This window comes from Ursus maritimus, unplaced genomic scaffold, assembly GCF_017311325.1.
Source record: "Ursus maritimus isolate PB19 unplaced genomic scaffold, ASM1731132v1 scaffold_21, whole genome shotgun sequence".
NCBI classification, from domain to species: domain Eukaryota; kingdom Metazoa; phylum Chordata; class Mammalia; order Carnivora; family Ursidae; genus Ursus; species Ursus maritimus.
Genome location: NW_024424564.1, coordinates 36,199,986 through 36,325,112, shown reverse-complemented (window position 1 = coordinate 36,325,112; position 125,127 = coordinate 36,199,986). Strand labels below are relative to the sequence as shown.

Genomic DNA, 125,127 nt, shown 5'->3' with positions numbered 1-125,127 from the left:
TCAAATTTCCATTTTTTCTTTTATAGACTGTGCTTTTGTTTATATACCTAAGTAATCTTTGACTAACCTGAAGTCTTCAAGATTTTCTCCTATTTTTTCCTCTACAAGTTTCATTGTTTCAGCTCTTACATTTAAGTCCATGATCATTCTGAGTTCATTTTTATATATGGTGTGAGGTACACAACTAAATTCATCATTTTTCATGTGGATATCCACTTGTCCCAGCACCATTTGTTAGAAAATCTATCCTGGATTAATTGCCTTGGCACCTTTGTCAAAAAACCACTTGAACATAAAGATCTATTTCTTGACCTTCAATTCTTTCTATTGATCTTCATGTCCGGCCTTATTCCAGTATCACACTGCCCTAACTGTAGTTTAATAAAAGTGTTGAAATTCAGGAATGAAAGTCCTTATTCTTTTTTTTTTAATTGTTTTGGTTATTCTAAGTCTTTTACATTTCCATATAAATTTTAGAAGCAGCCTGTCAGTTTCCACAAAAATTCCTGTCAGTCCTGTGCTCTTAAAAGGACAGTTTCTGGCCACCAACCTTGCCACCCACAAACCGTCAAGGCTGAGAATGCTAAGACCCCAGGACATCACACAACCGATCACCCCACCAAGTTTCCAAAAAAAGCTTGCTCATGCATCAAAAGCAAATATAATCACAATATGATAAGCACACTCTCTCGCTACAGAAAGCATCCACTGGTAGAACTTCTAACCCACTTCTCAGTCCCTAGATACTCTTAGAGTACGTATCTCTTAGAGCACACCATGGAAGCAGTACCAGACAGAGACCACATAAACACCTTTCTGAAAACACTAACCACACCTAAAGAATTGGCTTTCATGTTGTTCATGGAACACAGAGAAGTCTACAAAAGTTTCTTGGTGGTGATTTAGATGGTTGATAATGGTAATAACGAACCTTTCTGGAGTAGTTTCTAGTAGTAGTAGTAGTTTCAGACTTTAAGCACTCAACTCATGTAACCCCCACAATGACCCTCTGAGGGAGGTACCATTACTGTGCCATCTACAGATGAGGAAACAGAGGCACAGAGAGGTCAGGTAAACTTGCTCAAGAGCACACAACAAAGAAACTAAGCAGAGATGGGAGATGAACCGAGGAATTCTGGCATCAGAGCCTGTACTTTTAGCTTCCACACTAGAACTGTTGATAATAGAGACAAGAGAATATAAAGCCAGGCTTTAAAGAACTGAGGCTCATTTTATTTATTTGTTGTTTTTCTTGAAGGCCTACTACGTGGCAGGCCCTTTTGAGGCACTGTGAAAGGCTGAAATGTGAAACGCCTCTTGAAGGAACAAACCAACCAGGAAATGAGTCCGTGCAGCATAGTGAGTGCCATGTATGGAGTTATGGGAGCACAGGCAAGGACACCTCACTTGGCTTGCCAATGGGGAGTGAGAGAGGGCTTCCTAGATGAGGGAGGTGGTAGTGTTACTTTTCACGGATGAGAAAGTGAGGCAAACAAGAGAAAAAAATGTAGGAGCAAAGAGAGAGAAAATGGCATCTGAGAAAATGGCATCCCAACTTTCAGAATTGGGTGAGTGTGTCATGTGGTGGAAAACAGAGCCAGAGTGACGATCTTGAACTTTATATAATTCAGGTGTTAAACATTGGATCCCCATCTCAAATAGCAAATAGTGTAAAGATACAAGAAATGATGTGTAGAACAGAACCCCCTGAGGGCCACGAAACAAAAGCTTTGGTTTGTTTTGGGATATGCAGACTGAATGTTTATTAGAAAAGATTCCAGCCATCGGCATGTATTAGATGACTTCCTGGCATCATCCTGTACCAAACAAGTCTCTTCCCTTAAAGAAAATATTAACTAAGATCTCTTTAGAAATACTTGCCCAGATAATGGCAATTCCTCATTCTCAGGGAACTTTGGCCCCTTTTATGGTGCTAGGCCTCTGTATACTCTATAATGTTTCCTATCTCCCCTGACCACTGCTGGCTCCTAAGCCAAACTGAGGTGGTCAGATGCCAGATTCTCCTGGTAATTTAACTTGGGAATTGAAAGACTGCTAGTTCATTGTGCAGGACCCCAGGGCTGTAACTATGGAGTGGCTACATTCACCTGTGGACTGGAGATGCAGAGAACACTGGTCTGGCAAAGAGAGGAATGAAACAGAATGAAATTTTGCCAGGGAATGTCTCTGCTTGTAATGGCCTTCCAGTTCCTGTCTGTCTAGACCCAGCTGTCCTTCTACTCTTGGGTTTCATGAAATACCCATACCCTTATAACAAATTGACCTTTTGCAACCTACTCTAGTTAAGACAGCTTCTGCTCCTCATGGATAAAGAATTTTGACTATTGCAATGCCTTAAAACCCAAATCCTATAATGCTAAGACTGCCTCTACCTACACCCTACAGGCAAGCCTGACTGTCCAGTGTAATGACAGGTAGGATTTCTAGTCCCCCACAGTGAAAAGAGTAGAGCTCATGGGCTGCTTATGAGCCAACATTCCAAACTACCTGGGATGGGGGGGAGGGGTAAGCAAACAAATGTCAAACAATCTGAAGAGAATTATTCAAGAACATAATTCCATCAAATCCAATCAAAGTGTTAGGTGGAGAATTTTAACCAGGCTTAGAGCTAATAACCAAGTTATTCACCTTTTCAGATAAGAAACTTTATAAGGTCATCAAAAACTAATGATGTACTGTATGGTGACTAACACAACATAAAGAAAAATAATAATAATAAAATAAAAAAGAAAACAGAAAAGAAACCTCATAAGGAAACAAAGGTAATGAAGAAAACTAATCATCTTGAGGTCCCTTCTCTCCTGAATTCTGTGCCAGCTTGTCCCGCCAATAATCCCTTTCTCCACTCCAATTCCACATTCCTCCTACCCATCCTCCATTACATACTGAGACCAGCATAAAAATTTCTATTTTTTCCAGGACTTCTCTCAACCTTTTACAATTTAAAACTATATTGTTGATAAATATCAGTACTAATCAGAATGTATATAAAATGATTTTTTATCACACTTCCATATTTAACATTCATTCTTTTATTAATAGTCAAGGTTATATACAAAGCAATTTCAAGTATCTCATTTGATTCTCACAACAGCCCTGTGGTACACATATGGATATCAAGACTCAGTTTTGCCCAAGGCAACCTGACTAGTAAAATGTGGAGATCTGGGGGTAGGTCCTTACACCCATTTCCTAAGCTTGTAATACCACAGTACACAGTACAGTGTGATCCTATAACCCTACTATGGATACTGAAGACTGCCTTTAACTTAACTCAGGAAACGTGTACTCAAAATCCTTGTACCTTTGAAATGTCATTGAGGGGTGCCTGGGTGGCTCAGTCCGCAAAGCGTCAGACTCTTGATTTCTGCTCGGGTCACTAGCTCAAGGTCTTGACAGCAAGCCCCGAGTCAGGCTCTACACTGAGCATGGAGCCTGCTTAGGATTCGCTCTCTCCCTCTCCCTCTGCCCCTCCCCCACCTTGTGCTCTCTCTAAAAAAATATAAATTCTACCTCTGAAACTCACAATCTACTATATATTAAATTGAATGTAAATAAAAAATTAAAGGGGTGCCTGGGTGGCTCAGTCGGTTAAGTGCTGGCCTTCAACTCAAGTCATGATCCTGGGGTCCTGGGATTGAGCCCCACATTGGGCTCCCTGCTCAGTGGGAAGCCTGCTTCTCCCTCTCCCCCTGTCCACCCACCCCCCTGCTCATACTCTTGTGCATACTCTCTTTCTCTCAAATCCTTTTTTAAAAAGTTAATTAATTAAAAATAAAGAAATAAATACATCATTGAGCACCTAACTATAGGTAAGCTTTGCTCAGCTACTGTGGAAATTTTAGAAATAAATAAAACTAGGTGCTGATTTTTGAAATTACACACTCAGCTGTTGGCTTTCACTAAAAGGTTCCACCAAAAAGTAGGGCCAACCAATAGTGAAATCAAGAGAAATTGACATAGAAACACCGATGTTCTAGCCCCTGGATTAAGACTGCCACTGTCCACCCAAGTGTGGTAAGATATCCTTTCTAAGGTTAATGGGAACCTTTAGCCCATTCTATAGTAATTGCTTCCTTATCTGACTTTCTGACTTGAGTTTCTTGATATCATTTTATTCTCACAGAGTAGAACGATACAGTATATACACAAAGTAGAATGGCCAAATAGATATTATCTCCATTTTACAAGTCAGGAAACTGAGGCTGAAACTCAATTAACTTGTTCAAAGTTACAGTTTGTGGTGGAGCCAGGATTTAAACCTATCTGATTAAAAATGTTCATTAGGCCCTGCTGCTTCAGGTCCATCAATAAAGCATTGTTGGTCCCGTTATTTCAGCTCATTGTGAGTTGGGTACTAGAAGTCACTTAATTTGGCTTTATGTTCATAATTTATAGGAATATAATTTTATAACATTATAAAATAAAATACATCTCCATATACTTTGCTACTACATGGACACCCTGGAAACATATCCAATTCTATTTTTGGTTCATCATTGCAACTGCCTAAGTATTAGGTGTCATTAATTTTTTCCCCAATTAATGAAAATTTAAAAGAAGGTCAAATAATCAAAATATAGAAAGGCAGGATGTCCACATAGCATGGAATAATTTCTAAGTGTTTCACATTTTTCATAGAAGAATTTACTCATGACAATTCCTTATATTTATGAAGCACTTTTAACTTCATTCTTAACTGCTTCTTTGATCCCTGTAACTACCTAGAGGACCAGGTTGGGCAGACTAACCCACTTTACTATTGAAGCCAACAGCACGGAGAAGATCAATGACGTACTTAGCTCTTTTGAGGTACTGGGCAGAATTGCACAAGAAATCATACTCATATATTCATCTGCTGGCTGTCCCTGGATGCCTTTAACAAATTATTTATCATTTCATCTCGGAGAATCCCATTCCCCACAGCCCCCAGCACAAGACACTTAATTATCAACTCTCAAGTCAGTTTTCTGGCTATAAAGATAATTTGTTTTTCTTTAACATGTGCTATTGTCTGGACACTCCTGAGTATATATCGGTTCAGACTCAGTCTGATGTCCCCATTTGTAAGTAATTAGGGAAATACTGGTTCATTTCATCCATGGAAACACTTTCCAACTCTGCCTTACACACAATGAATGGTGACTTGAAAAAAAGATTCAATACCTTAGGTCGTGTCCCAACGCCAAAATAACCTAGACAACCTGATAAATTAGCAAATGCAGTTGCATCATACTAAGACGACCTGAAAATGTGAGCAGAAATCAAGATCAGAGAGGATATTTTGAAGAATTTTTCACCACCTTCACTTTTCAAGTACAGATGGAACCCAGAGTGTCCACATAATTTCAATAAATGGAGTGGCTAACAGGGTTCATACTTAGGGCATAAAGAATCAAGATGAAACAAACCTACAAACCTTGGATGCGTACTTCTTGTGAGGTCCTATCCTTCTCATAAATTCAATACTAGAAGACAAATATTCTTATCAATCTATCACAGCCTGCTGGTGTTCAAAAAAACGTACCTGCAAAAGTGTCAATGGAATAGACCATTAATTGGGAGACAGTGACATCTTCTGGTAGTTTATAGACTAAATACATTTTTGCCAGACATTTTTTTTTCCCCCTGGAAACCAGCCACTGTAATTTTAAAGGAATAGATTTACTTACCTATTTGGTATACCTTTATTGTACCCACAAGTACAAATTCTTAAATTTCTGAAATGAATGAAACATAAATTAGCCAAAAAGGTTATTAAAGCTCACTTACTTGCTCCTTGCCCTGTCATCCCTGGGTTCATCTAATATGGAAGGTTTTAAGCAGCCAATGTTAATTCCACTTTTCCTGGTAATCAAAGTCATTTAATCAGACTTTCCATAATTCAAGCATTTTCATAGAATCCTAAAATTCCAAAAACCCTGCTCACTATTCCCCTCTTCAGTGTACACAACTTAATTTGGGGAAATGTGATCCCTAAAGTAATCATATGATAACATCAAAAACAATTTTAAAAAGGTGGCATAAATAAATCACTGCAAGCACTGTTGGGGGAAAAAAAAGGGGGTGCATGCAAGGTTGACTTCATGTCCTATCTCTTGAGGAAGGCTTCCACACTCCTAGTCTAGGTTGGACTTGTCTCCTATGTAGATCTGTCACGTTACTGTCCTGTAATGGTCTGCTTACTCAGCTATCTTTATAACTACAGTGCAAACTCCTTGAGAGCAAGGCCTATATCTCATTGTATTTGTGTCCCAGAAATCTCACTTTGCCAAACCTATAACCTATTTTTTGGCTTATTTTTTGAAGGCTGTATTGAAACCATGCTAGGCGAGGTCTCTGTTCTTCATCAAACAAATATTATTTTAGAAGCCTATGTCCATCATTAGGAAAATGAGGAATAGCACCTACTACGTGCCTGGAGTCTTGCCAGGTACTTCACACACATTTACTTCATTTAATCCTAATAAGCCTGTAAAGCATGATCCTCGTTTTATGGCTGGGAAAACTTATTGTGGTCAGCTAGTAAAAGAGACAATATTTAAACTCATTCATTCCATATAGTTATTTATACACTTATTCCAAAATGAGAATTTCTAAAGAAATGATACAAAACTGCAAAGGAAAAAAAAAAAGGAAATCAGAACAAAGGAGAAAGAAGAATTTAAAAAATCAGGTAGAACCAGAAAGCAAACACTAAACAGTGCATACTATTAATATACTATACATTTGCTACAAGTAGACTGCAAATTTGGCGGAACTTCCTAGCTGTTAATATGTGATTTGTTACATTATTCAGAAACATTCTTTCAAAGATAAGCACGAACCAGTTACTTAGAAGCTCATTTACTCCTGAACTGAAACCTGAAATTTCTCCTATGGGTTCTCAAAGAAGCTATTATATCTTAGAGTGAACCAGTGTCATCTCTGGCATGAATTTAAGTTTCACAACACAGTCCAAAGCTAAGTGTGGTAAAGGAACTTGATGTGTAGCCAAAGGTGCCCCAGACACAAAGGTCTCCATAGAGGGCTTAATTTCATTCACAATTTCTAGAGAAATGGACCTAGATTCCTCAATTTTTTGGCCTCTTCCATAAACATTTCTCAAAAATGAGATTCTGAACGTTGGGCAATAGAGTTAGAGGTTGTTCTCTGACAAGCACCTGGGGCACGGATATTTTTGCTGATTAAGGGCATGTGCATATATAATCAATGGTCCTGGGGGAGAGAGGACATCCCTTCTGAAAGTGAACAGTCTAATGAGGCTACTGCTTCAGGGAGAGGCCTTTCCCCCTCTTCACAATAGTGATCATAAGAGTAGCTACTGTTAGAGACAAGATTTTCTTAAAACAAGTATGGATCTGTTTCAACACATGAACAAATGTATAAATCACGCCACCTCCATACAGCATGAATGCTATTGTTTTAGCTTGAAATTTTTTAAAAAGCGTACCCCAAAATACCCCAACTTTATCTGGCTCCAAAGTCCTATGCACTCTGTATGCTCCTAGTGTGCCCCTGAAAATGCCCTGAATTGGACTTTCATTTGATCATTGCATTTAGAAAAACTGGCAAGCTTAAGGACAGAGACTTAGAAGAGACCTGTATGAATGTTGATTCCTACCTTCAAACCCTAGACATTAAAGTCCCAGTCTCACTGACTTATTTATATGGAAGCCAAACGCTGACTCTCCTACCAGCCTAGGCCACCAACAAAGGAACATAAACAAAAAAGAAGAAGGAAAAAGATAAAAATTGGAACTGCATCAAATAGGTATAATTAAAGTAGCTAAACTATATTTCCACTATGAGCACATTTCAAAAGAACTTTTAGGAAGGAAAGTTTTAATACAGGCTAGGTATATATAATCAAACCCATTATCACTTTTGCTAGCAGCATAAATATATAACATATGGCCCCATTTTTAAATGGCTTAGTAACAACAGTTGTCAAATCACTAAGTTGTATACCTGAAACGAATGTAACATTGGGTCAACTTCATAGTTCAATAAAAAAAATTGAATATTTTAAAATTTTAAAATAAAATGGCATAGATTCAGGAGTCCATCAGTGAGGGTGAGGTCAGGAGAGAATCCACACCAGGTATTTGAATGGGGAAATTTTAAAAATAATTGTTACATAGCAGAAGGTGGTTAGCTTATTAAAGGGATACAAGAGAACTCTAACCTTAGAATACAGAAGTAGCAGTTGCAGAAAAAAAGCAGCTACTACCTCTAGGCTGAGAGAAAGTGAAAAAAATAAGGAACTAAAGAGAGCTGCCTGAGGGAATGGCTGAGCTGTCACAGAAGCAGCCCACTGGAGCTGCTCCAAAGGGACAGTAAGGTTGGGAGAGCCTCACTGGGACACAGCTGGAACTCTCCTGCTGGGGCTGCTGAGCTCCTATTGTGAATTAAAACCGAGAACTTGGACCCAGAAGTGAAGTGTCTTCTTGCTGCTCTTGCTTTGCAGTGTTACTTCAGGGCCCTCTATCAATGAAGCCTAATGTTCTGCTAAGCTGTCGAAAGACACAAGTTTATCAGGTCCGGCTGCAGCATCGCAAAGCAGGACAGAAAAGGATGGGTTTGGAGCTGGGAGATAGTTAAACTAACTGCCATGGTTCACTCTTATGGCTACTTAGCTTCTATATACACCTACACTATGTAATACAGTTCCAACTAGCAACACATAGCTACTAAGTACCTGAAATGTAACTAGCCTGAATTGAGACGTGCTCAGTGTAAAATACATACTGGAGCTCAAAGACTAGATACAAAACAAAACATAAAATAGCTCATTCAATTTTCTATCAATTCTATGTAGAAATACTTTGGCTCTATTCAGTTACAATATATTATTAACAATTTCACCTATTTTTTTTAATGAGGTTACTACAAAATTTTAAATTACATACATGGCTTGCACCCTCTCTTGGGTAGCTGGAGACACTTGGCTGCTTTGGACAGAAAAGGTTTCTAATATCCAACACACTCCATTTCGGTGAAATGGTTTTTCCCACTACACCCCCCCTCCTCAAGGTTATGTACTTTAATTCTGCTACATATCTGGGTACTGCAAGCACTGCTAACCCGGCTCCCCCAGCCCTCCTCACCCACAATTCAGAGAAGGAAAGGCTGATTTTGACAGAACATTTGTCATCTCCTTCTTGTTCAGTGCCAATTTTTTTCCACCATAAATAAACTTACGATTTCAAATGAGTACTGAACACATACTTGCTACACAGAATAGTCTCAACAAAAGCAATTCCAGAAGAATTCGTACAATAAAGGATATAAAGGATGCAACATGGTATAGAGCATCAGATCGCAGGTTAGGGAAAAAAAAAAATCTAGCTTCTATTCCTGGCTCTGACCTCCTTGGGTTAGGCCATATAAGTATCTGGTCCTCTATTTCTACAACTGCTTGGAAAAAGGACTGAATTATTCATTTTATTCAAACTACATCATGAAATTTTTTTAGAGATTGTAAAGATTTGTGGGGGGGGGGTTTCTTTGATGAACAGGACAGAATAAAAAAAATCAGAATACGTCACATGTATTAAAGACGTTTTCTGAAACTTTTGTTTCAGGTACGTTTTCTATACTGGTTTGCAGCATAAGATATTTAGTTTGAAAGCCACCAACATAGAGGATCTCTTAAAATCCTACATAGTTTAAATTCTTACAGATTCATTTTGCTCAAAAATTATTTCAAGATCAGTAAATCACAAAGCATAAATCACAACTTAATATGGAGATTTTTATCAAAGCTAAAATTTATTTGGTGCATACTCTGTGCCTCTGTCAGGTATTTTCACATATACCTTTTCTTTTAATCTTGTAAAAGCAACCACGTGAGGTATTTTACAGGTCAAAAAAATAAAACCTACTTCCTCAACTTGTTCAGGTGAAAAGGTGAGTTATAAGCATTCCAAAATAATAACAAAAACCAGCCAATACACAGTCCATTTTCCATCTCCTTTCATACATCTTCTCACACATCTCAGCATTAGAATAAGGAACCAACCCAAATAAAGGGAATCTTTCTTGTCATTTTTGTCCATAGGTACTTTTTAACCCACCAACTTTCTACTCTAAGCACAAGGGCTTAAATGCTGTCAATACCTGAAATAATTTTAAAGTGATCTAATATTTTGAAAATTTTGTTCACATAGAAATACAAGCCTAAAAATGGCACTATATTTCTTTCAGATGTAATTTCTTTCCCTTCCTTTCTTCCTTTCTCCCTCCCTCCCTCACTCCTTTCTTTCTCTTTCTTTTCTTTTTTCTCTTTTCTTCCTTTTTCTTCTTTTTCTTTTTTTTCTTTCTTACTCTTCTCTCTTTTTTTTTTTTTAAAGTAAGCTGTATGCCCAATGTGGGGCTCAAACTCACAACCCTGAGATTAACAGTCAGCCAGGCACCCCTCAGATGTAATTTTTCAACAAGCAATGGTAACAGTTCAACTGATGGAAATGATTTAGATAAAACATCTTCAAGAAAACAGAAAAAATGTAGGAAAAAATTTCTAAAAATGTAGCACCATTACCTCAGTGAATTAGCAAATTTCAAGATGTGAAAATTACCTAAGAATTATGTATTTTTCAAATAATCTATCTTTATATTTAGAAGTTCAAATTATATGTTGTTACATTCAGCTTTCCTTCTAATTAGGAGCTCAACACTGACATCCAGTTATTTTACAAAATAAAAAGCAATTTCCTAATAAACAGTGACTACTAAATTGTTACTAAGGAAATTCTTCGACCTTAGGCATTTATTCCATATGTGAACTTTTCTCAAGAGAAATATTAATATTGTGTTACAAACAAGACAGATAATCTGGTCAAGGTGTGAATGTATTTGACAGAAACATTTGCTTTTCTTAGTGCCTTTCATTTCTTAGATAAGTTTCGTCAACATTCCTATGAATCTTTTTTCTAAAACCATATAAATAACAAAGTACAGCTCATACAGAAAGCAGATGTTAAAGCTAACCTTTTATTTTTTTAAAGTACCCCCTTACTGAATAATGCCAGCAATACTATCACCAAATTACATTTTATAATCAAGTAATGTATATTCAATGTATGTTTTTAGTGTGTGTGTGTGTGTGTATATATATATATATATATATATCTTCATATGATTTATTTTAAATGATTGCTGGTTTCAGAGATTTAAAAACCACAAACTCTATGGCAGCAATTATAATGCATATATAGTTCTCTGAAAGATCATTTTTAAGTTATCACATAATGGTAGAATATAATTTAAACAAAATACAAGTGACATTTACAGCATAAGGCTCTGTGGTTGAACAATCAGCACATCAAAGAAAATGTATCAGAGAAAGGCTTTAAAAAATTAAGCATGTTCCCTGTTAGAAGAATTTTGTCTTTCTTTCCTAAAAATGGCTAATTGTGGACAGAAAAATGTTCAAACAAAAGGTTCCTAAAACGTCTAGAAAACAATTAAACTTGAGTTGCAGTAATTGATGAGGTCAGACTTTTACCATGATAAACTGAAAATTAATCTGTTGGTAGCGAGAAGATACAACTGCTCATTTTTAGAGAAGTAAAGTTTATTACATTTGAAACAATACAGCAGAAATTTCAAAAGTTTACTCATTAAATATAGTTTCTTACAAATATCCTTTTGAAAATGCAATTCATATATGCGGCTACCTCAGAAGTTTGAATTCCAAATGAAATATGAAGGCAAGAGTCAGGGAAATCATGTCAGAGGGCTTTGTCAAATATCTGTACAAATCAGTACATATTCTTCTGTCTGTGATACAGTAGGAAAGAAAGTGATTCTAAATATATCCAAATAAATGCAGAAAAATACATTACTATTTGAGGCAGACCATGCTAAAATATAATTTACAATGATTAGTTTGCATTTAAGATGGTTAATAATGTCTTCAGTTTGAACCAATGAAATCAACATTAAAGTAAAATTTTGCAGTATTTGCTCAGTCTTTTGTATTGAACATTAGTTCATCTGAGAAGTAAATAAGATTGGAAAAAGCAAGTGACCTGATCCTTTTCATTAAGTTTATCATTACCTCAGTCATACTAAATGCAAACAAATCAATAGCATCAAGATTTTTCACACATTAAAATGAAGACTAATGACTTGTAAAGGCAGACTGTGTACCATGTAGTATTTAACATATGAAACTTGCATTAACCAACTCAATTTTTTAAATAAACCAAGATTTACAAGTTAAAATAAACATTTGATTAAAAAATTCTGCTATTCAAGATACTCAGGTGTCTTTTTTCTCTTCGAGATTGGTACGGGTTGGGTCTTTTAAAAACTTGAAGAGGAGATGGTAAGAGGAAAAAAATCCTCAATGCTTTTAAAAACTCAGCTGTTCGGAGTCCATACAACTACTATGCTGGCATGGAAACAAGGTGTTTTCGGTCACAGAACCATTCACTTCCCCATAGAAGTAGTTCCTCCAAGCCAACTATATAAAGATGTAAATCAGCTCACCCATGATTAAAATTGAAGTAATTCTTCAAAAATAGAGCAAGACACCTCACCCAAAAAGATCTTTTAAATCATTGCTAGCTGAACTGCTATTGGTCATAGTAGTTGGTGGCTGTGCAAAGTTCTGTGGGTTAAAGAAAGGATTAGCCTGCATACCGAAGGCAGACTGTCCCATCATGTTCATCTGTGTTCCCATAACTGAACTGCCCATACCTGGAGACCCTTGCGGAGGTACAAATTGATTAAGCCACTGATTTGGTTTCTGTTGTGACAACTGGTTCATGCTAACTTTGGGTTTCTGAGGGCCAAAGAGATTATTAAGAGCAGACATATCTGTGGGTCTTTGTTGAGCAGGCTTTGCACCAGCAGGAGGAACACTCACAGCACTGAAGTTTGGCAAAGTGGAAGGTGTTCCCAGTGTCATCTTGGTCACTCCAGGTGTGCTTGGACTACCGAATAAGTTCTGATTTGTATTAACCGGCATGTTGAATCCTGAAGTCTGAAAGCCCATGTTAGCATTTAAGCCGTTGGTCAAATTTCTCTTGGTATTATCAATTGGTGTAGAAAACATCATGCCAAGCCCCATGGAAGGAACAGAAGTGAAGGTACTTGAAGCAGAAATTTTAGGGGTACTAACAGAAAGGCTGGTCAAGGATGACATGTTATCCATCAACGTGTCTGTCAAGTCCTTAGTCTGAAAAATATGAGGGAATTACTTTATCTCCAAGATTTCTAAATTAGTTAAAGTCAATAAATGACAAGTTAGAATTAAGCTCAACAATCTATATCAAGTTAGCAAACCACAACCCAAAGGCCAAATCCAGTTGGCCACATATCTTTACAAAATGGTTTTTACAGATGAACATTGAATTGAACACGAACACTGAACATGAAACCGAACTGCAACCAATTTGATGACAGGGAACACTAAATTTGAATTCCAATTAAACAAAATCCTGGCCTCCCCCACCGTTCCCCAAAATAGAAATGTGTTCTTCTCATCCATAGATCTGTATTACAAAAAGGATACTCTTTATATTTTGAATTGTATCACAATTTTATAGAAATTTGTTTTCTCTATTCTTATATAAGTACCTACAAAATATTTTTTATTTTGCCTCTTGGCCACTAAGATCTTTCTTGGAAAAAGAATTTTAGTGATTAGGAAATAACAAAAAATAATTTAAAGAAAGCTTTTAAGATAAAGTTATCTCTGCAGCCAGTAAGAGTGTAAACTCTCTACAAGCAGGACCCTAAAACAGTGCCTGAAACATAACAGGAAATAAATACTGGTCAGGTCATATAGGATAAGTATTCCTAAATCAAGTTACAGACCTGACTATAACTGCTTTTGCTCAAAAATATATAAATGCATGAACATAATATTCCTGATCATTTCAAGGTGAACAGAAGAGAGGTACTTAGTACTATTAAACGTAATATTTTTAAAGAAACCCTTCTATTCATTGGTAGTGGTTGGTAACAACCACTCACTATCACTATCATTGATAACAATCACTATCATAAAACATTATACATTAGGCAGGCTATTGAGTTGTTGGAAAATCCTTTTGCCCATACCTCTTAGAAACTGCATTATTGAAGTAGTCTTTGAAATACATTTTTACTCAAACACTAGTAGGTAGAATAAGTTATATACTTACTTCTTCAGTACAGTATGCTTGAAATTATACAAAAGTATAACCTGAAAGTAAGTATGTTTGAAATTATGCAAACGAAATGAATTCTGACCTGTTTGACTGGAGCAACAGGTGTGTGTACTTGGGGTTTAAGAGGCTGTTGGCTTTTCAACTTCTGTGCCTGCTCCTGTTCTTTTGCTAATTTTTGTTTTTCTTCAAGTGTAAGTGATGCCTCAAAACAAAACAAAATATCAACTTGCAACTTCATAATTCCACATGTAAAACAGAAGATGTCTTTTTTGGTAAAGTATGTCTTGGTATATTTGACAATACCAAGTAGTTTGCAAACTACTCCTGTGTTGGTGATTGCCACAGGTAAATTATATTCTGAATTATTATAAGATTTAACTTTAGTTAGAAACTCATAAAATCTCTGCTAAAATACTTTCAGTATAAAAACAGTTATTGTTTTAAAACCACTCATCAGATTGACCTTTTCCCGGACAAGGGAAATATGATTTGGTGATTTCATTTTATACATTTGGGAGACCTTGTTCGACTCTATCTCACTCCAAAAATATTTTAGGAACTCAACAAAAAGCTAAGGAAAACATAAACAGCTTCTTTCACTGCTAATGACTGAATCAAATTTGACATTTATCTTTTTATCAACCTTGCTAAACTATAAGTTCGCAGTATGTTCTTACAATTTTGTAAACCCAATGCCCAGTCGCTCCTGGCTATGCACATATAGGTACTAGTATTTGTCAAATGAACAGAAGAAAAATTGCCCTCAGCAGAAATTCAAATTTGACATATTTATTGCATTGAATACTAGCCAATATTTCAAATGGAAAGTATCACTTTATAATTTATCACTCAAAATCAGAAGCAGAGAAGAGACACAGTGGAATTTATCAAGAGATGTGACTGGCAAAGTGCAACAGAAAGGACCAAGAAGGCAGGCAATCTAGAAATGTTACCACATGGAAGGCTGAGTAGTAAAGGAAGTTAAATTCCCAAGCCTGTTTATTCTCAATGTGAGTGAGGTCATGCTCCCACGGTAATTTTTAAACTTCATAAAGATTATTAAAGCATGCTTCTTGTTAAGATGCTAAACAGTAGTACTTCCCAACAAAAATCTGTAGTTTACAGTAAGTCCTATAAAATAAATCAGTGCATAAGAACAAGTAAAGAAACTTACTCTTTTATGCTTATTCTGTAACCCATCCTCTTTGTTTTCTGATTCACTGCCAGTCAGAAAGTCTGCTCCAATGTTGTTAAAGACTTTGTCAATCTGCCGAAAAAGAAAAATGTCAACCACCTGAATGACATCAAAAAATTGTGATTTTACAGCTTAAAGAGCAAAAGCCCCTCAAATGAAGCACATTGTCGAACTCTTTTTACAAAAATTAAAATGATCTAAATAAACTACCTTGTGACCCAGCAATTGCACTACTAGGTATTTATCCAAAGAACATAAAAATACTGATTTGAAGAAGCACATGCACCCCAATGTTTATAGCAGCACTATCAACAATAGCCAAATTATAGAAAGAGCCCAAACATCCATCAACTGATGGATAAAAAAAGAGGTGGCATATATATACAATGGAATATTGCTCAGCCCTAAAAAAAAAAAAAAAAAAGAAATCTTGCCACCTGTGATGACGTGGCTGGAACTAGAGTATATTATGCTAAGAAAATTAAGTCAGAGAAAGAACTACCATATGCTTTCACTCATATGTGGAATTTAAGAAACAAAACAGATGAATATAGGGGAAGGGAAAGAAAAATAAGTAAAAACAGAGGGAGACAAACCATAAGAGACTCTTAACTACAGAGAACAAACTGAGGGTTGCTGGGGGGGGGGAGGTGTTAAATGGGTGATGGGCATTAAGGAAGGTACCTAATGTAATAAGCACTGGGTGTTAATATGCAACTGTTGAATCACTAAATTTTACTCCTGAAACCAATACTACACTATATGTTAACTAACTCAAATTTAAATAAAATCTTGGAAGAAAATAGATAGATAGATAGATAGATAGATAGATAGATAGATAGATAAATAATCTAAATATCTTACCTGAGATCCAACATTTGTAACTTTTGCCTCCTCAGAAGCATTTATTTGATTTCCTATATCCAAAGATCTGCAGGAGAGTTGAATTATGACAAAGCCAATAAAAAGAAATGCTTACTTTGGAAATACTAATGCTAAAAATAGTTCATCCCCATGGGGTTTATGAGAACTTAAACAAACTGCAACTTTATTCTTTAAGGACCATCATAATCTTTTTTATTATTTACTACAATTAATGTCTGCTTACCCCCAAAAGTAACATTGCATATACAAGTCTTCTTTTTTTAACTCAATATTTGAAATTTACTGGAAAATTTACTCAGTATGTCATAAAACTGGGCAAGCATGATTCTTACTGTCAGAGAGCTTATGTGATTAAATTCAGAATCTGATTTTCACAATAAATGCTATAATCACTATGATGAGCCAGATCTATGCCTTGAAAAATAGGTAAGATTTAGATAGGAGAAAAAAGGTTCATTTACACCTCAAGTATAAATACTAGATATTAAAATTTTCTCATAAATTAAATAATTAAAATAATTAAATAATTAAAAATTATTTTTCAGGGTTCTTATGTTAATAATCAATCCATCAAACAACATAAACGTATACATCACAGAATACATACAAAGGGCTATTTCATGTCATTCTACACCTGGTATGTTTATTTCCATTAGCCTTCATCTCACACTGGAACAGAAGCTACAAAATTTCTATCTGGGAACATTGCTCATAATTGGTATCAATTTTACTGATTCTCTGATACTTTTTTTTTTTGAGAGAGAGAGGGGGAGTTAGAGAGAGAAAGAGAGGCAAGGCAGAGGGAGAGGGAGAACCTTAGGCAGGCTCCACACTCAGCACAGAGCTCGATGTGGGTAGGGCTCAATCTCACAACCCTGAGATCATGAACTGAGCTGAAATCAACAGATGCTTTATCGACTGAGCCACCCAGGCACCCCTGATGCCTCTTTTTACTGATGTTTTTTGGCTCAGCATTTAACAGGCATCCTAAAATCATGTGTTTTTCTCCGGGAAACAAATATAGTGGAAATTTTATTTTAGTAAACTGGAGTTTAATAAACTCCAGTAATTTTCACTTTTCCCTTCTTCCTTTGAATACTAGTATTTTGCAAATAACGTAGAAAATCCTCCCTTACAGAAAAAAAGAAGTGGATGTTGTGGAATTAAATATGAAATGAGTGCTCTACAAATGTTTCTGGCATCAGGGAAAAGAAAAAGGGAGAAATCAAAACATCAGGGTTTCAAAGACTTGAAAAATATATTTAAGTGGTGCTCTTAGCAATCACCCTGAATTTACACCTCTAGTAGCTAATGCTAACAAGAGACTTTCTCAGAAATAGAATTTTCCCTATGTATAGAAAATGCTAAGATTATATCATATTACACTTTTGTACCCAGAAATGACATTAATTTTCTACAACATTCTATTTTCATTCAGTTCAAGTTAACATATTGGAAATTTTTTTAATGTTTTACTTGTGATCAAACTGAAATCTATCAATTTTTCACTAAGCAGAACAAACTGATGGTCACCAGAGGGGAGGTGGGTGGAGGGATAGGTGAAAACAGGTGAAGGGGATTAATGATGAACACTGAATAATGATGTATAGAATTGCTGAGTCATTATACTGTACACCAGAAACTAATACAACACTATACATTAACTATACTGGAATTAAAATAGTAAACTTGATCTAAAAAAAAAATCCATCAATTTTTCTAGTCCTTGTTCCAGAAAATCAATCATGAGGTAACTAATCTCACTCTGGGGCCACATACAATTCATATGCAACCTACTTACTTCTGCTGTTCCTGCATTATATGAAGTTGTTCCAGTTTAGTCTTATGTTCAGACTCCAATCTGTTAAGCATCTCTTTTATGACGGAAATGAAAGAATTGAACTGGTACAATAAGAAATTGAGACAGTTATAATGTTTCGAATTCGCAGCAAACGTAATCTAATAAAACAATTCAACAAGTTAATCATAATATTCCCTATCTTTACCAGAATATGACCCACTCATAGTAGTGATGTCACAAGAATAGTATATTTAAACTCAGCATATCACAGCAAGCTTTTACAGTATTTCTGAATTTGGTGATAAAGTTGATGAGGATTTTAAGTTCCAGAAAATATGTCTCAATTAGTTTTTTAGCTTGATTTCTCTAACAGATATTATTCAGGGGTCTTATAAATTTAACCCCAGCAGTTTTTACATATTGATATTCCTAGAATAGTCCAAAATTGACCATCTGAATTTGTACATATCTGGAAACAACCCATTTAATAATGCATAACAAAATCAGTTTACTCAGATTGTTATAAAAATGACATGTTTGGCTAAAATAAATCTGTTTTCTAAAGTTAGTAGAAATATTAAATGTATACAGTTTAACTTTCAAATAATTATAGTTCCTAAAGTATATCTAATACTATGTCATACTGTAGTTTAAGCTTTGGGTAAATGATGACTCTTAGGGTACCTTAGATCGTCATGAACAATTTATTTAACAATACCATACATTACAGGAAGAATCTAGAAACTGCTTTCTTTCCCTCCCAAATCTTCTTTTTGTACTGGGTGCTTATACAAGTCTTCATTGTAGGTTTATTAATATTTCTATACCATAAATGAGGAAATTATGGCTCAGGGAGAGAGAAAGTAACTTAGTAAGAGCTACTAAATACATATGGTAGCATGAGAATTCATGTAAGTCTGTCTTCAGAGCTTCCTGCTCATTTCTACTTGACACTGCTTCTCACCATGCTCAATCGTCCCTTGTCTTACCATGAGAGTAACAAAAGGCATTATTTCCTTAGCAATTTACCTGGCAGGACACTCTGATCAGTTTTTTTTTTAAACTTTGTAATGAAGTATAACATGCGAACAGAGAAGTACACATATATAAGCACACATATCAAAAAATTCAAATTGAATTTAGCCAGTAGTCAGATGCAGAAAAAGAATACTGGCAGCACCCCACAAGCTTCCCTGTGCCCCCTTCTAGCTTCTTCCCACCCCCCTTATCCTATGAGTAAACACTAGTCTGACTTCTGGAAGTGTAGTTTTGACTGTTTTTGTACTTCATATAAATGGAATCATTCAGTAGATCTTCTGTGTCTGGTTTTACTTGCTCAACATTGTGAGATTTATCCAAATGTTGCATGTAGTTGGTTCAGAAGAATTAACACAGTGGGCCTGGACTGCTACCTTGAAAAGGCCTGCTTGCAAGGCTGGCCCTGGGCCGGTGTCCAGGAACTCAGATTTTAGGAGAGTTCCCGCCATTAGCTCATGAGAGCGGCTCACTAACCTGTACAAAGACTGTTTAATGCTAAACATCTGCTTTCCTTCTGGAAGTCTGGAATTTGAGTACATGACAGGCAGATGGAGCTACAACACTTCACATTTACTGTCACAACGCATTACCAGGGAGAGTAAGTTCGCTAAGGAGATGACTCGAAACTTGCATCTGGTTTCCTCCAGACTTTGCCCTATAAGCCTTCTCCCTTTGCTGATTTTGTTTTATGTCCTTTCGCCATAAAAAAATCATAGCCATGAATACAACTATGTGCTGAGGCCTGTGACTCCTAGTGAGTGAATCACTGAATCTAGAAGTGGTCTTCGGAACCCTCACCCAACACAAGTTGTGATATGTTTTGATTGCTACTTAGTATTTCCTGTTTTATAATCAAATGCAAAAAAATGTACTTTCTTAAATCAAGTTATCTTTTTCCATAATGCAAAATATACTTAGATTACTTTAAATCAGCACTGACAGAAGAGGGCAGTCTTAAATTAGGAACCCTCTCCATGAAGTGAATAGGAAAGCAGACCACACCCATGTTAACTACTGTAAAATACTAGAAAATATGAATCAAAGTACTTCTGTTGATGAAAATAGGCCCCTAAAAAAATCAACCATAAAGCTGAAGAAAACCAACACCACATTTCAAATGAAATTATATATTCTGAAATAAACATTTGGGAATATTTAAAAACATCCTAAATCATAAATAAGAACAGAAATGACTAAAAGTTGGACTCAGGCATATCATCATCCTATTTTTCCCCAATATTCACTGTTTCCCTTTTTGCCAATTGTAACCTCAACCCTGCCACCCAAGATATGAAGAAACTATCAAGCCAAAAATTGAAATTTAGGGACACAAACTTTCAGAGGCTTACCCTACCACTTCAAATGAAAGTTGGGGTCTGATTTTATAAATTTCTCTAACTCCAAAACTCCATTCATTCAGCTCTCTCCCTTAAGGCCAAAAGCTTCCTTAACTCTCAGCTTTCTGCTTCCTTAATTGCTCTAATTCACTTTCACTACTTAATTCCCAATCTTGTCTGCCATTCCATTTCTGACACTCCTTGGTTAACAGTAATCAACCAATCCCAGTCTTTCTTCCATTTTACTCCATTAAACACCAGTTCTACAGTGAACAAAATGACTTGTCATTACTCTAACTCAAATTTTCTCTCAGTTCAATAAACATTTTTGGTTTTAGCACTGTACTAAGTGCTGGGGATATAATAATGTATAAGGTATAATAACCAGCCTGGTGGGAAAGGCAGACACCTAAGTACATACCTGTGATAACTACACTGATAGAGCTATGCAGATAGATAATTGTATAATAATCTTTGATCAAATGTTTACCACATCTTGAAATTTCAAATACCTAAACCAGTACACCTGAAACTAATATAACACTGTATGCTAACTATACTGGAATTAAAAAAAATAACACAACAACAACAAAAAAGCAAATACCTAAATCAGACAGCAATTTAAAGTCTACCTATACTAGTCTCAATTTCTCTCTCTCCCATTACGCCCCTACTGTATTATAGGTATCTCTCAGTCAAACTGGATTATTCATTTCCTATGGCAGATAGGCTCTAAACTGGTTGCCAATTATCTCCTCGTTCTGCTGCTCAGGCCCTTGTGTAACTCCCTATCTTTGAGAGTGGGCAGGAGCTGTGACTTGCTGGTAACCAATAGAATTCAGCAAAGGTAATGGATGTCATTTCCTTAATTACACTACAGGATGCTGTAACTTCCATCTTTCTAGCAGATTCTCTTTCCCACTTTGATGAAACAAGTTGCCATGTTGGAAGGCTCATGAGGAAAAGAACTGACAGTGCATCCAGCTAACAGAGAGTTCGGAACTGAAGTCCTCAGTCCAGCAACCTAAAAGGAACTGAATCCTGCCAACAGCCATTAAGTAGCTTAGAAGCAGATCCTTCTTTTCCCCGATTGAGCCTTCAGATGAGACCCCAGCATTTGATGGTAGCATTGTGAAAACTCTGAACAGAGAATCCATGTCCTGGCTTGGCTGACCCACAGAAACGATGAAATAACCATCTAGTGTTTGGTGATTTGTTCTGTAGCAATAAATAACAGATATACACCCCTGACACATTACATTGATTTTTTTTCTTTGTTCATGTCAACTTCCCAGCCCCAAATCTGAAGTAGCCAAAAATCCTACATATCTTTCAATGTTCTAGTCATTTACTATCTCCCAATGAGACCTTCAATAATCCTTCCAACTCACATCTCCTTACCTTGAATCCACAAACTTTCTTTATTGAACTCTTTGGCATATTTTTCCTTGTTTTAGCAACACTTAAATGTAATGTATTCATACCAAGAAAACAGTAAGCTGGATAAACTGAATAAAGCACAAAACTATTCCTACCTGATTGAGATTAAGATTATTTTCAATACTCAGGGGAATCAGATGAGGCAATACTTTTCCAGCCAACTGCTCTTTGGTGATTCCCAACTTCTTATGAGTAAAAGTACATTTGTAAATACCTGATAGAAAAGAATGAGACAAATTTTATAGCTCAATACCACACATTAACAGACATTAGGAAAATAGTATATCTACATGAAATCTCTTGATAATTAATATAATTACAAATTTTTCCTTGTCAGTGCCTAGAACGAGGATGTTCTTAAATATGGATCAGAATGATTTCAGCTTTATCACCAGTTTAGATTTAAATACCATGACATATTTATCCTGAATTCTTTTGGCTTCAGAGCACACTTAATGTTAGCATAACATTAAAAGCCTTACCACACTGCAGCAGCAAGGTTACAGAATGACCCTCTATCCTGAAAACATCTGAATATATAGTTCAGACTTCTCACTCAAACTTGAGACACCTATTTCACAAGTGTGTGAGTATAGGTCTTACACCTTTATTCACTTCTTTAACTAATCGGAATCAACATGTTTGAAACTTTACTAATTTAACTCAACTCCACACAATCCTTCCCCATAGTCTCACCTATTTACTGGAACTTTAACACCCTGCTTATTACACCTATTCCACAAAGCCTTCATTTGGTAAACTGAGCACATTTGTTTCCCATTCTCTGAATGCTTTTGTTGTGTTTTGTATATAATCCATAGCCTTAGAACACATCATATCTTATCATTTTGCTGTTAAGGTACACTTCACTTATACACTCAAAGAGTAACTTTATTGAACACCTACTAAATGCTTATTCGCTAGGCACTTAATTGCTAAGCCCGTTACTTTTCCCTTTCCATTTTCTCACTGAATTCTCATGAGACTCCCATAATGATGCATTTTCATCCTCATCTGATAGATGAAGCAACTTTTCAAAGTCATTCCAGAACTGACACAGCCAAGACTGGAGCTAGGGCTCTTTCCACTATGCCAAACTCTTTCTCTTAAGAAGACTAATTTCTTTGAGGCCAAAAGTTTCATACCATATCCCATGCCTACAGAGGTCCACAATAAATTATTTGCTGACCATTCCTACAAATATTTACTGAGGGCTTTCTATAGACCAGGCACTATAGTAGGTGTTAAAAATACATAGCTGAGTAATTTGGTTTTTCTTCAAAATAAACTTTAAAATTAGTAAAAAGTAAACTTGTTAATGATTTTGTGATTCTACAATTATCTCTGTTTCCATGAGTATAACAGAACATCAGCATTTCCAGACTGGACCGTCAAAGCTTTAACTAATAACAAACAATTTCAGAGTTTCTTGACAGAGTAATTTGTAATTACGCTGATAGAATAGAATGTGCTGTAAGGCTAATATGCTTCATAAGCACATCACTTAACAGTGAAACACACTGGTTAAGATTTGAACATATATAAATTAAAAACCAGCTCTACCATTTATCAGTTGTGTTATCCTGGATAACTTACTTAAACTTTGGGCCTCAATTTCCTTACTGTAAAACAGAAATAACAGTACCCATCTCATTGGAATTTGGAGAGGACAAAATGAGATAATGCAGAGAAAATACTCAGCATAGCACCTTTTACAAACTGGGTACCAAATAACCATCAAGTATTACTATTAAGACTGGTATCATATCAGCCTTCCAAGCAGCTTTGTTTTCCTCTCTTATTTGGTATCATTTTACAGAGAAAACTACACATGATCATGATATTTGTGAAGCTAGGATTCCCAAATGTCTAATGCTTTTGTAAACGTCAAGGAAGGCTCTACAGTTTTGCTAAAATTAACACACAAAAAAGTTATATCATGGTATTTATCCCACCATTTCCTCAATTACTGAATGCTATATACTTGAAAAAAGGATACAAAGGTTTTGTAATTTGGAAGATTCATTTGCATGACTATAATACAATAAAGTAGCATCAAATGACATTAAATTTTCAGCTACCTAAAATTCCCATGAGGACTGCGGGTTCCTTGGATGGAATTTGTTGTAAGAAGGGCAGGATATCATCAAGTACAAACCACTTATCCAAGTATTCCAAAATCTTTCCTAAGCACACTAATGAATTTACACGAACCTATTAAAAGAGGTAAATTGCATTAGTCATTTAAAGTCTTTGCAACGTAGAACAAAATATTAACTATAAATTTAATCTTCATATAGATATGTTAAAATCTCAAGAATAAAAGTAGGTTTAAAAGCTTTCATCCTTTAATAATATAGGAAATCCATGTATTTACTAACTCCCCTGGACTTGTTTCAGAAAGACTTCATGATTGCTTTACCAGGACACTAGTTAGCTAAAGGTAAGGAATGACTTCAATTTTGTATCCTTCTAAATGAAGTGATTAGGATTTGAGCAGCTTTATTATACGTGTGTTTACTAACAATATTTCTTCGGGGACATCGGAATTATAAAAAGGACTACATTCTCCTACCAAGTGATCAATTTTACTAGGCTTCCAGTACTTTTCTCTAACTCAGGCTTAATTCATTCTTAAATTAAATATTTCAACAACATGTAAAAACTATATTTTATCCTACATAAAGTTTCCTATTTCTAAATATATCTTTAACACAGATACTAAAACCTGATACTTAGGAGCGCTTTTATCAAAATTTTATCTATATTCGCTTGACAATTTTGATAAATATTTCACACCCTATTTTTTTAGCTTAAATATGTTAAGATAGAATATTTTCAGAAAAAAGGCAAAGCAAAAAAAAATATACAGCAGACTGTTAAGTACAAAAAATTAGTGGTTGCCAAAGGGGACGTGGGTAGGGGGCTGGGTGAAATAAAGGGGATTAAGAGTATACTTATCATGATGAGCACTGACGAAGGTACAGAATTATTCAATTATTATACTACACATCTGAAACTAACACTGTATGGTAATTATATTTCAGTTTTTTAAAAAAGAATACTTTGAGTCAGGATCCTATCAACAGAACTCTAGTTTCAAAAAAAACCAAAACAAAACACTAAGAAAAGCAGAAAATAATTTAGCTGGTTAAAAAAAGCACGTATTTCTACAAGAAAGATGGAAGAAATTTTCTGAAAAATAAGGTGTTAATTGTTTCCTGAAATTCAAACATAAGGGATACTACAAATTCAATTAATTTGCTCTTAGAATCAGTGTTACAAAAGGAATTGCTATATTTTTTATATGTGTGTGCATGTGTGTCAAGAGAAGCTAGAAATACTAGTTTAATTTTATTTTTAATATAAAATATTAGTCATGTAAGTCATGAAGAAATAGAACTCTTGGAGCATTTCACCTACCTCTGTGTAGAATTTATTTTTCTTTATTTTCAGGAAACAGTATTAAAATACAATTCTAACTCACAACTTATGTTTCACTCATTTCCCAGTTAGAATTTTTTAACCCTAAAGGTCTATGTCTATGAATGCAATTCAGAATTCACATTTGCTCCTCTGAAGATAGGAGCACTGTGCGTGGTATATAAAATGCAAATCCAGGGGCGCCTGGGTGGCACAGCGGTTGAGCGTCTGCCTTCGGCTCAGGGTGAGATCCCGGTGTTCTGGGATCGAGCCCCACATCAGGCTCCTCCGCTGGGAACCTGCTTCTTCCTCTCCCACTCCCCCTGCTTGTGTTCCCTCTCTCGCTAGCTGTCTCTATCTCTGTCAAATAAATAAATAAAATCTTTAAAATAAATAAATAAATAAATAAATAAATAAATAAATAAATAAAATAAAATGCAAATCCATTCCAGAGTTACTGTTCTAAATACATTCATTATAACTCTTTGCAATCATGTCTTTAATGGCTCAGTTGGCATCTTAAAAAGAGATATAAACATCCCCAGGTATTAATACAGATCATTTCAGTATCAATGCTTCTCACCTCACTCTGCATAAATACTTAGAACTGAACTAGAACATGTACTTTGACAAAATGTATGCTAAAATAGGTCTATGCTGCCATAAAATACAGTGTGACTTACATGATTTTTATTTTCTTTTTTTCTAAAGATTTCATTTATTTTACTTTCAGTAATCTCTACACCCAACGTGGGGCTTGAACTTACAACTCCAAGATCAAGAGTCACATGCTCTATGACTAAGCCAGCCAGGAGCCTGCAGATTTTTAAAGGGCATTTTGAAAATAAAATTTTTAGCTGCATATTACTACCATCTGTTTTGAAAATTCACTCATAAAATTTAGAAAATTTCAGAGAAAAGAACTGGATTTCAAATCTTTTTAATATTTATGAAAAAAAAAGACTCAGAGGGGTACATTAACTTGCCCGATGGCACAGGACGGTTAGTAGTAGTGTCAGAATAAGAACTCGGGTTTCTGACTGCATTTCATCCTTGTTAATTTTGGTAAACAATGACATTTTTTCCTATTTTGGTGCTGTTTTCCATCTCAGGGCCTTTATACCAAAAAAAAACAAAAACAAAAAAACAAACAAAAAAACCCACCCATGAACTAAAATGGATTGGATCACTGTAAGGTAAAATCATATCATTTAAATTGTTTTTGCCTTAAGCAAAAGCTTAAGCTACAAATGCTTATATTTATTTAAATTTACATTTCACCTAATAAAGATGGAAAAGTTCTCCAAAGAACTATATTTACAAAATGCAAATTTAATAACATGACCATTATCAAACATCAATATAAAGAACTGATCAGCTGAACAAAGGACATTTCTCCCTCTTTTCTAAAGCTGCTGTTTGAAGAGATTATTCAATGTTACTTCTATAAAGAATTATCTGTGGGATAAATTCTTATGATCTACTGAGAAAAGGAGTTGGGAATATATATTTCTCCCAATATGAGATAATAAGAACTGTTATTTACTGCTATTTACTACTTCCTTGACTATCAACTGTGTTAAGATTCTGTATTCAAAGGAATCAGCTGCCTTTGACCTAGACTTTTGAGTACAACTATTTCCCCCACTTGTGTTCTTATTAATGTATTATTTTACTGTACCCTTAATTTTTTTTGAAAGTAAGCAAGCTGTAGATACAAAAATATAGACAGATGACTAAAAGTAAAGGCAGTTTATAAGAGGAAGCTGTTCAAAAAGTTTTTAGGTTTAAACACCAAGTTAAACTTTCATGTTTATTTTAAAACTACCAACAAAATAAATTGTGAATTAAAGCAGAAAAGTATTAAGAAAGAAAAATTACTCAAATTTTCTATTGAAGCGCTCAAAGTTAGGGGATGGGAGTAAGGTCAGGGATGTAATACTGCAAAATTATGTATCTGGGAAAACTACAGCTATCGATCACTTTTATAGCACTATATACAGGTTACCTATAGCCAACATGAAATATATGAACAAACTATAAAAAGGTAACTTAACAATAAGAAAATAATTTAAAACAATGAGAAGTTAAAGAAAAGCAAAAATTAATATGCAGTTACTTACGGCAAGGGAAGATGTTTGCAGACATGCATTTTTAATTCTTGGTATCAAAGCATTTTTCATAGATGGGTAGTCTATAAGATTTGCAAAGGTTGGAATGATGTTTAAACAGAGTTCCTATTAAGAAAATACACTGATTCAATCCTAGGGAAAGATTCTCTTCACCTTTTCTCTCACATATTAAAAAACATTTTGTATTTGCATGGCTAATTTGTCACACTGTTTCAAATAAACTTTCATGTATGTTATATCATTTGAGCCTTTCAACAACTATTTGAAAGAAGAACAGTTATCACTAGTTTTCAATTTTACAGATGAGGAAACAGACTCAAAAGACCTTCCTCAAAATTATGCAAGGTCATGTAACCTAACATATGGTAACAACATTCCTTGGTCTCATAACCAATTTCTTTCCCTGACAACACAATTCATCATTTATTATTTAAGAATGGGAACATCTAAGATGTGCTATCCTTCACAATGAGTGAAAATCAAGTACGAAGTGACATAAAACTATTCATCTTAAATAAGGGATTTCTGAGCTGTTACATATATCCTTATGACAGACTATAACACAAACATTTTCTTTAATATATTTTAAAAGATTAATAATACCAGGGAGAAAATGCAGTAAGACACTATTATACAATCCCAATTTTTAAACTGTGTAGATACATGTGTTTGTCTAAAGACTTATGGAAAAAGACATTAGGATAGATACGGAAATGTTAACTCTGGGCATCTCTGAGAGAGGATTTTAATTTTCTTTATATTTTTAAGAACTTTCAAATTCTGAAACTTAAGCAAGTATAACCCATAGAAACAGGAAAAAAATTTTTAAAACACTGTTAACTAATGCTGGCCATAATGTAAATGATTGTAACTGGGAACTCTAAATGAGGCTAACAGAGGAAAAGGGGGGATGACTAGGGAAAAGAGAACTAAATGAGTTAAGGAAAAGAACAAAAAATGGCTTGAGAACTGACTGACTGAAGAATATACATCTCAGATACCTTATAAGGGCAGAATGATCCTTGTAGCAAAGCATAGAAGGGATTACTGAAGAAAATGGAGGCATAAATGTGTATCAGGGAAGGAGTTAATATTTGGTATACTTAAAGATATTCATCTGTAATTAGCAGATAGAAATGAATTAACCACTAAGAATTTGTTATTAAAACAATGGTCACATATTTTATTTGCTTTATTCCCAGATTTCCAAAAGGCAGATATGAGTTATATGTTTATATCCACTCAGAACTATAATAAATAAGTGGGTGACATAAATCGAGGATAAGAAGTACAAGCTACATTCAAGGGGCCATTTTCCACAGATGGAAGAGAATAGACAAGGGTGAGCAGTTCATGAGACACTACGCTCCTGTTACCAGAGGGCGCCTCCCTAGGGAAGGTCAACCTTTAATTCAAGAGAGTGAGCGTGCACATGCATTGTACTGTATAACCTAGCAGCAGGTTAAAGACGCAAACCTTATTTTTTTTTTAAGATTTTATTTATTTATTTGACAGAGATAGAGACAGCCAGCGAGAGAGGGAACACAAGCAGGGGGAGTGGGAGAGGAAGAAGCAGGCTCCCAGCAGAGGAGCCTGATGCGGGGCTCGATCCCAGAACACTGGGATCACACCCTGAGCCGAAGGCAGACGCTTAACGACTGAACCACCCAGGCGCCCCTAAAGACGCAAATCTTAAATTATGTCTAAATCATACAGCTAAAGGTAGGGAGGAAGAGCTTTTTCCTGAAGAGGAAATATGATGAAGAACTTAAAAACAGGAGACTGAAACAAACCAAAACTCAAGGAAGTCATTAGCTCATTCTCAGGAACTTCTGCCTCTTAGTTTATACAAGTAACTGGTGATGGAGAGGGGAGAATAAACATAGCCTCTATGTTTAATTTTAAAGATAAAAATTTTTTAAATTGGTTCACATACATATTTCTATTCATTCCTCTAAGCATCCTAACTTTTGTAAACCATCTTCTACTTTTCCAGGTATTTTTCTAAACTCTTTAGACTCTTAAATATTTTTAATCAAACTTCACTTTAAAAATATCACTCCAAAAATGAATTTCAGAAGTTACTTTCCAGCCTTCTACTTGCATGACACTTGAAAAGATTTTTGCTTCTTGCTCTTGCTCTAGTACTCTCCCAAAGCTTAGACAGTCTTTTAACTTTATTGGACTCTACCAAGCGATGCTGATACTAATTAATTGGACTGGTGACTAAAGACTTATATTGAATGATACAAGAAATGTTGGTTTATAAAATTCAGCAAAGCTGCACAGGTCAATCTGGATTAAATATTAACTATTTGAATAAATACTTATTGGCTAAATGAACCCCCTCAGGAAGAAAAATGGGCTCTCATGTACTCAACCTTTTCTAATCTCAGGGACTATAAACCCGGGTTGGCTACACAGGGCCTGTGGGTTATGTTTTAAGAAACTATAATTCACAACTCCTTTGGAAAGGGCTAGAAAAAAGAAATAAGTACATCGTCCCCAATCATCCCATGTCATTTGGACAAAGGCAGCATATCCTCACCTTTAAGAAGGTTATCACCTTATAAGGACAAAACTTAACATCAACTTCACAACTTTGAGTAAACAAAAGAACTTAGACAAAGACTGAAATGAGCCAAAAAGTGACCTTACACATGTGGTACTAGGTTCACATCACTTAATTTTTAAGTAATCTCTACACCCAATGTGGGGTTCAAACTCCCAACCCTGCAATCAAGAGTCAGTCACATGCTCTACTGACTGAGCCAGCCAGGCGCCCCGATATGAGGTTCACATCAGGAAAAAGACGGTTTTGGTCAATAACTTTTAAAAATTAAAGTTCTGGGGACACCTGGGTGGTTCAGTCGATTAAGCTTCTACTTTTGGCTCAGGTCATGATCCCAGGGTCCTGGGATGGAGTCCCGCATCGGGCTCCCTGCTCAGCGAGGAGCCTGCTTCTCCCTCTGCCTGCTGCTCCCCTTGCTTGTGCTTGCTCCCTCTCTCTCTGACAAATAAATAAATAAAATCTTTAAAAAAAACAATTAGAGTTCTGTTTTTCTTTACTAGAATTTCTATACTGGCAAAGAAACGTTAAACATAAAACCATTTATGCAGTGAGATGTTCTTAACATAAGTACTTATTTTCCAAAGTAAAAAATCAAAAAAATAAATTACACTTTTAACAATGATCCAAAATTTTTTTCCAGGCAGCCCTACAGAACCAAATTTTTAACAGCAAAGCCAAAGAACTTAAAGTTTGGCAAAGTACATGTTTTAACATCACCTTTCTGACACACAAGCATGACTATAAATGCATTAGGAATGGTCACACTAAGTTACTGTCTGGTTTTCTATCTACTTGCTACACGAATTACCTTAAATATAGAAGGAACGCTTAGAAGACTGAGTTAGCAAGCATAAAAGAAAATTTTGAGTATGGGAGTACCTACTTAATGTTTTTATAAGAAAAAGGCACATGTATCTGACATTTTCACTCCCATGTTAGTTACTCATTCAGGAAGAAGATATACTGATCCAAACTACAATAAATCAAATCTTCCAGAACAGAACATTTTTCATAAATAAAAGTAATGAATAATTTTACTTCATTAATATAGTTATTTGTCAATTGATTCTTTAAATTATTTGGGAGCAGACACATTTTAGTAACAGTATACAATCCAATTCAATGGATTAATATATATCACTATTGAGTTTTATAGAAAAGATTTTACAACTCAAACCCAAAATGTACTTCTTTCTTTTGTTTTAAAAATAAAAATTTTTTTAAAAATTAAAATCATTATTAAAGAAAAAAAATCAAATATTATACCTGGATCTGAATGGAAGGAGCCTCTAGCGCTCTGTAAACCATTGGTAGGACACTGTTCTTTATTTCATCAGGAGGAGTTTTGGTTAGTAGCAAATCCATTTTTTGTAAGAAAATTAACAAAATCTGTGTAAAAAAGAGAAACAATGTATGAAAATTTAGAATCTTCATAAGATTTCACATATGACAAAATTTAAAGTATCTTCAAAAGAGTAAGTTCTATATTTTGACACTCACCATGTTGCTAGCCTGAAGGCATGGAAGACAAAAACATACAAATCAAGTTTCTTACATTTCCAGAAGCACAATATTTAATATTTGCTCTCAATTTAAATATTTAAATTAAGACTAATTTCCTAACTCTCATACTTCTTTGGTAATGCATCACTCACCCATAATTACCACTATCTGGAAACCTACTGAATTGGGGGGGGAAGCCTGAAAATAGCAAAGTCAGAGATCCCAAAGTAGTAAATTCACTTGGCTTCTAAGTTTAAGAGTAGAAGAAAAGGTACAGAAATGAAAGGGATTCCATTCCCCTTTGTTTTATTTCTTAAATTTCACATATGAGTGAAACCATATGCTAATTGTCTTTCTCTGAATGACCTATTTCGCTTAGCATACCCTCCAGTTCCAGCCACATCGTTGCAAATGGTAAGATTTCATCCTTTTTGATGGCTGAGTAGTATTCCATTTTATATATATGTATACACATACATACATATGTACACACATTTTCTTTATTCATTCGTCGACGGACATCTGAGCTCTTTCCATGGTTTGGCTATTGTGGACACTGCTGCTATAAACATTGAGGTGCAGGTGCCCCTTGGGATCACGATGTTTGTAGCCTTTGGGTAAATACCTAGTAGTGCAATAGCTGGGTCATAGGGTAGCGCTATTTTTAACTTCTTGAGGAACCTCCATACTGTTTTCTAGAGTGACTATACTAGCTTGCATTGCCACGAACTGTGTAAGAGGGTTCTCAGAGAGGGAGACAAGCCCTAAAAGACTATTAACTCTAGGAAACAAATTGAGGGCTGCTGGAGGGGGATGGGGCAACTGGGTGATGGGCATTAAGGAGGGCACTTGATGGAATGAGCACTGGGTGTTATATACAACTGATAAATAACTGAACTCTACATCTGAAACTAATGATACACTATATGTTAATTAACAGAATTTATTAAAATAAGATTTAAAAAAAAGAAATGAAAAGGATTGTCACAAAAAATTCTAGAAAGAAACATTTTCAATTGTCCCAGATCATTTGTTTTCTCACCTAACTGCCACACACCTACACTACAAGGAACAAACTGTGCCTTCTATTCACACAGAATACTGAGTGAACATGTGCCTCCACCACTTTGTCTCCTAACATCTTGACCATGTTTGGGAAACTCTGTTTCCCTCAGCTGCCCTTTCTTAGCCAAAGGAACTATTGCTTTACCACCACAGACTTCCTTTTGTTCCCCTCCTTTCAAAGGAAGGACCACAAATAGCCTGACATAAAACCATTAAATCAAGTAGTTGATGGTTTACTAATAAACCACTGCCATGTAGTGGCAGAAACATGTAATAATATTTACTATGTATCTAGAAATTTCATTTAATCTCAACAACCATTTTGTTTCAAAAATGAGCAAACAGAGGCTTTAAATGAGTAATGACTTGTTCAAGTCATACTTCTGTTAAGGATGAAGATTAGATTCAAGCCCAAGTGTATAACCCTGCAGCTCTTAAATCCAAGACTACCTTGAGTCTGACAAATAAATATTATAATAGAGTCTACCTCAGAAACTAACTACATTTTCACTTACAATACACACACATATTACTTCTGCGGTGCTGTAAGCATTTTCCCTCTTCTGGTGAAACTATTTATTACCAGTAAAATAAAGAGAAACAACTGGATTAACTATCTACAAATTAAAGATCTTAAATAACAAAATAAACAAAAAGCAAATACTTAAAAGTGCAGAAGAAAAAGAAATACTTTTCCCAAACCTTTATCTTTTAATAAGGCCAATAAGCAGTATAACACATGCCAAATTTCTTACATTTTCTGAGATGGTAAGTTATGGAGAGTTATAGATACTTACTTGCAAAGTTTAATTATACTTTTAGGAATGGTTCACTTCAAACATATGCAAAACAGGTTCTGACTTATGGAAAAGAAAGTCACTTATACTTACCTCAATTTTTAAAAAGTTGCATATCCATTCCTTTAATCCTCAATGATAGTCATCATTAACTAACATCATTAAATAACAGCAGATAAATAGGAAAGAGCATCTATACACATACCTGGATTGGCTCCTGCTGTTTAAAGACAGGGCCAAGTTCAGGTAGAATTAATTTGACATATTCTTCTTTGGTGCATTCTTCGGCAATCAGTAGAACATTGGGCAAAACAAAAGGTACCATATCAGGGTTTACAAATTCTGAAGTCAAACAAGGCAAAATTCTCTGCACAATGACACGCTGAAAGGCAAAAATGTTTTCATAAAACTAAATTTAACTTTAGTCTTTAGTACAGTCTTAAATTACAGTCTTAAAGTTAGTCTTAAACCTCCAATTCCCTTGGGGAAGATGACCGTATAATTTATGGTTGAAATTGGGACATTTTTGAGAGTAAAATGGGGTGCTCCTGCTATGTCAGGACAAGAGGAATAACGCGAGAATGTTACAGATAAGGGACGTATGGTCACCATTCCTTTAGAAATCCTTCCCTCACTAGTCGTCACTAAGATGTTTCTCTTCTTCATTACTTATGATTCATACCACACAACTTAAACTTACTACTTAAACTTAATACTTCAACTTATATACTGTTCTGTATTGTTAATTCTTGTTTCATGCATGTTACACATACTCTAAGAATCTTGACAGCAAGAACAATATTTTATGTTCCCTTTTATCTCCATAGCATCTAAGTAAAGGGTTAGACAAACAGTCCATAATCAATGAGTATCTGACAGATTAAACACTGGAGATATTTTTGTAACCAGGAATCACAAGTTTTCAACCACTGACTTCTAAAGCATTCGCCAACATTTTTTAGACTATATTACACTCATGATTTAATAAGCCAGAGAGGGGAGTTAAAGGAGTCGGAGAGGCTAGTATCAATACAGATGCATCCCCTTAATTGCTGGTGAGGCGATGATCTCCACGATGACAGTTTATGGACTTCTCTTCTGACATTTCATGTCCAGGTGCTACCTTTCCATAGGTAGTATTCTTCTAATTTTTTATCTAATTTATTAAATTATTTTTGGACTCTGTGAAAAAGGTCCACTAAACTTTCAGCTTCAGTCTGCAGCCTTCTATAGTCATTTATGCCCCTAAGGCAAAGTTACATTTATTTCTCTGGAAGAGTTATTACAGTAAATAAAAAACCTGACTATAATAAAGAACTGAACAACAAACCTTGGGCAGTTTTGGTAGAACTTTTGGCAGTCCTTTGAAAAACTGTGATTTCTGAAGATTATCTCTTTGGAATAAGGTATCAAAATACTGCAGCGTTACTGCACCAACATCATCAAAGAAGGGAATCTAAAAAGAGGAAAATAAAATTATTTTGATAAATATTAAAGTACTTCTCATACCTGAAACTGCCATAATACAGTGAAAAAAAATTCAGAAACATTTAGCAAAATGTTTTTTGCTAGGTCACTTAATAGGTCACTTAATAATTGTAATTATAAAAATCAAAATAAGGAAGTAATAACCAAATTTCTTTTCAAGTTCAAATTTTCAGTCCCTACCTATAAAGTTAGCTGGGCAGTAACATTTTCTTTATCTAACTAGTAAATACTGAAAAATTAAGTAAAATATCTTGAAGGCAAAATGAGTACCATTTATCTATTAAAATCCACTTAATGAGTAAATTAGAGGGCCATGAATTCTTGTGTCCAGAATTTCTACACCTACGTGACTGTTAAGACTCTGATTATTTGAGTGAAGAGAAGGGCCATATGCACCCCAATGTTCATAGCAGCATTGTCCACAATAGCTAAATCATGGAAGGAGCCAAGATGCCCTTCAACAGATGAATGGATTAAGAAGCTGTGGTCCATATATACAATGGAATATTACTCAGTTATCAGAAAGAATGAATTCTCAACATTTGCTGCAACATGGACGGCACTGGAGGAGATAATGCTAAGTGAAATAAGTCAAGCAGAGAAAGACAATTATCATATGATTTCTCTCATCTATGGAACATAAGAACTAGGATGATCGGTAGGGGAAGAAAGGGATAAAGAAAGGGGGGGTAATCAGAAGGGGGAATGAAACATGAGAGACTATGGACTATGAGAAACAAACTGAGGGCCTCAGAGGGGAGGTGGGTGGGGGACTGGGATAGACCAGTGATGGGTAGTAAGGAGGGCACGTATTGCATGGTGCATTGGGTGTTATACGCAACTAATGAAGCATCGAACTTTACATCGGAATCCGGGAATGTACTGTATGGTGACTAACACAATATAATAAAAAATCATTTAAAAAAAAAAAAAGACTCTGATTATTTGAAATCTTAATTTTATATGAGAGCATTTACATACATAAATTATTTAACTGTTTAAGATTAAAAGAAGCTGAATATTTAACACATTCAAGGATAGAGATGCTATTTGGGGACTCCATCTGATTAAATCTTGCTTTAGAAGAACTTAATCTACTTTAACTCATTGTCCCTCCACCTAAGGCAGGAACTCATGTGTACTTACCTTTGTCATTTGATCTGCATCTGGTCTTACAGTTGGAGTGACATTTAACAGTAGTTTTACATGTTCACGGACTTCCTCAGGTATGTTTGAAAGTGAACTAGATCCTAAACGACTCAACTATATTTAAAGAAGTGATAATATTAAATATGAACATAAAATATTCAAAAAGACAATGCATTTATAGTCAATAGTCTATTTAAAAAACCTTTTTGAAATTTACTCAAAAATATATGTTAGAATGAACAAACTGCTAATTCTACTGTGGCAAGATAATTAAGACACTTATCTTCAACACCCGAAATTGCTTCTAACACTGAAACAAATGCCCAGCATTTTAGATCATATTTCAGTATTCACTCTAGTAAATAAATGCCACGATTAAAGTTGTGGTAACAAGCTTTAATCCTCATTATTTACAGAACTACTTTTGTTAAGTCAATTTTATGCAAACTTGAAATATGAGACATTATCTCATTTTAGAGAATTTTCTGAACACATTTTTTTAAATCAAAGAAACATTTAATACTTTTAATGCAAGCAATTATTTATATATAAGGTAAATTACCTGATCCAACTGCCTACTAAAACTCTTATAAATATCTTGCTTGTTAACTTCAAATATGGGTTTCCCTTTATTAAATACAGCATACATGACAGTTCCTAGTGAGTACATATCACTGGCTGTTTCACAGCTCACAGAAAGTATGTATTCAGGAGCCAAATATTCAGGATTTGGAAGACACAATGATGGTAAATTTGGGTCCCACTCTTTACAAGGAAACTTAGGCTATAAGAAAACAGAAAAGAGTTTATATAGATTAAATATTTCAAATTAAAGTAAAAAACACTATCAAGCAGTAGCAACCTAGTTTTAAATTCATACTCAGTCATGCAAGTAAAAATATCATCACCACCTTCAATCCTGAAGTTCCAAATTCTCAAATATGGAAAGGGCACTAAACAAACTAAGAGATATGAATAAGAACTCTTGCAACCTGGGTGCCTGGGTGGCTCAGTCAGTTGAGCGTCTGACTCTTGATTTTGGCTCAGGTCGTGATCTCAGGGTCCTGAGTCAAGCACCACAATGGGTTCCATGCTGGCCATAGAGCCTGCTTGGGATTGATTCTCTCCCTCTCCCTCTGCCTCTGCCCTTGCCCTCCTGCTCACTCACTCTCTCTCAAAATAAATAAATAAAATATTAAAAAAAAAAAAAGAACTCTTACCACCTTCAAATTATTAGAGCTCTCTCCCAGAAGACAAATTATCACTCTAAGATGCAGTATGAATATGAAAAGGTATAGCCTATGTTCTATGATACACAGGCTTCAAGTCTTATGGACTCAGATTATTATTTGGAACCTTGTTCTTTCACTAACTGATTTAGTGGATTAACTGATTTAGTTAATAGGTTCAAAAGGTTGTTGTAAGATTAAACAAATATATGGGAAAAAATGGACCTAACACATTGTCAAGCAATACTCTTTCTGCTTCCCTTAAAAGTATTTACTTAAATTACAAATCTATTTTAGGTCAAATCATGGCGCTTTTAACAACTACATATATACAAAATATGCCCCTCCCTCTCTCTATATTAAAAAAATTTGAAATATTGCATTTTTTTCCTAAGTATAAATAGGTAGATAACAGTAATCACTACGTAACAGGTGCTTTGGAACCAGAGAGAACATGTTCAAATTCCACCTCTACCACTTAACCACCTGCCTAAACTTAGGTACATTATTTTATTCTATGAGCCTAACTTACCCATCTGTATTATTCCCATATCGCACAGACTGTGGTAAGGATTAAATAAGTAAACACATTAAAAAGTTCTTTGTTAGAAAAGTACTTCAATAAATGTTAGCTCTTATTATCACTGATACTGTTATCATGCTCCCTTAAAGAAGATTCTGTGGTCTAATGTTGGGAAAACACTGTTAGAGATTCACAATGTTTGTTAGTATATTTGATATCAGGAGGAAAAAAGCCTCCTTAACCCAACAGTTCTCAAATTTGTTTAACTCTAGCATCCTTTACTCAAGTAACACTACTGTGGAATTAACGAGCTGAAGAATATCTTAGGTAAAATGAACATGAGAAATTTTCTATAAAGCTGTACATTTAAACAAACGTTGTACCACGTAGCCTATTTCTACACATTTATCAGACTTGCAAATTCTCCAGTCCAATCTGGATGCATCACAAATTTCCACAGCTTTAAAAATACTAGAAGACTGGGGCACCTGGCTGGCTCAGTCGGCAGAGCATGCAACTCTTGATCTCATGTTTGTGAGTTCAAGCCCCACGTTGGCTGTAGAGATTACTTAAAATCTTAAAAAAAAAAAAAAAATTACAAGACTTAAAACCTTCATTACCTCTTGTTCAGAAGGATTGGTTGATGATACACAAAAATCAAAGCCCATTATTTTCCAGGCTCCACTTTTATTCAAAATTATATTTTCAGGTGTAATATTTCCATGGACCATTTTCACACTGCTATGCAAAAATGACAATCCTTCAGAAACCTGTAAATGGGGGGGGGGGGGGAGACACTTTGACATTAAACAAAACTCCTTTCAATTACAATAATAAAATATCTCTTAAAAATCATAATTGTTGGGGCGCCTGGGTGGCTCAGTCAGTTAAGTGTCTGCCTTCGGCTCAGGTCATGATCCCAGCATCCTGGGATCGAGCCCTGTGTCAGGCTCTCTGCTACGCCAGGAGCCTGCTTCTCCCTCTGCCCCTTCCCCTGGTTGTGCGTGCGCTCTCTCTCTCTCTTTGTGTCAAATGAATAAATAAAATATTTTTAAAAAATCGTAATCGCTGTTTCTCCCAATAAAAGATTTTTTTACATGTCAGGGAACAATTAATTTTCATCATGAATGCAGAGTAGATACTCTCAGTTGCCACAACAATCCAAGCATTAGTGGGAAAAACCCAGTTAAAAAACCAGACTACAACTCTTTATTAAAGTTCCTTTCCATATGCATATAAGCAAAATCGAAGATAATTTAAAACCACTTTTCTACCCAAATTTATTCAGTTTCTGTGTTTGAAACGTGAAAGAATCTTCAATTCCCAAGTTACAGATAGTAAATATCAAGGGACTCTTTGTCAAGTTGATTCATATTCGTAACAGTTTTATATATTTACACTTCATATTGAAATTCAGATTTTCCTAAATCGTAGTATGCTCAGTTTTCATATATTAATTGATGTTCACGCATTCTCAAATTGGATTAATATTTGGTAATTTTTATATCTGTACCTGAGACTATCATGGAATTTGTTAACCAAAAATGAAGACCGATTTCTGTTTCCAGGAGTAGATTTTGGCAAACTAACACTCCCTGACTTCCAGGACACCACTCTCCCAGGCTTTCCCCCAACTCCACTGGTCACTGCTTTTCAGTCTATTGATTCTGCTGGTTCCTCCTCAGTACCCCAACCTCCTGGACTCGGTGTGTGGACAGCTGAAGTTTCCATCTACTCTTTCTCAGTGTTCTCAGAGGTTGACTGTTCCCAAATTATCTCCAGGCTGGGCCTCTTCTAAAGTCCAGACTTGATTATCTGACTGCCTTCTTGACTTCTCTCCCCTTGAATGTTTTATAAGCATCTCATTCTTAGAAGAATCAAAAACTGAGCTTCCCCTACAATTCAGTTCTTTTCTCCTGTGGTCTTTTCCCCATATCAGTTAATGGCCACTTCACTTTTCCATTTTTCAAAAACCTTTGAGTTATCCTGCACTACTCTATTTTTTCTTATGTAACAAAGCCATCTGCAAATTCCAATACCTTCACCATCAAAATGATGAAATCTGATCCTGTCTTACCACCTTCCCGACCCTGGACCATCCTCACCTCTGGCCTGTACAACTATAGCAGCCACCTACTTCACCTCTTTGTTTCTGCTCATCCCCTTCTACATAATTTAATTCTCAATAAGCAGCTACCAGATCATGTCACTTTCCTGCTCAAAGCCTTCCAGAAGCCTTTCCTTTCTCTCAGAGTAAAATTCAAAGTATTTCTCTGGCTTTCACGGCCTAACAGGACTTAACCACTCATTAACTCCCTGACCTTGTCTCCTCCTACTCATCTTACTAACTCCTTTCCACCACTCCAGGTATTTCACTATTCCTTGAACAAGTCATGCATGATTCTGTTTCAGGGACTTTGCACTTGCTGTTTTTTCTGCCTCGACCATTCTTTCCCTAGGTATCTAGATGGTTCACTTCTTTGCTTTTTTTCAGATCTTTACTCACATGTCCCCTTTTCAGTTACAGTTTTCCTGACTACCCCATTCAAAAGTGCAACCTTTTCCTCCCCATCCAAACTACCTTTCTTCCTCCTCCCCTTATTTTCTCCACATGCATTTATCATAATCTAATATGCTATATATTTACTTATTTTATTGTCTTTCTTCCCCCATAAGAATATAAATTCTAAAAGGCAGGATTTTGTGTCCGTTTCTTCCCCTGGCCTATCTTCAGCATCCAGAACTGTGCCAGACATGCTATCCAATAAATATACGCTTAATGAATGGATATGAGAATAAATTCTCTCTAAAAAAAAACACACACACACACACAAAACACAAAACCTTACAGTTTCAACATCAAGTTAAGTCAACAGTGAAGAATGTAAAGAGTACTGTTTTGGAAAATATCTGGATTCCTGTCCCAACTTTATTACTTACTAGCCTTGCAACTTTGAGCAAGGCAACTGAACCCATGTAGGTCCCAGCTGGTGAATTACTTCAAACGATGGTATATTAACCTCTTAATAAATGTGGGAAATCATATTAGATTCCACACCACTTCCAATTCCCATCCCCATAGTCAGTCAAAAGGGCCTATTTTAACCGCATAACTTCATTCCATCCCTCTAATACTTCCTATGATTTTTGAGCAAGACTTTTTAACTATCATTAACTATTTTTACATGCAGGCACTATGCTAAGTACTTATAAATTTACACATTTGATTCCAAAAATAACCCTACATAGTAGTGATTATTTCTCATACATTTCCCCTATGCCCAAGTTCCACTCTTCTAGAATGACACTTCTAAAATGCATATCAGACCAGGTCATTTACTCTGCTTAAAACCCTCCAGTGTTCTTTTTCTATCTTTCCAGTTTCATTTTTCACCACACCTTGAGATGCAATGTGCTACTTCTAACTGCCTGAATATTTATCCTCAGTGACTAGTATAATAAGCAATTAGGGGCTTAATATTTCTCAAATGAATGTTCTCCAGTTCTAACACACTGGAACCTATGAAATTCATGTAAGATCTGCCTTTTTAAAAAGCTTATTCTGCAAATATAATTTATAAAATACACAAAGTTTTTCAAATCTAGAAAAGTCAAATGATTTTTGACAAAGGTACCAACACCATTCAATGGGGAAAGGATGGAAGTTTTAACAAAGGGTGCTGAGAAAATTGGACATCCATAGGCAAAACAATGAGGTTGGACCCTTACCTTAAACCATACGTAAAAATCAATTCAAATCAAACGCCTAAATATAAGCCTAAAACTATAAAACTCTTAGGAGAAAACATAGAGGAAAGCTTCATGACACTGGATATGGCAAAGACTTCTTAGATATGACACCAAATGCACAGGCAACAAAAGAAAAAATAAATTGGATATATCAAAATAAAAACTTCTATTCATCAAAGGACAAAATCAACAGAGTGAAAAGGCAATCCACAGAATGGGAGAAAATATTTGCCAATCATATATCTGATTATATATTGAGGTTAATATCTGGACTATATAATAAACACCTACAATTCAACAACAACAAACAAACAACCTGATTAAAAGACGGTCAAAGGACTTGCATAGATATTTTTTCAAAGAAGATATACAAATGGACAAGAAGTACATGAAAATATGCTTAAATTCACTAACTCCTAAAATGCAAATCAAAACCACAACGATCTACCACCTCAACCCCATTAGGATGGCTACTATCAAAAACTAGAAAATAATAAATGTTGGTGAGGACAAGAAGAAATTAGAACTCTGTGCTGCATTACTGGTATAAATATAAAATGGGATAGCCACTATGGAAAAAAGTACACTAGTTCCTCAAAAAATAAAAAATAGAATTACTATATGATCCAGCAATTCCACTTCTGGGTACATCCCCAAAATAACTAAAAGCAGGATCTTGAAGAGACACTTCTACACCCATGTTCAGAGCAGTTATTACTCACAAGAGCCAAGATCTGGAAGCAACCCAAGTGTCCACAGACAAATGAATAAACATAACGTGGTAAATACATGCAATGGATTATTCAGCCTTAAAAAGGAAATTCTGACACATGCTACAACATGGATAAACCTCAAGAACATCATAATAAGTGAAATAAACCACAAAAGGAAAAATAACATATGATTCCACTTATATGAGGCACCTAAAGTAGTCAAATCATAGAGAATCAAAGTAGAATGGTTGCCAGGGGCTGGGGAGTGGTGAGGATGGGTATGGAGAGTTATTGTTTAATGGATACAGCTTCAGTTTTGCAAGGTGAGAAGAGTTCTGGAGATGGATGGTGGTATGGCTGCACAACAATATAAATGTACTGAACGCCCCTGAACTGTACACTCAAAAATGGTAAGATGGTAAATTTTATGTTATGCATATTTTACCACAATTTAAAATATATATACTGTTAAAAGAATAAGATAAACCAGACACTAGGAGAAAATATTTGTAAATCATGTATCTGACATAAGATTTGTGTCCACAGTATACAAAGAAATCTCAAAATTTAATAATAAAAAACCACCCATCCAAAAAATGGGGAAAAGAGCTGAACAGATATTTCACCAAAAAAATATTCAAGTATATGAAAAGGTGTTCAACATCATTCTTCATCAGGGAAATGCAAATTAAAACTCCAACAAAATAACACTGCATACCAATTAGAATAGCTAAAATTAAAAAGACCAACCATACCAACTTTTGGCAAATATGTGGAAAAAACAGAACTCTCAGACATTGCAATAGGAATGTAAAATGGTATTACCGCTTTAGAAAAGTTTGTTGTTTCCAAAGAACCAAAATATATACATGCCATTTGATCTAGCCATTCCACTCCTAGGTATTTAACCAAGAGAAATTAAACCATGTGTATATACAAAAACTCATACATGAGTGTTCACGGCAGCCGTACTTGCAACAACCCCAAACTAGAAACACCCCAAATGATCAACAGATTACGGATAAACAAACTACGGTATATCCATATAATGGACTATAATTCAGCAATAAAAAAAAGGATTGATACACACAATATGGATGAATCTCAAAAGAATTAAGTGAAAGAAGTCAGTAAGAAAAACAGTATATTTTGCATGACTCTAATTATAAAATTGTAGAAAATACAAACCAATTCATAGTGACAGAAAGCAGGTCAGTGGTTTCCTGGGACAAGAGATATAAAGATGGAAAGCAAGAAGTAGGAAGGAGGGATTACAGTGAGTATAAAAAACACCTGAGGGGGGTCATGAATATTTGCATTATTCTGATTATAGTGATGGTTTCACCAGTATACATGTCAAATTTATAAAATCATATCGTATTTCGAATATGTGAGGTTTATTGTATGCCAATTAATAAAGCTGTTAAAAAATAGTAAATAAAATGATCTCTGTCTCCAAGGAACTAAAAACCCACTGTATAAATTTACTCTATAGATCCAAGGATATTTTGGTAGGCAGGGAAAGGAAAAGTGGACATATATGAAAAGTCTAATAAGATCTCTTGATACCTATTAAATAATTAAATAAAATTAAATAAAAGATGTGACTTTTAATTTTTATTAAATACTTCAGTACTTCAACTAAATATTTTGTTTATGAAATGCATTCACAAGGTTTAGCACTCAAAAAAATCAAAAGGGAACCAACCCATCAACCAATCAATAAGTACCCTTCTACAAAAGTTACCAATGTTTGTTTCATAAATTTAAAATATAATTTAAACCTAACAATAAACTGTAGAAAAACTGCAGAACATAAAAATAATTTTTAAATTACTGAGAGGATCCAAAGGTTTACATAACGCAGTTGATATTGCTAAGAAGTTTTAAATAGCCAAAAACAATTTGGAAGGATAAAACTCTTTACAGATGATGAATAAAAATACATACCTGAAGCAAACCATATTTAGTTTCTACATCATAAAGGTTATAATCCTTAATGTCTGGTGATACAGGGGAAGGTAGATTTTCCCAGTTACCTAAAACATTGGCTAAACTGGCAAAAACCGGTTCTGTACAAAATGCCAAGCAATCCCTGTTTTAAAATAGAAAAAGAGTTATATACTATCATTTTTTCTCCACATTATCAAAGTCAAATATACATAAAATATTAGTGGTCAACAAGAAGGTAGACTTAGATTTGTTTTCAGCATTCATATAACATTTAAGCCACCATTTTCAGAATACGCTCAAAGGAACCTGCAGATTTCCCAGACCCCTCTGGAGCAAAAGGAGTCAGAAAGAGACACAGAGCACGCTCCAGGTCCCCTGTAACTACTTCAATCAGAGCAGCTTTGCTTTTACCCTATTTTAGATATAATTTTAAAAGGTGTTGGGGGCGCCTGGGTGGCGCAGTCATTAAGCGTCTGCCTTCAGCTCAGGGCGTGATCCCGGAGTTCTGGGATCGAGCCCCATATCGGGCTTCTCCACTAGGAGCCTGCTTCTTCCTCTCCTGCTCCCCCTGCTTGTGTTCCCTCTCTCGCTGGCTGGCTCTCTCTGTCAAATAAATAAATAAAATCTTTAAAAAAAAAAAAAGGTGTCACAATTTTTAAATTTTTAAGTTACTGCTCTTTGATGTTTAAGAATATTTAGAAATTTAGAAAATGTTAGATATTAACATTCAGTAGGCTTTATGGAGTAATCATAAAGAGCTCAGGCTTTGAAGACAAATACCCAACTTCAAGTCCCAGCATCCCTACTCCCTGACTAGGTGACTTGGACACCTCGGCTCTGAGCCTCACTTTGTCCATTTGTAAAATGGTGATAAAAAAAACCAACTTAAAGGGTTACTGTGAAGATCAAAGGAGATAATGAATATAAAGCACATAGCAGAGTCACTAGCATGTAAACTTAATAAATCTTTACTACTGCTATTATAATTACCAAGTGTTTGACACTCAAGTCCTAACATTTTATGCCTTGGGCTTATTTAGGCTCTGGCAATGAAGAACTACATACACGGTACTGTGGTAACAAAGCCAGACCAAGCCTCTGCACCTGGACTGTAACTGTTTAATGGCAAGTACACATTTTGCTGTTTCATCTGTCCACTATACCTGTGTAACTTTTCTTTCACCCTGAACCCATTTTTCAAATGAAAGCATATGCAGAAGCTTAAATATACATGAAAGATTAAGCCAGAGCTGCTTAGGCTGAGGAAGAGAGTTATTACACCTGCTCAGTTACCAACAAAGATGTTGCCTTGTTCTTTACTCTCTCACCAAGCTCATAAACACGGTGGACACCAGGTTTCCATTTCCTGAACTGTACTGGAGGAAAACATCAAATACTCTAAAGTCTTTTCTACAATTCTCTGTAATTCCCAAGTTTCACGTATTTGAGCTACTCCTATTTGTTTCCTCTCTGTCTTGACCCCAGTATCATCCATGACCCGTCATGGCCACATGACCATCCGTATGATTATTCCTCCAGCTGGAAGCCCTCTTATCTTTCATGAATATTACTTCCATCATCATTACAAAGAGTCACATACCAGAAGGGCTACATCCTCTTCTCAAGAACCACTTCCCCAACCACAGCTACTTACTAGCCATTATCTCCTACCCCTTTACTACCTCCACCAAATCTAGCTCCCCAACACCTTTATTAACCAAATTCAAAGTGTTCAGTCCTGACCATACATATTTGATTCCTTTCTTTCTCCCAACTATCACAATAACCTATCACCCAAATTACCCTTTACTGAGCAAACCTCTATTAACCCTGTAAAAATCACTACAAGTTTCTTTTACCCTCTTGCTTATATCGTAAGCACAAGAATAGAAAGCCCAAATCTTTTTAAAACACAGTATTAAGTCACTAGTATACTTTAACATTGCTCTTTTTTTTTTTCAATATTCAAGAACGTTCCTTTATAGTCCTCTTCTTAGCTCCTCATTCCATGGCCCCCTTTACCCACTACTCACCTATTACCCACTTTCTACTTAAAAAAAGTATAAAGTTCATTCTAACATGAATGACCTCATTTCCCTAAACTTCACCTCAGTATTAGTGATTAAACTGTCATCCTAAAATTTCCTTTGAGTTCCTCCTCTGGGACTTTATTCACATAATGAAGTCTTCTCTGCTGGGCTCCTCAGTATCTATTTTCTAGCTTCCAAACCACCATCCTACTACTGATGTTACTGAAGATCAGTAACAAACTCTCACTAGTCAAATGTAACAAACTCTTCTCCGTCCTTATTTTCCTTTTTCTCAGTGGTCCTTAGTGTTGGTGGTCCCTTCTCCCCTCTTTTAGCTTCCATGACATTCAGCTGCCTGTTTTTCTCCTGCCATGTAACAGTGATCGCTCGTTTCTTTTCCTGGCTCTTCTTTTTCCCCTACATTTCAAGTTCTATCCTCAGTACTCTGCTCTTTCGACTCATGCTCTTGAAAAATTCTTTTCTTCACGGTTTTAATTACTGCCTCCACGTTACCCTCAATACACATCACCAACTCTGAGCTTTCACCTGGATGACTTTACTATAGCACATTTCTTTTGGATAATTCCAGTGTTATTTCTACATTATTAATTCATTAAAAACTGGAAGTCATTTTTCCTTCCCTAAAGCTGTCCTATTTCTATCAATTTTACAGTTTTACAATTTAACAATGAAGATGCCTTAAAGTAATCTTTGAATTGTCTCTCTTAATGATTGCCAACAAATCCCTAGTTCCATAATATTTAAATCACTATAAAAGAAGCTGCAGGGACAGCTTCTGCCCTCAAGAGACGTGAAATGTAATGAGGAAATATAAGACACATTGATACAAGTTAAAATAACAAAGATGGTAGGATTCTGATAGGTGACATAGTAGACACTGAGAGAAAACACCCTAAAGGAAACAGCATCATTCAGAAAGCTCAGGACAAGTGTGGCAAACGAAACACCCACTTCGGGATAGAGAGTTCACAATAGTGAATGTTACATAAGAGTCAACAACTATATTCGTGGCTCTTCATGGAAAGAAGAGCAATACAAATATTATCATCACAAGAGATATATGGGCATATTTCTGGGGAGGCCACCATGATATAGTGGAATAAAGAAAACATGGGCTCAGGAATCAAGGCATCATAACTATGTGGCTTAAGTAATGTCTCTGATCCTCAGTTCTCCCATGTAATTGTGAGAACTGAATGAGTTAAACGTAAAGCATTAATGCAGTTTTCACAGTAAATATTAGGGTTTCTTTTCTTTTAGGTGGAAAGAAAGTACCTTGTGATCCTGGGGGAGAGGGATAAGTGACAGTGGGTTACTGAAGATTCCAAAGTAAGAATTATACAGAAATCCAATACATAAAAAGATAAAAGTAAAAGTGTCCCGGCTGAAGGGAGACTAGAAGCCTGGAATCTTGCCAGCTCTGTTTCTTCGCCTATCTGTTCTTCCCCTATCCTTAAAATTCTAGGGTCCACCGAACACAAATGGCAAACCATTTCGTTAAGATCTTCTGGATTAAGAGAGAGTAATACAGTCTGCTAAGTAGGAAGGAAGAAAGAAGGAAATTAGGGGTTATGAGTAATGTGGAAAAAGTTTACATAGCTAGGGTATCTAATGGACTATTAAAAGCACCACAGGCTTCAGGATCCAGTTAGGATTACACAATATAAGTTTCATATTCTTGTCATTCTCAGCAACAGTTCCCAAGCTCATCCTTGAGAAAAATAAATGGTAGAGTAACTGCTGGCTATGGACTGACATGCTGAGCGTATCAGAAGGTTAAATGCGTAGAAGAGTACCTGAAACACACATAAAAAAAGCCCGCTGATATGTAATCAATGTACAGGGTAGAAAATAGTCCAGCAAGTTAACCAGGAGAGGTACTTCCAGATGGGGACTGTATGCTACACTTCTGCAGCTTCTACTTTGACTACTGTAGTGCTCAGCATGGAGTAAGCAAATATACACCGATGGCACATGTGAAGAAAGCTTTTACTAATATTTTAAAAAGAGGCAACTACATAGTATATACAAATAAATTTTACAGAAATAATAATCCATAAGAATTCAACACTCAGTTTCTAAGAATTTTTCACTGACAGCATGCTCCATGGTCAGAACTTTAACATACAATTATTAACTATTTGTTCAACAAGTCTTTTATGTAAGTTTCTCTAAAAATTTACCTGGATTCTTCTAAAGGATGCTGGACAGTAAGAAGTCGAGGGTGTCGTAGTCGAGTTAACTGTTGGACTCCTCGTTTTAGAGAATCAATGATTTGATCCTTTTCAAATTTTTGATATTTGTCAATCAGCTTTTTATCAAAGACAAAAACAGCCACTTCCTAATGAAAGAAATGTGCATCTAATTTTAATCAAGAATATACAAAAGCAATAAATTGTATTCAAGTGTCACAACAGTCTACAAACAGAAATAACCAAAATCTAATGTCATGGAAATTATAGCACCATTGTAATACTTTTCTGATATCAAAAAGTTGGTCTCTTCATGATTAGTAAATCGAAATATTTTTAAAAGTATGAGACCTAGAGTCCTATCTAAGGAGAACATAGGAAAATCTCCATCTTTGAACTCTGATACACACAAGGTGTATGTAAAGTGCTGTAGCCTATGTAGTTATCTTATTTAACCAGAATTCAAATAAAAGTTAAAATGTTTAAAAATTCAAAATGTGATACATAATGATAACCCTGGATAACCTGATCACCCTACAAAAATCTTGAATCATTCTTTGAAAGAAAAGTTGTGTATGTCAAGGAGTAACTTGTTTATACAAAAACCCATTTTGTAAGCAACTTTCGCATATGAATAACTTATACTCACTCTTTCCTTTCAGCCTATCCCTATCTCATTATGGGCAGTAACTGGAAATGAATGGTACCAGTACAAGAAGCTGCTCTCCCACTGTCTCTCTTTAAGGTCATTCACAGCTTATTTATACTACTAAAAGCATACATTGCCCTTAACTACCTTCTTCCTTTCCTTTTCTCTGTTACCCACGGAAAAATAGTTCCGGTCCAGTTACCCAATCTTAACAAATCAATCAAAACTGTATTGATAGCTGATGTATTACCACTATGCAACACATCAGAGATGCTAGATCTCCATCATAAATGCAAAGAAAAATGATAAAGCTGGAAGCAAAAGAATCAATGCTAGCCTTCCAAAATTCCTAGACAGATTTTGAATGACTTTCAGAATTTTTATAAAAGTATCTTTCAAAAGCCTCTAATTCAAACTTACTACTACTAAACTATCAATATCCAAGACAGTATTTTTCCATTTTATTGTTCTCTTATTATTTCTGCCACATTAGAATCACTGTTTTTCACAAGTTAGCCTGGCAACCTAATTACCTAACAGAGATTCACTGCAGAATCCCAAACCAATAAATTTCTCAAACACAACTTGTTTTAAGGCTCCTTATATGTATAGAAGTTAAGGATTTTAGGGGATTGATCTCTGAAAAGTGACAACAAAGGGACTATCTAGTAACTCAAATTCAACATCCTATTCCCAAAGCATTTGTGTATTTTTAAGGAATTATTTCATTCCTCACAGCAATCCTACAAGACAAGATATTATCATCATTTAAGAGATGAGGACACTGTGGAGAAGGTGTATGTATTATCTAAAATCTCACAGCTGATGAGATCAAGATTCAAATCCGGTCATTTTAACTCTGAGGACCACATGCTTAGCCACTACACCATTCTGTCTCCCCAGAAATAATACAGGGACAACAAATACAAAGCACCACAGTAAAACATAACATATGTCTTCAGGAAAACAGTCATTTGAGAGATTTAAATAGCACCCATGTATAAATATATAATCTTAGCTTTTTTTTTTCATAATCTTAGCTCTTTTGATCCTTTATGAGACGCAGGACTATCAAGAGCTAAGAGTGTTATGTAATATTAATTTGAACTAAAAACAAATGACCTAGAAGTTCAAGTTCCTATCTCACTATTCATGTGCACAATCTTATTTTAGTAAGTGTTCTGTTCTGCCACAACACATTTTATAAATGCATCTAATTTAAATGTGTTTATTTTTTCAAGATGTTTTAAGTCCTTAAAAAAAAAAAATCACATGAAATGGCTCTTGAGCTCTTGCAATTTCACCACTCTTAAGGAAAAATACTATAGTTCATAAAGAAAAAGAAACAACACAAAATTCTCTCTCAGATATTCATTTATTATTTTGAGTCACAGATAAAAAATTTCTACATAGATCAGAATAGATTATCAACCGTCTTAAAAAGATTTTCTCTTTGTTCTAATCAGTTTAATTAAAATTAACCAATTTCAACAAAGTTGTGACTAACTAACCCTCAGACCTCATACTGATTTCCTAAAAACTCTTAGTCTGCATCTCAACACTTTCTTCAGAACAGACTATCATCTTTAAATTTATGTTTTCCTTCTACTACTTCACTACCCACTCTGTTAACACATACCACTTATGTAAAAGTCCTGTCACCTTACACATATTACAAGCTTCTTAAAAAAAGAAACCATGCCCCCCCCCAAAAAAACAACAAAACGAACAAAGAAACCATGACTTAAGTGTCTCTGTATCCACTACAGGATCTACACCCAGATGACAGTCAGATCTTTTTTGCCTACAAGTCAATAAAAACAAGCAGTTACTGGAAGCTTTCCATTATCACCCTGAATTAAAACCTTTTTTGACTCTTTATTATGAAGATTTTCAAATATACAGAAAAGATGAGGTACTGCAATTACCCAAAATAGCTTCCACTTAAGAGTCAACTGTTAATTCTAATTAAATTTGGAGTCTCTTTTTTATACAAAAATTACTAAAACAAAATGTAAGCGTATTTGGCACTCTATTGTTCTTTTAGTCACTTCATAGTCTTTAAAATACACTGGCAAAGGAAGTTACCTACTAAAAAGTATTTTTTCTCAATAGCCTATCTTTAAATAAAAATGGCTACAAAATAAATCATTCTAAAAACTAATACTGGTCAAAATGGAGGCTACCTTTTGATACAAGTATAATTTATAACTTTTTAAAGCTACTTTGCTTACTACAAAGTTAAACTCTTGCTGAAAACAAGACAGTTTAATAAAATCTAAGTAGATATGTACCAATGTGTCTAGGATTCCCTAATAGTAATCATGACCTCCACTAACCTATCCCTCAAAGCCACCAGGGATGGTTTCTGAGACACGGATATTCCCTGTGAACTCTATTTTATAGACCTTTCATAACTGATCAGTGATGACTGACAACCATCATACTCTTCTTCATTTTTCATGTGATTTCAGGGCAAAGTTTCTTTTTAAAAACAATAAAACAAAATCAAATTTTTACTTAGATTAAGTTAAAACAACTTGATATTTGAGAAGACTGAGAGGTAAACAAGATATACTCCTTAAAATTATTAAAGATAGTCTATGATCATTATTGACCTAAGCAACTTGACTAACATTCAGCTTTCCACAGTGGTTTCTTTTATTTAAAACTTTTAATTTATTATACTCCAGCTTGTCATAATAATTTAATTATGCCTTTGCCTACACAATATCAGCAAGCCTCATCCATGAATACTCGCATTTGGATAACACAATGTAGATTTTGTAGTAAGTAAGGGGTATGTCCAAGCCTATATCTGGTAGAGTGGCTATAATAATGAATATCAGTTAAATATTTATTACATGATTTTAAAAATCAATCTATCTTCATTATCTTCATAGGAACAGTCATTGAACTAGGGGTGTTTTAAAGCTTATGCAGTAGTTAGAGCAAAAGAAACAAGCCAGCAAATGTGACTTTTAAGCCAAAATAAGACTAAAGCTGCCCTATTTAAGAAAAAAAAAAGTCTATTTTAAAATAACTGGATAAAAACATAATCATAAATACGGAACACTAACTAGACGACTACTAATAAATGTTATATTATTCATTTGAAGAGCAGTTACCTGGCAACAGACTCTTGTGTCAAGATAAATAGAAATACTTAATATAATAAATAAATGTTTGGATAGTAAACACACCCACACATATGCTCTTTTTTTAAAACATCTTCTCCCAAAATAAATCTCTTAACTTGACATAGAGTTGAAAGGTAGGTGTACAGATGGAACAGAAACTATATTTATGTAGTGCTTTCTTACAAATTACTTAAACATATTAGCAGCCTTGATAGTTACAATATTCCTATCTAATAAATAAGGTGATGGCACTTCAATTTTTAAAGGACATATATAAACAAAGCAACCATTTCTCACTTATGATTGATATATATAGACAGACAGTTTGGCCAAAATTTTCAATTTAAGAGCTTGTTTAAATTAAGTATAACTTAAAAATTAGAAAAGCTAATGAAATCCAATTGAGGACATTTATGTCAGAAATCTCTCTAAAGTAAATAATCTTTACAGTGGAAATAAGAATATGCCTAAAAAGAACGCCTATGTTTAGATACCATTTTAATCCTAAACATGCTACTCTGTAGAAAGACTATGTCAGTTATAAAGCTATAACAGAAACACAGCAGTATAAATTCTGTGCCCAGCAATTAATTACCTACCAGACATTATAAAAGCTTCGGAGGTAGAGGAGTAAGGAATATTTCACTGAATTTTCAAAAATTAAATAGACCCTGAGATCGTGCCATTTGCAACAACATGGATGGACCTAGCGGGTATTATGGCAAGGGAAATAAGTCAGACAGGGAAAGACAAATAACATATGATTTTACTTATATGTGGAATGTAAAAAACAAAACGAATAAACACACAAAAAAACAGAAACAGACCCCAAAATAAAGAGAACAAACTGATGGCCGGAGAGATGGGCAAAATGGGTGAAGGGGAGTGGGAGGTATAGTTATAGAATGAATAAATCGTGGGGATAAAAGGTACAGTTATAGAATGAATAAATCACGGGGATAAAAGATACAGCATAGGGAATACAGTCAATGGTATAACAGTGGTGAGCATAGCATAATGTATAGACTTGTCAAACCACTATGTAGTACCCCTGAAACTAACACTGTGTATCAATTATACTTCAATAAAAAACAAAAAATAAGTCAAAGGAGAACCTCTGCTCAGGATGCCTAAATTAAAAAAGACTGACTATAAAAAGGGTTGGCAGGAATGTGAAGAAACTGTAACTGCTGATGGAAGTATACATTCATACAACCACTCTGGAAAAACTGGCACTGAACAAATACAAACACTATTACCCAAGCAATTCCATGTCTAGATAATGTGTCATATATGCCAACAGCACGTACAATAATGTTCATAGCAGTACCCTATATTTTAATGAAAAGAAAAACTGCTATGTTCAGCAACACAGATGTATCCCATGAACATACATCTAAGGAAAAGGAGGCAAACACAGGAGCACATACCACGATTCCATTTAAATAAAGTTCAAAAACAAACAAGCAACACAAACACACACACACACACACACACAAACAGAAAACAAACAAAAAAAACTAAAGTTCAAAAATAGGAAAAATTACTCTAAAGAGTCAGAGGACGGGGCAGCAGGTACCACTGGAGAGAAGGTGGGGAGAGGTAATGACTATGAAAAGGCATGATGAATATGAGCAATGTTTCCTTGATCTGGATGTTGGTCACTGGTGTTCTCACTGTGCACACTCATCAAGCTGTACACTCATGATTTGTGCACTATTCCACAACAGTGGAATGTAAGATGTGCTTATAAGCTTATATTTTAAAAAAACTAAATAGACACAATTTTTATTCCCTAAATGTCATCCTGAAATGTCTTACAACATTCTACTGAAATTCTAAAGAGTAATGGTTAGGAACTGAGAGCTGCCTCTAAATGAACACTCAAAAGGAAACTAAGTAATACACAAGCCTAAATAGTAGCTTCAAATGCTAATAGGCTATAATTAATGATCTCTCCATTTCAACATGTTTACATGTTGTGTTAAGTTTACCCAAATAATAACTTTTAAAAATCTTAATTCTGTATACAAAACTGGCCTAAACACCCTATTTAACTGTAAAAAATCAACTTTAAATTTTTCTTGAAGACTCTTAGGAATTCTTAATTGCACTTTCATAAATTACTCACTAGATGTTTCTTCAAAGAATGTCTTTCAAAAACAAAAACAAAGAACAACAGAAACTGGTTTCTAGAAGCATAAACCCAGAATAATAATAATACAGATGTCCAATCAGGTACAATGATGTTACCAGGCACACAAGTAAATTTTTATTTACCAATTCTTTTTATCTTGCTATACTCCAGGTCTCATAAATATGTACTTTTTTCAACTGTTCTGTAGGTGTTTTATTACTACTCCACTCCTCTCAGAGGCTTTCAAACATTTACATTAAAAAGGAAAAGTTGTACATGATCTGAAAATTTTAATTCTTCATGTACTACTGTGAACTTGAAATAATCCTAGCAAAAAAGTACACAGAGAGAATCTCCTACCCCTACATCCCTAACCTGATGTTACCTCAAAGTCAGATTTAAGATCATATAATCTGCTATAAAACACAAATGCAATCCAGTACACTGTATGCTAGATCAAGAAAGGCTGGGAGGGTTAAGAAAAATGCCCTCAGTGTCCCTTTATGCAAGGGGGAAAAAAAAGACCAAGAATATCCTTTTCCATGATATTTCTCCTGGTTCCTCTAAGATCAGTAGTGTCGTACAGAACTTTCAGCGATGATCAAAAGTTCTTTATGTGCATTGTCCAGTATGGTATATGTAGCTTGTGGTTACCATAGTGGATAGCATAGATCTAGATTATCTATCTTCTATGATTCCCTTTTATTAAAAAATGAGATAACTGAAAAAGAATTAAAACTACAATTAAGGGAAAAATTAAAATGAGGCTTCAAATGCCAAGGTGCTTAAAGACTTGGCTATTCTTTAAGGAATTAGCCAGTAGTCCAGATAGGATACTCAGGTCAAACACCTTAGGTTTGAAAGAAACAAAGAAAGAAGATTCAAAACTGTATCCACAGAGAGCACGGATATATTCCAAAACTATCTTTTTCCGCAAAGCAATAAATTTGAGGGGGAAAATGTAGTAGTCCTAAGAGAACCCAATTCTGGCATTCAGCAGTTGAGAACTGGTGTATTATTGTGCAACATCTAATCAATTACCTATTATTTATCCCTGGTTTTCATGTCCTATGAACAGCAACAGAAGCTTCAACATTATCAGAGAATATGGACTTCTGATATAAACACAAACAACTAGAACTCTTCTGGCTAAGCACAAAGACACTATTATGTTACATCCTTAATAAATAATGTAAAATTTAGTACATTTGGTGTTCTTCCATTTTCCCCTTATATAATTGATTATAAAAGCTAGTGTTAGAGGTTGGTCATTTACATAATTCATGGCCTCATTACTAGCTTTTTAAGCATTCAATACTCAAGAAGCTACTTATTTTTTAAGCTCTTGAAAAAATGATAGAGAAAACAATGTTCAAAAAAGACAAATCAATCAGCATTTAAAATACAGATCAGCTCTGGACTTAAAGACTTCCAACCAAATGGCAATAAAAACAAGATTTACAGGTCAGGTACAAACCACACACCAGCAATCTATCACAAGACCAAGATTCCTACTTCATAAAAGGATAAGCAAAGCCGATTCAGTCTTTAATATACTTGCTGTTTTGGGAAATAAGCTGACTTTGGAAAAGTCACAAATAATGCATATCCACAAGCGTATGACTGGGACAGAGTCACTGGAAAATATGTGTAATTAATCCCAAACATTTTATAATCCGTATGTTTCACTTGTAGAGAAATAAAAGTACTTTTGGGAACAGTGACTTTTCCTTTTAAAGAACCTATTTCTACAGAGGTTTTAAACCTGGAGGTTTTTCAATTCTTCAACAATTCCAACAGAAAACTGTTAGTGAAACTTAACACTAACAATCCTCCACATTTCTAAGAACCATCTGTTGGCCTCTTAAGTCAAATTTAAAAAATAAAAATAAAAATACAACTCATTCAAATGACTCTACAGAAGGAACAGTTAGTTTTAAAATAACTTTGAGATCAATATATTGTAAAACGCATTACTGACTATTCCACAAATGTACTTCCTTCTGATAATAAAAACTATCAAGTTAAACACAAAAGAATGTTACAGAAGTCTATTTTTCAGAAGGCTATAAAATAAAAGGGGAAAAGAATGCACTAAATAAGAATGCATTTAATGTTGGAAAAATTTAATGGAGTATTTTGCCAATAGTTTATTGACAAATTTGAAAAGGAACACAATTTTTATTCTAAAAGAAACTTTTCTAAAAATCTAATATGCAGGACACGTGGATGGCTCAGTCAGTTAAGTGTCTGCCTTCGGCTCAGGTCATGATCCCAGGGCCCTGGGATGGCGCCCGGCATTGGGTTTCTTGCTCAGTGGGGAGTTTCCCCCTCCCTCTGCCTGCTGCTCCCTCTGCTTGTGCACTCTCCCTCTCTCTCTCTCTCTCTGACAAATAAATAAAATCTATAAAAAAATTTTTAATTTTTTAATTTAAAAAATAAAAATCTAATATGCTTCTTTGCTCAACAGATACATTAATTTTATTAAGTAAACAAAATTAAATTACAAGATGCAATGATATATCAAACAATATGTTTGTAACCAGGACATTCAGGGCATGCTGAAAAGCATTTATTTTTGTATGACTTCATTAGACAGAAATGAGAAGTAAAGAACTCATTACTTTTGGCATTTCTTAACATAAAAATGCATATGCACATTATGGTACTTAATTAGCATGTGTGTTTTTGCCAAATGGACTCTGAATCGAAACTTACCTGTTTTGTTGACTTTTTTGTGCCATTGAAAATCTTCCAAGCTAGCCCATTGCCACCACTGGCAATATGTCGACCAACATCAAATTCTCTAGTGACAGGATTTCCCATTACAGCACTAGTGACATCAGCTGTTACTTTTGTAACAGTACTCTTTAACTTATTAAGCATGGACTCCATGGCTGCAATATTGAGTAGTTATGGTTACCTAGAAACACAGGGGGGACAGGGAAGCACTGATCATTTGTTTTTAATTGCTTAAGCACTTAACATTCATTATTTAATCTGAAAAAGTTAATATACCACAAGCAGTGAACGAAACAATCCTATAGAGACAAAAGCTACATACTAGTTTTGTCTTCAAAGAACCCAACACACCTGAATGCAAATTTAAACCTAGGAACCAAATTGTTCTTTTCAACCTCAGTTATTATAGACCATGAAAAGATATATTCACACTTGACACTAACATGAATGTTGTTCAACTACATGGACCCTCAAGACTTCAGTGGTGCAGAGGGTCTAAATCTTTCCTCACACTAAAAACAACCATATAAAACCTGAAAGGAGCAGGATGCCTCCCTCAGTAGGTTAAGCATCTGCCTTTGGCTCAGATCGTGATTGCCAGGTCTTGGGATCGAGCCCCATATTGAGCTCCTTGCTCAGCAGGGAGCCTGCTTCTCCCCTGCCTGCCACCCCCCCCCCGCTTGCACATGCATGTGCGCTCTCTCTCTGACAAATAAATAACTAAAATTTTATTAAAAAACCTGAAAGGAGCTAATGCTATACTCAACAATAAATTAGTATTTTATAAAAGTTTCATTCACTACTAAAATAATTAATAATTGATTGGGGGCACCTGGCTGTTCTACACTTCCAGGCATGATGCAGAAACAAAGACTTAAATTTATCCTCTCACTTTGAACAACTAGAAGCTGGACAAATATCTGAAACAAATGTTTTCTGACACTGAACAGGCAGCACAGACATATAAGCCCAGTGAGAAAGCAAACTAACACGGTGAACCCTACAATTGCCCCAGCTTTCTGCCTAGAGGTACACTGCAAACCACAGAGCAGACAGCAGAATTCCAAGCAGCAGTCTAGCTGAGTTAAAGAGTTGAGAAGACCAATTGGAATTCAAGGATGCAGAGGTGGCTACAAGTTCTGGGATAGAATTTCAAGGAGAAGAGGGAAAATCAGAGAGAAAAAGAGAGAGACAGAACTATGCCGAAGAAGAGCTCCAGAAACTTTCACAGAAATCTGATGCTTTGTTGAACACTAAGATGCCCATACATAGTGTGAAACTCAACCAGGTCAGTCAAGGACCAACTTGAGCGATAAGCTGAATAGTTGAAGTTCGCACTGGGCTGCAAATCACTTAATTTCTCACACGCTAGACTGGAGAGTCCTCATTGATTACTAAAGGCATTTAGCAGAAACTCCATAAGGACAATGCCATAATAGTAGGATAACTGTTCTCAGTGTAAAATGTACTCTAAAGCTGCCCTAACAAACGAAAAGCAAGCTTCAAATGATCAAACTAATCATAAATTACTTAACTGCCTACCAGAATGAAACCTAATACTCATGAAAGACAAAAAAAATTCAGATATCTAACAATGTAACATTCACAATGTTCAGCATGCAGTCAATAATTATTAGACATGCCAAGAAACAAGAATATGTGCTCATAATCAAGACCAAAATCAATAAAGACTCCAAAATAATAGATTATAGACACTAAAAAGCTATCATATATCTATGTATTTCAAGGAAAGTATGAACATAATGAAAGAAAATGGAATACTATTTAAAAATCCTAATGAAAATTCTAGAGATGAAAAATAAAATATCTCAAATAAAAAATTCAGAGGATATGATTAACAAATTAGACAAAGTAGGAAAAAAAAAAAAGAGTAAAATCATGGGGGGCTGGGTGGATCAGTTGGTTGAGCATCCAACTCAGCTCAGGTCTTGATCAAGTCATGAATTCAAGCCAAATATTGAGCTCCATGCTGGGTGTGGAGCCTACTTTAAAAAAAAAAAAAATCAGTAAAACCTGAGAGTAAAAAGCTAGGGAAAAAAAATGAGCAAAGTCTCAGTGACTTGTGGGACAATATCACAGTCTAACATATATAAATGAATCCCAAAAATGAGAAGGAAAAAGGAGAAATAATATTTGAAAAGATAATGGCCAAATATTCCTGAATTTGATGAAAACTATACAAGTTGTCAAGAAATTTGATGAACCACAAACAGGATAAACACAAAGAAAACCATTCTTAGACATGTCATCAGTAGCTGAAAGTCAGTGATTAAGAAAAAAATCTTAAAAACAGCCAGAGAAAACAGGAAAATTACATATAGAGGAAAAAAAGATAAGAATTTTCCCCAGACTTCTCATCAGAAACTACAGAAGTCAGGCAAATAAATGGATGTCTCTAAAGTGCTAAAACAAAAATAAAACAAAAAACAATCAATCAAAACTTATCAACCTAGAATTCTACAAGCCATGGGGAAAAAGCTTTCAAAAATAAATGTGAGGGGCTCCTGGATGGCTCAGTTGGTTAAGCTTAAGCGTCTGCCTTCACTCAGGTCATGGTCCCCGGGGTCCTGGGATGGAGCCCAATGCCTGGCTCCCTGCTGAGCAGGGAGCCTGCTTCTCCCTCTCCTGCCACTCCCCCTGCTTGTGCTCTCTCACTCTCTCTCTCTCTCACTCTGTCAAATAAATAAATAAAATCTTTAAAAATAAGAAAATAAAATAAATGTAAAATAGTTTCTCAGGAAAACAAAATCTAAGAGAATTTGTTGCCAACAGATATTCACTACAAGAGGTATTAAAAGAAGTCCTTCAAACAGAAGGAAAAAGACACCAGATGGAAATGTGAATCCACAAAAAGAATGGAGGACACTAGAAATAAAAATTATGCAGGCATATAAAAAAACTTCTCATGTTGTCTTAAAAGGATAACTGATTACTTAAAACAAAAATAACAAAAATATATTGACATATGAAAAAGTAAAAAAATATGACAAACCCGGAAGGACAGGAGAGGGGGAAATGGAAGTATATTTTTGAAAGATTCTTATATTGTATGTTAGGTAGTATAATATCAATTGAAAATAGATCATAGCAAATTAAAGACATAGAATAAATCCTAGACTAATAAGTAAAATAAGAGACAACTAAAAGGTCAATAATGGAAATAAAGGACTCCTAAAGTAAAATGAATACAAAAAGTAGGAAAAGAGGAAGAAAGGAACAAAGAATAATTGTGACAAGCAAGATAGTAGACTTAAATCCAACCCTATAAATAATTACATTAAGTGCAAATGATTTAAAATTCCAATTAAAAGGCAGAGATTGTCAAACTAGATTATAAAGCAAGACCCAATTATATGCTGCTTTCAAGAAATCCACTTTAAATCCACTTTACAAGATGACTTAAAACTAAAAGAATGTGAAAATATACCAAGCTAGATGGCCATATTAATAACAAACAGAATAGGCAACATTTCATAACAAAGATGTCAATTCATCAAGAAAACATAAAATCCTAAGTGTGTATATACTGAATAAAAGCTTTAAAATAAACACAGCAGGGGCGCCTGGGTAGCGCAGTCGTTAGGCGTCTGCCTTTGGCTCAGGGCGTGATCCCGGCGTTGCGGGATCGAGTCCCACATCGGGCTCCTCGGCTGGGAGGCTGCTTCTCCCTCTCCCCTGCTGTGTTCCCTCTCTCGCTGGCTGTCTCTCTGTCACATTAATAAATAAAATCTTTAAAAAAATAAAATAAAATAAAATAAAATAAAATAAAATAAAATAAAATAAAATAAAAATAAAATAAACACAGCAAAAAATGACTGAAAGACAAATCTACAATTATAGTTGGAGACTTCAAGGATCCTCTTTCAGTAACAGATGGACATAGACTGAGTAGACAAAAAAATCAGTTAAGGATATAGAAGACCTGAACAACACTATGAAACAACATGACCCAAAACATCCCACTTGACAACAGCAGAATGCATTTTGTTTTCATGTGTATATGGAACACTCAGTAAGACTGACTATATTCTTCCAGGCCATAAGACAAATCTGAACATATTTAAAACTACTGAACTATAAAACATGTTCTTGGACCACAATGAAATTAAACTAGAAATGAGTAATAGAGAAATATCTAGAAGAAATGCAAATATTTGGTAATTAAACACTTCTCAATAACCCAATGGCTAAAATAAATAAATCACAGAAAAATTTTAAATACTTTGAGGTGACTGAAAATGAAATATCTGTGGGATGTAGGTAAAGCAGTAAATAGTGGAAAATGTACAGCTTTAAATGTTTATATGAGGGGGGATATGCCATAATCAGTGGTGTCACCTTCCATCTTAGGAAGCTAGGGGAAAAAAAAGAAACCTAAATGCAAAATAAGTACAAAAAGAAAATAAAGAGTAGAAATCAATGAGCAGACTGAATTTAATATAATACTCTATTTAGTAGAGAAATGAAAAAGAAAAATCAAAGAAGCCAAAAACTGTGTTTTTTAAAAAGATAAGCCTCTAGCTACATTAAGAAAAAATTTAGAAGACACAAACGGTCATTATCAGAAATACAGGAAATCCTACAGATTTTAATCCTATTTAAATCCCATAGATTTTAAGCAGTAAGGTATGCTATAAATTATCTTATGCCAATTAATTCAAGAACTTGAATGAAATGGAGAGAATCCTTGAAAGCCAAAACTACCAAAATTGACTCAAGAAGGAACAGAAAATCAGAATAGCCCTATAAAAAAGAAATCAAATTCATAACTACAATCTTTACTACAAAATAAACTCCAGGTTCAAATGACTTCACCGTTGAATTCTATCAAACATTTAAAGAAGAAATAATAACCAGGTCTGTACAAGCTCTTCCAGAACACAGAAGAGAACACATTCCATTTCACGTTATATAGTTAGTATTGCCCTAACACCAACAACAAATAACACAAAAGAAAACTGCATACCAATATACTTCATCAACAAGTAAAAATCCTTAACAAAATACTAGTACATCAAGTCCAATAAATCCATTAAATCCGATGACCAAGAGGGATTTATCCCAGGAATGCAAAGTTGATTTAACACTTAAAAACAAATTCAGGGGCGCCTGGGTGGCACAGCGGTTAAGCGTCTGCCTTCGGCTCAGGGCGTGATCCCGGCGTTATGGGATCGAGCCCCACATCAGGCTCCTCCACTATGAGCCTGCTTCTTCCTCTCCCACTCCCCCTGCTTGTGTTCCCTCTCTCGCTGGCTGTCTATCTCTGTCGAATAAATAAATAAATAAATCTTTTAAAAAATAAAAATAAAAAAAATAAAAATAAAAACAAATTCATGTAATTTGCCATAATAACTGAATAATGGAGGAGGGACATATAATCATCTCAATAACAGCAGAAAAAAATTCTGACAAAATTCAATACCCATTCACAATAAAAACTCTCAGCAAACTAAGAACAGAAAGGAACTTCAGGGCACCTGGCTGGCTCAGTGGATCAAGCACATGACTCTTAATTTGAGTCTGTGAGTTCAAGCCCCACACTGGATATGGAGCCTACAAGGAAGGAAGGAAGGAAGAAAGGAACGAAGGGAGGAGGAAGGAAGGAAAGGAGGAAGGGAGGGAATGAGAGAGAAAGAGCGAGTGAGCGAGGAAGAGAGAGGGAAGGGAAGAAAGAACTTCCTCAACCTGATAAATGGAATTTTTGAATACCTACAGCCAATATTATACTTAAAAATTTAAAAACTGATCGCTTTTTCCCTATGTTTGGGAACAAAGTAAAAATATCTACTTTTACCACTTTAATTCAATATTCTCATGGAGGTCCTAGCCAAAGCAATTAAGAAAACAAAAGAAAAGGTATGCACATCATGCACACAGAAAGGCAGATGGAATCTACAAAAAAAACTACTAGAACATGAGTTTAGCATTACAGAATACAAGAACAGAACATTTAAAAGAAGATTATTTAGATATACTAGAAACAAACACTGAAATTTCAAAAATACCATTTCAAGAACATGAAATACCTATGGATAAATTTAACAAGATATACAAGACTTGTACAATAAAAACAACAAAAAAATTGCTGAGAAAAACTGACAAAGACGTAAAAGGAAAGACTGTGTTCATGAATTGGAAGACTCAATACTGTTAAGATACCAATTTCCCCACTGATCTATGGACTCGATACAATCAAATCAGAATCCCAGAGGCTGTTGCAGAAATTGACAAGCTGATCCTAAAATATTACTACGAGGGGTCCACAGGTTTCACTAGATTATGAAGGGTCCATGGCACAAAAAGAGGTCTAAAACCCTCTCACTCTTCAAATCTTCCACTTCCATGTTTACTCCCTCCTAAAATCGATTTGTCTGACAAAGTCTGTGTCCTATAAATCTTCCTTAATCAACTCTTTCCTCACAATTTTCTCCCACTTGACCGAAGAAAAGTATTTTTCTCAGCCATCACAATCTTATTACACGGCATTATTCTTGGATATAAAAAAAACTTTGAATGGGGTAAATGCAATTCAGGAATGTATTAATACTGAAACTCTCTTAAGAATAAAGCAAAAAGAGAGGTGCTGAGTGGCTCATTCGGTTAAGCATCTGCCTTCAGCTCAGGTCATGATCCAAGGGTCCTGGGATCAAGTCCTAAGTAGTGTCCTTGCTCAGTGAGGACCCTGCTTTTCCCTCTCCCTTTGCCCCTCCCCCTGCTTGAGTTCTTTCGTGCTCCTGTGCGCTCTGTGTCAAATAAATAAATAAAACCTTAAAAAAAAAAAAAAAAGAATAAAGCAAAAAGAAATTTGGAAAAAAATACTGAAAGAGCCTGTGCTTTATTTCTTCCAGGCCAGATATTAACAGCAAGACCCCATGCCTTATCTATCACAGAATTACAATTAAGAAATAAGTTGCCTGTCATACGGATATATAAGAACAAGTTTATTTCAGTTAATAAGCAAAAACTCCAAGGTTTTGATAAAAGTAAAACATAATCACAATATGCAACAACCTAGAAATTACATCCTTTTTAACTATCAAAACTCTTGGCAAAAAGTTCAGATACCATCAACTTAAAAACATGTAAAGGAGTACAATGTTTCTCAAAATTATTTAGAGAACACACAAGTAAAAGTATTTGGAAGGCCACTGGACTAAGGTAGCACTAGTTTGTATCCAGTTTTCTGTTAATTAAATTATATTTATGTAAATATGATCTACTTTCTTCTATGAAAGATTTGAACTGTCTGTAAACAGAAATAGAGACTCTCTTTCGCTTTTTAATTTATTGCTGCATTTCTGTGAGCAGTTAGAAAATGTTGCTATTGGCATCATGAAAATATTTATTGCTATGCCAAGTTGTTCTCTATAAACATCTGCTGCTGATTTTGATGGGGGACGTGAAGGGACATAAAAACCCTATTTAAAACCTACATATCCATTCCTCTAATTCTGCCTGAGTAGTTACATATTATGTGCCATGCACTAGTTATACATTGGGAATACAGATGTAAATGGAAACATTTCTGCTCTTTAGGGACTTAATCTGTAGCCAGTGGACTCAGACCTGCAAAGGTTTACAGCAATTAACAGAGAGGTACATACCATGCTACAGTAGGGGAGAAAGACCATGATGTGATTTGAGACCTACAAGTAGCTCAGTATGAAAACAAAGGATACTTTCAGAGGTAATACTCAAATTTGAGAAGTTCATCCATTATCTAAATAGAGCCAACAGTAGGGTACACATGGTAGGAATAGACATGGAAAGTCACCTGGTAAATTATTTAATATTTATTGAGTACCCACTGTGTACCTGATACTATATAAGAAACTGGGAGAAAGAAGGAAAAATTCGCCACGAAAGATCTTACCATCAAAGGGGCAAGAGACAGAGAAGTAAACCAACCATAGCATGAGCCCACAGCAATAAAATCTACAAAATATACATACAAAGTCTTATAGGAACAACAACAACAAAAAACAAAAACAAAAAAACAAAAACAAAACAAGGAACAGAGGGAAAAAGGTTTTAGCGAAACAGTAATGCTAGAGATGTCTCTAAAGGTGAACAGGAATGAACTAGACAGAGAAAGGGAGAAGTATAGAAGTAAAGACAATGTAACAACAAACCAGTTCCGATAAAAGCTGGAGGAAACAGGGAAATACAGCAAAACAGGCCAGATCACCAAGAGCAATTAGTGGACATGTTGAAGTTGAGTTGCCTGAATGACATTCACATGGAGATATATCTAGTAGGTTTTTAGATACACAGGGCAAACACCTAGGAAAAAAAGTCTTGATTGAAGACAAAACTTTGGGTACCATGAGCTTACGGCAGTTAAGTCTGTAACCTTGAAAAAGGTTAGCCAAAGGGACCCAAGAATATCATGAGAGTAAAAGAAGGCTAAAGACAGATGAACTGAAAGAACTTTTAAAAGAAGACCTGAACTTAAATGAGATTTTGAATTATTAGCAACATCCCTTTGACATATAAGGAACCTAGAGTCCAAATACCTCTTCTTAAAATTATAAGCTTTTCAAATTTTCACTCGATTTGTTGAAGAAAAAAGTCCATCTTTCCCAAAGACAAAGTTATAAATGACAGAAATGTCCATTCGGATAAGCCATTTCCCCTTGTACACCATTTAGCAGAATTCACTTGAAACTCAATCATCTTTCCCTCCTAAATCTGTCAAAATAAGATTTGGGACAATTTAATTATGATTCCAAGACTATATCTCTCTACTGTCTGGCTCAGCCATCACTTGGTTCTTTGTAGAACCAGAAGGTAAATCTGATGCAATACTAGATTTTACACGCACCTGCCAGAAGGTGGGTTGACTGTTACGGCGCCTGATGGCAGGTAGCTGAAAGGAACTGGCAATTCCTTCAGTTCCGCCTACTCATAAACTCTAGAGATAGCAGGAATATAGTCGGTAAAATTAGATTTATGCTAAAAAAAAATTCCTGCATTTTCAAGTAACACAACTGCAAAGAGTCCCTTACTTCACCAAAAATAAAATATTAAAAAGTAGAATTTGCTTGCATTTATGTATTTATGTATTATGGAAATACTGTCATGCAAATAAAATAGTTACTATAGTTACATCTGATAATGAAATTATGTTTAGTACTTGTTAGTTTCATGGCACCTAGCAGAAACTAGTCTTTCAATAAGCACAAAATAATACATACTGACCACTAATGAACAATACAAATAAGTACCAGTGAATTCAAAATAGTTTGTTTTATTCCTTAAAGAGGCACAAGTGTCTTGAGATTTCTTTCTATGTAAATGTCTGAAAATAAAAGAATACCAATTTTTTTTTAAGATTTTATTTATTTATTTGACAGAGAGATAGCCAGCGAGAGAGGAAACAGCAGGGGAGTGGGAGAGGAAGAAGCAGGCTCCCAGCAGAGAAGCCCGATGTGGGACTCGATCCTGGAACGCCAGGATCACGCCCCGAGCCCAAGGCAGATGCTCAACCATTGCGCTACCCAGGCGCCCCCTAAGAATACCAATTTATACAGTGACTTATATAGTTAAGTATTCATAAAATGAAATTTTGTGATTCAAAATAAGAATTACATTAACATAACACTTTACTTTTGGTAAAGTGATTCATAAAATTTGGGGAAAATGTCGTACCTTACACTCCCATATGCAGTGCTTATCTATTTACATCTAAAGTAAGATGATTCTGAAATATATTCTTGAAATTTTTTTTTTCTTGTGAGAGCACTCAGAGATTACTATAAGCTTTAAAAAGATACAGTTTTCAAAAAAAAAATGGTTAAGAGTATTCTTTGGCCTTTCCATCATGTTTAACTTATTTAGAGAACAAAGATTAAACCACCGGAGTACAATCATTCTCTTTACAACTACAAAAAGTATCTAATAATTATCAGTTGAGCTAGAACAGATTACTTACAGGAGACAAACCGATTTAAGAAAAACATAAAGCACTAAAGAGCCTCAGGAATGAACAGTGATGCACACATGTGTTCAACAAATTATTGGTTACCTACTACGTGGAAAGCACCATACGAGGTGCAGTAGGAGAAACAAGAAGTAAAACATTCCATCACTATTTACAAACTTAAGACCATTGTACCACTAGAGTTAAAAAGCAACATGAGAAATTATAAGGCAACATATGCTCAAATATCAAACTAGTAATCTGAACAATAAGATCTGAGGAGAGATCACATACAACTCGTCTGAAGGCACTTCAAGCCCAAGTACTTAGTGTAGTTTTTACTACAGGAACTCAATCAGATTCTTAAAATTACCATAATTTCAAAAAAGTAGCAGCATTGGGGTGGAATCTCACTATTCAGCCCCTTCAGCTGGAGAAGGAGGAGAAGGAATAATTGGGTAGGAAATAAGACTGACCAATAAGCTCACTTCCTTAGGTCTACAGCTCTTCCTGGCTTTAACAACATACAAAATCTGAAATACAGTGAAGTAAAATGTGTGGAAACTCAAACTCATAAAGTACTGAACTGTTTAAGGCAATGGTTTTCAAACACTGATGAACATCTAATAACACCCAAATGACTGGCTAACTTGATAATCACATAGATGCCTACCTACTATCTCAAACCTTTGGAATCAGAATCTATAAAGTATGTCAGCGGATTTGTATTTTGAGCAGCTCCCCAGGTGTTCTGATGCACAGTGTGTGAATTAAATGTTATGCTATTAACTACACGATCTTCAGTGCCAAGAAAACCTGAGTTCAAATACCTGTTCTAATACTTAACTAGCACTGGGACCACCAACTACCTCCCTAACACTATTTCTAATCCATAAGAAGGGGGACATGCCACCCAAATATATCAAGTGGCTATTCGGAGGATTAAAGATGATGACACATAAAATGCTTAATATAATTCCTGGCACATTTCATAAGCACTGAACGAATTCATTCATTTAACAAACATTTATTTAGGACTTACACAGTATCACATGAGAAACATCTCATTAATTTATTAAGTATTAATAAATATGGCAACTCTACAAATGGTGTCATGTGAACAAAATTATGGGACTCTATCTTAACTAGGAAAGTCTTCCCTGAACTGAGCTGAACATGCAGTAGTAACTGAATGAAAAGGAAAAGAAGTGCATTTCCAGGCAGAGGAAGTATCATAAATAACCAAAAGCCATGTACTTGAAGCAGAACAGAAAGAGTGACTAGGGGAGAAAGCAATGCCAGAACACACTGAAGATGAGGTTGGAAAGGTAACCAGGGACCCAAACAGGTTTTTAAGGATATTAGCTTCTCTTAAGAACAAGGAAAGTCACTGAAGGGCTTTACACATGAAGACAATGTGATTAGATCTGAGTTTTGAAAAAGTCACTGAATCTGGTGTGGAAAACTACAGATCCAGCCACAGTAAATGCAAGTAGGCCATAATTAGGAAGCTAATTATCATTAGAAAGAGTGGACATATTTAAGAAGCCAAATTAATAGACTTCAAGAAAGATTAATATGAGTCATGCAAGACAGGAAGATGTCACACTTCTATAGAAAGGGTTGATGAAGCTAGTCACTTGAGTTAAACACAGTAAGAGGACCTATTTGGGGGTGGGGGTAAACAGTGAACTTCAAAAATGAGTACAGTAGTTATTCCCAATTATTGGGTTGAATTATTCAGAAGTATTCTATTGTATGAAGTACAATCTGTCTGTTTTTATTGGGTGTTTATGGATCTCACAGACAAAAGAATAGGTTTGGCATGTGTGTAAAGTGGATCTGAACAGAATGAAGGTCCTTACCTTCCATTAGGTTCCTTTCCTTTACACAATCCTCCAAAAGCGCCTTTTATGACTAATTTAATACTGTCTCAAGAATTCTACTTATACACTCAGCTGATAAACCATTTTAAGCTTTAACATTAATATTTATATTAAAGAGTAAGACAGGAAGCCAAACAAAAAAAACCCTGCAAAGTCTAGAAGGAAGCTTCAAGTACCTGACTTTCAAGCCATGATCAGGTTTTAAAGTGACAGGCAGGTCTGGAGCATTCTCGTTAATTTTCCAGAATGGATAGGGGTGCGACAATACTTAGAAAACTTACTATTCACAGAACCCAATTTGTTAAAAAAAAAAAAAGTCATCATGCAAATAATGCCTGAATTTGATCTACAAAAACTAGTTTGCACTTACAATTTTAAGTCACTACTGACATGGCACTTTTTAAGTCGCTTGAGTCCAGTCTCATTGAAGATTGTTATAGGGGTTGACATGATACTATTGGTCTCCTTAATTAGTGATCAGAGGTATGTATTTAGTCGGATCCCAAGAAGTTTTGCGAGCTTTATCGGTCTAAACCTTCCTCCACCCTTTCATTCCCGCTTAAAAAACAAGTGTGCAGGAGCCACCGAGGGGGGTGTTAGTCTTCACAAAACACCTGCCCCACCCACCTCACACACAATAACCTTCCGTCCCAAAACTATAGCTACTGTCTGAAAAGGACGCCTGGCGGTAGGGCGCTGTTCGGTAACCCAGGTAATCAGGCGCAGACCTCAGAACTGACTGGCGCTGTCTCGCCCAGTCGCGGAGTAATGTCAAATTTCCCAAAAGGGAACCAAGATCTCCACCGCGGAAACCGGAGCTCCAGGGCCTGAGAGAGGGGCTCTCCCTCCCGCAGATGACTCCGGCCCTGCTCTCCCGTCGCCTCAAGGCCTTTTCGGGGGACTCGGGCCTCTCGGATCTGCTCCCCGGAGCTCCCCGCTCTCCCAGCCCGGCTTCGCGCGGGCGCCCACCATCCCGACCCGCAGCCGGCAGGCCCGTCACCAGGCAACAGTCACCAGCTCTAAGGGCCTTGGGAAGGCCTACTCTGGGTGCGAGTCCTTCCCCATTCCTTCCTCGCTAGCCTAAGAGCCCAGAAGGGAGTGTGGCAGGTGAAGGAGATCACCCTGTGCCCGTGGGCGGTCACTCACCTCTTCCCCTCTTTCCCGGGAGGGGCGGTGCTGGGGCTCGTTTCCCCCGCCCCCCCAAATGCCTCCTGGCTGCTCCTGCTCAGCCTCAGAGCCTGGCCCCTGCCGCCGGTTTACTCCATAACCTCCTCCAGCCGTGCGGCCTCAAAGGCTGGAGCCGGAGGAGGGAAGGGGGAGGGGAGGGGAGGGACTGGGGAAGAAGAGTACGGGAGGGGGAAGAAGACCGAAAGACCGACTGGCCAGGGCATGACGTCACTTCCGGCAGGTTCGGAAGGGGCGGGGCCTAGGTTCCCTGGGCCCCGCCCCAACCTGCCGCTCGGGGGCGGGGTTACGAGCCAGGGGAGGAACCGGAGCGGGAGCTGGTGGCGGTTCTTTTGACCCCGCGGTTCGGTATCCTTGGCAGCCAGAGCCGGCTTCCTAGGCCAGGACCGAGCGGGCCGAGTTTTGTGAGCCCTAACGGTGCCTTCTGCCGGAAAAGGAGGACCGAGAGCCCTATAGATCCTAACCAAATGTGTACTGAAGGGAAGTGCAGCTGAGAGGAGCCTCCCCTTTCCCAGCCCACCTGCCCTCTCTGGTCCTGGGTGAAGAATCCTGACTTTGTTAAAATGCAGTTTGGATTCAGGAATAGGGCCTGATACCCTGCATTTCTAGTAAGTGCCCAGATGACGCCAATGCTGCTTGTCAGCAGGCTACACTTAGAACAACAAAGGGTTAAAATACTAGATGGCAAGCATGAGAATCTTGTCCTTAACCCAGCCTACTTGTTTAATAAAGGTTAGAGAGACAGATGGTTATACCCTTGTCTGCACCGATCATAGACTCCTAGCCTTTTCCACCCCACTCCACCCTACCCTCTTACCTACTCGCTCATCACTCCCTCCTCTCCTCCCCTAATTCCTCCCTTTTCACTCCTCACCCCTTACTCCTGTCTCCGCACTATCCTCAGGGTCTTGGGCTAATATTTCAAGGATAAACAGATGGACAGTTTCTGTCACAAAAGACGTTTGAAGGTGATGGGGCTTTTATTTCTGTTATTCTGTTATAAACATCAGACTATTATGTAAAATTAAGAAGTTCACAAATATATAGAATAAAAAGTGAACACAAAGGTTAATTGTTTGAAGGTTAGCCTTCTAGACCTTTCTATTTATTTACATATATTTGTGTGTAATTCAGGAATTTATTTCTATATAACTAAGATGATAGTGTACACATTTTCTACTTGCTTTTCATTTTTGTTTTGTTTTTCCTACTTAATGAAATCCTTCCAAGATTTCGTTCTTCCAAAAAAACCCATTCTTCCAAATTAGCTATTTAATATTTCACAGGAAGTCTATGACATAATTTATTTAAATGTTCCCGAGATGATGAACATTTTTATTGTCCTCAGGTTTTCATTATTCCTCACAAACTTTTTCTTACAGAACAACTGGCAGATAAACTGATTAGTTTTGTTCAGCTCCTTGGCCTAGATCTCTTTCATGAAGAGCTTGCCATTGGTCAAGAAAGGCAAAAAGAAGAAAGAAGAAGCAAAGAGCCTCATGAAGCCACAGCTCTAATAATCAAGACTCCAATGTGTGTGTACATTCCTTTTAAATATGCTCTAAAATAATATTCTTCAAGATTAAGTGTAGCTAGTAGTTAATCGTGTAACACTAAGGGTATATAAATTCACACAATAATATATTTCATATCAGTAAAACAAGTTCCTGGGTTTACTCTGTTTTTATTGGCAGACAAACAAACATGGTGCAGTCTTAGTAAATAGATTATGGTTTACATAAGATGGGAGGAGAAGAACAACTTAAGAGAGACGCTGGCAGCGGATATGCCATATAAAAGCATAAGGTTGTCAAACCTGGGAAACTTACAGATTTTTGTGTAATCTAAATTTGTAAGAAACATGTTTAATTTTTTTTCTTTTCAGGATGCTCTGGTCCTTTTCAATCTACTCAGCTATGGGATGGTATTATTCATTCCCTTCAAACTCAAGTCGAAATAAAAAGGAGACATCATTTATGAACATACAAAGACTGTTTTACTGATTCTGTTACTGTTGATGTAGTATTAAGTCATCTTATTTAAAATACGTGTCTAAGTAGTAATGACACCTCTCTTCTTAAAGGAGCTTGTCTTTGCCATGTTCTAATGAATCATAAAGTATTTGAACCAGTAGGAATGAAGCTATGAAAAAATGAAAAGGAATTAGAATTTGAAGTTTCAAACAGTAGTCTCTACAGGTTTCTAGGCAATAAATCATCTTATATATTTTTTTAAAAGATTTTATTTATTTATTTGACAGAGATAGAGACAGCCAGCGAGAGAGGGAACACAAGCAGGGGGAGTGGGAGAGGAAGAAGCAGGCCCATAGCGGAGGAGCCTGATGTGGGGCTCGATCCCATAACGCCGGGATCACGCCCTGAGCCGAAGGCAGACGCTTAACCGCTGTGCCACCCAGGCACCCCTATCTTATATTTTTTGCGAAAGAAGAAAAGGATTCTGGGAATGGGTTAACTGATGAAATAAAAGCAAGGAATCTTTAAGGTTAGTGTTAGCCAATATACTGTAATATCTTGTGTTTAGACTCTTGACAGAACAGACTTCACGGAGCTCAACTTAAATGTTAAGCTTTCAGTTTTATTCAGAAGCCAATAAAAGAAAAGCCATGTGAAAATTAATCCATGTCTGTGTTTGCTGTAAAATCACTATGAAAGACAGTACCACATAAATTTTTTCAGAATTTATACAAGGAAAAATTTGTATCTTCTTTGATGAATTATATGCTTTACAATTTTGAAAAGTGACTTAACCAAAGTAAAAAGAGCCAAGGTTATCTGGAAACGCACAGTAAAAATTTTCTATTATATCATATTAATCATGTTAACTTTAGAATTAGTATATATTCTTTCTCTTTATTTACAATATTAATTAGTCCTCTTTTGGTGACATTCTATTATCTAATAAATTTATTACTTGTGTTTTTTATTGTGAGCTCCCTGAAATCCTTTTTGGAAATAAGGAATGTCTAAATAAGTTTTAATAAATTAAAATGTATATTTGAAATTTTGATCCCACATAAAATATAATAGAAAAGTCCACATATTATTTCTTAACAGACCAGAAGATGAAATGATTTCAAATCCTCTAGCACAAGAGATTAGTGAGGAAAGAATAGAGGAATCTATTCATACAATGAGTGGAAATACGGCTTTACCTCCAAATACCATAGTTGACAAACCTATTCTTTCACTTTCAAAAGAAGGTAATTTCAGTTTTCATTATCTTTTTCCAGAAGTTTGTAAGGAAAACTGATTTTTTAAATTAATTTTTAGAACAGTTTTGTGTTCACAAAAAAAGTTGAGCAGAAAGTAGAGTCCCCAAGTATTGACACCTGCCCCCATAGGTATTAACATCCTGTACCAAAGTGATATATTTGTTACAATCTGTGAACCTGCTTTGATACATCATTAGCACCCAAAGCTTATAGTTTACATTAGAGTTCACTCTTTGTGTTGTATACATTATACAGGTTTTGACAAATGTATAATGGCATGTACCCACCATTATGGAATCAGAAGAGTTTCATTGCTCTAAAAACCCTCTCTGGTTCACCTATTCATCTTTCCCTTCCCCCAAACTTCTGGTAACCACTGATCTTTTTGCTGCCTCCAAGAATTGACTTTTCAAATATGATAAAAGTAGTATGTTTGGTGTATTGATTCTCTACTCCTTTATTAGAGTTTCCTTCTACATAGCAATTATATCAGACGAGACAGGTGAGGGCACATAGATCCAATAACATTTATTTTTTACAATGACCACTATCAGGTTAACTGAGGTGCTATACTCCATACTACCAGAAAAAAAGACATGTAGACTCATTACCAGTCATTACTATTTATAATTTATAGACCATCTTCTATGAGCGTATCCTTTTTCCATTGTATAAACCCTTCCCAAACATCTCCCTACCCTTTATCTTTCAGGACAAACTAAGCAACCTGTTGCTCAACTCCTCTTTACTATTTGCTTCATCTATTTGTGGTTTTCTCCTTATGATGCCACTAAAGGTCTCAAGAAGAGCCCCATACCCAGGGCAGTTGAGAGGGATGCATACATAATTCATTAATGTTTACATCTTTTACTACATTTGGTCAAACTATTACAGAAGCAAGACAAGAATGATTTGCACCTTGGAGGAGCAAAAGATAACAATAATTAGGAGAAGTGTGATACGGGAAAGACAAGGTGCCCAAAGAAAGGGCAGTAAGAAGAGAAGTGGGACTAGAAGAGAACTCTGAAGAAAACTAGTGGACCCTCAGAAGAAGAGGAGCCAAGCAAAAGTGATTCTTATCTACTACAAATAAAAACACAAGTTGTCCCATCATTTCCCCTTGAGGATATAGGGTACCTCTAGAAATTCCTAACTAAAGATGGGTGTAATTTATCAGTAAATATGCTAATAAAAAAATAGTTTCCAGTTATTGGGCCTTTCCCTTGCTAAACAATCTGTTATGCATTTTGTGTGTATTATTTATAATCTAACAATAGGCTTGTAAAGTAAGGGTTAAAACTCCCATTTTTATAGTTGGGGAAACTGAGATTCAGAAGGATAAATAAATACATAAGACACAGTAGGAAAGGAAAACTGGCATTCTGATGAACTTTTAAAAATGTTATTATTATTGAATGCAAAACATTCAAATAGTCCTTCAGATTTTATTAACAAAAACTAGGAGTTCCCTACCCTTCTCCTCTCACTCATTTCCCCCTCCCCAGAGAAAACCATTTGCAACTTGTAACTCGTATTTCTAAATAGCATGCTTATAATTCCATCTCATGATCTTTCAGTTTTAGGTACATCTATTAATTTTTTACAGAAGAGAATAGTGTTTTATGTCTCTTCCCTCCCTGATATCTATCTCCCAAACACTTTTTTTTTGAAGATTTTATTTATTTTAGAGAGAGTGAGAGCACAAATGGTGGAAGGAGCAGATGAAAAGGGAGAGAATCTCAAGCAGACTTGGCACTGAGTGTGGAGCCCACTCAATCCCACGACTGTGAGATCACGACCAAGAGTCAGACTCTCAACCAACTGAGCCACCCAGCTCCCCCCAAAATACTTTAAGTGGTACATATGTTTTTATATACTCTTTGATGTGTGATATATTTAACAGAAAATGTTAGGTGAAATTAGGAGGAATATATGTAGATTTAATACTATTGCATTTAGCCAGAAATTTTAAATATTAAGTAACAAAAGAATAAACTATCAAGTTTTGAAAAAAGAGTTTTTGTGTTAAAACAAAAATCAGCCAAGTCTGGGAACCACTGTTTTAGTTTAGACTGATTATTTTATAGACAAAAAAACAGACTTAGAGAAATTAGATAATTTGCCAAGTTTCCACACTTAACTAATGGCATCAAGATTCAGACTTAGATTTCCGTACTTTTATCAGTGTCTTATCATTATTGTTGCAGCAAAGTATTGCTAACTCATGAAATGAGAATGAGTGAAACATATTTGGTATGTTTGCTCTTTGTCTCAACTGAATGTGTCAGCCTTCGGAATAAAGAAAAAAAAATAATTTTAGTTGTTCTTTCTAACAAAAGCAGAGTTTTCAGAGGAGTTTTTAACAGGTTACTAGTAAGAAATCTCTTCATCTTCAAAAGCCTTTTAAATCTAGTAGTTTGCAGGGTTTTTTGTTCTTTGTTTTTGTTTGTAAAAAGGTTTGCAAAAGAGACCTAACTTTAAAATCGACTGACTGCTCTTATATTTAATGCAAAAAAAAAAAAATCACTTGCTTAGAAGATAAGTTTCCAAACCAAAATTTTTTGGAGAAAGCGCATTGGGAAGTTTCTTCAATTTCGAACAAATCAGGCATGAATGGGGTTTTTGCTGTTGTTGTTATCTGCTGAAATCTGATTTTTCTGTGATCCTCAAGCACAAAACGACCCCATCAGACATATTAACAGACATAAAATTAGGAATAAAACAATACAGACACTATCTGGTTTTATAAAAGTAAATAATTATCTGGCCAACAAGAACATTTAAGCCACTTTCTGTTTGGCAAAACATGGCTGATTAGAGGTCCAGGCTGGCCCAGTTGGTAGAGCATGTGACTCTTTTTTTTATGTTTCAAGTTTTTATTTAAATTCTAGTTAGTTAACCTATAGTACATTCGTTTCAGAGAAGAATTTAGTGTTTCAACACTCACTTAACACCCAGTGCTCATCACAATAAGTGCCCTCCTTAATATCCATCACACATTTAGCCCATCGCCCCCACCCACCTCCCCTCCAGCAACTCTCAGTTTGTTCTCCATAGTTAAGAGTCTTATGGTTTACCTCTCTCTCTGTTTTTCCCCCCATGTTCATCTGTTTTGTTTCTTAAATTTCACATATAAGTGAAATCATATGGTATTTGTCTTATTCTGACTCATTTCACCTTAGCATAATACTCTCTAGCTCCATTCACACTTTGCAAATGGCAAGATTTCATTCTTTTTGATGGCTGAGTAATATTCCATTGCCTATGTATACCACCTCTTCTTTATCCACTCATCTATCAATGGACATTTGGGTTCTTTCCATAATTTGACTATTGTTGATAAGAGCATGTGATTTTTGGGGTGCCTGGGTGGCTCAGTTGGTTAAGCATCTGCCTTCAGCTCAGGTCATGGTCCTGGGGTCTTGGGATAGAGCCCCGCCCCTATTGGGCACCCTGCTCATTGGGGAGTCTGCTTCTCTCTCTCCCTCTGACCCTCCCCCCTACTCATGCTCTCACTCCTGCTCACTCGCTCTCTCAAATGAATAAATAAAAAACCTAAATAATAAATAAATAAATAAATAAATAAATAAATAAATAAATAAAGCATGTGACTCTTGATCTCGGGGTTGTTAAGTTCAAGCCCCACGTTGGGTGTAGAACTTACTTTAAAAAAAAAAAAAAGGCTGTTTAAACGTATGCAATTGGCAACACATCTATATAAATTTCATCCAGGAAATAGAAGTATTAGTTCCTCTATTTTTGAGAAAAGCCATTTCTTAATTTCAATAAACTACAAAACCTGCTTCAGTTGAGTTGAGAACTCTGCCAGCAGTGGTAAAGCAGTGGGATCACTGCAGGCTTCATTGCAAATTTGCATTCGTTTGGCACAAAGAGTTAAGGTGAACCACCTTTGCTTTTTACAGTTATTTCGTTTTTTACTAATAATATCACGACTAATATTTCAAAAATATATGTGTGTTGTTTTAGAAATGTTAGGGTGCAGGGGCGCCTGGGTAGCGCAGTCGTTAAAGCGTCTGCCTTCGGCTCAGGGTGTGATCCCGGTGTGCCGAGATCGAGTCCCACATCGGGGTCCTCCGCTATGAGCCTGCTTCTTCCTCTCCCACTCCCCCTGCTGTGTTCCCTCTCTCGCTGGCTGTCTCTCTGTCACATAAATATAAATAAAATCTTTAAAAAAAAAAAAAAGAAAGAAATGTTAGGGTGCAGAATACAACCTCTCCCTCATCTCTGTGGGGTAGGTCTCAGGAATGCCTCTATCAGCTAGAGCAACTCCACTGTTAATGTTTTACTTGACTTCAGAATATGTTTGGACATAGGTTTTCTCAGTGGAAACAAAGTTTGCATCCTACTGAACACACTGTACTCAGCTATTTTTCCTTTTCCCACTTAACACAGAGATATAAATATGTATAGGGAAATTGATTTTTACTAGAGCTAAGCCAACAGGACAGCATCAAGAAAATGGTAACTGAGACCCTGCCACACTGTTTGGGGTACAATGGAGTGATAGGATTTGTGGTGAACTGGAAATGACATGCCAGTCCAAAGAGAGTGTCCACTAATTCATACTAAATCTCTGTGATCAGGCATTTGAATTCAAGTCCAGTGCTTTATGAGATCTTGTGATTTTTTTACAGGGAAGCTTGAAACCCAGAATTTTACATGAAGTCTGTCATTTTTATACAAGTTAATTTTATTCAAAATACTTTATAACCAAACAAACCATAGCTATGATCCAAATTTAATGCATAGGCTACCAGCTTGGGAGCTCTGCAAGAGATTTACTATAGCTACTCTTTTCATAATTTTGTTTGATTTAAAGGAAAAACAAAACATTAATTATGACATCATGATTAGGATAATGAAAAATTTCATTAGCTCTTAACAGGAATAACCAAAAACCCAAGTTAAGATCAACCTAATACTATATTTTAATTTAAAAATAAGAAATATGGTCAACTGTGCTGCTTGAATAAAATTATAATTGGTAATTTCATATTCTCTCAGATGTGTACAATAATTCATAAGCTTGACTAGCAGTTTTTTATATTTGGAATTAACCTATTGTTGGCTTTAAACGCTAGATCAGGGACATCTGGGTGGCTCACTCAGTTAAGCAGCCAACTTTTGATCTCAAGGTTATGAAATCAAGCACCATGTTGGGCTCCATACTGGGCATGCAGCCTACTTTAAAAATATATAAAGGAATAAATAAATAAGTAAATAAATAAACAACTAAATAAATACAAGCTAGATCTTATCATTTTATAATCAATGTTAGCAGAAAATAAAATCAACATAGCTCATGACTTTAATATCTATTTAAAGGTTAATTTTGAAAAGAAAAATTGTAATTCAGTAAATTTAAATTACACTAGCATTAAATTCATTCATTATATCACATTAAGGTAATTTTTCTTTTATATTATTTAGATATGGAAGAATTTTATAATATTGGTTGAATGTGTATAAGTTATTTATCAATTTGGTGGTTACTTACTTTTGTTTCTAAGCTGTGGAAGGTGCTTGGAAACAGCAGACATTGCTATGTGTTTTTTTAACTGATTCACCTTCCATTCTTGGAAAATATTTTGGAGCCTCCTGTTAAAACACAAAATCTTCAATTAAGTAAAGCGGAGGATCTTATTCTCTCAAACACTTGTCTGGACAAAGAGGTTATTCCAAGATTATGTCTACCTGAGTAAGTGGTCATTTTGATTGTTAAATAATTTATAACTAAAGAATCCTTTCACATATTTTTCCCTTGGTATGTTAAGTTGTAAGAACATATCCATACATATAAGCTGACATCTCTTTTATAAATTAATTATTGTGAATTCTCATTTGATCTAACATAGAAAATCACTGGTTATGACCTGTGGGAAGATCATTGGAAATCAGAGTGGTTTCAGTCATACGAATTTAGTAATGATTTGTCAATCATCCATTCCCTGCACCACGCTGTTTTCCAAAGTTCTATCATTTATTTTATGACCCTAAAATAATATAACCATCACAGTTTCTACCAGTTTGTTTATCCCTGCCCTAAAAGAATCTATCATCTAGTAGGGGAGGTATTCATGGAACAAAACATTACAGCCTAGAGGGTATTATGCTAAGCGAAATAAGTCAATCGGAGAAAGACAGTTATCATATGATCTCACTCATGTGGAATTTAAGAAACAAGGCAGAGGATCATAGGGGAAGAGAGGAAAAAATGAAACAAGAGGAAACCAGAGAGGGAGACAAACCATAAGAGACTCTTAATCTCAGGAAACAAACTGAGGTTTGCTGGAGGGGAGGGCGGTGGGGGAATGGAGTGGCTGGGTGATGAACACTGGAGGGTATGTGTTGTGGTGAGTGCTGTGTATTGTGTAAGACTGACGAATCACAGATCTGTACCCCTGAAACAAATAATACAATATATGTTAATAATAAAATAATATTAATTAATTTAATTTTTTTTTAAGTACAGTCCAATGAGATAAGCCCTATCATAAAATCAGCCTCATTTGTGAAGATATTCAGGGACCCATATAACCTGCATGAGATTCCCTTCTCCTTCCCCCATCACTCCTGAATAAACCAGCATCCAGGAACTATGAGTATAAAACCTTGGGTACTGTTGGAATTCCAGCAGGGAGACACTGATATATGATGGTTTTTCCCATATGGGCCAAACAAGAAAAGAACATTATATTCCAAGGCTGGGAGCCAGAAAGCTTCAGATCCTGAGAGGAGTTTGGTGACTGGGGACCTGTGGACCCACTTAGATAGTCACCTGTGGTCTATTTGCACACGGTTGGCTTCCTTAATTCATAATGGGCCAAGAAAGACCCAAACAAATGGCTGAGTCTTCTCCAGCCCTTGAGACAGGGAGAGTGTAGGGATATCATCAGCCAGTAGGCCTTATATCACTTGGCATTTCCAGGCAAAAAGGGTAGGCTATCTGCACGAGAAAAATAATTCAAAAGCCATCAATCTTTTCATCTGCACCATGAGGGTCTACAAGATAACTAGTCACACCTAAGAAAATATTTGAGGAAAGATTTCAATCAGATTACAAAGAATAGCCGGATGGAGACAGGTGGAGAAGGAAGAAAACAGTGTAGGCAATGAACTCTGATCTGTGACCGCCTACTATTTTCTCTTCTCTCTGATTGTGCATCCGCATGCGGTATGTACACACACACACACACACACACGCACGCACGCACGCACGTATTGATTCCTAGTTGACACGGTAAGACTTTGGGAGGATGTATAAAATGTAAGGGCTAAATCAGAAGCCAAAACAAAATGGACCCAGTATTAAAGGAAATTAGAATAAATACCAACCTGTCTCTACAAAACCTGGGTGTTCAGATGGCAGCCCGTGAGGAAAAGGAGGAATTACAGACATCACTGAAGAGAGGGAGGAGTGAAAGGATCCTCAATTTCTTGTTTTACTCGGGTACGAAGATAAGAAAGAGAAAACAGTGTGGGGAATAGAAGTGCATCTTGATTGGGGAAATATTTGGTATCTTTTTTCAAATAATGATAGAACCACATGCACCTAATTATTGGAGTGGGAAAAGCAAGGGAATCACTCATGGAATGGAACAGTGCAGATGAACTCCTCTGAACAAAATCTAAGAAAACTAGGAAAAAATGAAAAGGTGGCAAAAAATATCTTAATTCCTTGAATATAAAGGTACAGAAAGCCGTGGTGGTATTTGGTGAAGAAAAATGCTATTCCCTTTAATTTACTCCTGTAATCATCCAGCAAAAATTATTAAAATTATTCTCTCAAAATTAGTCTCTTTAGATTTGGTTAAATATAACCTAGACTGTTATATTTTATCAAACGGTGTTTTAGGTAGTTAAATGGAAATGCTAACTATTAATTTGTTTTGTTGTTGTTTTTTTTTATCTCTGGTGCTGACAACTGGTTTATTAATGCAGCAATTAAATGTTTGGATACTTCCCTGACTAATTATAGTTGCAGTTAATCAGCAGTGTACAAAACAGAAAAGACAAGATTGAGTATACAGAAGATACTCTTTGATGTCAGAGTAAAATACTGTAATCAAGAGAGAGATTGCCTATTCACCGATGAGTAGTCTGACATTCAGTCAGGAATCATTGAACTTTTAGGAAAAAGAAGATATTTAAACTTTAGTTCTTTCTATAATAAAATATTTTAAAAGATTTTATTTATTTATTTTAGAGATACAGAGAGCGGGGGTGGGGGAAGGAGCAAAGGGAGAGGGACGACAGGCTCAATCTCATGACTCTGAGATCATGACCTGAGCTGAAATCAAGAGTCGGACCCTGAACTGACTGCGCCACCCAGTCACCCCTAAAATATTTTTTAAAGATACAAGTTTCATGGGGCACCTGGCTGGCTAAGTTGGTGGAGCATATGAATCTTGATCTCAGGGTCATGAGTTCAAGCCCCACATTGGGTGTAGAGCTTACTTAAAAAAAAATAGCAGAATATTTAATAAACTGAGTATCACATTTTAATATTTTTCTTCAGTGGTGTCAAAGTACTTCATGAAGTATTTTTTCACTTCACTATACCTGCATGTAAATTGTACTATCAAATGTAACGGACGTAGTAGAGGACATTAGATCAAAGGTAACTATATCACAGGGGCATTGTAAGAAACACATTTTAATATAGTATAGGATTAGAGAGCTGAGATATCTGGAAATATTAATTTCTGATGTATTAATCTGGCAATCTTTTACCAAAATAAAAATTGAGTGTCATAAATCATGTCACTTTTTAGCTACGTTGGTAGCCATATAATTTCATGTTTAAAACAAAATACTATTTGATAATGCTGGATGTAATTATGCAGGTGTTTGGCATATAGAACTATAAAGATTAATTCATTTTTTATTTGAGAGAGAGAGAGAGAGAAGAGATAGAGTATGTGGGCACGTGTGAGAGCGGGGATTGGGGGCAGAGGGGGAGAGAGGGGAAGAGAGAAAGAATTCCAGGCAGACTTCTCGCCTAGCTCCAGCCCAGCAGGGAGCTTGATCCCATGACCCGTGTGATCATGACCCGTGAGATCGTGACCTGAGCTGAAACCAAGAGTCAACCACTCAACCAACTGAGCCACCCAGACACCCCTGGCCTATAGAATTATAAAAATAATTTCCTGTGTGTTTGAAATATTTCACCCTAAAAACGTTTTAGTGTAAAAAGAATCCACAAACCAAATAAAGCATCATAGCGTTATAACTGACTACCAAGTATTACAATCTCCATTTTTTTTGTAACCCATGTTACAGAAAATGAGAAAAGAACAGAAGCATTTGGAGCAACATAACTGTATCTAAGATTGTTACTGCACAACATTAGAGAAGCGTTATGATAGCCACTTACCTTTATGGCTACTGTATCAGAACCTAACACCCACAAGTTACAAAAACAGGTGAAAAAAATTACAATAACAGTTTTACAATTTTCTGGTCTTTTTAAAAAAAAATCATTCAAGCTAAGGTTAATCTTTCTGTTTACAGTATGATAACAAAACAGTGGTCCTGAAAACTCTTATCAAAGCAGTTTTGCAAATGAGATCATTACTAAAAGTATGGACAGAACAACTAGTTCGGTTTTTACTGGAGTATCACTCTGAGCTATTCAAGGTATCTCTGGCGTTTTGCCTGGGCACATTTATTACTAAGCTATTTGCGTCCAGCAAAAAGGCAAGTCATTCGCTTAATAAAAAATTTACTGAGTACCTGTAATGTGCAAAGTTTGAAGGAATGCTGTTTTCCCATACCCGCTAAAAAGAAGGAAGCAGCCTTAGAACAATGTCAATATTTGCAAGCATATTGCTTCTTTTCTTCAACCCATTTCTGGTGCATTGCTATGTGCCAGACGCTGTAATAGGTGGTTAGAATCCATCAGCATACAAAACAGTGATGCCGGTCCTTGAGGAGCTTATACCCAAGTGAGGGACAACAGACAATAGAAAAAAAATACACACAATAAATCATCAAATCATATGGTTTGGTAAAAGGCAATACTTGCAATACTTGCAATAAAAAGGGGAAAAGAGCTAGTTAAGGGGATTTAGGGTGCTAGGGTGAGGGTGAACACACAGTATTAAGGTGGCCAAGACTGGCCTCACTAAGAAAGTAAGAGTTGAGCAAAGACTGGAAGGGGGAGAGAGAATCAGCCAAAGGGCTGTGAGGGTAGGATAGTGGTATTGGGCAGAGAATGGTTCCTAGTGCAGATGACCTAGGGGTGATGCATGCCTGGGTGCTGAGGAAGAGCAAGAAGTGGTGAGCAGAGGGGAGAGTAGTAGGAGATGAGGTCAGAGAGGTGGGGGCCATTGTAAGCCATTGGAGAGACATTATTTCTGGTTGAAATAAAATGGGGAATCACTGGAGGGTTTGAGGAGAACAGTAGCCTGATTTGACTGACATTTATAAAGATAATCCTATCTTTTGTGTTGAGAATGGGTTGTACAAGGACAAAGGTAGAAACGGAAACACCTTTTCCGAGGCTCTTGAAATAATCTGGGCAAGAGATACGGTGACCTGAAGCAGAGGAGTAGCAATAGAATTAGTAAGATAGGCTCCAATTCTTGATTATCTTTTGAAATATCTTAGAAAAAGATTGTCTTTCAGCCTCACTCTGTATTTTAGTACCAGGCAGTGGCACTTTTAGTGGTGTTATTTCTCTTAAAGCCTCTACAAAGAATTGTTCCTTCTTCAATTTCTTTGTTTAAAAAAAAATTCTGATGTCACAAGAAACATATTAGCTCAAATTTTGTAGTGGTTCTTTCAACCTTAACTGAAGCTTCTTTTCCATTATTTCAGAGAAAAAGATGGTATTAAGTAATACTTAATAGAAAAAGATGGTATTAAGTATTAAGCAGTCCCCCATTTATGAATTTTGTTGTTTTAAGTAAATGCTACACCCAGTGCGGGCCTCGAACTCACGACCCTGAGATCAAGAATCGCATGCTCTGCTGACTGAGCCAGCCGGGTGCCCCATACCCATTTATGAATTTTGAATGGAGTATATTCTAAAAGCCCATTTTTAAGTCAGTTGTTATTCTGCACCTAGGTTTTCATCAAAATAGTAAAATAATAAAGGGAGGTTAGGGCCCAGTTTGCATAAATCTTTAATTTTACAGTCACTAAATGAAAATTCAGGCGTATGATTGGAAAAGAGCCCCCAGATTTCAACCAGGAATTGAGAATGAACATTTCCTCTGTCCCCCTCTTCCTTACCACTCAACTTCTGCACATTCTTCTTTCTCACCCTGCCTCCTCCTCCAGGTAAATAAACTATCTTTCCTACCTATAGCCGAGAAGTTAGAAAGAAGTTTCTCATTTTTTTACCTCCTGTCACGTCAGAACTAGTAGTGTCATAGAGAAACTCACTGGTTCGAATTTTGTAACAAACCACAAAAGAACTTGACACAGGCTGGAGGAAGTGGGGGTGGGATTCAGGAAGCAGGGGGAAGGGCTTCTGGAGACCGGGGTTGGGGTATTTCAGGGACGCTGAGATAGGGCTATTTATGACAGGGGCTTTCAAACATGCTAAACTTTTCCCTGATACACGGTTTACCTATCATGTCTACTGTCTGTCTGGAACATTTTTCTCCCAAACCTTATGGCTTATTTACTTCACATCTGTTAAGGTCTCTGCTTAAAATGTTACCCTCTCAGAAACACAGAAGCCTTCCCTAAGAGAGCTACCCATCTTCTTTGCTCTCATCTCTTACCCAGCTTTATGCTTTCTTGATGGCACTTAACCCTGCCTGAAATTATATTAAAAAAAGAAGAGAAGCCTCTACCCACGTGTTGTCTCTCTCAAATAAGTAAATAAAATCTTAAAAAAATAATAAAAAATAAAATAACATTCATGAATTTAAGTAATCAATTCAAGTATAGGGAAAAGAGTGTACAACATAAAACAGAAAGACAGTTTAAAAATTCAAGCTACAAGAGAATTTTTAAAATTCTCTTTATCTCACAGGAGAATGTAAGTTTCGGGAATTCAGAAACTTTTCCTTTTTTCTTCTTCTTCTTTTTTTTTTTTTAACTTCAGAAACTTGGTCTGTTATTCATCACTTAGGACAGTGCCTAGAACACAGCAATCACTCACTAAATTTTCACTGAATGACAGAACAAATTAATAGGAACAGCTCCATGACTGGAAATTGGCAGGACACTTGAAGCTAATGGAAGTGTCCCAGGGTCCGGGATAAAAGAGCTGCGTGCACATGGAGGTTCAGAATTAGTATGTCTAGGGAGTGCCCTGTATAACAATATTAGCTGATGGATTACTTACCCCAGATACATATAGGAATCTGGGATTACCCAAACTGGAAAAGGATATTTATCTTTTTTAAGATTATAAAGTTTTAATGTATTTTAAAGCAACTATTTATATACAGACCATGTAATTACAGTGTAAGATTATTTAGACCACTGTTTTTATGGAAGTACAAATAATTTTCATTATAGGAGAGCATTACACTAAGGATTGGTTAACCTAGTTTCAGTTAAAGTACATACATGAAAGTAGAAAATAGAATTTGAAGAATTCTAAAAAAGAATCAAGGATTTTTACCCTTTATAATTCAGAGGCCTTCTGTTACCCGCCCCCTCTCCCCATCTGCAATCCTCTTCCCCTACTCATTGGTCCAAAATATTGAGAGGTTTTTTTTTATGTTGGATTCCTGGCTAGAAAAAAAAATTCATATTAAATATTTGAAAATACCTGTTTTTATGTAGACTCCAGTTACTTTACTGGATCTGGTTGTAAGAAACCTAAGAAGCTTCTACATGCAGAAGATCCAGATGCCATATGAGGTATCGATTCAAATTTGTTCCTTCTTTATCATTAAGAGACTATTACAGCCGAGTAAGTTGGAAAGGAGCCAAGGGTGAGTATGTAATAAATATATAATGTTATAAAAGGTAGTTACGTGAAGGTTATTTTTTTGATCCCCAGAGCAAGTTCTTCTGTAGTTCTTTTTGAAAGCCCTTTGTCTGATTAACTTTCATCTAAAAAGGCAAAAATTTTCTCTCTCAATGCTGCTTCCAAGTCTTGCCTCCCCTTCTGCCTATTACCTACCTGCCTGCTTCCTTGCTCCTGTGCTCTCTTCTCTTTGTCTGACTCTCTCAGATTCTTTCTCTTGTGTGTCATTATCTCTCTCCCCTTCCCTACTCTTTTCTAGGAAATGACCTAGTTTTAGAGGGACCTGACCTTCCCGGCTGAATAGATGCCATGAATTGTTTCACTCAATGTCTTCTGGCAATCGATCAAATTCCTTAGTTTAGATTTTCTTTTAAACTATCAAATATTTTCAATATAAATTTCATAAGATTGTCATGCGAGAGACAAAATAACATAATAGATCTAAATGTAGGTGCCGGGGCCAAATTGCCCAGGAACGTCACTTAACCTCCTTGTGCTTCAGCTTCCTCGTTGACGAAATGGGAATAATAATGGCATCTACCCCACTGGGTAATTATTAAATATTTAATATTTATACTCAATACTAATATCGTAAATTAAAAATATTACCAATATTTAAATTGTATTATTATTTAAATATTAAATGCTACTAACATTTACTAGTACTTGATAATAATATTGAGCCCTACTATGTGTCAAACACTGTGCTGAGCACTAACATGGATTTATAGAATTATTTCTTCTACACAATATTTTTTGTAGGCATTAATATTATCCCATTTTATAGGTAAGGTAACTGAAGCTTTAGAGAGAAGTTAATTAACTTGGCTAACTAGAAAAGTAGGTGATAGTTTTTTCCTTAAATAAAAGTTTCTAAGGCATTACTAATTTTTAGAAAAACATTCATAGAGTAGGACATAAATTTATTTGTCAGACTTACTTGGAACTTTTCAGCTAATAGATTTTCTCTCATTCTCTTCTTTGAACACAAAGTATATGGCAACAGGTATGTTGCCACATGTATCCTGTCCGTTGGAGGCAGTTAAACAGCAATACTAATGAAGTATTCTGAACTCAGCATCTGGAATCTTTTCGGATTAATTCAACCATAGCTTACTAAACTTCATTTGGCTGCCATTACTACATTAGCTTTTTACATTCAATTTCTCATTACTTTTGGCTTTTGAGGGAAGTGGAGGAGTTGTAGGCATTTAATATTTTTTTCTGTTCAACAACATGCTTTAAAGAGAGATAATGAATATTAAGTGCTTGCACAGTGCTATGTCCTGCAAGCATTTGGAATGTGAAAAATGATCTCATAATATTTTCCCCTAAATAGCTTAACTATTTTTTCTCTTCTTGAAGTTTATCCCTCATTGAGTAAAACTTTCAGATTATATCATTATACAATTTAATTGAATTTTTTAAAGATTTTATTTATTTGTCAGAGAGAGAGAGCACAAGCAAGGGGAATGGCAGGCAGATGGAGAAGCAGACACCCCACTGAGCAAGGAACCCAATGTGGGACTCGATCCCAGGACGCTGGGATCATGACCTGAGCCTAAGGCAGGTGCTTAACCGACTGAGCCACCCAGGTAGCTTGAATTTTTAAACTGTCTTTCTGTTTTATGTTGTATGTTCTTTTCCCTATACTTGAATTGATTACTTAAATTCATGAATGTTATTTTATTTTTTATTTTTTATTATTTTTTTAAGATTTTATTTACTTATTTGAGAGAGACAACATGTGGGTAGAGGGGCAGAGGGAGAAACAGACTCCCCACCGAGCAGGGAGTCCAACACAGGACTCGATCCCAGGCCCCTGGGATCATGACCTGAGCCAAAGGCAGAGGAGGCAGATGCTTAACTGACTGAGCCACCCAGGCACCCCAGGAGTGTTGTTTTAAAATGCTCATGATATCAAATATTCACACATCCATCTATTCAATTATTCACTAAACATTTTTTGAATATCTGTTATGTACCAGACTTATATAAGCATCAAAAAATACAAAGATGTATAAGATAATGTCCCTGCTTTCAATAAGCTCATGTACCATTGTTCAAAGTAACTGACACATAGTAGATACTCAATAGGTATTTGTCGAATAAATTAATTCAGTGAAAGAATTGATGTATGAGAGAGATAACCATTATAAATCAATCATAATAAAATACAATAGGGATATGTTCAAACCAGAGGAAGTCATGGAAGACTGGAGGAAGATTATCTCACCTAGTTTGAGGGGATCAGGCTAAGTTTGTGGAAGAGAAAGCGCCTAGTAGGAGTCTTAAATAATTAGATGTTAGCTAAACCAAAAGAGTAGAGAAGGGAAGGATACTCTGGACAAAGGAACATTGTGAACAAAAATAGATAAGTGCTAGAAACCACAGTCAAGGGGTGGCAAGAACTGAAGCTAGAGAAATAGATAGATGTCAGATCTTGAAGGGCCTCATTTAGCAATGAAGAAAATCACTAGGCAGTTGGGGAGGCACTGAAACTTATTTTCGTTTTAAAAATTTTATTTATTTATTCATTTGACAGAGAGAGAGAGCACAAGCAGGAGGAGCGGCAGGCAGTGAGAGAGGGAGAAGAAGAAGCAGGCTTCCCGCTGAGCAGGGAGCCCGATGTGGGGCTCCATCCCAGGACCCTGAGATCATAACCGGAGCCAAACACAGATGCCCAACTGACTGAGCCACTCAGGTGCCCCAAAACTTACTTTTAAGACAGTGATACGGCTAGCAGGGCTCGAGTGGTTCAGTTGGTTAAGCGTCCGACTCTTGATTTCAGCTCAGGTCATGATCTCACCATTGTGGGATAGAGCCCCATGAGGGCTCTGCCCTGGGCATAGAGCCTGCTTAAGATTCTCTCTCTTTCAAGGGGTACCCTCTTACACTGTTGGTGGGAATGCAAGCTGGTATAGCCACTGTGGAAAACAGTATGGAGTTTCCTCAAGAAGTTAAAAATAGAGTTACCCTACAACCCAACAATTGCACTACTAGGTATTTACCCCAAAGATACAAATATGATAATTCGAAGAGGTGCATGCACCCCAATGTTTATAGTAGCCTTGTCCATAAGAGCCAAACTATGGAAAGAGCTGAGATGTCCATTGACAGGTGAATGGGTAAAGAAGATGTGGTATATGTATATAATGGAATATTGCTCAGCCATCAAAAAGAATGAAATCTTACCATTTACATCGACATGGATGGAACTAGAGGGTATTACGCTGAGCGAAATAAGTCAATCAGAGAAAGACAATTATCATATGGTTTCACTTATATGTGGAATTTAAGAAGGGAAAGAATAGGATCATAGGGGAAGGGAGAGAAAAATAAAATAAGATGAAATTAGAGAGAGAGACAAACCATAAGAGACTCTTAACTCCAGGAAACAAACTGAAGGTTGCTGGAGGGGTGGAGGATGAAGGGATGGGGTAACTGGGTGTGGGCATTAAGGAAGGCATGTGATGTAATGAGCACTTGGTGTTATATACAACTGATGAATTATTGAATTCTACATCTGAATCTAATGATGTTGGCTAATTGAAATTAAATTTAAAAAAAAAAGATTCTCTCTCTCTCCCTCTCCTGCTGCCCTCCCCCCACTTGCACATGCACTCTCTCTCTAAAAAAAAGAGAGAGAGAGAGAGAGAGACAGTGATATGGCTAGATTTATATTTCAGATAGAGCATGCTTAGTATGTACAATGGGTTGAAAGCATTCTTAGAAGATATTACAGTAGTCTAAGTGAGAAATGATGTAGTCTTGTACTATGGTAGAGGCAAAAGGGATGGAGAGGAGGGGAGAGGTTTGAGAAATATTTGGGAAATATAATTGGCAACACTTGACTGCTTCTGGCAGTCAAAGAGAAAGATGACTCAAAGCTGACTCTCAAGTTTCAGGTGGGCTGACTACTGCCATTCCAGACAGAAAAACAGGAAGAAGAACATGTTTAGGGAGATGATCGAATCTGGTTTGGCCTTTTGATTTAAGATACGTATGGGACATCCTAGTTGATCTTTTCAGCAGGGCAGCTGGATGCGCACCACTGAAGCTCGGGGGGGAGGTATGAGCTAAAACTAAGTATCTGGGAGCACGTGGAAATTGAGGTCATTTGGAGTAGAGCGGGTAAAATAGGAGATCCAAGAACAAAACATGAAGGAACACCAGTAGTCAAGGGGCGAGTAAAGAGGAACCTATGAATGAGACAGAGAAGCAATGTGAGGAGGGGAATGAGGTAAAGTCCTACCCATAAGGCCAAGGAGATGTAGCATTTTAAGGAGGAGGGCTCTGTGGCGGATCAGGACTGCACCGACTCTCTGGAGCCAGCTAGTGAGAGCTAATTCAGCAGTTTGAGAGGCAAAAACCAGGTTGCAGGGGGTTGAAAGGGAATGAATGGGTAAAGAAATTAAGAGTGGGTGTACGATAAGGGGAAGAGAGAAAAATGGGCAATAATTGGGGTGGTGCTGAGTCAAGCCAGAGGTTCCAGCATACTGATCCGCTCAGAGGAGAGCAGAGGACATGTCCTCAAGGGCACAGACCAAGGGTTTGCCTGGCCCACGAGGAGGGATATTGGAATAAAGATGACAGTGTGCGTAGATGTAAATGAATGTGTAGGTTCAAGGTGGAAAGTTGAGAGAGATCGTCAAGTGATGACTCATTTTCCTTGACGAAGTAGGAAGAGCAGATATTGTCTGAGGAGTTGGACCAACAAATGGATCATGTGAGAAGAGGGGGATAGTTTGAAATAGACAGTGAGGGGAAAGGGAAAAGCATCTGAGAAAGGACATGTAAATGGATTGATGAGGAATTCTAAGCACCCGGATGACGTCAATAAATTTTAGTGGTGCTGGCTTGTTAGCCATGTGGTCCAAGCTTTTGTTCCTTTATCAGTAAGGTAGGGCTGATACTAATAATACCTACACATCTAGACCTGAGGTTACTGAAGACTTAATGTGGAAAAAACACAAAAAGTTTGGTACATGGTATGCACTCATTTTAAGCTACCACTATATTGTTATTTGAAGGATAGTAGATTCTGTATAAAGAGTTGGGTGCAGAAGTTTACATTTTCCAAGGCAGTATAATTCCAGGGTATCACCATAGGTGTGTTTAAGTAAAAGCCATTATAGTGAAGATAGAAAAAAACCCTAAAACTGATGGCCTTCAGGATTTCAAGGGCTACTCTGATTGAGAATTGCTTTGGTGTACGTGGAGGCCAAGCCAGGTCTTCATCTGTAGATGAGCATTGGGAGAGGCTTAGTTGTACGTGCTAAGACAGCTCACAGAACAGTGAAAAAAGCACTGCTCGTGTTCATGAAATTGTGTTGTGGACATGCCTCTGATGGGGTTCATGACATGCCACCCCAAAATACAGCATTTGGCATATTGAATACTTTAAGCTGAAAGAGTCTGAGAAGATGGCAATTTTTTTGTGTATATGTGCTTATGGTATTTTTCTAGGAAGTAATCCAGAGCCTCACTAGATTCTCAAAAGGTATTACGATCTAAGCACATTAAGAACCACCGAATTAGAGAATTAACATTATTGATTCAGTCTTCAGAGAATATACTAAAGGCCTTCACTGATGTGTATTTATATGTTTTCCAAATTTTGCCTTTACTTTGTGGATTAACTATTATTCTCAATGTTCAGATATTATGTTAAAATAAGGGTATTAGCTGGATGAATTCTAAGTTCCTGCCCATTTAAAACAGAACAAAAAACAAAGCAAAATAATTTTATGGCACTATAAGATGTAGCTACCCCAATCTGTGTATGGTTCTTTTGACTTGAGGAGGAAATTAATATACCTCCAGTAGAAGAGCTGAAAGGGTGGTTCTAGAGAGATCAGGAAGACACTGGAAACATGCAGCCAAATGCTCTTTATTGGAGGGGGTGCTGGGGAAAGTCTCATTAGGAAAGTCGCCATTTTAATGTTCTATGTGAATCAGGTGGGGGGATTGTTCACCATCACTGTGAAAGGCTGGCACTTTGAGAAACGCATGAAGGATATTGCCATGTCCTTGAATCTGTTGCTCAGAACATTATATACAACCTTAAGGAAACATTTTCCCTCTGAGCCTGTTTTGTTTTGTTTTTAATTTCTAGAATAAAAAGGTACATGCATAGATTTGTATTTCTAAGATTGGACCAGAAATATCAAAGATACAAAGGCGAGTGTGTGGTATGTAGGTAACACGAGGAAATGGGCTCTGGTGTCAAGGACCTTGATTTACTACTTGACCTGTTTGAGTTCAGAAGGGAAAATGCTAGCAAGCGAGCACCCTGGATTTAGGTGAAATCCAATTTTGAATTAGTAGAATTACTAAGAGTTGTTCAGCAATGCGTGAAATGTTTTACTATTGTATAAAGTGAATGAAAATTTCTTATAACACTCCCTAATAAAGCTTACTTTGGTCAACATATATACTACTACTCAATTAAACTTGTTTACAAAGAAAAATTGACTTCTACTGAATGGTTTTTGGAGGTTCTGAGGCATGAATTCCTAACCCAACAGCTCCACTCCACCTAGTGACAACTCCACAAATTACAGTTACCCTGCTTAAGAATTCCCAAGGGTTTTCTCACTCATTTTTTAGGTTAAACTTTTTTTCCTTTTTGAGGGAGGACTTAGAAACAAAGTTTTTTGTTTTTGTTTTTTTTCCGGCCTCTATAAATAAAGTCCAGCTCCAATTATCGAAAAGATTACCTCCTGTTAGAATATTCAGTAAATTTCTGTGGAAATTAACAGCCTGATTCATTAGTGCTTAAGACTCTGCTTAAACTTCTTATGCACAATCTCAGGTATTACCAAGGTAAATGAAGATTTTTTATTTTTTATTTATTTATTTTTTTTGGTGCTTGGGTGGCTTAGTCAGTTAAGCATTTGACTCTTGGTTTTGGCTCAGGTCATGGTCTCAAGATCGTGAGATGGAGCCCCACGTTGGGCTCTGTGCTGCTGCTTGGGATTGGTTGGCTTGATTGCTGCTTGGCTCCATGCTGCTTCTCTGTGGAGCTGCTCGGGATATTCTCTTCCTCTCTCTGTGCCCCTCCCCTGCTCCCTCTCTCAAAAAAAAAAAAAAAAAAAAAAAAAAAAAAAAAAAAAAAAAAAAAGAAAAAAAAAGATTTCTAACTCCAAGAAATAAATGTTGAGACAAAACATACATAAGGAATGTTCAAGACTGAAAGGCATTCTTGAAACCTTCTCTGGCATTCTTTTCTTCCCTGTACTCTTTACAAGTGTTTTTGGAAGTGTTTTTAGTACACGATTGCTAATGTGCTAGGAAGATTTTTGACTATAACATCCAAAAAGTTAGCATGGCAGTCCCGGCTCTTGTCACTTGACTCTGACCAGTGATATTAGGCAACACTTTGGTTGCCTGATTTATTCATGAGTGTAATAATTCAATAATTGATCTGTGCCAGCACTCTCTTTCTGGCTGGGACCAGCCATACCACATGTAACCACCTGCAAACCAGGTTTGAATTTTTTCTCTGGTATTAGGTAGCCTCCATAAGGTCACAGAGGTGGGCTGAGGGAAGGTAAACAGTGTTTGCAGTGAAAGTGCTCTGAGCCTGAGCTCATGGAATTTACTTGTCCTGAGTTCAGTCTCGTAGAGACCCCTTCTGCTTGACGTGCTGCTGTGCATGCCTAACCTGCGGCGGGGAAGGCAAAATGCTCCCAGGCACCAGAACCAAGAACAGCCTTTCTTGTTCAATTTGCATGAATATATGGATGGAAGTGATGGCGAATGGTCTGACCAGACCATCAGAGACTAGAAAACTACAAGAAACCTGGGAACTAGAAACTTTAGGAAAGAAATACATGGATGGATGTCTCAGAATAGTCCCCAAGTGTGAGGACATTTGTGTTTTATGTGAAAGCTTGTCAAAAGGCCTTGCTGTAGGGAAGGTTCTTAGTATCAGGTGGACAACATAGCCCACACTGTGAACACTTGTCCCAGCCATCCTAGCGCTTGCTCAGTTGTGCTACATCTGGGAAAATTCCCTCAGTTTCTTCTCAGTCTTTAGTAGCGTCCATTCTGCTATTCAGCCCACCAATTAAGCATAAGTAATCCTATTTTTTAATTGCTAGGGTCTGTCTTTGTTATAGTAACCTGTTGTGATAGATACAATTGCCTCATTAGTCTTTTAGAGAATACTACTTATAAAGTTTACTTTATTCCCTTAGGGGTTCGTTCTTGTTGGATTTAGTGCACCTCTTGTGGTGTTTTAAGTATCCCTCAAATGTTTGATTGTCCTTTTTCATTCTTTTACAAATTCCTGTTTACCTGTTGAATCGAAGTTCGAATTATGGTGCCTTTCCTCAGCAGGAGCACCTACGTGGCTAAGTGTCCCAGGGTCCTGCCCTGTCAGAATTCTAATGAAGTCTGAGCTCTTATCTTTAGCCTGAGATCAATGCCACAATCAGCTGTTCCGTTTAAGATTTTTTTTTTCCTCTGATGTCTTTAGTGGATATAAAACTATTTTAGATTGTTTTCCTGTCCCACCGTTGCACTTCAACTTTCTGCTGAGCCTCAATTCCGAGAAAGCGAGCAAGGCTCAGCTGTTCCAATTCATTCTTTTAATGGCTCATCCATGATCTATTCTCTGCATTTGTCCTAAGATTAAAATATCTCTGCGATTGTTATGTATTTAGTAGTTTTCTCCTGCCCTGATCTGGGACATGGGTTTTCTTGTTCTTGATTCTCTAACAATCTAACCTTTATTTTTCATCTTTTAGACGTTCCTCCACTTTTGTTCATCAATAGCACCCTTGTGTTTCCTATCCAAATACAGTGTGAACCATGGCACGCACAGTAGAGATTCTACTGCATTGAACACCCACGTACCCACCACCCAGCTTAAGAAATGGCACCGAAATGTTCCCTGTGTAGTCCTCCCTGATTTCATTTACTTTCCTCCCTTCTCCACTAGAGATGTTTAATGGGATTTGGACATGAAGTAGGTGAACATGATTAGTTTGCTATGCCAAGCCAAACACCATCGAATTAAAAATTTCAAAACCAAGACAGAAAAGCGTTGACTGTTCTATCTTAATTAATCATTGATGTAAATCTTAATTCTTTACTGTCTTAAGGGGTCTACGACACGTGGCCAACACTGGAATGTGTTATTTCCACGCATGCAATTTGCAATAAAAAATTATGAACTCTAATGTGGCTAAGTTCTCATCCTACTTTTAGTGAATTTTAAATTAGCCCTTTATTAGTATCTTTCCAAAATAACTGATATCTTTAATGTATCACTTCAATGTTATTATTTAGAACTAATGGTAAATGTTCTATTTGAAGTCAACTTACTGCATAATATTAAAATAAAATCTCTAGCAATAAAGTTTCTAAATTAGGTGTTGAAATGGATGGGAGTTTTAATGCTCTAGAGATAGAGGATTAAGGTCTATGTTCATTAATTTCAGAAATGAATGTTTAGTGTCTCAAAGATGACCACTATGAGATGCACACCGCATACAGAAATTAGTTTACTGTAGCAACATTCTCAGCAAAACGTAACAGAAGGCTTCAAGGCCAGGACATGTTACGGGAATGCAGCTTTGAAGAATGCTTGTTCCTCACAGGAAAAACACCTGGTTGGTGATGATTAAGTATTCCTTCTGTCCAACATGCGGTGCTGACAAGTCAAGGAGAGCCCTTTAAATGGGGACTTACCTTTTTACCTCCAACCACATCATCTTGAAATTCTAACAGTTGCACTGAATGGCTGCCAAACCTTATTGTATGCTACCAGCACCTTCTTGCTACACCGTCCACAGATTGAGTGCTAGTAACCGGGTAACGCACAATTAATTTGCAACTTCCAGCCTAAGTCTAGGAAGCACTGACCAGGTCCTAACCCAAAAAAATCCAAGTAAAATTGTAGTGGACAGCTCTGATTAGCATCTGTCTCTTCACCTTAATTTTCCTTTAGGAAACTACCTGCTTTTACTCTGTGCTATTTTAGTAGTACTGTCAAAGTCCCTGAAGGCATAGGGTAAATGCATGATCCTAACTAGGATAAAGAAACTGGTAGGAATTTGATTCATGAACATAATGACATCAAGATAGAAAACAGAGAAGCTGAGATATTTTGATGGCAGGGCTCTAAAAGGATTGTTTCTCAATTTCTGTAACCTAGATTCCTAAGGTTATCCTGGTTTTTTATCGTAAGGCTGTTGGTCCAGTTTTTGTGTTTTATTTTTTATTTTACAAAACTCTGTCCTACTGATAAATTTTGTTTTGCTTAGGATAGCCCAAATGAGTTTCTACTGTTTGCAAGCAAAGAAGCCTACCTGCTCCACTCATTAATGTCATTGCCAGCTGTTTCCTTAAATTGGAACTCTGTAGCTTTTAACACCTTAATATTTCCACTGTGAATTATATGAGGTTTTTTTTTTTTTTTTTTGCACCCCTATGTAGGAGTTTTTAAAACAAACCACTAACATTTGTTTCAAGAGTTTTTGACCAACCCTGAGTTAACTTCAAATTTCTTTTCATCCTAAAAAATGGTATTTTTATGAATGAAATAATATATTTCTGCCAACACAGCACTGATCAAAAAGCACTTTAATAAATTGGTTTTAGTTTTCACCCTTTCCAACTTACTCTAAATAAAAAATAAGTGTAAAACACAAATAAGATTAGTCTTCCCAACTTTAGTATGTATAAATAAAAATGACAATTTTTAGATAAAATACTTAGTTCTATAAGAGAAATTATATCAGCCAGAAAACACGTTAGCCAATCCCTCCCTACTTATAGTCACACAAAACAGACTTCCAAAGAAAACTGACCAGTGAGATGGTTACATTTGTGCTCTCAGCTATAAAGAATTAAATTTAAAATGCATTCACTCTTCCATCTTCTGATGAAAGATAACCTATTCTCAGGAACAGTGTGAGCACTGTTATGGTAGTCTAACTCTTAAATGGAAATACGAGCTGAGATACAGTTTACTGTAATAACGTAGCTAAGAAACCTTTGAAAATTAGCCAAGGATCAAAGTATTTACGTAAGTTCAAGATCTTATCTTAGGATGAAAGGTAACACGCGTCCTTAACATACTTTTAAAAGAACATTGAAATTAAACCTTTCAGTCACAACCAGTCAAAACTTTAATTCAGAATGTTTCTTAAATATCAAATTTCTCTTCACAGACGCTATGTCCATTTTCTTCATAATCTTCTCTTGTTACTACCATATCTTCAAAATCGTCATTCTCGGATATCAATTTTCCACCTTCCCAGGCATAAGTAATAGGGCTACAAATAAAGTTGAAGTAAGTGAACCCAGATGATTTTACAGAACTGAAATGCCAGAAAACATCCATTAGTAACTAAAACGTGGCAATCTCTACCCAACCTGATTTAACAGAAAATCACTTAAAGTGTGAAAATAAGCATAAGCTTCATAGGAATAAGGTAAACTAAGAAAGAAAAGAACCTTGGTCACCAGTACATCTAAGTGTTCTTTTTTCCCCCTGTGCCCTGAATTTATAGACCCTCCACCTCCAATAAAAAAACAAGAATACAAAAGGTCAAAAATGCATAAAAGGAAAAACACTGTCATAACTGGATCTAAATTCTGTATGTGGCAAAGATATGTCATCTATTTTGCACAACAACCCATGAAACAACTATTCTAACTCTCATTTTACATATTTGGAAAATGAGATTCAGGGAGGTTAAGTGTGGGACTACAATTTAACCCAGAACTATTTTAGTCTGTGCTTTTGCTGCTACACTGTTACTTCTAATGAATGAAACACTTACATGATAGGACATGGTAAGCAAAACTGGAACACATAAAACATTTAGTTTGGCTTATCTTCAACCAAGGTTATACTTTGTGTTATGATGCAATTCTATTTCTACTGTTCCTCTCCCCCAAATCAGTTTAAAATCTCAAAAATGATGAAAAGTTAATAAATGTTTTTCTTATTCATTGTATCTCCTAACCTTTAAATATATATTTACCTACATACATATAACATATATATATATATATATATAAAACAGATGTACGATAGAGATTTGATGAATAAAAACTATTTCAGTGGATCCCTTGGCCTATAATGTATGCATGACTTGCATTTCAAATGCAGGATAAAAAGCGCGTGGGGGGTAAAAACAAAACAAAACAAAAGTGTGGGGAATAAAGAAACATGGTAGAAAAAATAATAATAAAATAAACACACAGGATAAAAATCCAGTATGCTTCACATTCTATAAAGTATATGAACATTAATGTGATAAAAATCATTCCAATACCCAACAACTGTTTATTCTTTAATCTGATAGCTATAAATTAAGTGAGGAGATGAAGGCCTTTATTCACTGCTATTGCTTTAGAAAAATTCTACTTTACTTTAAAACAAAACTCTAAAATAAGAGTCAGTCAGGTATACTAGGGGCGCCTGGGTGGCTCAGTCAGTTAAGAGTCTGACTCTTGATTTTGGCTCAGGTCATGATCTCAGAGTCATGGGATCAAGCCCTGGGTCAGGCTCTGTGCTGGCCATGGAGTCTGTTTAAGATTCTCCCTCTCTCTCTGCCTCTCCCCCCAACCTCCCCTTGCTGTCTCTTAAAAAAAGTCAGGTATATGGGGTATTATTTGCAACTCTGCCACTTAAGACTGGGACAGCAGTGAGAAAGTGTTATTTAGACATATATTTGGTAAGAGACACGTATTTGTTCCCGACTCAAGATAAAGAGAACTAAGTTTTAGCCTGGTCACTGCTATTAACTTACTATAAGGCCTTTGCCAAGTCATGAGCCCTTGTTTCTATATTTACAAACTAAAAACGTTGAACAGAATGTGGCCCCACTAAGCTCCTTCCCGAGGAACAACATTCAGTATCTTCGCATCAAGCTGCCATAGCCCACTGAAATGTCAAGTTTATTATTTTAACTTTTGAGAAAGGGAAAATGAGGATTCCAAAGGTGAAATAAACCTGCTAGAACCAGACTTTAAGCTCAAGTCTACCTATTGACTGTTTTATCTACAAAATGATTTGTATGTTTTATTTCTATCGCAGCCAACACTTACTTTTCAGGCAGCACAACTGAAACATCGTAATCTGTTGGAGTGAGACATCGAACTTCTGAGTAAACCCGATCTCTAAATCCTGGGAAAAGGGAATTTCCTCCTGTCAAAACAATGTTCTTAAAAAAATGCGGCTGCATTTCTTTAAGAGGGGGGAAAAAAAAGAAGAAAAGGCATCAGAAAACCTGTCTCCTTATCTTTCCAGAAAGACAGATATGAGGGCTTAGGCAAGAGCAAACAGTTACAGTTACTGGTTGGGAAACTATATAATTTTTTAATAACCATAAAAATTATTTAAAATTTATAAGATTTTATAATGAAGTTAAACTTTACACAAATTGACCCATTAAACAGAGTGAAATATGACCTCATATATCTTTAAAAGAAAGACTAAGGTGAAGAGGCTGAACTACTGACTACTTGTATCCATATGTAAGCTAATACATAAATGAGTAACATTCCAGCAGCAGACGTTTAGTAATTATATTTGTCCTTCCCTAAAATGGAGGAGGTCTTTCTGTAGGCTGCGACTGTGAGCTAGGGTAAGGCTAAAAAGGAGGGCCTTCAAGGCATTTTAACTTGGAAGCCCAAACTTCCATGTTATCTGAGACAGACCTATTTATTGTACAACATTTACATTTGATAGTGAAAAATACTCATGATCCATAATAAAGGATCTTATGTTCTATAGTCATTAAAGTTGCATGATCACAAACCTTATTAGGTGCCATATGGTTAGCTGGAGTTAAAAGCCACCATGGGGAAATCTATGAGGAATTAATAAATAATGGGCACCACACCTATGGCTTCCATTCACAATAGAGGCACAGGGTTCCCTTATACTGACACTGAGTCTCATGACATTAAAGCAGTGTAGTGTAAAATGCTGTATAACACTACCTTCAACTTTATATAAAACGTGAAATTGAGACATTAATATGAAAACAGCTGTGAAATAACTACATTAAGGTGATGGCATTACGTGATTTTTTCTTTCTTTTTTTTTTTTAAAAGGGAGGAAAGGACATTAAAGGAGCTAGATTTTCTCCAAAGCCTGGACTGTTCCTTATGAACTGGGAACACACTTTCAAGATATAAAAGTCCTCTTTAAAACTCTAGAAAATTATTTAGGTGAATTCTGCTTCAGGAAAACCCACACATCACTGGGAAGCACCATACTTCAGCCTTATTAAAATTAACTTCCTGTATATTAGTCCAAATAAAACTGAAAGGACAAACCAGTCCCATCAATAGCTAAAAACCATCACTTTGTTAAATTGTAAATTTCTGTTCTGTGTAAATCTGAGTTAAATTAAAACTTTTCTAAAACAGGTACAGCACTTTAATAGTCATGAAGAGATTAATTTCTTCAAGTTTAAGCAGACCATAACTTTTCCTGTATCAAATTTCTAATCTAGGACTAATAAAGAATTATTCAAGTGCATTATGGGATCTGGAAATCTCTGCAAATAAAAACAGGTTTGCCACTTGCCCGAAATTACTTAGAAACCTCAGATGATTTCTCTATAGTTCACAGAGCGTCTGATTTTTTTTAGAAATACCATTACCATTCAATACTTTAGTTATGTACCTTCAGGTAAGTTCTGAATTGAATAGACAATAGCTTCTGGAATACCCATTTCTTGAATGCCTATATCAGAAGGATTAAACAGTATTTCTGGAACAGCAAATCTCTCATTGGCCAGACGAAGAATTTGTTCCCCAGATTTATATTTTCCACTTAACACCATCTCCTCCCGTGGCTTAAAGAAAAATAAGATAAAAAAGTTTAAGCTACATTATCTAGTCCATATGACTAAGAACATTTAGTAACATGTTATTACTAATACAATAACCATGTTCTTGGAAGTTTCAGGATTCTCAAAAGTTAGAAAAATGCAGCCCCTCTCTGTTACCTAAACCACACAAATAAATAATTGCTCACTCTAAATGTAGCTATTCCCCCAAAGATGATCTCGCCTTACTCCTTTTTTTTTTCAAGATTTTTATTTATTTATTTATTTATTTGACAGAGAGAAAGAGAGAGAGCACAAGCAGGGGGAGGGGCAGGCAGAGGGAGAGGGAGAAGCAGGCTCCCCACAGAGCAGGGGGAGTCCGATGTGGGACTCGATCCCAGGACCCCAGGATCATGACCTGAGCCGAAGGCAGTAGCTTAACCAACTGAGCCACCCAGGCGCCCTGGCCTTATTCCTTACATTTTAAAACAGAAAGAAAGAAAAGAAGAGAGAGGGGACTTCTTAACCTGCCTATAATAACAGACTGACTTCAGTTCCTGGAGAACAAAGAACATACTCTAAAAAACATGTAGTGTGTCTTACGTTTTTATTACTACTACCTACTTTCACTCTCCCATGTATGCATGTATGTATGTACGTATGTATTTTTAAGTAAGCTCTACGCCCAACATGAGGCTTCAACTCATGACCCCGAGATCAAAAGCTGCATACTTTACAGACTGAGCTAGCCAGGCACCCCCACTCTCCTGTTCTAGATGTTTATTGGACGTTGTGGATGTATTCTATCAAGATTTCCCCTTTCCCAGGCAACCCCCTGAAGTCCCCTCCCTTCTTGGGAGCTCTGTACTATCACTTTGCTATCACTCAATAAACCTTGCTTTGCTGCCCCCCCAAAAAAAGATTTCCCCTTTCCCTTGCACAAAAAACCCTAAATATTTAAATTCATGTATTCAATCTTTGATTTAAAAATCTATGGACTTCATTAATGAAATTTTTTTGTTATTTATTTTCCACTGAGCTATGTTCCTGAAGGGGCCAGAAAAAATCACCTTCCATAACATTCTACATCATTAAAATAATGGTCCTTCCAATTTTACTAAAAATCATCAGCTCTTCTAGATTCACTTATAGACATTCGTGTGCAATTATATCTGCAATTTTCCTCCAAAACAGGGCATAACCCAATCTTGTATATAAGTAAAAAATACTTAAAACATATAAAAATATTAATAATTACTAAAGAGTAACGTATTTAAAGAATATTATAGATCCCTTAATATAATCAGTCATCTGTTCTCTGTTCAGATTTCTGCTTCCTCAAAAAGGCTTTTTCTGACTTCCAAATAAAAGGTCCTTCCATTAGTCTCCACTATCGTTCTATATTATCCTTCATAGTTTATATTATTCACCATCATATACCTACTACCTAGCCCATAATGAGTATTCAATAAATTCTTAAACAACAGCATGCAAGTCAACAATGTGCCATTCATTGTATTAGGCATTTTATATACATTATCCCATTGAACTCTCACATAACCCCATGAGGTAGGCACATTTTCCTTTTATCAATGATGTAATTGGGTTTGGCAAGGTTACATGATTCGATCAAGATCATTCATCTAATAACCAAAAGCACATACAATATATTCCTTCCACTACATTGCCTCTCTTAACCTGGATATAATTCTGAATTCTATCATTTGGAATTTGGAAATTCCAAGTTCGAAACATTATTCTTAAATAAGAATATCCAAAAATTACACAATTTTCACAATACTTTAGAAAGAGAAAGGAAAACTCGAATCACTTTTAACCCAATAAACTACTGTTAAAGTAGCAAAGAGGAAAGCATCGTCTCAGAGTATTCTTCCTTCTTGGGCAGAAAGGAAAGTATCTCCTATAAATTTATAAATTCACTTAAAAGTGACACTGACTTGAGTTTAAAGGATATAACTCACTTTGTCAACACTTGAAATAAGCTGAAACAGACACAGACCTGGGAGAAATTCAGTTGACAAAACACTAGTGAGTATGTAGTCCATTACCCAGATTTTACAGAAGAGGATCATGTGATTGTCCCAGGCTCAGATATCTAAACTAGTGGAAAGAGCCAGAACTAGATATCCTTGTTGAATGTTGGCTCTAAAACCATTAATCATCAGTATGTAATATGGAACTACAAGTAGTTACTGTTTTAAGAATACAACTCCGAAAAAGATTTTTTTAGACATAGACAAAAGAAGGAATTTATAAGGGTTGCTTTGAGTTGCTATTTTAGTCAATGTAGGCCATGATTACTACACAGCCTCATAAATTTTGTTCTGAAAATGTAAAAGAAATGAGCAGTTTAAATTACAATGGCTCTGCAGAAACTGTTACTGTAATCATTAATCATGAGCCAGATTTTCTCAATTTAAGTCCATCAAGTACATTACATTTCAGGAGGCATCCCCTTTCTGATAAGAGATAAAACTGGAATTTGTGTCAGCTGTAATCAGTAACAATATTACATAGCTTATTATTGTTATTGTTACTATCATAAGTACTAGAAAAGGAAGATTGTACCTTTTCCCAGTTATTCAAAAATATTCTTGAATAAACTATCAAAGTCCAAGTTTTAACAATATCCTAAGTATAAGGGCTTTCAAATAATCATAATTTTTTTTCATTTTATGTAGTTATTGCTTTCCTAATTTCATAAACATATATCAACTTTCATCAAAGTTGTCGCATATCAGGTAACAATGAAGTTAACTAAGTACTAAATACAAAATATCATTTCTTTTTTTACTCTCCTGAAAATAACACATTTTAGGATTAATCCTAACATATACTAAACAAAATTGTTTCTAAATCTTAAAATTATTAAGATATACACATGATTTTTTTTGTTTGTACTTTTTGGTTATTTTTTGGTCTTTTCTTTTTCAATATACACATGGTTTAACATGTACAGGTGGCTCTTGAACATGGGTTTGAACTACATGGGTCCACTTACATGGGAGATTTTTTTACAATATGGTACTGTAAATGTATTTTCTTTTTCTTATGACTTTCTTAACATTTTTTCTCTAGTTTACTTTATTGCAAGAATATAGTATATAATGCATATAACACACAAAATATGTGTTAATCAACTTTATGTTATCAGTAAGGCTTCCAGTCATCAGTAGGCTAGTGGTAGTTAAGTTTTTTTGGGGGGGGAAGGGAATGTCAAGGTATACACAGGTTTTCAACTGCATGGGGGAGGGGGATGTCGGTTGGCACCCCTAACCCCCACATTGTTCAAGGGTCAACTATACTGTGAAAAAATTATAAATTTTAACATTAATTGAAAGTGAAGATTAAACTATTATTTTTGAAATAAAAATTCAATGTAACATTCCATCATCTGGCAAAAGTCCAGGCCAACTGACTCTGTCCACTCAATTGATAACAAGGAGTCTACACTGAGTTAAAGAAGCTTAGCCTATAACCAGATACTGATCACAAAGCCAAAGGCCAATAAAAGAGCTGCAAACAATATTATGTGGCTTCTGCCTTATTTTCTCCAAAGATGAGTAGTAAAACAATGGTCACTTGGAGAAATAACCACATCCCTATTGGCTCACTATGTAAGGTATGGGTTTGAGAAAACAGGGCTTATAATCTGGCAAGGAGAAAACTGGCTACGTTTAGTCTAGTAAATTGATAGGTGTCATTTGCAGGGCAGGAGAGAATTACATTAAAACAAATTTTTCCCCCCCAAAATTTTTTTTTCCAGACTTAGCTGACAGTGCAATCATCTGGAAGAGATTTTTAAGATTAAGTTTTCAAACACGGATTTCCAGGGACAGGAACTGAGAACATAGATACAGATTACTTTTCAAATGCCCTGGGTGATTCCAATGATCAGTCAAGTTTGGAGAAATTGGGAATCACTGAGACTTTACTCAGGGCCCATCCCTGTGAAATACAGATTACTTTACCACCATTGATTCTAGAAAATGCTGTAAATTATCCGTAAAGTATTTTCTATAACTGGAGTGTTTTAATGAGCAATAATATACAAAGATGGTGTTATCTATATATTTGCAGTTTTCGTTGTCCACAGGAAAAAATACACTTTTGATATCTTAAAGTGTGAGCTTCCAGTTCATGAAAAAGCAACCTGATCTCATAATCTGTCCCAACTCCCACTTTGGGAAGCCAACCTAGGTCCTTCCACAAGTATCTGTCTCTAAGAACATTACAGAGTGATTTCAATTTTATGAGGCCTCCTCAGAATTCTGATTTGTATTTCACCTCAATAATATGTTCAAAAAATTTTTTTTAATTTCAGGCATATAAGGAAGTATAATTAAAATAAGCACAAAATTAAAGAAGTATAAAGCCCATATATCCATCTAGTTTGATACAACTTTATAAATTAACACTCCCCTTTTTAATTTGGTGTTATCACTTACATACAGTTTTATACTTCTACTTCATACTTACGTATTTCTAAGCAACATAAATTACTCCACACAGCCTGAAAATATACAGATCTTCCTAAAACTTGCTTAAAGACATTATCATATCTTTGATGTTTTAGACAGAAACATGTTTTTGAGCTGTACACTTGATTATCATGTAGCTCCACTTCATTTTCACTACTGCTTATTTTATAAAACGAATATATCAAAATTTATTTATTTTCCTCCATTAGTGGATATTTGGGCTCTTCTCAATTTTTCACTCTTTTAAAGTATACTGCAATGAATGGTATCATACACATTTCCTTACGGAAACATGCTTACATTTCTGACCAAAGATTTTTCACTTCCCAACAGTCCTCCATCAAGCCCGCTAAAAGGGCAACCTTCACATTTACCGAAACAGAACTGATAGTTTACCTGAGCTGTTTAAAGAAAGGGGAAATTATTTTGACATCCAAGATAAACTGCTTCTCAACACTTTCAAAGTGCAACGGATTTTGCCCTTTTCAACTACAACCTGATCATATCAGACCAAACAAGTAAAATTCAGCCATGTTGGCTATATCAATAACTTTCACAACTGGCAAATAACCAACTTCTAACTGGATTTAAACTAATTCTTAAGAAAATAGAAAAGGGTTAACCAGAATATAAATAACGATACTATCTATCTCCGGATTTTTCCCATTTGCTATCATTCAGCTGACGGTTCTTTCTCTAAATAACTTTAAATGAGATATTTATTAATCATTTGTACACTTATGTCTACAGAAACAAACAGTCAGCAGAAGACCAGTTATCAACAACTCTGTAAGACTCTACCAAATCCAGCTAGATGTTTTTCAAATCTGACTGAGGTGGTCACGTCAAGCAATGTCATTGAGGATTTGAAAAATTACCTTACAAAAGCCCTTTTTAATTGTACTGAAGTCAGGCAAAACATAGTCTATCATTACTGTATTTTCTTCTCCTTTCAACCTAGAAAACAAAATAGGGACTTGTGAAAAAATTAACTACGTATAACATTACCCAAGAATCAACTTTCTAATTCTTAGATTACTATTATACATACTTTGCAATATCCATATCTCTATAAAAATCCTGAGACACATAGCACACATCTTCTTTCACTTGATTAATCACATGTGTTTCATCCATAACATGTAGCTGCCTAAACAGAAATAAAAACTGTAAAATTTGAAATGGAAAAATTAAGTATAATTTACAATTACTTAAAATATTTTTTCTGGAATTAAATCTTTGGGTAACTGATTTTTTTTAAATATTAAATTTTTGAATGTGTAAAATATTTACAACTTTATAGAATAATCATACTTCCATTATATTTAATCTCCACATTATCCCTCTGAGGGCAAATATTAGTCCAGTTTGCAGAAAGAAACTGAAAACAAAGGCTTTAAATTAGGTAACATCTATTAGAGAGCAAACTTTTTCCTCCTTCAACCATTCTGAATAAAATCTTGCTAAAATGACTTAACCCTCTGCACTTTCTTTTCTGATCAGAGTAGTGAGTTAGCATGCAGTACCTAACACAGTAGATGTTTAATAAATATTTGATGAGTGAACCCAAGAAACACAGGCTTAATGAAGAAAACAAAGATGCTTTTAAAAACAAACCTGAAGACAAAAACAAATGGAAAGATATTCCATGCTCATGGCTTAGAACAATTAATGTTTTTAAAATGTCCATACTACCCAAAGCAATCTACAGATTCAATGTAATCCCTATCAAAATGCCAATAGTATATTTCAGAGAACTAGGACAGATAATCCTAAAATTCACATGCAGCAACAAAAGATTCTGAATAGCCAAAGCAATCTTGAAAAAGAACAAAGCTGGAGGTATCATAATCCCAGATTTTAAGATTACTAAAAAGCTACAGTAATCAAAACAGTATGGTACTGGCAGAAAAATAGACACATAGATTAATGAAACAGCACAGAGGCCAGAAATAAATCCAGGCTTATAATAATCTATGGCAAAGGAGCAAGAATATATAACAGGGAAAAGACAGTCTCTTCAATAAAGGGTGCTGGGAAACCTCACTCCGTACATAAAAACAAACTGAAAAATGGATTAAAGACCTAAATGTGAGATCTGAAATCATAAAACTCCTTAAAGAAAACATAAGCAGTAATCTTTTGGACACTGACTTTAGCAACATTTTTATAAATATGTGTCCTCACATAAAGGAAATGAAAGCGAAAATAAACTATTGGGAGTACACTGAAATAAAAGTCTTTCACACAGTGAAGGAAACCATTAACAAAATGAAAAGACAACCTACTGAATGGGAGAAGATATTTTGGATATCTTGGATATATTTGGATATATTGGAAATGATCTACCTGTAAGGAGTTAATATTCAAAATACATAAAGAAATTTTAGAACCCAACACCAAAAAAACAAATAATCTGATTAAAATGGGCAGAGCACCTGAATAGACATTTTACCAAAGACAACATACAGATGGCCAGCAGACCCCTGAAAAGATCTCAACATCACTATTATCAGGGAAATGCAAATCAAAACAATGAGATATCACCTCACATCTGTCAGAATGGCTAGAATCAAAAAGAGAAGAAGTTACAAGTGTTGACAACAACATAGAAAAAGAGAAACTCATGCATTGTTGGTGGGAATGCAAACTGGTGTAATCACTGTGGAAAACAGTATGGAGGTTCCTCATAAAAACTGAAAATAGGGGCGCCTGGGTGGCACAGCAGTTAAGCGTCTGCTTTCGGCTCAGGGCGTGATCCCGGCGTTCTGGGATCGAGCCCCACATCAGGCTCCTCCGCTAGGAGCCTGCTTCTTCCTCTCCCACTCCCCCTGCTTGTGTTCCCTCTCTCGCTGGCTGTCTCTATCTCTGTCGAATAAATAAATAAAATCTTAAAAAAAAAAAACAAAATAGAAATATCATATCATCCAGTAAAAAATTCCACTATCGGGTATTACCCAAAGAAAACAAAAACACTAATTTGAAAAAAATATATGCACCCCTGTTTATTGCAGCATTATTTATCACAGCCAAAATATGGAAGCAACTCAAGTGTCCAATGATAGGTAAATGAATAAAGAAAATGTGATATGTATACACACACACACATACACACACTGGAATATTAAGCAGCCATAAAAAGAATGAGATCTTACCATTTGTGATAACATGGATGAACACAAAAGGTTTTACACAAAATGAATAAGTCAGAGAAAGACAAATACCATACAATTTCACTTATATGTGGAATCTAAAGAACAAAACAAACCAAAAACAGACCCATACATACAGAGAACTGGTGGTTGCCGGAGGAGACGGGGAGGGGGGTGGGCAAAATAGGTGAAGGGGAGCGGGAGGTACAGGCTTCCAGTTACAGAATGAATAAGTCACAGGGATGAGAGGTACAGCATAGGGAATATAGTCTACGTACTGTCATAGCATTCTATGGTGACAGATGGTAGTTACATTTATAGCAAGCACAGGAGTTGTCAAATTCCTATGTTGTACACCTGAAACTAATGTAACATTGTGTCAACTATACTAAAATAGAAAACATACAAAAAAAAGATGTAACAAAAATGTGAAGTTATTTCCTTTGAATATTTATCTCTACACATATGTACTACATACGCTTTCCGTTTTAGACTAAACATAATCTCCATTTTCTTATGCTATCGTTCTTTAAAAATACGGTTATTTACTGCCCCATAATATTTATTAGAGGGAACTATTAAAATGTATTTTTTAATGTTCCTAGTGTTGGAAGTTTAGATCGGGGAGGAAAGATACTTGTATGTTTATAAACGTGGACTTTGGTTTTGTTGTGTTTTGGTTATTTTTAGGTAGGCTCTCTGCTCAACATGGGGCTTGAACTCATGAGCCCACGATCAAGAGTCACATGCTCTATCAACTGAGCCAGCCAGGTGCCCCAAAGACTTTGGCTGAATCACAACTTAGCAACCAAGTTACTTTACCTCTTTGGGACTCAATCTCTTCAATCTAAAAGGGTAATAATAGTAAGATCACCAACTTAACACATCTGTAAAAAGTAAATGATTCTAATTATACATGTAAAGTGTTTAGCACAGTCCTTATACTCAATAAGTAAAAAACATTATTATTGCTTCCTTTTGCTTTTTGTTATCTTCATATACACCATATTCTACCTTCTTTAAAATTCACTGTTGCACCAATGAGAAGAAAAGATAATTAAACTATGACACTTCTAAGGTACCAACAATGGGAAGATGCATCCCAACTAGACATGTGAGAAAAGCGTAACTCAAAATTGATGCAATATAGGTATTTTTATCTGTATCGCAGATTATCTCATTATTCATACTCTAGGACACAGAATTTGAAATACTGTTAGTATCTTGGTGTATTGCCAAATTGTTTACCAGAGAAGTTATTTCAAGTTATGCTCTGATCATTAGCAGCCAGCACCACAATCTGCAACATCTTTTTCTTTTTTTGGAATATCACCTTTTGAAAAAAATTCTATTAATTTGAATTGTAAAAGTTGTGGTATTTTAATTTGCATTTTTCTACTAGGAAGTGCCATGAAAAAGAGGACTTCTTATTTGTTAACTCATACAACCCAATCTCCTAAATAAATGCTCGATAAATATTTTAACTGAACTTGTAATTCCTACAGATGTTTAACATTTTTTATGTCTGAGAATTATCCATTTATATCCTTTGACTGTATGTAATTCTAATGATTATCTGTGCCACTGATCATTTGTTTTCTGAGAATCATCTAGTAGCCATTTTATACCAAGGTAGTGCTTTTCATTTTCTAATTTTTATTTATTTATTTATTTATTTTAAGGTAGTGCTTTTCTTAAGGATTGATAAGAGCCCTCAGTATATTAAGGATAACAACCCGGCATCAAACTTGTTTCAAGTTTATTTCTCAGGCTTACATTTATATTAGTTGTGTTTACAACTGCTTGAAATCAGTGGTTTTCCAGACTAGAAGAGGACAAAGAGGGATTAGAGTGCTGGTAATATTCTGCCTGAGCTGTGTTCTGGTTACTTGGGTATATTCTGTTTTTAAAAATTCACTGAGTTGTACATTCAAGGTTTGTAAACTTTTCTATATGTGTTTTACCTTGATAAATTTTTCTTTTTAAGTTGTATGTCGGGGGCACCTGAGTGCCTCAGTTGGTTGAGCATCTGACTCGGTTTTGGCTCAGGTCATGATCTCAGGGTCATGAGATCAAGCCTCACATTGGGCTCTGTGCTCAGCACAGAGTCTGCTTGAGATTCTCTGCCTCTCCCCACCGTTGCCACTCTCTCTCTCTCAAATAATAAAACAAATAAAATCTTTTTTTTTAAAGATTTTTAAAATTTTTATTTGAGAGAGAGAAAGAGAATGAGCAGAGGGGAAAGGCAGAGGGAGAGGGAGAAGCAGGCTCCCTGCTCAGCAGGGAGACTGACATGGGGCTGTATCCTAGGATCCCGGGGGTCATGACCTGAGCCAAAGGCAGATTTAAACAACTGAGCCATCCAGGCATCCCTAAATAAATAAAATCTTAAAAAAAAAAAAGATGTAGGAAAATTATATCCTTTATTATTTCTTCTACTATTTTTATTCTTAACAACTCAATTAAATATTTTCTTGTTGTGGTTTTATTTTTATATTTAAGCCTTAAATGCATTTGGACCTTAGTGTATGAGGCAAAGGAAAATTCTTCTCTAAACAGCCAACTTTCCCTGTATCCTTTCCTGAATAATCAATAGTATATATTACTTTTTCCTTTTATAATGTTTGAGTCAGAATTAACTATTCAGTCTCTTTGATCTACCATTTAATTCTCATCTAAGTATCACAATTTAAAATGCTTTATCATCTACTAGAGAAAGCCTCCTTTCACTATTATTCTTTCCCATAACTATTTCTTTTTTTTAACTTTTTATTTTTATTTTTTTAGAGAGAGCGTGAGTGTGTGAGTGGTGGGGGGGAGGGGCAAAGGGAGAGGGAGACAGAGAATCTTAAGCAGTCTCCACACTCAGCACAGAGCCTGCCACAGGGCTCAACATGGGGCTTGATCTCAAGACCCCCGAGATCATGACCTGAGCTGAAATCAAGAGCCGGACACACTTAACTGTAACTGACTAAGCCACCTAGGCGCCCCTCCCAAAACTATTTCTAAATATTTTTGCCCAGTTGTTCTTTCCAAATTCATCTTCAACAGCCTTCCTTTTTAAAATTCACGAAATTTTTTTCAGTCAGCATGGAGGAATGATTTAATACACAAGCCCTGGACTCAAACTGCCTGGGTTCTGGTTAATGTCCTCATCTGTCTCAACTTTCTCTGCCCTTCAAATTTGCTGCTTCTAATCTGATGGGGATAGGGGAACTAAATATCTAAACCTTTTGAAACTGAGTCCAATTCTGTTTGGTTCTACAATGAATAACATTCATATAACCTTAACATGTATATGCTATTTATGAGTCCTCCATTTTTAGAATTAATGTTAAGCAAGGCAAGAAGACTTAACTACAGTAAAAAATCACACATAAATGTTATCTTAATAATTAAGAAGAAATGATATAGCATTATGTTTAATGAAAAAAGTCACTGTCTAAAGGTTACACACTATAGGATTCTGTTTCTTGAAATAACGAAACTATAGAAGTGGAAAACAAATTAGAGATTGCTAGGGGAGAGGGACACGGTAGGGAAGCAAATACAAACGGGTAGCACAAAGGAGATCCTTGGGAGTGATGGAAGAGTTCTACATCTTGACTGTGGTGATGTTTACATGAAGCTATACATGGGATAAAGTCGCACAGAAATACACACAAATGCATGTAAAAAATGGTGAAAACTGGAAACAATATTGTACTAGTGTCAATTTTATCATTTTGATACTGTAGTAGTTATATAAGATGTTACTAAGGTCACACAAGGCTCTCTGTACTATTCTACAACTTCCTGAGTCTGTAATTATTTCAAAATAAAAGTTTACAAATGTGCTACAGCTGGGTAGATTGGATAAGGGGAGTGGGTCTCTCCTGGGAGTAATGAAAATGTTCTAAAAATGTTCTAATACATTAAAAACCATTGAAAATGTATACTTTAAATGGGTGAATTGTGTGGATATTTATTATCTCTCAATAAAGTTGTTTAAAAAATAATGGTATATCTGACAGAAGAAGGAAAACGTGGGAGGAAAGGAGGAAGGAAATGCAGATTCACTTATTTTCTCATATGACATAGAGGGGAGGTAAGAGATATTGACGGTGTCATACCAGCCAAAGTTAATGTAGTGAGAAATTGAAATTTAAGAATTCTACTTATAAAACAAAAAATCCCACTTAAGTTTTTAAACAAAATAAAATTAAAAATAATACCATAAATAAAATTTAGGAAAGGGAGAGGAGTTAGCATGCGGCTAAGTACACTAATTCCTCATCTTTGAATGATGGATAGTCAACTAATATTGGTTAATTCACAAATATCAATATATTATTAAGGCTCATAGAGACTAAAAATATAAAAGATAAATACAGTTTAAAGACCATACTTTGTGTGGAATGGAATTGACATGAGAGACAGAAAGGGGAAGTAGAGATTTATTTTCCTTTGAAACGCTTATTTCCTTAAATGCATTTTTAATTTGTTTTATAATGTGTAACATTTATAACTTCTTATAACTTCTAAAATTTTAAAATATTAAACTCCCTAGAATTTGGAAATATCCAAATTTTGATGGACACTAGCATTTTAAATGCTAGGAAGTTTTCTTTCTTCTTTTTTTTTTAAAAAAGATTTTTACTTATTTGTTTCACAGAGCGAGAGAGAGAGAACACAAGCAGGCAGAGTGGCAGGCAGAGGGAGAGGGAGAAGCAGGCTCCCCGCTGAGCAGGGAGCCCGACGTGGGGCTTGATCCCAGGACCCTTGAGATCATGACCCGAGCCGAAGGCAGATGCTTAACCGACTGAGCCACCCAGGTGCCCCAGCTTTTTTTTTTTTCTTTCTCTCTCTCTTATTAATGAGCTCTACACCCACTGTATGGCTTGGACTCATGACCCAGAAATCAAGAGCTGCATGCTCCACTGACTGAGCCAGCCAGGCGCCCCACTAGAAAGCTTTTCAATTTGAACATTATTTGTATTTATATATGTGATATAGTTTTCAAAGCAATAATACAAAATTGTCACCTGAAGTTACAATTAATGGTTAGAGAATAATTTTAAATTACTTTAAAAAATTCAGCAGCAGCAGCTGCCCCCCCCCCCACAAAAATTAAAGCTAAGTATTACCTGTAAGATATGATCTCCTTTAGATGATTGGTTAGGAGTTTTCCTCCCACATTTATCCTAAAAAGGGAGAATCAAATTTGGTTCAGTTTATCACACATTTCATTTGGTATTAACCTAAGAAAAACATGAAAATTTAATGCAACTCACCGAATAATTGCTTCTTTTTTCTTTTTACTTCTACAGTAAGGAACTATATGTGTAAAGGAATATCCACTATCTACAATGATACAGCATAACTCGGAAGGATTATCTCGAAAATACCTATGTGCACTGAGAGCACCTGCTATTTAGAAAAAGATTAAAGAAAAAAGTGCATTAAATAAAAATGTACTTAAAGCAATAAAGAAAGGCAACAAATTAAGGCAAACACAAAGACAAAAACTTTCCTTTATTTCTAAATGCTAATTTAAAATAATATTCATAATTGTCACAAGCCCTCTGCAGAATTTAAGCTAAAACATCACAGTTTTGTGGTAAATGTGATTAAAAAATTTTTGTCATCTATTTTTAAAGGCAAATATTCATGACTTAATTATTTTAACATCATAACTTAATTATGAGCATTTATTACACACTGGGCACTATTCTAAGAACTCCATGAGTATTTGTGTTTTAATCCTCACAATTCCATTTTATGGATGAAGAAACTGAAGCACAGAGAAGTTAAATAATATACCTAATGTCATACAATTAGAAAGTTACAGAGCCAAGATTCAAACCTGGGCAGTGTGATTCTAGAGTAAGGTTTCTCAACCTCAAAACTACTGGCATTTTGGGCCAGGTAATTCCTTGTTGCTGGAGGCTTTCCTGTTCATTTTAAGATGTTTGGCAGTATCTGTGTCCTCTACCCACTAGATGCCAATAGCACCCTCCCAGTTGTGACAACCAAAATGTCTCCAGACATTGCCAAATGTCCCCAAGGAGCAAAATCACCCTTGAAGAACACTGTTCTAGAGACTGTGCTCTTAACCATTATAGCATAATATCACTCACATAGACTTAAATTATCCAAGCTAAGTACTTTCATTGTACAGTCATGTAATATAATTCTAGCCTTTCATAAATTTACTTCCAGAGATATTTTCAGATTGTTTTTCCACATATTGGCAGGCTGAGCTATTAACATTATTTCAATCAATAATAATAATGATAGCAAACATATCAGTGGCAGAAAAGGTAACTACCCCAGAAACAATAATCTTTTAGAAATTAAAAATATGTGGCTAGTGGGGCACCTGGCAGGTTCAGTCAGTACAGCATGTGACTCCTGACCTCAGGGTTCTAAGTTTGAGCCCCATGCCACAAACAGAGATCACTTAAAAAAAAAAAAATGTGGCTAGTAACTTCATTAGGGAGAAAATACTGTATTAGTAAAAAGATGAAGTGAGGAACGTCTGATTGGATAATCTCTAAGAGTCCATCTAATTTTTAAATTCCAAGTTTTATTTTCTTCAAATCTAAAAGAATGTCACCCCATATTCTTGAATTTTAAGTGTTTCTCTTTACCCTATTCATATCTATATTCCCATTACTTAATTCCAATCAAAACTTTAACTCACCATTTACTCTTAAGACTGCTTGGAACTGATATTCTTCAAATAGGATTTCATTCATTGATTCTTGAATTGAAGTGAAGTTAAAGTATGGTTCTGTAATAATAATGTTGGTATCTAAAAAATCAACCTATGAGAGAAAAAAAATCCCACAAGTTTTATAATTTTATAGTTACAAACACTTGTTTCACATATATAAACAAACGTATTAAATCTTCGCAATAATCCTAGAAGACAAGTCTTACTACTAACCCCATTTAATTGGCAAACTGAGGTACAAAAGAGTTGAGTAAGTTACCAAGGTTCATCTAACTAGTTAGGGACATAGCTAGGATTTAAGTCCAGAAGTCTGATTACAGAATTCATGCACTTTGTTTTTTATTAAATTTATTATTTAATTTTACCTCTCTTAATGGCAGCATTAATAAAATGGTACTATCAAATTGTTTGAAGATCAGTATGCAAACAAAATGAACAATATAACTACAAGCATTAGATACTTTGTTTTCAAAGTTAAAAGGCCAGAAGCTTTAGCACATTTAATGTTTACATAATTCTCTCCCACACTCTTAAGAAGCATTAAAAACGAGTATCTGCTCACTATACCTAAAATTACACTACAGACATTAAAAGCACAAAATTCTCACATAATAGTCACAATTCAGGTATGTGGGCAAAAATATTTTATAGTGAAAATAAAAATGAGATAGTGAATTGGTCTAATAATAGTAGACATGTGAAAATCTTGAGTTTCATACAGACTCTCTTAACTGCAAATTCAACTTCTATTCATTTATACTTACTTAATATTTAAAAAATCAAAACTAAGAACAGTGTATTAGTGACTTAAATGTATACTAGAAACATAATCAAAAGTTAAAGCTAGATACCTCAATTGCCTTCAACCCCAATCCCAGACTTATTCTCTAGAATCTGCCCTTGGTCTTTCCTCTCTACTGATACTGCCTTATCTCGCATGTGAAATAACGACACTGCCTTCGCAATGCCCCTTCTGCCCTGGTTCTCCTTTCATCCTGCTCTGTCTTCTGTACTGCTAGCATAATTATCAGCAAATATTTTTCTAATCAGAAATCTGATCATCCTCCCCAAATGTAGTTTTCACCACAGAAGTCTTCCCTTCTATGACTTGACATTGCCTATGAAATAATGTCCATACATTTGCAACCTCATCACTCCCTTCAATCCATCTTTTTTTTTTTAAGATTTTATTTATTTATTTGACAGAGAGAGAGATAGCCAGCAAAAGAGGGAACACAAGCAGGGGGAGTGGGAGAGGAAGAAGCAGGCTCCCAGCAGAGGAGGGAGCTGGATGCGGGGCTTGATCCCAAGACCCTGGGATCAGGCCCTGGGCCAAAGGCAGAGGCTTAACGACTGAGCCACCCAGGCGCTCCCCCCACCTTCAACCCATCTTACAGTGTATGCTGGTAAATGCTCAAGAACCAGATCTCTGAGGTGGGGCGGGGGGTGGGGGGTGGGGGGAAGCCCTGATCTGTAGGGCTTACCACTTTCTGTGTTATAAATACTGTCATAATGGCTGATTTCCAGCTATCCTGAAGTCACCAAACTCTGAACACAGAGTTGGGAAGAGATGCACATAATTGGTTCTCATGAGCCAGTATGACCCAACTTTCAGCACAAGACTATTCAGTAAAAATTCTGAGTCTATTCATTTTCACACCATGCACTCTTCCCTACCAGATTTTAGCACAAGTAATCTCAAGTCTGTGTTACTATTCATATACATGCATATTTTGGCAGTATACATAATTTTTAAAAGTTAAAAATACGACTGATATAAATACACAGTGAACATGTGCAACAGATTTATTTAAGTCATATTAAGGCATAAGCTAGCTTTATATCCTATCATGTTGGTTCTTGCACTAACATGAGTTAATAATTCTTATTGCGGTAATTTTTCATTTGAGTAAGACATGGAAATAGAAATTTGAATACATACTCCAATTTGTTACCTGATACATTTCTTTTCCAAAAAGGTAATCCCAAACTTGTCTTTGAACATCCCAATTCACCAAATAGCCCTAAAAAAAATTCTTGCATAAATTATCACAAATATTTGAATAATTTTTAAAAATCATATTAATATATTCTAAACCATTAATTTTTCTTTATGGTTACTTACACTACTCAAACATCATTTAAGGAGATGCCCAACTCCATACTTACTTTTTTTTAATGTGTTCATCTCATTTAGCTTTAACATAAACAAGTAAAATTCAGTACCTACAATCAGTAACTAAGTCATGGCCATTTATTACTAACAAGACAATTTAATTTCAATTTTTGGTTTTAATAAGATCTTATTTAAAATTTAAATACTTTTTCTTAGAGATCTAAAAATATTTCCATACATACAAAATCTTAATTATACATTTAAAAATTGTCTTTACATTTAGGTCTATATTGCTAGAAATGACATATAATTGAATTACCTTCTGAAAAGGAAGGATGTAAAAAAGTCCAGAAGGGTCCTTTATTTCATCTATCTGGTTAGCCGTAAAAGTTTTAAGACGTGCTGTTTTTGACCTGAACTGACAGTTAGGAATTACCCTATAAACAAAGAAATAATATAATTATTCCCTAAATACTCACTTCCAAAAAATACAATGACCTTAACTACCCCCGTCTGTGACAAAAAATATCCACAACCAGTGGATTTTGTCTTCGAATAATAAAAAAATGTCTTTTTTTAAAGTTCTAATATGCACTAGACTCTACACTGGACCCTTTATCTTTCTCAAGTAATCCTTAAAAAAATCCTTCCAGGTGGGTATTGATCCTGCCACCACACAGATGACAGTCAGGGCTTAGGTAAAGTTCTTGGTCTTTCTGGCTTTAATGTGGAAATCTTTTTCTTTTCTTTTCTTTTTTTTTTTTTTTTTTAAGATTTATTTGTTTATTTGAGAGAGAGTGCAAGCACACAGGAGAGGGAGAAGCAGACTCCCCACCCAGGAGGGGGAATCCCAGGACCCCAGGATCATGACCTGAGCTGAAGGCAGACACTTAACTGAATGAGCCACCCAGGCACCCTTTTAATGCGGAAATCTTAATATCATTCTGGTAAAAGATTTACAGGTTCAAAACTCTTGCCATTAAAACTAAGTCTCTAGGATGCCAAAGATTTTCGATTAGCAAGATGCTATAGGGTACACAAGTAGGAAGTAGTTTTAAATATGGTTGCTGCCCACCACAGGCTTACAGTCTGGTTAGGAAGATAAACTAGAGTCATCAGCAACCATACATGTATACGCATGTATGTGTGTGTGGAGGGAAGGAGGGGGGAGAGACGGAGGAGGGACGAACGGCGGGAGGGAGGGAGAGAGGAGGAGAGGGGGAGAGAGAGAGGGAAAGTATATTGGGATAATAGTGTAAAAATGTTTTGTTTCTGCTTATTTCATTTACTATGCTGTCATTTTCTCTATGTTTAAATATTCTTTGAGGACATGATTTTTTTCTTTAAAGATTTATTTTAGAGAGAGTGCGCGAGAGAGTGCAGGGGCGAGGGGACTTAAGGTAGAGGGAAAGAGAGAATCTCAAGCCAACTCCCCTTTGAGCGCAGAGACCAACCGGACTCAATCCCTGACTCTGACATCATGACCTGAGCCGAAATCAAGAGTCTGATGCTCAAAGTACTGAGCCATCCAGGCGACGGGAGGACGTCATTTTTAAAAACTACACTGTAGTCAATCTTATGGTTATATCATAATTTTAGTCAATTTTCTATTCTTGAGTATTCGGCTTGCTTTCTTCCTTCCTTTCTTTTTTTTTTTTTTTTTTTTTTTACCATACACAATGTCTATAGTATAGAGCATCCTGTATTTACTCTTATCAAACACTTCTAACTTATTCCTTAGGTAACTGATAACAGACTTAACTGTGTCAAAGGATAAAAACAACGATACACATCGCCAAAACATTTTCCAGTAGACTAACAATTTACATTCCTGCGCGGTTTGTCCACTTTAAAAAAGAAAAAAAGGAAAGGAGGAAGCGGGGGAAATTCTCTGTAAACATTAGAGAAGAGCATCTTTTCTTCTCTCTATATACATATATAACTATATATTTTATGAATGCCATTGTAGTAATTTTGTTAAATCAACTCTATCAATCAGCCAAAGAGCACTACGAAGGGCATAGACACGAAGCCTTCGTCTCCAATCAGTACGACAACTGTTTTAAACTTTTTTGGGGTCACAGAACCCATTGAGGATCTGATGGAAGCCATAATTGCGCTCTCAAGAATATGCATATACACATAAATGTCCACGATGCCTGAGGGCTTATGAACGCTGTACGCATCCCTCCATCAGGAACCGCTTCTCTAGAAGCCTATTTTCCTGAGCTATTTCCTGTTACGAAAGGAAACGCACGTCCCACTTCCGGGGCCGCGTAGCCTAAATTAACACCAAAATACCAGTTCAAAGCATCCCAGTCGGTCAGCTCCAACCAGAACATCCTTCTGACGCAGGTTAGGGCCACGTAGGGGCATTTGCAGTTTACTGTGACACTGAGATGAACCGGAGTCTGTGAAACCACTACGCGTCTGTCTTGTCCTAAGAACCGAGAGAACACTTACGACACATTTTCATGGCTGTAACCGATTTTGGCATGGTAGGCTCCGTTATCCAGCACTAAAGTCGTCATTTTAACGTGAACCACACGGCCACCGCTTTCTTCTCCTGACACTTCGGCTCCCGCTTTTTCCGGTACTCTATGGTTTGCGGAGCGGAGCGCAAGGGCGCTTCCGGTCTCCCTTAGCAACTGAGGACGCCGGAAGCCGGAGACTGCGCTCCCTGCCTGCGGGTCAGGGAGTTGTGCAGTTCTCAGCCTAGCGGGTTTACGTCAGGGCGAGATCCAACAAGGGTGGAAATGGCTCAGTGCTTTTTCGCCCATTGCACTGCGTATTTGTCCTCTACTTCGCATATTGACTCGCTCCTACAAGTTTCTTCTAATCCCTGTAGTGAACCTATAGCTTTGTACCTGTGTGTGTTCTCTAGTAGTATTGTTCAGTGACATTTCCTAAGGAATAAAGTGCAAAACCATACACAGCATGGAATTGGATATGAAGTCTCTTCAGCCTCATTCCCGACAATGCCGATTTGACTGTAGGGTCCAACCACCCTTCAATACAAACATGCTGTTCCGTCAACTGTCTTGCTTTTCTACTCATTCATATTCTTCCCCTGCCTACTTGTACTTCATAACACAGCTCCGTCGTTCCTATCTAAAAAGGTTTCTTGACATCTCACGCTACTCTGTCCTCTCTGCTCTTAAATTTAGGAGCTCCTATGTGTTCTTGTAATGCCCCGGGCTAACTCCTGTATATAATAATGGATTAGAGAATGAATTTTGTATTAGAATTCACACTCCACCACAAAATGGCTGTGTAACCTTGCCCGATGAAGATGATAATGTTTAACACAAAGTGCTTAATACCTGAGAATAAACTTTCTAAGACGTTTATACGTATATTGACTAACTTAATCTTTAAATTTATGAGCTATTATTGAAATCAAAGACTGATTAATAGTGCAGTCTCTGCATTCAAACTCCTGGGCCAAATGCTGGCTCTTACTAGATGCTGTGGACAGGATAGTTCATCTCTCCATGCCTTAGTTTCCTCATCTGTAAAGTAGAGTAATATTAATAACACTCCCTTGCAGAATTGTTTTATGAAGAGTAAATGACAAAAGCCAAGTACCTGGTGGTAGTAATCATATCATCATTATCATCTTTTTGTCATATAATCATTCTCCTTTTTTAAAGATTTTATTTAAGTAATCTTTACACCCAGGGTGAGGCTGGAACTCACAACCCCAAGATCAAGAGTCACATGTTCCATCGACTGAGCCAGCCACCCCATATAATCAGTCTCTTAACTTGCACAGATGGCAAACTCCTTGAAATCAGGCACTCTATTCTGTTGTTTATATCCTTTGTATCAAAAAGTCATTGAATGTCCAAAGTTAATTATGTCCAATTTTAGTCATTGTATTTTCTCTTATTTTTAAATTGATAAGATCTCTCACTACGAACATGTAAAGAATGTTTTATAAAACTTACATCATAGAGCTTCCATCATTTCTATTCATCTCTCATCTTTTAAAATATGCTCTTTCCTTCTGGTTATCAGCCCTTTCTCATTTAAGCTTCTCTTTTTGCTTTCCTCAACATTTACATGCTCCTTGATCAAGATCATTTTTGTTCTTGGTTTCAGCTGCCATTAAAGAATGATAAATCCTAAAGCAGAATTTCCACCCTCAACTGTAAACTGAATGTTTCTACCCAAGTATCCTAAGATAACTTTAATAGCAACATATACAAAACTGAATTTTTTCTCCAAAATGTCTTGTTCCACCTAATTACTTATCTATATTAATGGTGTGTCCCAAGCCCCAAGTTAGATACCTCAATTATCTTCAACACCAATCCCTCACTTACTCTCTCGAATCTGCCCTTGGCCTTTCCACTCTACTGATACTGCCTTATCTCTCACGTGAAATAATGCCACTGCCTTCTCAATGTCCTTTCTGCCTCTGTTCTCCTCTCATTCTGCTCTGTCTTCTGTACTGCTAGCATAATTATCAGCAAATATTTTTCTAAATCAGAAATAATGTCCATACACATTTGCAATCTCATCCCCCCTTCAGCCCATCTTACAGTGTGTGCTGGTAAATGTTCAACAACCAGATCTCTGGTGGGGGGGAGGCCTGATTTGTAGGGCTTACCATTTTCTGTGTTATAAATACTGTCACAATGGCTGATTTCCAGCTATCCTGAAGTCACCAAACTCGGAAAAGATGCAGATAATTGGTTCTCATGAGCCAGTATGAGCCAACTTTCAGCGCAAGACTATTCAGTAAAAATTCGGAGTCTAATTGCCTTCACACCATGCACTCTTCCCTACCAGATTTTAGCACAAGTAATCTCAAGCCTGTATTACTTTTGTTAAAATACAATTCAACTGAGTAAATTTGAAGATTTAATTGGCTTCCCCCCCGCCAAAAATTGGCTTTCCTGAAAGATTCATAAAACAGGCAGCATCTAATCCAGCAACTAGAGGGGAACTCCAGGGAGAGGACTTGTACAGAAATGGAAGGTTTTTATAGGAAGAAGCGTGGGGCAAGAAGTTATTAGCGAAGGAAAAGAAAGGATCGTTTTAGGCAGGGTCAAGTGTCCTGAAGGGGAGGGGCATGGGGTCTTATTAGGTGGATTACCTCATGTAACTTTTGGGAAAATGGAGAGGGCCCTTGTGACAGATTACCTCATTGGTGCTGATCAAAAAACTCCTAACAGTTAAGACTGCATTTCCGAGGGAGGTTGAAACTTTAATTAGGTTAGTTATTGAGTATCAGTTTTGTGACGTGGCCTAGCATAAATGACTTCATTTGGTGCTTATGGTTTTCTAACACTTTTCATATAACATATATATTTTGGCAGTGTATAATTGTTACGTGAAACTGGGTTTGCCTCTTGGTAGGTGTTGAGCCAAAAGAGGCAATCAGGCCAAAAAATAGGAAAGGAAACGTTTTACTTAACAACAACTGAAGGAGAACACCAGGGATCTTTCCCAAAGCAGTGTCTCTGAACAACAAAATTGGGGAATTTGTAAGCTAAGTGTACATACATATCCACGAAGGGGCTTGTGCAATGGGGAATATTGAATGGAATTGGAGCAAAAGTTATTTTAAGGTTATAAAAGGTTATTTTAAGATTTTCAGGTCAAAGTGTAAAGGGAGGCAAGGGTCAGCATCATCAATGCTCTGGCTGTACTTGGTCTGGTGTACAGGTGCTCAAAGGAGCTTAGAGCGTGCAAAGATGACTCAAGTGTATGAATCAGGTGAATCTTTACTTTTTCATTTTTTTTAATTTTTAATTTTTTAAGATTTTATTTATTTATTTATTTACTTGAGAGAAAGAGAGAGAGCCATGTGCAGGAAGGGGCAGAGGGAGAGGGAGACAATCTCAAGCGGACTCCCTGCTGAGCAGGAGACTAATGCAGGGTTCCATCTCATGGCCCTGAGATCGTGACCTGAGCCAAAATCAAGAGTCAGACACTTAATCGACATCTAACAAACCTTTGGTTTGTTTTTGTTGTTGTTTTTAAGATTTAATTTATTTATTTGAGAGAAAGAGAGTCAGTCTTCACTTTTGAATATGATTAGGCTATCTCCTTGCCTAATAGTGGCTATTTGTTCTCACATTCTTTCAGAAGATGGCTGGGGGCCTAAAATGATTCTTTCTTTCTTTCTTTCTTTCTTTCTTTCTTTCTTTCTTTCTTTCTTTCTTTCTTTCTTTCCTTCTTTCTAGTAGATGGAGGTCAGTGAAGGGCTTGAACTCAGGACCCTGAGATCAAGACCTCACCTGAGATTACGAGTCAGATGCTTAAAAGACTGAGCCACCCACGTGCCCGCTAAAATGACTTTTCTTATGTGAAGGGAGTGATGTCTGTCTTTTTCCAGGGACCCTTAACTCCTTCTGCTTATATAATTTTAAAAGAATTAAAAATATGACTCTGCTGTGAGTACATAATAAACAAGTGCAACAGATTTATTTAAGTCACTTTAATGAGTAAACTAGCTCTATATCCTATTTTGTTGGCTTTTGCATTAATATGAGTTGATAGATCTCTGGTGCGCATTCATTAAAAATCTGTAAGACAGTCATGTTGTTAACTTTTTGGAAATTATACTTTGATAATTAAATAACAATTAAGAAAAATGTAAAGGGGCACCTGGGTGGCTCAGTTGGTTAAGCAACTGACTTTGGTCCAAGTTATGATCTCAGGGTCCTGGGATTGAGCCCTGTGTCAGGCTCCCTGATCAGCAGGGAGTCTGCTTGTCCCTCTCCCTTTGCCCCTCATACTCTCTGTCTCAAATAAGTAAATAAAATCTTAAAAAAAAAGAAAAATGTAAATTAATTTAAAACACTGATTTTATAGTGGTTTTGACATATGTTCCCCTAAACCACAGAGAGAAAAATTGAAAATGTATTTTCTCAGTAAAAAGATATTGGTAAAAACCAGTAAAATCTACGGGCTCAGGGTAGAGTCAGTTGCCCACAGGAAACCGAGACTTAATTGCAGTTTTGCAGTTTCAACCTCTCTAGGTGTGGAGTTTTAAGCCAATGAGCCTGGAATTTTCTGGTGTGCACCAATGAGGTAATCTATCACATGGTCCCTCCTCATCCGAGGCATGCTCCCCACAAAGGATAAGGTAATCCACCTTGGCCTTTCCCTCTAAAGGAAGTTGACCTTGCCCCTTGCGTGAAAAAATCTTTTCTCTCTTTCTTTTTAAGCTAATAACTTCCTGTAAATTCCTTCCTATAAATACTTTCCATTTTGCACAACTCCTTTCTTGGGAGCTCCCCTCTATTCGCTATGTGGGATGATCTCAAATTCATGAATTGCTTAATAAAGCCAATTTAATTTTCAGATTTGCTCAGTTGAGTTTTAAAAAAAAAACTATTCCTCAACTATAATTACTAAGCCGTGAGATTCTTTAAAACTTACTACCCTGAAAAGGAATCCATGTTTTGTTCTAGTCACAACATTAGGCCACTTTATAAGCCATGAACTTTGACAATTCCACCTGCCAGGAACATCTTCTTCTGGCTAGTGAATTAATAATAATAGCTTCCATGCTATTGTCT

The 125,127-nt window shown here is 36.0% G+C and overlaps 3 protein-coding genes across 6 annotated transcripts; 1 reads left to right on the top strand and 2 right to left on the bottom strand.

The window, feature by feature from the left end:
• Nucleotides 1–11,578: 11,578 nt before the first annotated feature.
• On the bottom strand, nucleotides 11,579–70,260 carry SCYL2 (SCY1 like pseudokinase 2). The gene is made up of 18 exons (XM_008705722.2): nucleotides 70,066–70,260; nucleotides 57,067–57,271; nucleotides 48,414–48,571; nucleotides 44,177–44,321; nucleotides 38,384–38,533; nucleotides 36,574–36,795; nucleotides 36,009–36,125; nucleotides 34,705–34,830; nucleotides 33,580–33,756; nucleotides 31,276–31,398; nucleotides 27,429–27,542; nucleotides 23,964–24,096; nucleotides 21,978–22,096; nucleotides 18,068–18,168; nucleotides 16,246–16,312; nucleotides 15,361–15,453; nucleotides 14,269–14,388; nucleotides 11,579–13,210 (listed from the first exon to the last, which is right to left on the bottom strand). The coding sequence occupies exons 2-18, from the start codon at nucleotides 57,241–57,243 to the stop codon at nucleotides 12,566–12,568; spliced, it is 2,787 nt and encodes a 928-aa protein (XP_008703944.1). The 5' UTR covers nucleotides 57,244–57,271; nucleotides 70,066–70,260; the 3' UTR covers nucleotides 11,579–12,565.
• Nucleotides 68,329–91,325, top strand: DEPDC4 (DEP domain containing 4). The gene is given in 11 exon segments (XM_040637072.1): nucleotides 68,329–68,361; nucleotides 69,707–69,922; nucleotides 70,350–70,549; nucleotides 78,878–78,914; nucleotides 78,916–79,056; nucleotides 81,274–81,488; nucleotides 82,638–82,782; nucleotides 82,871–82,996; nucleotides 86,108–86,132; nucleotides 86,135–86,185; nucleotides 91,198–91,325. Coding segments are annotated over 11 exon segments (1,317 nt in total).
• A 5,550-nt stretch (nucleotides 91,326–96,875) lies between these two features.
• On the bottom strand, nucleotides 96,876–120,194 carry ACTR6 (actin related protein 6). Of its 4 annotated transcripts, none has more exons than XM_040637369.1 (11): nucleotides 120,053–120,194; nucleotides 117,909–118,026; nucleotides 117,429–117,497; nucleotides 115,441–115,564; nucleotides 114,029–114,164; nucleotides 113,882–113,938; nucleotides 106,655–106,753; nucleotides 106,482–106,560; nucleotides 100,957–101,128; nucleotides 99,369–99,507; nucleotides 96,876–97,630 (listed from the first exon to the last, which is right to left on the bottom strand). In XM_040637369.1, exons 1-11 carry the CDS (start codon nucleotides 120,118–120,120, stop codon nucleotides 97,456–97,458), a joined length of 1,236 nt encoding a protein of 411 aa, XP_040493303.1. In that variant the 5' UTR covers nucleotides 120,121–120,194; the 3' UTR covers nucleotides 96,876–97,455. The 4 variants fall into 4 exon arrangements, with proteins under 4 accessions (XP_040493303.1, XP_008703946.1, XP_008703945.1 ...); XM_008705724.2 differs by having other exon boundaries at nucleotides 96,876–97,585; XM_008705723.2 differs by having other exon boundaries at nucleotides 114,029–114,161.
• Between the last annotated feature and the right edge of the window lie 4,933 nt (nucleotides 120,195–125,127).

What these genes read in the sequence shown, in the direction of transcription:
- SCYL2 (XM_008705722.2), bottom strand. Translation starts at nt 57,243, where the DNA reads ATGGAGTCCATGCTTAATAAGTTAAAGAGTACTGTTACAAAAGTAACA. An exon ending in CATCCTTTAGAAGAATCCAG is followed by an intron (nt 44,322 to 48,413) that starts GTAAATTTTTAG and finishes ATTTTAAAACAG; the next exon opens with GGATTGCTTGGCATTTTGTA. An exon ending in TACAGAATAAGCATAAAAGA is followed by an intron (nt 14,389 to 15,360) that starts GTAAGTTTCTTT and finishes TTTTGTTTTGAG; the next exon opens with GCATCACTTACACTTGAAGA.
- ACTR6 (XM_040637369.1), bottom strand. Translation starts at nt 120,120, where the DNA reads ATGACGACTTTAGTGCTGGATAACGGAGCCTACCATGCCAAAATCGGT. An exon ending in ACATCCTTCCTTTTCAGAAG is followed by an intron (nt 117,498 to 117,908) that starts GTAATTCAATTA and finishes AATTTTTTTTAG; the next exon opens with GGCTATTTGGTGAATTGGGA. An exon ending in TTGGAAAAGAAATGTATCAG is followed by an intron (nt 115,565 to 117,428) that starts GTAACAAATTGG and finishes TTTCTCTCATAG; the next exon opens with GTTGATTTTTTAGATACCAA.